General features: G+C 40.3%; 9 protein-coding genes across 19 annotated transcripts in view; 3 read left to right on the top strand and 6 right to left on the bottom strand.

Annotated features, from left to right (window-relative positions):
- The window catches only part of LOC105355085 (mucin-2), a 15,064-nt gene extending 10,634 nt beyond the window's left edge, over positions 1 to 4,430 (bottom strand). The window contains exons 1-2 of the mRNA XM_023960210.1: positions 249 to 4,430; positions 2 to 90 (exon numbers count right to left, since the gene is read on the bottom strand). Coding sequence (XP_023815978.1) covers positions 2 to 90; positions 249 to 4,430 — 4,271 coding nt within the window. The remainder of the gene's footprint in view (position 1; positions 91 to 248) is intronic.
- A 23,310-nt stretch (positions 4,431 to 27,740) lies between these two features.
- ring1 (ring finger protein 1) lies at positions 27,741 to 33,112 on the top strand. 4 transcript variants are annotated; one of them, XM_020706961.2, is made up of 7 exons: positions 27,741 to 28,031; positions 28,840 to 28,962; positions 29,128 to 29,288; positions 29,612 to 29,836; positions 30,041 to 30,361; positions 30,859 to 31,099; positions 32,252 to 33,112. In XM_020706961.2, the coding sequence occupies exons 2-7, from the start codon at positions 28,885 to 28,887 to the stop codon at positions 32,399 to 32,401; spliced, it is 1,176 nt and encodes a 391-aa protein (XP_020562620.1). In that variant the 5' UTR covers positions 27,741 to 28,031; positions 28,840 to 28,884; the 3' UTR covers positions 32,402 to 33,112. The 4 variants fall into 4 exon arrangements, with proteins under 4 accessions (XP_020562620.1, XP_011478991.1, XP_011478989.2 ...); XM_011480689.3 differs by having other exon boundaries at positions 27,741 to 28,045; positions 28,865 to 28,962; XM_011480687.3 differs by having other exon boundaries at positions 27,741 to 28,045; positions 28,844 to 28,962.
- An 83-nt stretch (positions 33,113 to 33,195) lies between these two features.
- On the bottom strand, positions 33,196 to 37,047 carry rps18 (ribosomal protein S18). Its single transcript, XM_004073731.4, has 6 exons — positions 36,965 to 37,047; positions 36,116 to 36,214; positions 35,953 to 36,039; positions 34,433 to 34,534; positions 34,100 to 34,191; positions 33,196 to 33,308 (listed from the first exon to the last, which is right to left on the bottom strand). Exons 1-6 carry the CDS (start codon positions 36,965 to 36,967, stop codon positions 33,233 to 33,235), a joined length of 459 nt encoding a protein of 152 aa, XP_004073779.1. The 5' UTR covers positions 36,968 to 37,047; the 3' UTR covers positions 33,196 to 33,232.
- Positions 37,048 to 37,112: 65 nt separating this feature from the next.
- vps52 (VPS52, GARP complex subunit) lies at positions 37,113 to 49,806 on the top strand. Of its 2 annotated transcripts, none has more exons than XM_011480685.3 (20): positions 37,113 to 37,368; positions 37,803 to 37,881; positions 38,624 to 38,676; positions 39,079 to 39,154; positions 39,566 to 39,633; positions 40,289 to 40,464; positions 41,554 to 41,704; positions 42,042 to 42,142; positions 42,276 to 42,408; positions 42,481 to 42,538; positions 42,630 to 42,763; positions 43,552 to 43,707; positions 43,791 to 43,909; positions 44,580 to 44,703; positions 44,804 to 44,899; positions 45,025 to 45,132; positions 45,311 to 45,376; positions 45,589 to 45,700; positions 47,862 to 47,980; positions 49,348 to 49,806. In XM_011480685.3, the coding sequence occupies exons 1-20, from the start codon at positions 37,273 to 37,275 to the stop codon at positions 49,492 to 49,494; spliced, it is 2,172 nt and encodes a 723-aa protein (XP_011478987.1). In that variant the 5' UTR covers positions 37,113 to 37,272; the 3' UTR covers positions 49,495 to 49,806. The 2 variants fall into 2 exon arrangements, with proteins under 2 accessions (XP_011478987.1, XP_004073776.1); XM_004073728.4 differs by having other exon boundaries at positions 37,115 to 37,368; positions 37,800 to 37,881.
- Positions 49,807 to 50,051: 245 nt separating this feature from the next.
- On the bottom strand, positions 50,052 to 58,860 carry LOC101166061. The gene is made up of 7 exons (XM_004073730.3): positions 58,732 to 58,860; positions 58,049 to 58,092; positions 57,068 to 57,433; positions 56,543 to 56,633; positions 53,187 to 53,368; positions 51,457 to 51,501; positions 50,052 to 51,090 (listed from the first exon to the last, which is right to left on the bottom strand). The coding sequence occupies exons 1-7, from the start codon at positions 58,740 to 58,742 to the stop codon at positions 51,008 to 51,010; spliced, it is 822 nt and encodes a 273-aa protein (XP_004073778.1). The 5' UTR covers positions 58,743 to 58,860; the 3' UTR covers positions 50,052 to 51,007.
- Positions 58,861 to 59,080: 220 nt separating this feature from the next.
- LOC105355022 lies at positions 59,081 to 66,149 on the top strand. Its single transcript, XM_011480684.3, has 5 exons — positions 59,081 to 59,445; positions 59,557 to 59,925; positions 60,970 to 61,092; positions 64,439 to 64,497; positions 65,132 to 66,149. The coding sequence occupies exons 1-5, from the start codon at positions 59,412 to 59,414 to the stop codon at positions 65,258 to 65,260; spliced, it is 714 nt and encodes a 237-aa protein (XP_011478986.1). The 5' UTR covers positions 59,081 to 59,411; the 3' UTR covers positions 65,261 to 66,149.
- On the bottom strand, positions 61,190 to 64,081 carry LOC101155700. The gene is made up of 2 exons (XM_004073909.4): positions 63,267 to 64,081; positions 61,190 to 62,510 (listed from the first exon to the last, which is right to left on the bottom strand). Exons 1-2 carry the CDS (start codon positions 63,588 to 63,590, stop codon positions 62,001 to 62,003), a joined length of 834 nt encoding a protein of 277 aa, XP_004073957.1. The 5' UTR covers positions 63,591 to 64,081; the 3' UTR covers positions 61,190 to 62,000.
- Positions 66,002 to 121,809, bottom strand: LOC105355020. Of its 6 annotated transcripts, XR_002874119.1 has the most exons (12): positions 121,724 to 121,809; positions 86,855 to 86,935; positions 86,048 to 86,287; positions 85,572 to 85,802; positions 82,767 to 82,883; positions 82,347 to 82,448; positions 81,384 to 81,449; positions 80,701 to 80,760; positions 79,369 to 79,442; positions 78,256 to 78,306; positions 78,110 to 78,160; positions 77,281 to 77,898 (listed from the first exon to the last, which is right to left on the bottom strand). XR_002874119.1 is itself a non-coding variant. In XM_020706962.2 (11 exons), exons 2-11 carry the CDS (start codon positions 86,913 to 86,915, stop codon positions 77,819 to 77,821), a joined length of 1,059 nt encoding a protein of 352 aa, XP_020562621.1. In that variant the 5' UTR covers positions 86,916 to 86,935; positions 121,724 to 121,809; the 3' UTR covers positions 77,281 to 77,818. The 6 variants fall into 6 exon arrangements, 5 of the variants coding, with proteins under 5 accessions (XP_011478985.1, XP_020562623.1, XP_020562621.1 ...); XM_020706962.2 differs by lacking the exon at positions 79,369 to 79,442; XM_011480683.3 differs by lacking the exons at positions 77,281 to 77,898; positions 78,110 to 78,160; positions 78,256 to 78,306; ... (5 more) ...; positions 85,572 to 85,802; positions 86,048 to 86,287 and adding exons at positions 66,002 to 66,975; positions 67,054 to 67,113; positions 67,599 to 67,715; ... (3 more) ...; positions 69,495 to 69,746; positions 70,349 to 70,546.
- Positions 112,963 to 120,562, bottom strand: LOC110015858 (mucin-2-like). Of its 2 annotated transcripts, none has more exons than XM_023959814.1 (8): positions 120,106 to 120,562; positions 117,668 to 117,967; positions 117,256 to 117,357; positions 114,265 to 114,330; positions 113,652 to 113,711; positions 113,504 to 113,554; positions 113,353 to 113,403; positions 112,963 to 113,127 (listed from the first exon to the last, which is right to left on the bottom strand). In XM_023959814.1, the coding sequence occupies exons 1-8, from the start codon at positions 120,380 to 120,382 to the stop codon at positions 113,048 to 113,050; spliced, it is 987 nt and encodes a 328-aa protein (XP_023815582.1). In that variant the 5' UTR covers positions 120,383 to 120,562; the 3' UTR covers positions 112,963 to 113,047. The 2 variants fall into 2 exon arrangements, with proteins under 2 accessions (XP_023815582.1, XP_023815581.1); XM_023959813.1 differs by lacking the exon at positions 120,106 to 120,562 and adding an exon at positions 118,211 to 119,163.
- Positions 121,810 to 138,442: the final 16,633 nt, after the last annotated feature.

Raw genomic sequence — 138,442 nt, 5'->3', positions numbered from 1 at the left:
TGTTTCAACAATGGCACTGGTTGTGGAAAACTCTGTGTTTGGTTGACCATTGGTGGTTGTGGAAGTCTCCTCTGTGCTTGCAATGTCTTGCTAGTCAGTGTTGTTGTCTCAGCAGGTGTTGTAGCAGAGGTCCCACTGGTACTTGGTGAAGTTTCAATAAGGTTGTTGGAGCAGTTGTAGAAATGGATGTTGCAGCTTCTGTATTTTCTGTTGTAATGAAGTAATGGCTTTGGCAGCAGCTGTGGCACTTGAGGATGGTAAATTGTTGTGGGTGAAGTGAATGCAGCATTTGATGAGGCCACAGTGCTAGTGGGCACAGTTGTAGGATATTCTGTTGTAAACAGGGAGTTTGTGACGGTTGAGAAACCACTACTTTGTGGGTGTGTTTGTGCAGTGGTGGTCTCTGTCAACGGGACTGTGGGAGTAGAAACACTTGCTGATGTTGATAATTCAGGAAGAGTCCTTGTACTTGAGCCAGGTGTACTCTGGGAGCTTGTAGCTGGTGTTGTTGTGGTAATAATGTCAAGAGCTGTCGTTAGAGCATCTGTGGCAGTCTTGGCAGTGGAAGATGCCGTAACTGTTGAGCTCAAAGTAGAAGCATCAGGTGTTGATGAAATATATGTAGTCTGCTCTGCAGGTGTTGTAGTAGTCCCAATAACAGATGTAGTTGTTGAAGGAACTGTGGATGTTTCAACAATGGCACTGGTTGTGGAAAACTCTGTGTTTGGTTGACCATTGGTGGTTGTGGAAGTCCCCTCTGTGCTTGCAATGCTCTTGCTAGTCAGTGTTGTTGTCTCAGCAGGTAATGTAGCAGAGGTCCCACTGGTACTTGGTGAAGTTTCAGATAAGGTTGTTGGAGCAGTTGTAGAAATGGATGTTGCAGCTTCTGTAGTTTCTGTTGTAAATGAAGTAATGGCTTTGGCAGCAGCTGTGGCACTTGAGGATGGTAAACTTGTTGTGGGTAAAGTGAATGCAGCATTTGATGAGGCCACAGTGCTAGTGGGCACAGTTGTAGGATATTCTGTTGTAAACAGGGAGTTTGTGACGGTTGAGAAACCACTACTTTGTGGGTGTGTTTGTTCAGTGGTGGTCTCTGTCAATGGGACTGTGGGAGTAGAAACACTTGCTGATGTCGATAATTCAGGAAGAGTGCTTGTACTTGAGTCAGGTGTACTCTGGGAGTTTGTAGCTGATGTTGTTGTGGTAATAATGTCAAGAGCTGTCGTTAGAGCATCTGTGGCTGTCTTGGCAGTGGAAGATGCCGAAACAGTGGAGCTCAAAGTAGAAGCATCAGGTGTTGATGAAATATATGTAGTCTGCTCTGCAGGTGTTGTAGTAGTCCCAAGAACAGATGTAGTTGTTGAAGGAACTGTGGATGTTTCAAAAATGGCACTGGTTGTGGAAAACTCTGTGTTTGGTTGACCATTGGTGGTTGTGGAAGTCTCCTCTGTGCTTGCAATGCTCTTGCTAGTCAGTGTTGTTGTCTCAGCAGGTGTTGTAGCAGAGGTCCCACTGGTACTTGGTGAAGTTTCAGATAAGGTTGTTGGAGCAGTTGTAGAAATGGATGTTGCAGCTTCTGTAGTTTCTGTTGTAGATGAAGTAATGGCTTTGGCAGCAGCTGTGGCACTTGAGGATGGTAAACTTGTTGTGGGTGAAGTGAATGCAGCATTTGATGAGGCCACAGTGCTAGTGGGCACAGTTGTAGGATATTCTGTTGTAAACAGGGAGTTTGTGACGGTTGAGAAACCACTACTTTGTGGGTGTGTTTGTTCAGTGGTGGTCTCTGTCAATGGAACTGTGGGAGTAGAAACACTTGCTGATGTCGATAATTCAGGAAGAGTGCTTGTACTTGAGTCAGGTGTACTCTGGGAGTTTGTAGCTGATGTTGTTGTGGTAATAATGTCAAGAGCTGTCGTTAGAGCATCTGTGGCTGTCTTGGCAGTGGAAGATGCCGAAACAGTGGAGCTCAAAGTAGAAGCATCAGGTGTTGATGAAATATATGTAGTCTGCTCTGCAGGTGTTGTAGTAGTCCCAAGAACAGATGTAGTTGTTGAAGGAACTGTGGATGTTTCAAAAATGGCACTGGTTGTGGAAAACTCTGTGTTTGGTTGACCATTGGTGGTTGTGGAAGTCTCCTCTGTGCTTGCAATGCTCTTGCTAGTCAGTGTTGTTGTCTCAGCAGGTGTTGTAGCAGAGGTCCCACTGGTACTTGGTGAAGTTTCAGATAAGGTTGTTGGAGCAGTTGTAGAAATGGATGTTGCAGCTTCTGTAGTTTCTGTTGTAGATGAAGTAATGGCTTTGGCAGCAGCTGTGGCACTTGAGGATGGTAAACTTGTTGTGGGTGAAGTGAATGCAGCATTTGATGAGGCCACAGTGCTAGTGGGCACAGTTGTAGGATATTCTGTTGTAAACAGGGAGTTTGTGACGGTTGAGAAACCACTACTTTGTGGGTGTGTTTGTGCAGTGGTGGTCTCTGTCAACGGGACTGTGGGAGTAGAAACACTTGCTGATGTCGATAATTCAGGAAGAGTGCTTGTACTTGAGCCAGGTGTACTCTGGGAGTTTGTAGCTGGTGTTGTTGTGGTAATAATGTCAAGAGCTGTCGTTAGAGCATCTGTGGCAGTCTTGGCAGTGGAAGATGCCGAAACAGTAGAGCTCAAAGTAGAAGCATCAGGTGTTGATGAAATATATGTAGTCTGCTCTGCAGGTGTTGTAGTAGTCCCAATAACAGATGTAGTTGTTGAAGGAACTGTGGATGTTTCAACAATGGCACTGGTTGTGGAAAACTCTGTGTTTGGTTGACCATTGGTGGTTGTGGAAGTCTCCTCTGTGCTTGCAATGCTCTTGCTAGTCAGTGTTGTTGTCTCAGCAGGTGTTGTAGCAGAGGTCCCACTGGTACTTGGTGAAGTTTCAGATAAGGTTGTTGGAGCAGTTGTAGAAATGGATGTTGCAGCTTCTGTAGTTTCTGTTGTAGATGAAGTAATGGCTTTGGCAGCAGCTGTGGCACTTGAGGATGGTAAACTTGTTGTGGGTGAAGTGAATGCAGCATTTGATGAGGCCACAGTGCTAGTGGGCACAGTTGTAGGATATTCTGTTGTAAACAGGGAGTTTGTGACGGTTGAGAAACCACTACTTTGTGGGTGTGTTTGTGCAGTGGTGGTCTCTGTCAACGGGACTGTGGGAGTAGAAACACTTGCTGATGTCGATAATTCAGGAAGAGTGCTTGTACTTGAGCCAGGTGTACTCTGGGAGTTTGTAGCTGGTGTTGTTGTGGTAATAATGTCAAGAGCTGTCGTTAGAGCATCTGTGGCAGTCTTGGCAGTGGAAGATGCCGAAACAGTAGAGCTCAAAGTAGAAGCATCAGGTGTTGATGAAATATATGTAGTCTGCTCTGCAGGTGTTGTAGTAGTCCCAATAACAGATGTAGTTGTTGAAGGAACTGTGGATGTTTCAACAATGGCACTGGTTGTGGAAAACTCTGTGTTTGGTTGACCATTGGTGGTTGTGGAAGTCTCCTCTGTGCTTGCAATGCTCTTGCTAGTCAGTGTTGTTGTCTCAGCAGGTGTTGTAGCAGAGGTCCCACTGGTACTTGGTGAAGTTTCAGATAAGGTTGTTGGAGCAGTTGTAGAAATGGATGTTGCAGCTTCTGTAGTTTCTGTTGTAGATGAAGTAATGGCTTTGGCAGCAGCTGTGGCACTTGAGGATGGTAAACTTGTTGTGGGTGAAGTGAATGCAGCATTTGATGAGGCCACAGTGCTAGTGGGCACAGTTGTAGGATATTCTGTTGTAAACAGGGAGTTTGTGACGGTTGAGAAACCACTACTTTGTGGGTGTGTTTGTGCAGTGGTGGTCTCTGTCAACGGGACTGTGGGAGTAAAAACACTTGCTGATGTCGATAATTCAGGAAGAGTGCTTGTACTTGAGCCAGGTGTACTCTGGGAGTTTGTAGCTGGTGTTGTTGTGGTAATAATGTCAAGAGCTGTCGTTAGAGCATCTGTGGCAGTCTTGGCAGTGGAAGATGCCGAAACAGTAGAGCTCAAAGTAGAAGCATCAGGTGTTGATGAAATATATGTAGTCTGCTCTGCAGGTGTTGTAGTAGTCCCAATAACAGATGTAGTTGTTGAAGGAACTGTGGATGTTTCAACAATGGCACTGGTTGTGGAAAACTCTGTGTTTGGTTGACCATTGGTGGTTGTGGAAGTCTCCTCTGTGCTTGCAATGCTCTTGCTAGTCAGTGTTGTTGTCTCAGCAGGTGTTGTAGCAGAGGTCCCACTGGTACTTGGTGAAGTTTCAGATAAGGTTGTTGGAGCAGTTGTAGCAATGGGTGTTGCAGCTTCTGTAGTTTCTGTTGTAGGATGAAGTAATGGCTTTGGCAGCAGCTGTGGCACTTGAGGATGGTAAACTTGTTGTGGGTGAAGTGAATGCAGCATTTGATGAGGCCACAGTGCTAGTGGGCACAGTTGTAGGATATTCTGTTGTAAACAGGGAGTTTGTGACGGTTGAGAAACCACTACTTTGTGGGTGTGTTTGTGCAGTGGTGGTCTCTGTCAATGGGACTGTGGGAGTAAAAACACTTGCTGATTTCGATAATTCAGGAAGAGTGCTTGTACTTGAGTCAGGTGTACTCTGGGAGTTTGTAGCTGGTGCTGTTGTGGTAATAATGTCAAGAGCCGTCGTTAGAGCATCTGTGGCTGTCTTGGCAGTGGAAGATGCCGAAACAGTGGAGATCAAAGTAGAAGCATCAGGTGTTGATGAAATATATGTAGTCTGCTCTGCAGGTGTTGTAGTAGTCCCAATAACAGATGTAGTTGTTGAAGGAACTGTGGATGTTTCAACAATGGCACTGGTTGTGGAAAACTCTGTGTTTGGTTGACCATTGGTGGTTGTGGAAGTCTCCTCTGTGCTTGCAATGCTCTTGCTAGTCAGTGTTGTTGTCTCAGCAGGTGTTGTAGCAGAGGTCCCACTGGTACTTGGTGAAGTTTCAGATAAGGTTGTTGGAGCAGTTGGAGCAATGGATGTTGCAGCTTCTGTAGTTTCTGTTGTAGATGAAGTAATGGCTTTGGCAGCAGCTGTGGCACTTGAGGATGGTAAACTTGTTGTGGGTGAAGTGAATGCAGCATTTGATGAGGCCACAGTGCTAGTGGGCACAGTTGTAGGATATTCTGTTGTAAACAGGGAGTTTGTGACGGTTGAGAAACCACTACTTTGTGGGTGTGTTTGTGCAGTGGTGGTCTCTGTCAACGGGACTGTGGGAGTAGAAACACTTGCTGATGTCGATAATTCAGAAAGAGTGCTTGTACTTGAGCCGGGTGTACTCTGGGAGTTTGTAGCTGGTGTTGTTGTGGTAATAATGTCAAGAGCTGTCGTTAGAGCATCTGTGGCAGTCTTGGCAGTGGAAGATGCCGAAACAGTGGAGCTCAAAGTAGAAGCATCAGGTGTTGATGAAATATATGTAGTCTGCTCTGCAGGTGTTGTAGTAGTCCCAATAACAGATGTAGTTGTTGAAGGAACTGTGGATGTTTCAACAATGGCACTGGTTGTGGAAAACTCTGTGTTTGGTTGACCATTGGTGGTTGTGGAAGTCTCCTCTGTGCTTGCAATGCTCTTGCTAGTCAGTGTTGTTGTCTCAGCAGGTGTTGTAGTAGAGGTCCCACTGGTACTTGGTGAAGATTCAGATAAGGTTGTTGGAGCAGTTGGAGCAATGGGTGTTGCAGCTTCTGTAGTTTCTGTTGTGGATGAAGTAATGGCTTTGGCAGCAGCTGTGGCACTTGAGGATGGTAAACTTGTTGTGGGTGAAGTGAATGCAGCATTTGATGAGGCCACAGTGCTAGTGGGCACAGTTGTAGGATATTCTGTTGTAAACAGGGAGTTTGTGTCGGTTGAGAAACCACTACTTTGTGGGTGTGTTTGTGCAGTGGTGGTCTCTGTCAATGGGACTGTGGGAGTAGAAACACTTGCTGATTTCGATAATTCAGGAAGAGTGCTTGTACTTGAGTCAGGTGTACTCTGGGAGTTTGTAGCTGGTGCTGTTGTGGTAATAATGTCAAGAGCCGTCGTTAGAGCATCTGTGGCTGTCTTGGCAGTGGAAGATGCCGAAACAGTGGAGATCAAAGTAGAAGCATCAGGTGTTGATGAAATATATGTAGTCTGCTCTGCAGGTGTTGTAGTAGTCCCAATAACAGATGTAGTTGTTGAAGGAACTGTGGATGTTTCAAAAATGGCACTGGTTGTGGAAAACTCTGTGTTTGGTTGACCATTGGTGGTTGTGGAAGTCTCCTCTGTGCTTGCAATGCTCTTGCTAGTCAGTGTTGTTGTCTCAGCAGGTGTTGTAGCAGAGGTCCCACTGGTACTTGGTGAAGTTTCAGATAAGGTTGTTGGAGCAGTTGTAGAAATGGATGTTGCAGCTTCTGTATTTTCTGTTGTAGATGAAGTAATGGCTTTGGCAGCAGCTGTGGCACTTGAGGATGGTGAACTTGTTGTGGGTGAAGTGAATGCAGCATTTGATGAGGCCACAGTGCTAGTGGGCACAGTTGTAGGATATTCTGTTGTAAACAGGGAGTTTGTGACGGTTGAGAAACCACTACTTTGTGGGTGTGTTTGTGCAGTGGTGGTCTCTGTCAACGGGACTGTGGGAGTAGAAACACTTGCTGATGTCGATAATTCAGGAATAGTGCTTGTACTTGAGCCAGGTGTACTCTGGGAGTTTGTAGCTGGTGTTGTTGTCGTAATAATGTCAAGAACTGTCGTTAGAGCATCTGTGGCAGTCTTGGCAGTGGAAGATGCCGAAACAGTAGAGCTCAAAGTAGAAGCATCAGGTGTTGATGAAATATATGTAGTCTGCTCTGCAGGTGTTGTAGTAGTCCCAATAACAGATGTAGTTGTTGAAGGAACTGTGGATGTTTCAACAATGGCACTGGTTGTGGAAAACTCTGTGTTTGGTTGACCATTGGTGGTTGTGGAAGTCTCCTCTGTGCTTGCAATGCTCTTGCTAGTCAGTGTTGTTGTCTCAGCAGGTGTTGTAGTAGAGGTCCCACTGGTACTTGGTGAAGATTCAGATAAGGTTGTTGGAGCAGTTGGAGCAATGGGTGTTGCAGCTTCTGTAGTTTCTGTTGTGGATGAAGTAATGGCTTTGGCAGCAGCTGTGGCACTTGAGGATGGTAAACTTGTTGTGGGTGAAGTGAATGCAGCATTTGATGAGGCCACAGTGCTAGTGGGCACAGTTGTAGGATATTCTGTTGTAAACAGGGAGTTTGTGTCGGTTGAGAAACCACTACTTTGTGGGTGTGTTTTTTCAGTGGTGGTCTCTCTCAATGGGACTGTGGGAGTAGAAACACTTGCTGATATCGATAATTCAGGAAGAGTGCTTGTACTTGAGTCAGGTGTACTCTGGGAGTTTGTAGCTGGTGCTGTTGTGGTAATAATGTCAAGAGCCGTCGTTAGAGCATCTGTGGCAGTCTTGGCAGTGGAAGATGCCGAAACAGTGGAGATCAAAGTAGAAGCATCCGGTGTTGATGAAATATATGTAGTCTGCTCTGCAGGTGTTGTAGTAGTCCCAATAACAGATGTAGTTGTTGAAGGAACTGTGGATGTTTCAAAAATGGCACTGGTTGTGGAAAACTCTGTGTTTGGTTGACCATTGGTGGTTGTGGAAGTCTCTTCTGTGCTTGCAATGCTCTTGCTAGTCAGTGTTGTTGTCTCAGCAGGTGTTGTAGCAGAGGTCCCACTGGTACTTGGTGAAGTTTCAGATAAGGTTGTTGGAGCAGTTGTAGAAATGGATGTTGCAGCTTCTGCAGTTTCTGTTGTAGATGAAGTAATGGCTTTGGCAGCAGCTGTGGCACTTGAGTTTGGTAAACTTGTTGTGGGTGAAGTGAATGCAGCATTTGATGAGGCCACAGTTCTAGTCGGCAGAGTTGTAGGATATTCTGTTGTAAACAGGGAGTTTGTGACGGTTGAGAAACCACTACTTTGTGGGTGTGTTTGTGCAGTGGTGGTCTCTGTCAATGGGACTGTGGGAGTAGAAACACTTGCTGATGTCGATAATTCAGGTAGAGCGCTTGTACTTGAGCCAGGTGTACTCTGGGAGTTTGTAGCTGGTGCTCTTGTGGTAATAATGTCAAGAGCTGTCGTTAGAGCATCTGTGGCAGTCTTGGCAGTGGAAGATGCCGAAACAGTAGAGCTCAAAGTAGAAGCATCAGGTGTTGATGAAATATATGTAGTCTGCTCTGCAGGTGTTGTAGTAGTCCCAATAACAGATGTAGTTGTTGAAGGATCTGTGGATGTTTCAACAATGGCACTGGTTGTGGAAAACTCTGTGTTTGGTTGACCATTGGTGGTTGTGGAAGTCTCCTCTGTGCTTGCAATGCTCTTGCTAGTCAGTGTTGTTGTCTCAGCAGGTGTTGTAGCAGAGGTCCCACTGATACTTGGTGAAGTTTCAGATAAGGTTGTTGGAGCAGTTGTAGCAATGGATGTTGCAGCTTCTGTAGTTTCTGTTGTGGATGAAGTAATGGCTTTGGCAGTAGCTGTGGCACTTGAGGATGGTAAACTTGTTGTGGGTGAAGTGAAAGCAGCATTTGATGAGGCCACAGTGCTAGTGGGCACAGTTGTAGGATATTCTGTTGTAAACAGGGAGTTTGTAATGGTTGAGAAGCCACTACTTTGTGGGTGTGTTTGTGCAGTGGTGGTCTCTGTCAATGGGACTGTGGGAGTAGAAACACTTGCTGATGTCGATAATTCAGGAAGAGTGCTTGTACTTGAGCCAGGTGTACTCTGGGAGTTTGTAACTGGTGCTGTTGTGGTAATAATGTCAAGAGCTGTCGTTAGAGCATCTGTGGCAGTCTTGGCAGTGGAAGATGCCGAAACAGTGGAGCTCAAAGTAGAAGCATCAGGTGTTGATGAAATATATGTACTCTGCTCTGCAGGTGTTGTAGTAGTCCCAATAACAGATGTAGTTGTTGAAGGATCTGTGGATGTTTCAACAATGGCACTGGTTGTGGAAAACTCTGTGTTTGGTTGACCATTGGTGGTTGTGGAAGTCTCCTCTGTGCTTGCAATGCTCTTGCTAGTCAGTGTTGTTGTCTCAGCAGGTGTTGTAGCAGAGGTCCCACTGGTACTTGGTGAAGTTTCAGATAAGGTTGTTGGAGCAGTTGGAGCAATGGATGTTGCAGCTTCTGTAGTTTCTGTTGTGGATGAAGTAATGGCTTTGGCAGTAGCTGTGGCACTTGAGGATGGTAAACTTGTTGTGGGTGAAGTGAAAGCAGCATTTGATGAGGCCACAGTGCTAGTGGGCACAGTTGTAGGATATTCTGTTGTAAACAGGGAGTTTGTAATGGTTGAGAAGCCACTACTTTGTGGGTGTGTTTGTGCAGTGGTGGTCTCTGTCAATGGGACTGTGGGAGTAGAAACACTTGCTGATGTCGATAATTCAGGTAGAGCGCTTGTACTTGAGCCAGGTGTACTCTGGGAGTTTGTAGCTGGTGCTGTTGTGGTAATAATGTCAAGAGCTGTCGTTAGAACATCTGTGGCAGTCTTGGCAGTGGAAGATGCCGAAACTGTAGAGCTCAAAGTAGAAGCATCAGGTGTTGATGAAATATATGTAGTCTGCTCTGCAGGTGTTGTAGTAGTCCCAATAACAGATGTAGTTGTTGAAGGATCTGTGGATGTTTCAACAATGGCACTGGTTGTGGAAAACTCTGTGTTTGGTTGACCATTGGTGGTTGTGGAAGTCTCCTCTGTGCTTGCAATGCTGTTGCTAGTCAGTGTTGTTGTCTCAGCAGGTGTTGTAGCAGAGGTCCCACTGGTACTTGGTGAAGATTCAGATAAGGTTGTTGGAGCAGTTGGAGTAATGGATGTTGCAGCTTCTGTAGTTTCTGTTGTGGATGAAGTAATGGCTTTGGCAGCAGCTGTGGCACTTGAAGATGGTGAACTTGTTATGGGTGAAGTGAATGCAGCATTCGATGAGGCCACAGTGCTAGTGGGCACAGTTGTAGGATATTCTGTTGTAAACAGGGAGTTTGTAACGGTTGAGAAACCACTACTTTGTGGGTGTGTTTGTGCAGTGGTGGTCTCTGTCAATGGGACTGTGGGAGTAAAAACACTTGCTGATGTCGATAATTCAGGAAGAGTGCTTGTACTTGGGCCAGGTGTACTCTGGGAGTTTGTAGCTGGTGCTGTTGTGGTAATAATGTCAAGAACTGTCGTTAGAGCATCTGTGGCAGTCTTGGCAGTGGAAGATGCCGAAACAGTAGAGCTCAAAGTAGAAGCATCAGGTGTTGATGAAATATATGTAGTCTGCTCTGCAGGTGTTGTAGTAGTCCCAATAACAGATGTAGTTGTTGAAGGATCTGTGGATGTTTCAAAAATGGCACTGGTTGTGGAAAACTCTGTGTTTGGTTGACCATTGGTGGTTGTGGAAGTCTCCTCTGTGCTTGCAATGCTCTTGCTAGTCAGTGTTGTTGTCTCAGCAGGTGTTGTAGCAGAGGTCCCACTGGTACTTGGTGAAGTTTCAGATAAGGTTGTTGGAGCAGTTGTAGCAATGGATGTTGCAGCTTCTGTAGTTTCTGTTGTGGATAAAGTAATGGCTTTGGCAGCAGCTGTGACACTTGAGGATGGTGAACTTGTTATGGGTGAAGTGAATGCAGCATTCGATGAGGCCACAGTGCTAGTGGGCACAGTTGTAGGATATTCTGTTGTAAACAGGGAGTTTGTAACAGTTGAGAAACCACTACTTTGTGGGTGTGTTTGTTCAGTGGTGGTCTCTGTCAATGGGACTGTGGGAGTAGAAACACTTGCTGATGTCGATAATTCAGGAAGAGTGCTTGTACTTGTGCCGAATGTAGTGTTTATGTTTGTGTCAGTCAGTGCTACACTGTTAGTAGTAAAATTTTCAAGAACCGCATTTCTCTTTTTTCGGACATTTTTATGATTTATGCTTGTAGTAGGTAAAGACTTTGTCCAGATTTGTTTGGCTGATTCATAGGAATTTGATTCTTTTGAAGCTGCCATTGTTACATTTTGGTTTGTATTTTCCAGTCTTTCATTTGTTCCTTCAACAGCTGGCACCTTCCGCCCTCCATTGGCTGATGCTGTTTTTACAAGAAAAGGGAATTTTTTATAAATTTGATTATTTTTTAATCATTGTCATTTTCTCATGTTTTATCTGTAAATGTCTTGTATTTACATACTTACCTAATAGGAAGAGTATGATGACACACACGTTTCTTGTCATGCTAGAAGCACTCCTAGGAACACAGATTTCCATTATTTTTTTAAGTTATTCATTAAGTTATTGTAGAATGTTTTTGGGTTTTTTTATTTTGTCACGTCGTCTTCTTGTCCCAACTAAAGTAACAGTAACTATGAAATAAAGTTTTATTCATTAGTGAAAGCGATTGACTTCACTTTTTTTGTGTGCACTTTTGGGTAAATTGATTGCAAAGTAAAAATAAACTACATTTCTTTTTTTAAACCAAAGAAATTCAGTGTGGTTGCCACCCGTAACGTTACGATAAGTGTTCACAGTAGTTACTTAGTTGACACGATTCTAATCGGTCCCCCCTTTTACTTTCTTAAAAGCAATTTTCAAAGTGCATGTTTTAATAATGCTTGTTTTTGTTTATGCAGGGAATTTTCCACACTTGCTTATCAAGGATAAGCCCACAATCCAGCTTTTTAAAATTATTATATTAAAAGGGTAAATGATGGAAATAAAGCCTATTTTTTGACTTATTACAAGAATGTTTCATCTTTAATTTGCTACTGTTTGACATTTTGTTTTCTTTCATTTTTTCTTGGCTTCCTTAGAAACAAAAAAAATATAATGTTTAACCTGGGGTGCCCAGACATTTTTATTTTTTTAACTTTTCCTGTCCAACAGCTGAGCATACAGACAAGAGCTGAAGGCCTCTTGTGTTGGACATGTTTTACTGTTGCAAAAGGGCTTATGGATCTTCTAACACACTAGGTGTGCATTTTTATCAACCCTTTTCTTAATTTAGGCTAAACTTTATTCATATTGATTACATGTATCTCCTTTTCTTTTTGTTGGTCCAATTGGAAAAGAATAAGAGGAAAGAAGAGAGGGATGTTGGAGATAGCGGGCAAGAGCACAGCGGAAAGTTTGAAAAGGGGAGTTAAGGAAATCTGGAAGATGATTACAGAAATGGTGGTGGTGGGAGGGTACAATCATTAAGCAACAAGATGCTCGAGGATTATCATCATTACAGTCTGGTGTAAAAGTTAGCTAAAAGGGGCGGGTCCTGTCCTCACACTCAAGTGTTACAAATGTAACCCTAATTCATTTTAGATATTCACTCACACATCTCACAGACGGTACCTTTACTCTGACTAGGGGGAGACACTCTTTTGAAAGACGCTTTCTAAAGCGTCAAGGAGGGAGGACGTCTTCTTCTTATTGTTTTTTCCATCTGCGACGACGTGGTGAGATGAAAGGACATCAGTGTGCTTCTTGAAAACATACAGACATAGTAACTTAGCACGGATCGACACTGGAGGAGTATTCTAAAGATTTCCAAATAGAGTTGTGTTTGACAAGGAGATCCTGGTGAGTTGAGTTGAAGATTGTTTTTCAGTTGTTTTTTTTAATAGGCTGACCACTTGGACGAATTACCAAGCTAACGAGTTAGCGTGCTAGCGCATGAAGCCAAGAAGAGAAAGGTTGCTTATTCATTCATTCATTCATCCGTTTTTCCCTTTCGGGGTCACGGGGCTGCTGCAGCCTATCCTGGCCACTTGTGGGCGAAGGCAGGGGACATCCTGGCCAGGTCGCCAGTCTGTCGCAGGGTAGAGTGTCCGCAATCACACACTCATCCACTCTCACATTCACACCTAGGGACAATTTAGACTAACCAATTGACCTATGAAGCATTTTTTTGGATGGTGGGAGGAAGCCGGAGTCCCCCGGGAAAACCCACGCATACAAGGGTAGAACATGCAAACTCCACACAGAAAGGTCCACCATTGATGGTCCAGTCCAGGTCCCCCAGCCGGAACTTGAACCGGGGCCTTCTTGCTATGAGGCAAGAGCGCTAACCACTGCGCCACCGTGCAGAAGGTTGCTTATATGTTTCGGTATTTACTTTAACTTGTTTCTGTATTAGCTTTAATGAAAAAATCTATTTGAAAATGCATGATTTCCTTGTTAATATTGAGAATGTGCTGGATGTGATTCTTTTGGAGTTGATGCAAGTAGAAAAAGCTCGAGTTAGCTAACTGCCTGACACGTGCATGTCGGCTGTTTTTTTTCCATCGTTTCAAGGAGCGGACTGAATCCCTCTGGATCGACGCTGATCCCATGCTGGTGCTGTGGCCTCACCTGAATCCACGCTCACCTGTTTCCCCAGACTCACTGCCTCAAGAGTGGTAAAGCCATCTCTTGTTCAGGATGTGCGAGTAATATTTTTTACTTTTTTCCTTCAAGCACAGTTTTTTTCTTCCCTACTGGAGTTTTTCCCCCCTGTTTTTTTTAATATTTTGTTCTGAGAACTCAGAATTTAAGGAATTAGGTTTAGAGTGTTGTTGGATCTAACATAGGTTTAATAAGAAATACTGGTTAAGAACTGTTTAATTATTTCATGTTTGTGATTTATTGATCTTACGGGTTTTTTCATTGTATTTTTTTTTACACCAAATCCACGATTTAATTGTTTTTTTTTAACAGATGTGTACTGAACATGTTAAAACTTGAATATAGATCATTTGTCTTTATATATTTAATCAGCGTTGAGAGTGTTATTGTGGGTCGGGACAGTAGTTAGTAATTACTACCGCATTCCTCCTGTACGAATCTTGTATAGAACGAAATAAGTTCATATTGAGGGCTTAGTTGACCTCCCACCTAGAGGTTAACCAGGTAGGCAGGTTGACACAAACATACCTGTTGGCCCATAAAAATCTTCACATACAATCATGTCAACATCTACTCAACACAACTACAGTTCACACAGACACATATGCATGCAAACCAACACATGTAAAGCATTTTATTCTGTCACACATACCATTTGTGCTAGGTGAGCTGACACCTCTGCTCAAAAAAGAAGATTTTTAACAAAACTTAACAACTGAAATTCTAGACTACAACTCCAGAACGACTGAGCATACCCCGCCCCCCTGTTACCTTCACCACTCTCTCCTTTTTTATGTTTTTATCTTCACCAAGAAGTACAAGCTTCGGGAACCAACCCCTAAGAGTTTTCTTACCCTTTTACGTTGGTGCAAACTATTTAAAACATTATTATTACAAGATGGCATTATAAATATATAGTTGAACCCTATTTTAAACAACAGAAAACATTTTGGATTACTTGGGATTTTGCATGATTCATCATTCATTCAGTGTTGAGTACCTGTATTTCAGGTTCTGTTAGCCCATGACCTCTTCTGTGATACCTTTATATACATATTATTTATGTTTTTGAGTATGTATGTGTGAGTGCGAGCCCTGGCAATACATGCATAGGTGTGTGTATCAACAAAGTTCTTAAAATTTTAGTTTCATAAGTTTGACTATTTAAACGTTATTCAGTATAAATAACAAATATTACTTACTCTAAATGATGAACACAAATATATACAAGAACATATCACAATTTTAAGACAGTATTCTTATAAGACATTACTACAAAATGTTAATAATTATGTTTCTTTTTTTTCTTTTTGATGATTCAAACAAGCGCAAGATGTATGGGAGAATCCATGACAGTAAAATTATGAATAAAGTATAAAAAGTGTCATAGTTTCTAGAAACTCTTTCAAGGCAAAAACTACTACCAAAATGTCCCAAACCTAAGCTACAACCTCACATAACATAACCTTTAATTTTCTGCCTTCATTATTTCTTTATATTTTGATTTTTTTTAAACTTTTTTTATGCATTTTTTTTTTAATTTTAAATAAATGAATAAAAAACTTTGTTGCCTTCGTATCAGTAGATGCAGCCATAATCTGGTTTAATTTGTAAATACACAGTATGAAACTAGAAATAATTTAACAAAAATTAGACAAAAAGAAAGAAAATCACTATGGATTTAACACTGTTTTGTGTGATGCAAATGATAGTTTTGTGGTTTCTACTGAGAATGCAATAGAAAAGAGGCATAGACAGATATACAATATACATACACACAATATTGGGGAAAAATTTGCAAATGCACAGTTTCTTTTATTCACTACCTATACTAATTCATTAAAAGTGTATTTATCAAAAATAACACAATAAGAAAAAGACTGAGACAACACAAGGATGCAACAATATATTCTTTGACAAATTATTTAGAATGACACAGATTAATGTTTTGTACTTTTGCATGGAATAACCTGGATACATTTTTTTTTTAATCCTTTTAAGACATTTGTGATAATTATCTTTAATTTCAGATTACTATTAAGAGCTGAAAAGTAAGTGACACCTGTAATGTAAAATTCTAAACCACAGGAAATGGGAAATTGGAAATTAAAAAATATTTTATTGTCAATATTTGAGCATCCCATCTGTTTAAATCTTTATTTTTGTATAGATTTAATTTATATATGCAGTGGGTAATTATTTTAAGTTAATTACTGCCTGATTGTAATTTACTTTTTTTTAGTCTCCAAAAACCTATATGGTGTCTTCACAATCCAACAGGTTTAGAGAGATTTTTAGAGCAAATGCAACAGTCTAGTCACATTAAGATCAGCAAAAGAAAAAAAACATAATTAACAATGTCTTAAATTTAACTTTCTCATTTGCTTTCAACAACTAGAAAGAAATTCAATTGTTACTGTAAAACAAGTGCTTTGCTACAACAAGCAGTCTAACTGAGAAAAACCATGTATGCCTGGGCACATTAACATAAGATTTATAACAAAATGTTTTAATCTGTAAACATAGAAAACACGCGAGAGTAGATCAGATTAAAATAGGTTTTATATCTGATTCCATCTATTTGATATATAATCCCTTCTACAGTGCGGAGATTATATTCATTCATAAAAATGACTAACTGTAAAAAGTACTGAAAAGGCATGGAGATATTAAGACTTACAGAGTTTGCCTTGATCTGAACTGTGCAGGTTGATGCTATTATCTGCTCTGTTTCCGATGCAGTTTCTCCGTGTTGTTGTTTAAAATGTGGCTGCCACTGAGAGCACTGCAGGTTTTAAGAAACGAGGAAAACTGCTGTGGCTTCTGTTGTGATAACACCACAGAAATCTTTGACACTCATTAATTTCAAGCAGAGGTGTGGCTGAAATGCAACACATTGTTCCACCTTAAAATTTAAACACATTACGCACAGAAGAACTCGTTGAGTGAGATTTTTGATGAACAATATTTGTTATTGCATACCTTCCAGGTCCTACTGCTTAGTATTACTTAAGGCATGCTTAACGTAATATTCTGCAGCTGTTCCGAAGAAGGGATCGGGTGTGATCACTTCTAGTCTTTTTTTGTTTGGCTTTTCTTTTTCTAAGAAAGAGCAAACATTGACTGTGCAAACAAAAGTACTGTGCACACACTGTCCTAATCAGAGTTGGGCAAGAAACGTAAAAAGATTTCTTTCCTTAACAACAAGCAGAATTCATCATTAAACAGGAAAGGTTAACAGTAATATTACAGTTCGTCTTCAACTCTGTACAACCTTACTATTGTCGCTATCCCAAACACTGATATAAAATTTATTTTTTTTATTATAATTGATTGTTATGAATAGAAAATAAATACTACAGCTGACTTCTGAAATCTGTGACACCTGTACTCAGACCATCGCTTTCTAAGATCAGTGCTGGTTTACAGATCCGTTTTTCCATTTGAGTGTGAGGCTAATTTGAAAAACCTACATTCTTTTTTGAAGTAACGTGATTTTCTTTGAATGTGTCCATCTTTTGTAAGTCATCCTATTTGTGGTTTAAGCAAGAATTGGGCAGAATATACTACACACATCAGTGAGATTAAACTGAAAACATGTATACCTGGATGGTAAAGCTCTGATATGACTCACTTGATTTTGTTGAGCAACAATCAAGACTGAAATGGGATGGGCATTCATCCATCACAATGTTATAAAGATGACGATTGGGTTGTCCAAAAAGAAAGAATGAGTATGTGTGGGGCTCATGCTTGGATTAGTTTACCTGCCAATCAGAAAGAAATGCCCTAAAAACATCAAAATTTTGAGTTTAATACGTGCTAAATGACAAATATATATATATACTAAATCCCTAGTTTGTTTGAATCTTTTTTCTTTCTTTGGAATGTGCTAATATTGTATTTAATAATTTATAATAATTGATTCCATGCTTTAGTTTTATTTTAAAGAAGGTGGAAAGGAATAGTCACCAATAGGTTCTACATAACTAGATAGATAGATAGATAGATAGATAGATAGATAGATAGATAGATAGATAGATAGATAGATAGATAGATAGATAGATAGATAGATAGATAGATAGATAGATAGATAGATAGATACGTTGTTTTTATTTTCAACCATCAAAAGCATACTCTTAGTGACTTTTGCTCATAATATGCTTTAGCAAAAATGTACCTGTTTTACTTGTTCATCTTCATTATAAAAAAATCAAATTGAAACATTTTCCAAAATTCAGTGAGGATAAAATTGTACAAATTAAATTGTGAACATACAAGATTGTATTTTTATCTCTTATGGTGACTAAAAGGTGTATTGTTCATGATAATAGCTGGGATTGGCCATAATTTTTTTTAAATCCATGAATAAAAAACAAACAATAACATAATGAGTGTTATAACAGGTGCTTTAATAGATAGATTATCTCTGGCTTTCTCTATTAACCTACTTTCCAAAATAATCCAAACCAGAAACCTAGTTTCACAAAGAAAACCTGTTTTTCCAGCATGTATCACTGTGACCAGAATGAGTATTATTTTCTCCTACTACTTTAATAAACTGGACAAAGCTCACCTTTTGAAATAGGGAAAGTTGAGATCAATTTTTCAGTTGTTGCTGCAATGCTGGCCCTGGTTTTACAACGAGAAATTGACAGTTTTATTTCATATTTAAAAATCCAAATTGTGCTCAAACAGGGGCATAGTCATTGTGTTATAGACAGTCATTGATTTGTTTTCCCCAACAATGGCAGTGATGAGCATACTGGTTTATCTGACAGGAAGTTAAACCGTTTTGGTTTGAAACGGGTAGTTAACCACACTTTCTGTCCACAGTCAGTTTTCTCCACAAAAACTTTTACATGCAAAAAAGGAGAGTCTGCACAACATGTAACAAAGAAAAACAGCTGGAAAACATCTGTGATGTTGTATGTATGATATAGTAAAAGTGTAGAAACCTGGTTCTCAACGTACACAAAAACCAAAGTCTGTAAAAAAACCAGATCGATCGATGGAGGTGTGACCTGACATATAATCTTATGGGTTAATTCTTTTTCTTTTTGACTTTTTTGTTGTTGCCGCCTTGGCTGGATAGCATGTCTCAGAATTTTGACCTTTCAGAAAAAATCGGAAAATTTGCAGAACAACAAAGTATTAGAACACAAGCAAAAGATCCTACTAGAAATCACACTTTTGACCGCCACCTGAAAATCAAGTGTATTTTGAGCAAGATACCGCACCAAGTGCCAAGTGTTAGTCAGTGGAGCCGCCCTCAGTGTGTGAATGTTTGTGTGTGAGTGAATGGGACTGTAAGTGCTTGGGGCCTTCTAAAAGGGTAGCAAAACACCATAGAAGTTTACTCCATTTACCATTTGAAACCTGCTTCCACCAGTGTTCAGCATGGAGGCTAAAACCTTTTAATGAAGGCTGCAGACTGCAGCTAAAAAATAGTAATCGCCAAAGCCATTCCTTTTGTCAATTTATTGATTTTATCAGCTTTGTTGGTTAATTCATTATCGATAGCTGCAAAAAATAATAAACACAGATCTATTTTGATTGTGTGTCATTCTTTTGGTAACAAACAGCTTTGTCATCATCTGTGAAACCTGAGCCCAGCCCATCTTTGTTTTAAAAATAATCCAAAAACTATATAGGCCCATGTCTATATAATGTCCCATCATTGTGTTTATGGTAACACTCTTAGTCACACCAATAAACACTGTCATTGTGTCTGTGTCCACACCTATTGTTCTTTATATTACTAAAGAATCTTTTTTTTTAACTTACATCGCTTAAACAAAAAGAAAAGTGTTGGTCGTGTCTCCCATCCCCACAGTTTTGTCTTAGGTGGATGTTGCATGAATTCAGCTCACAAGGTGTATTTTTTGGTGTTTATGCTGTTTTTATTTTAAATATATATAGTAAAAAATTGTTTAAAAAAAATAGCAATAATTGATGCCAATGAGTGGTCAACCAGAAACAGTTCTAGAGACACATCAAAACCAACCCAACACAAAGAAAAGCTACAAAAAAAACAAAGATAAAAAGATTTATTTATTAGATTTCATCTTAATCCTCTCGATTAATAATTGAAAAACATTTTACGTGTTCCATTTACTTTACGTTGAATATTACCTGTGATTCCTAAAAAACTTCAAGAATGAGTTTAGTTTCAAATATGTTCGACCTTACAGTGGATTGTCTCCCAACGCTAATCCTACGCTGCACAAATACGCCAACATGTCAGACTTCTGCAGATCTTCATGATGAGCTGAATCAGGTGTGCTCAAGCCGGTCAAATTGGTTACCATGCAGGGCAGTATTCTCTGGGGATCAGGGTTGGGAAACACTGGATTAGTGTGATCTCAACGTTCAGCCATGTAGATGTAACATATTGCTCTTTTTTTGAGGTTTGACTAATCATTTGAGCCTTCTTTTAAATGTACTAACACACAGCTGCATTAAGTATTTAAAACTTAAAAAAAATGTGGTGACAGGTAAAGAATGTTGAGGGCCTTGAGATCCAAAGCTTGTGCTTGTTTGAAGACTGCAGTGTTTAAACTTTTTCTTATAAGGAGCCAAAGAAAGTAGAGGTACCTGCCCGGGCTTCCTCCATGTCCAATGACACTGGCTTTAAGCGGGAAAGGCAAATTGGACGCCTCTTTCTCCTGAGAAGGAAAGCATTGGGCGTTAATAACCATGAACGACTTCAAATAAGAGAAATGCATGAGGCGTGGGATGGAAGGGTGTTTTCTGCTTCGACGATGTTCTAGGCTCATGTGTAATGATTCTGGTAGTTTAGGATACAAAGAGTTGGCTCTAGCTCCTAGTTGAGATGTTTGGTTTGTCCATTATAGTGTGGGTTAAACCCGAAAAAAAAATAATGGCGGAATTAACCCGAGGAGCTCAGTCCAGTAGCTGGTGGTAAATTGGGGTCCTCTGTTGTCTGAAATTGATTTACCTTAAAGACCCACTCCAATAAAATCATTGTTTTGGGTATTTTTTTCTTATGATTAAGGGCATATATAAAGAAAAGTCAAATTGTTGTGAATCCGGAGCAGACAAAAACAATTGTATTTAAAAAATGCTGTAGCAGTGACATGGGCCGCTCGCCAGCAGCGGGAGCTTCTTGGCCATGTGGATCTTTCCCCTCAAAGAGATTACGAACTTAATAAATGAGGTGGGAAATTAGCAGACTGTTTTGTAAAAACAGATGTTAATGAGGTTTGCTAAAACCTCATTAACCAGATTCTGAGCCCAAATGGCATGGTTAGGTACTCTAAATGGGGTCATTGAAAGCATCATTCCACTCATCACCTCTCTCAAGTACAAACTAAGTGGGAGGCATTACACAGATCAAGTTTAGAGAGGATGGTAGCAGCTTGCAGAAGCTCAGAAGCGGTGAGCATAGGGGGTAAAAGTAATGGTTCTTAAAAGGCATTTGGTTTATTCCCCATTAGTCAGCGCCAGTACATAATCCTCTGTCCTTTACAAAAACTCTTGCACCAGTCATGGAGGATGAAGGGAAATAAGACCTGCCAACAGAGAATCATTAACTTACTTTTACTTCCTGCTCAGGATTAAATTGTTTGTGCAAATGTATTAATAACCTATACAAAGTGAACCTGAATTTTATGTTAAAAAAAGCCATATTTATGTTAATATTTAGCTTGCTCAAGTTAATGCCTGAGCCAAACAGAGTTATGTCATCAGAATACAAAACCAACCGAACTGAAAACTGTGCTCCCAAAATGCAGGACTGCTTGTGGTTTCTAGAATTTCTAAAAGTACAGTTGGAGGTAGAGCATTTAGCCACCAAGCCCCTGTCTTATGGGCCGAGGCTTACCAACAGAGCGCTGGGCCGACCCACGTGGAGGAGATTGGCAACCAAAAATAGAACACAACCCCCCACTCTGTGGCATGCACACACGTGGAAAAACAAAATACAAACTAAATCTGAACACACCCTAATTGAGCCTTACTGTAGTCGCCCGACATGGTCCATCCCTGCACTTGGCCCTGGGAAAAGAAAAAGAGAAAAAACAAGGGTCTGCAATGTTGTTTGAAAGAAAACCACAAAAAACACAATCAATGCCCACAGTCACACAAACACACACTCACAATAAAAACTGGTAAAAATGGGATAAAACCTTAAAACCAACAGATAAAAACTGGATAAAACCAGCACAACACAGCAGCGGCCCTTGGGAAGGGCGCGACCCCCTCTCAGCAGGTCCTCAGTCCAATGACCATGGGGAAAAAGAGGGCTTGATGCCGCTCTGTTGACACCAAGTGCTCAAGTGATGGGCCAAGCCATTTTTAAACTGCTCCCAGGCAGTCAGGGGGGTTGCCTGCAGCTGTGCAGCATCATCCTGCTACAATAAAAATTAGTTGTTAATAGGCTGCTAGAAGTTTGAAGCTGGGGAAAGTAAGGTGCACCAGGGTTCTGTCCTCTTTTTTCATCTACTCCTCCTCTCCTCTATTCCTGATCATTTATTTATCATTTAGTTCTCCTCCTCTTTTGACTCCCCTCTGGGGGAGTGGAAGTGATTCCAGATTCCAGCTGGCTCGTCTATGCTTGGCCGTGGAACCCCAGCCGTCCTCCCAACTCCATCTGGATGAAGCCCGTCTGCTGGACTATTCAAACATGTAGATAAGCAAATTCTTCTCTAAGAGTTCTGGTAAATCGCCTCTCCGTCCTGGGAGAGGATCCCTCCTTCATGCGGACACCCCTGAGCTTTCTTATGTTTTTTCCCCCCCCTGGAATCTGTTTTTTTTTATTCTTCTTTTTAAATGAGTTTTTCCTTACCAAAAAGGAGGGTCTAAAGGCAGCGATGCCCAGTTTAGTTTAGTTTAGTTTAGTTTAGTTTAGTTTAGTTTAGTTTAGTTTAGTTTAGTTTAGTTTAGTTTAGTTTAGTTTAGTTTAGTTTAGTTTAGTTTAGTTTAGTTTGGTTCTGCAATCAGCTATTGTATTTTATAACTGATTTTATGTTTTGTACAATTGTAATATTAGGCTATGTAACCTTTTGCAATCCTATGGGGTCCAGATGACCCGATCTTTACTTTGACGTGTTCTCCCTACCATGACAAAGGTGGATAAAGGTGGAAAGATTTCATGTAATCCATGGACACCAGTGAAGATCACAAATCATTGAAGAAAAAAGGTTCAGAGCACTGTCTAGTGGGTCTAGATGACCCAACTCCCAACGTTAAAGTGCCAAGGATAGCAAGGGATAAATAAAACTGGATTGGATTGAATTGATTTATCAATGTTTGGCTAGTCTCAAATTGAAATGATTGATGCATAAGTACCACTCTGAACTATTGACTTAACTATTCTTAGTTGTTGCCTCTAGAGTTATGTGAGCCACGCTTTTCTTTTTTTTTTTTCCTTCCATTTGTCACGGTGATTCACAATGTGCACTTTACCTCGGACACAGGTTCCTATTTAAGAGTGTTTTGACTGAAGGTGTGGTGTTATGACTTTGAATTCAATGCTGCAACCTATAACAACTTCTTGAGTTCTTGAAACACCTTGTAAATAGACATAAAGTAAGAAAACCTACATTTAAAATGAAATATGGACAGATAAAAACGTGATGACCTTAATTCAGTTTTGAAAATGAAGTTTTCCCTTGTTCTGTCTAAAATAAATAATAATGTTTTTGTTAGGCTAAGCTGCTTTTTTGGAAAGCACCACAAAAAGGGCTTTTAGCTCTAACAGTCAGACTTCTCACATCTTATCGATAGCTGCAAAATTGATAGAATTTTGTTAGTTGATCAACCAGTTTTAGACCTAATATACTTTGATTATAAATAGTGATTTTTGCTACAAGAAACATCATAATCATGTTAGTCTGTCTGCCATCACGATGATAATGACTCCCTTTAAACTATCATCTTTTGTGTTGGTGTTACTATATTTACGTTCCTTCTTTTAGCATTAATTGTACATAGAATAGAATAGAAGAATAGAATGCCTTAATTGTCATTTTACAAATGTACAATTCGCATCACTCGTGCATACAGTGAAATGAGAGTTGGGGAAAAAACTGTTCTTAAGGCGGTTTGCCCTTCATCTGATTGACCTGTAGCACCTTCCCGAGGGCAGCAGGTCAAACAGTCTAGAGCCAGGGTGGGAACTGTCTTTTATGATCTTCCCAGCTCTGCTTAGACAGCGGGAGGAGTAGATGTCTGACAGGGAGGGGAGAGGGAATTCAATGATCCTCTGAGCCGCTTTGACTACCCTCTGCAGTTTCTCCCTGCCTGCCATGGTGCAGCTGCCGTACCACGTTGTAATGCAGTACATCAGAAGGCTTTCAATGGACGTACGGTAGAAGGTTGTCAGCAGGCTGGGGTCCAGATTGTGCTTCCTGAGGACCCGCAGAAAGTGGAGTCTCTGCTGAGCCTTTTTGATGACGTCTGTGATGTTTTCTGTCCAGGAGATGTTGTTGGAAAATACAACTCCCAGAAACCGGAAGGTGTGGACCCTCTCCACAAGCTCTCCATTGATGTAGAGGGGAGCTGGGTCAGAGCTGTGCCTCCTGAAGTCCACGATTATTTCCTTGGTTTTCTTGGTGTTCAGAGCTAAGTTGTTGTCTGAGCACCAAGCTACCAGCTTCAGGACCTTCTCCCTGTAGGCTGCCTCGTCTCCCTTTGAGATGAGTCTGACGACTGTGGTGTCATCAGCAAACTTCACGATGAGGTTGCTATCATGCTGCAGACTGCAGTCGTGGGTGTAGAGGCAGTACAGGAGTGGGCTCAGTACACAGCCCACTCCTGTACACCAGTGCTTAGTGTCCGTGTGGGAGAGAGGTGGGGGCCCAGCCTCACAGCCTGGGGCTGGTCAGTGAGGAAGTCTTTTATCCAGGCACATGTGAGGGGGGGAAGGCCTAAAGTGTCCAGTTTTCTGATCAGTATTTTCTGTTTCCTCCAGGTGGCTCAGCGCAGCATGCAGGGCTAAGGCGATGGCATCCTCTGTAGACCAGTTTGTGCGGTATGCAAAATGGTGGGGGTCGAGGTCTGGGGGGAGGTGATCGTTGATGTGCTGGAGGACCAGTCTCTCAAAGCAGTTCATGATTACTGGAGTGAGCGCCACCGGACGGTTGTCGTTGAGGCTGGAGATGGGGGATTTCTTCGGCACTGGGATGATGGTTGCAGATTTCAGACAGGAAGGTATCACTGCCTGGGCCAGGGAGAAGTTTAAGATCTCTTTGAAGATCGGTGCGAGCTGAGAAGCTCGCACCGATCTATAAGCACTCTGCCAGGAACTCCATCTGAGCCAGCTGCCTTTCTGGGGTTCACTGCAAGGAACGCCTTCCTGACGTCATCCTCAGGCACAGTGAGCGGCGTGATTGGAGAAGTGGAGCTGGATGGTATTGCGGTTGAGACTGGGGCTGGTGCAGCAGAGTTCTGTTGTTTTGGAGCTTCAAAGCGTGCAAAGAAGTTGTTCAGCTCCTCTGCTAGCGCTGCACTCAGATGGTCTGTTGTTGTTACTTGACAGCCCCTGTAGTTGGTGATGTCCTGTATGCCCTTCCACACATCCTGCGTGTTGTTGCTGGACAGATGGGACTCTATGGTCCACCTGTGGTCCATCTTAGCTTTTTTGACCCCCTTCCTCAGGTCAGCTCGGGCAGCTCTGTACAGAGCTCTGTCGCCTGACCGGAAGGCCGCGTCGCGGGCTTTGAGGAGTTTGTGGACTTGGGTCGTCATCCAGGGTTTCTGGTCAGGGAAAACCCGGATGCTTTTGTCTACAGTCACATTTCCGTTACAAAACTTAGCGTAGTCCAGCACCGTGCTCGTGTGTGTTTCCAGCTCCTGATGTTGAAACATATTCCAGTCCGCCTGCTCAAATTAGCCTTCTAATCTGTTAAGTGCATCCTCAGGCCAGGTCGTTATAGTTTTTGTGGTGGGCCTGCCACTGCGTCTGAGGGTGGTGAAGGCTGGGGGTAACAGGACGGAGAGGTGGTCTGACTGCCCGAGGTGGGGGAGGGATATGGCTCTGTATGCATGTTTGATGTTGGTTTAAACATGATCCAGAGTGTTTCCACCCCTCGTTGCACACTTGACATGCTGGTAAAAATTCGGCAGTACCATTTTCAGATTAGCCCTGTTAAAGTCTCCTCCAATGACATGAGCACCGTCAGGGTGGGCTTGTTGCTGTTCATTTACGGTGTTCAGCAGGGGAGAGAGAGGGCCTTGTTTGTGTTTGCGTCGGGTGGAATGTAAACCGCCGTAACAATCACAACGGTGAAGAAAGGCCGGCATCTTACAGACATGTACTCGAGATCAGGAGAGCAGTAATGTCCCTAATGCATGCAAATATAATGAAATGACATACATCAAATCTCGCCTTTGTTAGTCCGTTCATACTTCTTCACAGGGTTGCAGAACCCAAGAGGGTGTAACCACGGAAACTGTTCATGGTCAAAACACGTGATATGTAAAAGGAAAAAAGAAGAAAAACATTGTTCCTTTCACAGCATTAAGTGCTGACAAAAGGTAGGTATGCTTATTTTTACTGTACGTGTACATCAGACACGTTGTATGTATTGTCTGCTCTGTAATGCACACCTCCATCAACAGCAGATAGCAATTGGCAGTTAGGTTTACCTCCAAGAGGAAGGCATGGGTGTGCAGAACCATGACTGAAGGCAATTTCTGAGCTGTGTTTACTGTGAAATCAATGTGAATGCCAAATACTTTCCATTATAAAATAAAAGTCAGATAAGATGTACACAAATATATATACATATATACCAATACAAATGCACACCAGGTGTATATACAGAATCTACATTCCTCCTTCTCCCAGAGAAACTAAACCATGTGTGTGTTCATGAGGGCTATTGCTCTGTTGAACAAACTGTCTCTGAGTCTGTTTGTCCGTGACCTCAGCACCCTTAGTCTTTTACCAAAGGGCAACCATTTAAACACCCGGTGGCCTGGGTTCTCCTGCACCTGCATGGAACCAGAAACTCAGGTCCTTAACTGTCAGTAATATTTTAAACATTTTACAGCAGAACATTTTTTCAACATTGGGTGTCACTACAGGGTTGCACAGCCGTCACACCCTTTAAAAGCGGCGCTGACTCTGCCTCTGATTCAGCTCTGCAACTACCTCTGGCTGCAGATCACACAAGGGCGGAAAGAAATGACTCAGAGGTAGAACAGAGCGGCAGCATAAAAGAGGTAATTGATCTAAATGGTGATGCATCAAGCCGGCAGCGTTGACAGCTGTGATCTGCTATGTGATTCAACTCGGACTTTATCAAAACAAAAGACTTTCTTTCAACAATCTGCCTGTAATATGTGGGCTTAGCTGTGAAAGAACATTGTGTCAAAGCTACAGAGTACATGAATCTCGTGTAATTTCTTAATAATGCAATGAAAATAAGTAAAAACAAATTGTGTGTATTGGGCTGCCAAGTTACTCAAAAGCAGAAAAGAAAAGAAAACACGAATACCATACCTCTAAAACCATACTCTTATTAAACAAATTTTAACAAATTTCAGATACTGGCTGGAGGCACATTTTTCCCAGTCAGTTATTTCTTAAAAATGTAATTTTAAATTATACAAGATCATAGAGAGGATCCATGTTTATTATCTAATCAAAAGGTACTTCAAATGTTTTAATCAAAAAGGTTTTTCAAGTTACGATCCCTTCTTAACAGACTCTTTGGAATCTGTTAAAAGTTTATCTTCAGTAACACTAATAAAGTTTTGGCTGTTTTTTTTGTTTTGTTTTTGTCTTAATAATCAAATATCCCAGGAAAGCTTTATATTTTTCAGGTAAGGAAGCATAAAATCCCAGTTGAATTTTTATTTGTAATCGTTATTTGGATCAAATCAATTATTTTAAAACTGCTAAAAGCTTAAATTTAGCAACTTTGATAATAAATTGAAATGCTTATATTGCTGCCATTAATATATTTGTTAAACCTGTCTTGTTGCTGGCTTTAAAGTTTCATCAGGTGCAGCCATGTCTTAGCATCTTTGCAGTCTAGTGGCCAATTGGTGAATTGAAAGATCAAAAATACAAAATGGGCACCTTTAAAATAAAACTATATAATATATAAAACTATATTATTGTTTATGAATTGCTGCTCCTAGCACTGCAGTTTTCTGGGGAAACAAATCCAAGTCCAATAAATGTTATCACAATTTCATTTAGTAAGATCAAAGTGAAATTTGCAGTAGATGCTAATTTTAAACATGTGATTTTGAATCAAATACATTGTATTGTGGGTTTCTTGTATGAAGAAAGAAAAATTAAAAAATAACAATGTATTCAGACACAACGCATTTTGCGTTCTTGTAATACAGTGATTGTCCACTGGAGGGCAGTTATGCTAAGAAATAGCGAGTAAGCTGCCAGACAGGAGCGGATTTGCTCTGAAGGGGGCGAAGAAGAAGACTAAAGACGGCAATGGCTAATGCTAGCTAAACGCCGATGCTTTGGAAATGTTCTCGTCGTGACTGTTTTCCTGTTTGTACTTTTTAAAACGAATATCAAGCTCGGTTCAGAAACACAAATGCTCATACTGTGAGAGAGCGTGCTGGATTTAAGCGGTCATGTGTGCTGTTTAGGGTTGTAGCGTGTAGTTTTTCGGGAGTTGTGGGGGGTTTTGTCAATAATTCGTGGATCAACTGTCGGCCAGAAACAAACAATCACATCAGGTGAGCTTGCTTTTACTAGTTCTTTTTAGAGCTATGAACTAGGCAGCAGGATAAAGAGATATTAATAATTAAAAAAAAAAAAAAAACTGTTGGTAGTAAACTAATTAATTACGTTGAATCTTTTGTAGTTTTCTTGTCAAAGATTTTAAGGTGCAACAAATATAAGTACGAAAAACACTTAATCGGTCTGCGTATTCGTAGTAATTTACGTATAGAATTAGAAATTAAATGTGTGTGTGTATATATATATATATATATACACACACTAGACTGCATAAACATGTATGTAGAGAATTCTATCCAGACGGTTTGAATGTTGCCTGTTTTTTACTTTAATTAAAATCTATTTAAGTTACAACATCATGTAAACAAACACATAACTTTGAAGCAGGTCTTTACATTCTTGTAGCAATATAAATATTAGGTGTGTAAATTGGCTTTCCCCACGATTTGGTGCCGCCATCGATTTCTTTCTTTGGATCAAAGTTTAGTTTGGCTTTAAAAATTTGGTTTATGTATTATAAAACAACAACAATAATCTAAAAAATCCGTTTTTTAATTTGCTAATTATTAATAAGTAACAAAATAAACATTTTCATTCTAAGCCCGGTGTAATGTAGTGCCACGATAAATCCTTCCTAAAGCAGCACAACGCATGTTTGACCCTTTCTGCGTAAGCGTCTCTATGCAGATGCAACGATTCACTTTCCTCACATATGGTCTGGTTTTAAAGAACTGTGGCATCCCTGATAAATAACAGTCATTTGTTGTTGTTTTTGTAAATGCTTCTTTTTTCAGCGTGGTGTTTTTGGTCTACAGGATTGTGAGAATCAGCAGAAATGGCAGCTCCCATAAACATTCAAACTCCCAGTAAGACATGGGAGCTGAGTCTATATGAGCTGCACCGAACCCCTCAGGTAACGTCCTGTGTGTGTTTGTGTAGGTGGGAAATTTGTTATGACAACTTTTATATCCTAACTCTCATCGTCAAAGCTTATTTGAAAAAAAAATACACAACAGCTTGAAACAATTTCAAATCCAAATTAAAATGGCTTTTTAAAAGTTGTATTTTGTTTGTGCAGGAAGTCATTGTGGACGGGACGGAGGTTGCGGTGTCTCCTCGCTCGCTGCACAGTGAACTGATGTGTCCGATCTGCCTGGACATGCTGAAGAACACAATGACCACCAAAGAGTGTCTGCACCGCTTCTGCTCTGATTGCATCGTCACGGCGCTGCGTTCGGGGTGAGAACAGCATGCCAACACATTTATTGACGTTTATATCTGTGCTATGTTTTAAAACACGTAACCCAACACCTTTTTTTTTTTTTTTTTTTTTTTTTAAATCTCTGACAATCTTTGGACTACTGTAACTCTTCCGCGGTTGAAGCAATGGATGTAAATTCTGAAGTGGAGAAAAGCAGCCTTATGCTGCACTGCAGGCTTTTCTCTGGGTCAGAATCAGCTGGTTCATGGTGATCATGTGAATAATTGAAGATGTCCAAAAGCGTGTTCTTTAGATGTCGCTTCAGTGTTATTGGCCTCAAACCTCTTTTGTCTCTCTTCAGAAACAAGGAGTGCCCGACCTGCAGGAAGAAGCTGGTCTCCAGACGTTCCCTGCGCAGAGATTCCAACTTCGACGCTCTGATCTCCAAGATTTACCCGAGCCGCGACGAGTACGAGGCCCATCAGCGCAGCGTCCTGGAGCGGCTCAACAGACTGCACAACAAGGAAGCGCTGAGCTCCAGCATCGAGGAAGGCCTCCGCCAACAGGCCCGCTACAGGTCCGAGAGGTGGGGGAGGAAAAGGGAGGAAAGTTCCTACTAAAATCTGTACTTTAACAGAACTGATCAATGCTGAATGGTTTCCGATCATATCGGCACAGTCCATTGCAGTAAACTTGATTAATAATCTCAGTTAATTATGCAGAAAACTGCAACTTTATTGCAAGTTTTTGTGTTGTGCCGACAATTTGTCGTATCCCGACAACTTTTCAGGAACCACCGTGTGAAGAAACCCACCCAGGAGAGTGACAACACCACTTTTAGCGGTGGCGAGGATAATGGAGATTCTCGTTCGCACCTGTCCCACGACTCCGCCCCTTCAAATGCTCCACACCCCCGTGGCCAAACCCCTCCAGAGGCCGGACCGAGCCGCAAAAGGGGGCGCGCCTCTGACGACGGCTCCGGGCCCGAGGCGGACAGCGGCAGCCCCACCCCCCCTTTGAGATGGCGCAAAGAAGGCCCGGCGTCCGAGATTGAGCTGGTCTTCAGGCCACACCCACAACTGGTACAAGCCCAGGATTACAACCAGACCAGGTAGAACCAACTCTCAGATGACCGCAGTTCCTAATCCTGTCACTCTTATGCACAAACAATTATTTGAGGGAAACGGTACGAATAAACACAACAAAATGAGTGAACACACTGTTTTGTGTTCCAAAACTTCCCACAAGTCTCTGCGAAGAACCAAGGTGCAGCCGTGCTCACTAGATTGGCGATTTAGACCACAATGCATTTGAACAATTTATTTTAAGAAAATGTATGTACATTTGTTTTTCAATCCAAGTTTTCATCATAACATCGTAAATGTTATTATTCATTAGGTTTTTAGTGAGCATCAAAGTCCAGGGGACTGGATGTAGTCTTCAGGGGTCAGTGAGTGAATTCAGACAAAACCATTGACAAAAATGCTTTAACAGGACGTGACCACAACCACTGACGAGTAATCAGCAAGTACAACTGAGATTGGCCATTCAGGAGACCTTACTGCAAAAGTCTACATTCAGTTTTCCGGATTCTTCTTCACTTTCCAGATACGTGAAGACGACGGCCAACGCCACAGTGGACCACCTCTCCAAGTACCTGGCGCTGCGCATCGCCCTTGAAGACCGGCGGACTGACGGGGAGCCAGAGGACAGAGCCAGGGAGGAAGCAGGAGGGGAGGAGAGAGGAGAAACCGAGGGGGCGTCCAAGAGCGGAGAGGGAAGCGGCCTGAACAACGTCAGCGAGAAACAGTACACCATCTACATCATGACGAGGGGCGGGCAGTTCTCTGTGAGTGTTCAAACTGCCATCTGTAGAAGTTCTGTCACATCTGTCCAGATTTTATTTATTCTATTTATTTATTTCGTTCTTTATCCACTTTTGCCTTCGTTGTTGCTTCTATGTTTAATTACTTTACTGCTGTTTCATTTTTATTTTTTTATTCTGTTTTTGCTTTTTCTTTTCCTTTGTTGATTTAAACTTGACTTTTTTTTTTACTTGGGGGATATCAGCCTGTCTGAATGAAGTATTAATATATTAAAGTATGAATACATTAATTAATGCTGTCTTAAATAAACAAAACAAAAGGATCAACATTTCTGTTTCTGTGACAAAAAAAAATATTTCCAAATTATACTAAGGATAATAATATTTTTTATAATGTCATAGAGATATTTTAGAAATAGGTCACTGTTAGGGCGGATTCTAATCTGAATAGTTTGGTTATTTCATAAAATTTCTCGCTTTCCCTGGTGTCTAATCTGAAATGACAAAGAAATGGAGTCCGTTCCAGATCAATAACCTGTAAAGAGCCACTCCAATCATCTTTTGATCTATTGTAAAAACTTTTACCGTCATTCTAAAATGATTATTATGCTGTTTTTAGCAGAAATCAAAAAGCCTGTGTCGTTTTCACCGACATAGTTTCTGCAGAGCGGCAGTAGTTCATTAGAAATTCGCCTCGCTGTTGTGGGTGGTACCTTTGGCGCTGTGAAACCCCACCCCATCCTGTTGTTTACCCTCTCTCCCACTAGCTTACAGCTCCTCTCACCCCCAACCCAACACTACCGGGGCGACAAAAATGGCGTGCAGTGTGGGAGCCATCCAGTTTTTTTGCATCAGAATGGAGCAGAGCAGCATCTTATTTTAGTCTGCTCCTCACTTAAAATTTAAAGAAATAGTCAGAAATGCAATTTTGAGCTACATTTTGCTTATGCATGTCCTCCATAATGAGAAGAATGCCACAAGAACACGTTAAAAACACCTTTTTCCTTGGAGTGGGTCTATATTGTAAATATGTGAAAGACCAGCTCCGCTTATCAAACAAATAACCCGGATTCCTTCTCTATTTATCCTTTTAGCCTCAATCTGACTCCTGCGCTACAAACCTTTTTGACAAATTCCCACACATGAACCCGTTTGTTTGTCCGTCCCTGTCTGCAGACGCTCAACGGCTCTCTGACGCTGGAGTTGGTCAACGAGAAGTACTGGAAGGTCAGAAAGCCTTTGGAGCTCTACTACGCCCCCACCATGGACCAGCAGCAACCCCAACCAGCACAGCAGAAGTCCCCGCCCCCCCAGAAGGAAGGATGAGGAGCAGTCGGCCGCTTGCTTTTGTGACACCCCCCCCCAGCTTTTCACAGCCAAAACGAGCTTCGTTCCCCTGAAGAACTAGCATTAAGGTGGAATTGTTTGGTGAGTCAAACGTTTCTCCTGGAACAGCAAACTCACCTAAACTAAAAAGAGAAAACAGGAGAATTGATCTGCAGTGAAAGAACTAAGTGACCAAAAGGTGCTGAATCAGCAGCTCCATGGTGACGAACACAAACTGGATTTTCCTCCCAGCTGCTCTTACTTTTGGATAATCTTGACCCTTTTCTCTACAGAGACAATGGAGTTTCTAATATTTAGCTATTTATTTTTGGCAGCAACATATACTCAAACCAGCATTTATTTAGTTCTCTGTACTTAAATAAGGCCACTGCATGCAGACCTTTACTTTATCAGACCAACTGTTCACGTTAAATAGTTTGACTTTCTTTCCCGCTTCAAGTTGGCGTGGAACTGTTCCCTCACACGACCCGTTAACCGTACCCGACCACATCCGACAAACTAAGGCACTTGTACAAACAGAAAAGCCATGAGCCTTACGTTTGAATCTTAGCTCCTCCTGTTTTGCACTTTATTTGCTGCAGCCATACTTGGTTTTGTTTATGGGATATTTGTAAAAACTGAAATGTTCCTTTGACACAAACTGTATCTTCTCGGTAACGCAGTAAATAAAACTACAAGTTCAAGAGTGTCCGATTTTGTTTTTTAATTCCCGTTTCTTTATCAGTGCAACTACACGTTTATCGTTCTTAAATGAGAGAACGTCACACACAGACTGTTGTTGTCGTTTTATTGAAACAAAAGGAAGTGAGTTTACTTCTTCTTGGACACACCGACGGTGCGACCACGACGGCCGGTGGTCTTGGTGTGCTGACCACGCACACGCAGACTGCAGGGGAGAGAAAAGAAAACGGTTACAAACGTCCTGTAATCATTTTTGTTTGTTACTTTGACATTTGTGTTTTGATTTCTCAAACAGGATTTTAAAAAATGTCTGCAATATTCCCAAATTAAAACAACGTGAATGTTATTGAAGCAGCATTTTCTCAGGAACTAATGAGTCAAAGGTTTGGACTGCAACTACCAGAGAGCAGAGTTGTTCTGCATACAGGACAACATTTAACAGCAGAAATGTGCACCTTTTTTTTAATTTAAGTTTTAAAAATTCAAAAATGTAATCCCTGCAATTAAATATTTTAGACAAAGTAGCAAACTGCCACATCAGACACAAGAACTGAACTGCTGTCAGAAGACATTAAAACGTTCAAAGCTGTGTGGTTCCATTATGCACAAATTCAAAATTCTAATGTTTGTTTAAAAAGGTCACTTTTGTGTGTAAAACTAATTTTAGATAATATACAATTTTAACAAGAAAGTGCTTTGGTTACAATGGAGAAAGAAAGCAAAAGAGTTTCCATTAAACTTAACCACTACTTTGAAAATCATGAAAACCATTTAGAGATGCTGGCACTAAAATTCACATTTAAAAGTCTTTCAATTCTTTTCTTCCAATTTTGCTCTTTTTTCATCTTAAGTGAGACATCTTTAAAGTCTGAAAAACTCTCCAGATACTTTTCAGAATGCATAAACAGATTTTAACTTCATGAACATTTGCCAAACCCACAGATCTGTACATTTACAAGCGGTTTTAACCCACGCAGGGAGAAAATCAAATCTTACCCCCAGAAGTGCCTGAGACCACGGTGAGCCCTGATCTTCTTGAGCCGTTCCAGATCCTCTCTCAACTTGTTGTCCAGACCGTTGGCAAGGACCTGAGAAAAGCACAAACAACCACAATATTTTTGCTGTCCCTCACTGCACATCTAACTGTAAAGAAGATGGTGACGCCATGAAAGTAGCGCCAACAACAATGGAGAAGAAGAACAAGTGGCTGCAAGTTGAGTCATGCCATCTGCACTTATGATGCCAATTGGACACCGTTAAGTTCAGAGGCCATGACTCGACCTCAAGGCATCATCTCCATAGACATACAAGCAGACAGTGTCCACCTACCTGGCTGTATTTGCCGTCCTTAACATCTTTCTGTCTGTTGAGGAACCAGTCTGGGATTTTGTACTGCCGGGGATTCTGCATGATGGTCACCACACGCTCCACCTGGGAAAAAGAAAGAAACTCAAACTACAGCTTTATGGTAAAACTGGCTTTTACAAGTTTATGATTTTTTAAGTTTGTCAAATATCTCTTCAAAACAATTTAACGGGTACAAAAAAGTAGTTTTTGGGTAACTAGTGGTATAAAATGAACAAAGCTCTTTTGGTAAGGTGAGAGGCTACAATGCAGGAATCCAGGGTTTGATTTCCGGAGGGGGATAAACAATGGTACTGGGTCAATTACCATATCAATCACATCACCCAGTGAGGGCCCTTAGGCAAGGCCCTTAACGCTACTGCCTCTCGAGCGCGGTTAGGCTGCAGCTCACCGCTCAGGATGGGTCAAAATGCGGAGAAGAATTTCCCCATTGTGCGATCAATAAAGTATCTATTATTATAAAGATAAAGGGGTTAACAAATTTAAGTGACTCAAATTAAAGTCATAATAAAAACTCCAAAAGTAATTTGTTATAAAGACAGTGTCTATTTGAACGTAATTTCCAAAATACGAAGGCCAATTGTGAACTTTATCCTTAGCCACACGGACCCAAAGAAAGAGTTAAGGTTAGGATTGTGGTTAAACCACCAAAAGGTTCCTGAGTGCAGCTGTTTCTGCGGCTCACCGCTCCTCCAGGGATGGATCACATGCAGAGAACACATTTCACACACATAGGAGCGGGACAAATAATGGGACTTAAACATTCATTTCAAAACCATGCGGCCAACAACTAAATAAAACCTTAGAGGTGCCGGTACTGCACCAATGTGCATCTTGGCTGCATGCATTATGTCCAGGATGACGTTTGATCTGGTAAATAACAGCCTACTAAAAAGAAGGAATAAGTTTTGGAAATACGAATTTGATTCTGACTTTTAAAACCAGCGCCATAAAACATTTCAACTAATTTTCATAACGGAAGGATTTTGGACTGCTGTGTCCCAACAACATGACACATGCATCAAGATCTAGTTTCCTTCAGCAAAGAAAACAACCATCTTATGCCGCAAGTCTGTCTCCTAAATGCAACATCCTGTCTAAATGAACAACACTGTCAAAAAATGGTTCTAGTTTTGCCATTTTTCTTTTGGTACCCCCAAAAACATTCTTTCTTAATTCAAAGAAAGTGACATGTAATTTGCTAAACGTGGGCGGACACTCAACTACTCTCTTGTCTGCACAGACCTACAGAAGGGTTGCTGCAAACACGTGCAACCATTAGCAACACTTAACCTTGCATGCGCTTAAAATATGTGCAGGCAAGGCAGCAATGTGCATCTTCATGATTTACCATCCGCTTTTGCGTTTGGTTGCAAATCAAGACATTCGAATTACAGCCATTTTTCTTGTTGTATCCCCAAAACACTGTTGCTTAAATCAAACACTCATTTACAAACAACTTAGAGAATTCATTGCCGCCTTACCTCCTCCTCCGTTAGCTCTCCAGCTCTCTTGTTGAGGTCAATGTCAGCCTTCCTCAGGACAACATGGGCGTAACGTCTGCCAACACCCTGTAACCAGATAGACAATAACGTTTACTTTTTTGTATTTTCTGCAGATACATGAATAGTCCCACAATCAGATTACCTTGATGGCGGTGATGGCGAAGGCGATTTTCCTCCTACCATCGATGTTCGTGTTGAGTACACGAAGAATATGCTGGAATTTCTCGGGGATTACCAGAGACTATTAACAAAAAACAAAAACAAAAGTTGAACATGTGAGATCCTTCAAATGATCCTCATTCTGTACCAACATCAGAGAAATTTATAAGTGATGCTCTACTATAACTGAAACTATGCATACACAAAACATTCTAATGGCTCAATATTGCTTGGTAGCATAAAAAACACTTGTACCTTACAGTAATTTGATCAGATACTTTTGTATGGTTCTGTATGTATGGTAAGCTAATACATGAGCTTGAAGACACAAGTTGCCTAAACGGTGGCTTTGCAGGGCCAAAACAAAGCAGTTGTTAAACACAAAGGGAACAGTGTTTGTATTATCTTGTACAGATCACATTAGCTAGAAAATATCATGCAATCCCAACACCTAGTATCACGGCTAAATTAGCCTACAAACATGATCGCACAAGCAGTTTCAATTAAGAAAAAACTCGCAACCAAATTGGGGAGACAGTTTAAAAATACTTAGGTTGTATTGGAAATGTTGCGAGTATTTAAAACTTTAATTTGAGCAACATCAGAATTTTAACATAGGAAATGCTAGCCGGTTAGAGTCCGTCGGCGCTCACATTTTCAATCGCTTTTCCTACAAAACATCTTCATGATTGTGTAGCCAATATTCTATTCTATAGCTTCGCTGTCGAATAAATGTTTGAAAACACCGATGATTTAAGGACAGAATTTGCGAATAAAGCTGGATTACTCTAGATTTCAAGACTGTTTCACAGTGCCAGAAAATGTTTCATACCATCTTGGATGTCGGTTCCGTGCAAAGAGGAAGTCGTGGAGTTCTCGCGAGAGGTTGAGGTGGTTGGAAACGGAAGTTGGTCCGCGGTGTTTAACTTGTCCGGCAGGGACTTGATTGTTTTTTTAAAATAAAAAATATGGACACGAAAATGATTCACTTTGATCAAATAGACTTCATAAAAATAAAAGTTCTTGCCTATTTGCCTGATAGATTTATATGTGACATTTCTTTTTATCATGCCTAAAAAAATGCTGCAGTAACTAACTGGGTGGAACGTTTTTTTTCCTTTATCTACACAATTTGCCAATATGGCGGCGGAAGCGGCAGCAAACATAGGAGCGATATCGGATGTAAACACATCAGGAAATCCAACAGAAATAGCAATGTCGTATCTCCAAAACGAGGTGACATTTACTGATTTTAGAAGTCTAGTGTCTGTCTGTGTGGGGGGGGGGGGATATTTGTCTGATTGCCCTGTTAGCATATTTGGAAACTAATTGAATTGTTGGCAGACAAGTCAAGAACTGTCTAATTCCTTAAAACGTATTTGCAGAGTACAACATTTCAGATAAACGTGTGATATAAAAGGTCAATTTGAACCAGTCTGGATCTGTTGTTTTAAGTCTACCCTCTCTTCTTGTTTGCCGCAATGAACAATTTCCTGAATACGTAGCATCACTAGTCTCTGATCACGTCCATTAAGGCTTAGTTGTTGTCAAACAAAACTGACTTTCTCTTTCAGTCAGTTTTTATTCATAGTTTGTTTGTTAAGCAGGGGTCTACGTCTCATCAGGATGTATATATATTTTTTTATTACTTTGTGTCTTTTTCTCAGAAGACTGATGGAGACTTCCCAACTCTTAACCTTGGGGAGTTGGATCTCACCACAGACGAGTTCATCTTAGATGAAGTCGACGGTAAGAAACAACTGCTACAATTCTACAGGTGTAACGAATAATCGATGAATAGATTTGTATTTCAAGGATCAAACCAGATTGATCAGCCTGAGGAAGGAATGCAATTAAAAAATCGTTGCGAAATTAGATGAATCAGTAATCAAATTGAAATGGGAACATATGGACTGAGACAGGGTAGGTTTAATCTACTATAACATGACCAAGTGCATTACAGCGTACAATACACACGTGTGATAGCATCCAAATATAATAAATCCATCATTCCAGTCCAATGTGTGGAAACACTTTGAACTGATCAAAGACATACAGTGTGCTAGAATGTTCTAATAATGTTTGGATTATGTTGATGTGGAAAAATAACAGTGGGCTGAACTTTAGGAAACTAAAAATGTCAATAGATTTAGCATTAATTCTTAATATTTATTCTACAGTAGATTATGTTGCAAAAAATAAAATGAATGTGGAAAACTTTCCCTGAACTGTTCCGGACCCAAATATTTATCTCTGAGTCACACTGGTGGAATTTTTGGGTAAAGATGCTCTGGATTTATTTTAGGTCAATGAACCAAAATGGAATCTTAACCACAGATATTGAATCACTGTTAAAATGAATTGTTACTCCCCTGTTATATTCTTTGAACTTATAGTCAAAGTGGAATGCAGAATCCGTCATTGCTTTTCAGTGTCACTGTTTGAAAACTGTTTTTTTGTAATAAATCAGTGGTTTTTTTCTGTTTTTCAGTTCATATTCAGGCCAATCTGGAGGATGATCTTGTGAAGGAGGCGCTCAAAACGGTAAAACATGGAGCTCAGTTGTTTAAGACAACCAATTCATTCATGTGTCATACGAGGAATAGATTTTTTTAAACTAAATGTATCAAAGAGCAGATTTTCTCCACGTCCAGACATTAGCCTCTGTTAACAATTATTTATTAGTATTTTTATCTCTCCAGGCTTTGACACTCAGTTTATTTCAAGCAACAGCTTTAAATCATCCGAACAATGAGATCCTTTTGTTGTTCTTTGAAAATCTCTAGAAGTAAAGGTTTATTTTGCCTTTTTAGTTTACTTTAAACCTCAATACCTCTTAATAGAAGAACAACAATGGCTGTGATGAATTTAGTTAGTCATATGAATGTTGTGTTTAATGTTAAACTGCTGACTTTCTGTCTGCCGGTCAATTGTCCTTCGTTTTAGGGGGTTGATCTGCGTCAGTATTCCAAACAAGTGGAGACGGAGCTGCAGAGGATTGAGCAGGCATCTATTAAAGACTGTATCCTTCAATATTTGTTAAAAAATGACCTGAAATGAGAACACGCCAAACTATTATTCTGCTAGTTTTCTTCTTTCTTTAACTTTGCTGAATTAATATACAGCTAATTTCTTTTTTAAATCTGGTATTACAGATGGCTTTGTGTGTTTTTGATTGGTTTCAATATCTTATAAACATAGATCAGAATAAAGACGGAGTGTCGATCGAACTTTTTGTAACCGGTAACATTTAATTTTTTGTCTTTTTAGGGAAAACTTAAATAGGAAATCTAAGTTTATATATACATTTTTAATCCATTGCAGTATGAAAGGTTTAATCCATTAAAATGAAAAGATGAAGCCAGTAAATGTTTCACAAAGGTTTTATTTATGGAAATGTTCTGTACAGTTTTCCTGATTATCTGTCTTCCAGACATTAAGGAGAGTCAGAACATTGCTCTCCTGCATAACCAGATCACTGCCTGTGACTCCATACTGGAGGTAAGAAAAGATCTCAGACCTGCTGCTGTCTTTGAGAAAACTGCTCCCGGACACTCGATGCAAGCTTTGGTTTAGCTTAACAAACTGGATATGTGTGAGAAGAAGATTATGAATGCAAAAAAAAAACAACATTTCTTTTGCTTCTCAAATGTTCCAGGTAGATATATTAATAGGAACAATTAAACAACAACTATAGTTGTGGCTTCTAGAAATGAGTAAAGGACAGAAAGATTCACTCATTCATTTGTAAATCTATTTAAGGTACATCTACACACAGTTTTATTCATAATTATGGTTATTTATTTTAACCATTTTATACTTTTTTATTTTAATCTTAGCTCTCTAATGAAGAAAGAAACCTATCCAAACTCTGACATAGAAGTAAATTTGACAAATTATAGGTTTTAACTCTAAAGCTGAATGCCAATTTTTTTGGGGGGGGTTATAGTTCAATATTTTTTATACTTTTTGAGACAATTCAAAGTGCTTTACATAGAATAAAAGAAACTTTGTAAGCATTCAGATGAAACGTTAAAATGAACAACCTTATACTCTCAGGATGTTGGAAATTATCTTGAAAACTGCCTCATCCTGTTTCAACAACAAAGTAAGTACGATTCCAAACTAAAGCAGATGTCTCTCCGCCTTCTTTCAGCGCATGGAGGGCATGCTGAGTGGCTTCCAGAGCGACCTGTCGTCCATCAGCAGCGAGATCCAGACCCTGCAGCAGCAGTCTGTCAGCATGAACATCCGGCTGAAGAACAGGCAGGCCGTCCGCAGCCACCTCAGCCAGCTGGTGGACGAGCTGGTGGTGCCCGGAGCCATGATCTCGTACGTCTGAACCGCCAAAATACCTACACACGCAGTCACGCACTGCAAACCATTAAGACACATTTACACTGCATGGTCCAAGTGACCCAATTCCGATTTTTTTTTCCTCTCATGTGGCACAGATCGGATATGACCGGTGACCGTGTAAGCAGGAAAACGCCTCATTCATATGTGGAAATAAATCGGATACGAATCGGATACGTGCATTTGCGTGTGCCATGTAAGCAGACAAATCAGATATTCCCCAGTAAATGCGAGTCGGACGTCAGTGACATCAACTCAGGACACCACCAACTGAGATCACATGACTTATTAAGGTGCTTTTGTGCGCTGATGTTGCTGTTCGAGGACAGCTGGAGCCCCATCAGCCTGTTACCTTTCAGCCTCAGGCTTCAGACAGTAGTCGGAAACCGCTGTTATTTTCCGTCCGGTCCCGGTCGGGACGCAAACGGTAACTAATGAAGCGGGACACCGTTGCTCTGGAACAGGCTAGAAGCCGTTTATTTCTTTGCTTGGATCAAACTGTTAGTTCAGCACAACGTCTGCAAACACTTCCTGATTCAAAACTCAGTGAGAGCATCTAAAAGCCGGCCGAGCAGCCCTCCTTTTTCCTCTCCCGCGCCGTATCCCCTCTCCCGCCTCATCCAGGAGCGCCCAAGGCAACGCCTCCTTCCGTCGCTGCGTTGCCTCCATGACAACCGCAGTCACACAAAAGTCCGAAGGAGGTCCGCGGAAGGCGGAAATGCTGCTACGTAGTCCTCAGAACGTCTACGTTTGATAGTTTCAGCATTGTATAGTGTAAATGCAAAAATCGGATACGGGTCACTTTTAAAAGGTGATGTAATCGGGCCGTCAAAAAAATCGGATATAGTCAGAAAATCGGATTTGGGCATCAAGACCTGCAGTGTAAATGCAGCCTTAGACACATTTTACCACTAAAAACCAGAGTCATTCTTAGTGGAATTCTCCTGCCACAAAAATGACCTTCCTAACCTCTGCGTGTTTGTTTTTTACTGCATAAATGTAGAGTGTGTGGTTGTAAATCCTCATGTGGAAAAAGTGAAGGACTGACGCCTTGTTCTGTCACAGCACCATCCTGGACAGTCCAGTGACCGAGCAGGAGTTTTTGGAGCAGCTCCACGAGCTCAACAGCAAAATCAACTTTGCAAAGGAGCTGAGCTTCAGAGAGACTCTGGCCTGCTCAGACATCCAGGACATCGTCGACCGGCTCAAGATCAAGGTGAGAAGCAGAGGCGCAGATAAAGATCTGTGAGGGTTTTTTTTTTTATTCATTCTGCAGAAAAATTATGGGTTAAAGTCTGGAAAAACGATCAGAAAGAGTTGTAGACAGAGGCCATTCCTGACGCTTTGACAGTTAAATGAGATAGAACTTTAAAAAGTTAAGTCCTAAGTCTCTTTTTGCCAGAAAAAAAGTAGAAACACAACATAGTCTCTTTGCAAATCAACTTTTCTGTTGTTGGCTGACATCTAATAATGCCACATGTTAGGTTCTTTGTACCCAAACTGCAACGTGATGAATTTAAACGGTTTTAATATTCTGTGGATCTCCTCTTTAGGCAGTTTCAAAGATCAGAGAGTTCATTCTGCAGAAGATTTACTCCTTCAGGAAACCGATGACAAACTACCAGATTCCACAGAACACCTTGTTAAAATACAGGTGAGGACGTCCTTAAAGGATGACACATAAAGTTTCAGAGTTTCCTCATTTATTGCCATGTTTTTACACTAAAGTCCCTGTTGTTGGAAAATGGATTTCCGATCTTTCTGACTTTTACACTTTCTTCCTGTAGATTTTTCTATCAGTTTCTTCTGGCCAATGAGAGAACGGTAGCAAAGGAGGTCAGAGATGAGTACGTGGACACCATGAGCAAAATCTACTACAGTTACTTCAAGTCATACAGCGGCAGGCTGTTGAAAGTGCAGGTCAGTGGAACAAATCTTTATAAAAAACACAACAATCTGTGTTTGATCTAATTGTTGTCGTGGATGCTGCAGTATGAAGAAGTGGCAGATAAAGACGACCTGATGGGAGTGGAAGATACAGCCAAGAAAGATATCCTTTTCTCTCTGACCTTGTGGGAATCCTTCAGTGAATCCTTCAGTGCTTTTGTTTTCCTGCGCTTCTCCTTAACGCCCAGCTGCACGATTTTTCTCCAAACCGTCCCTGAAGAGTCGGAATACCATCTTCACTGTGGGCCAGCGGGGGGCCATACTGAGCCCCGCTGAGCTGGAGGGGCCCATCTTGGTTCCACACACAGCTCAGAGAGGAGACAGCAGGGTGAGAGAGAGAAAGAAAGAATTTGAACGGGTCTCATTAAATTTAAGCTTTCTTTTTAATAAAGATGTGACACATATATATCTGAAGGAAAGGTTTCATGCTGAGCACAACACAAATCTGTCAATCGTCAGGCTTATACTTTTTTTTTAACAGATTTCTTTTAAAATAACTAGGATTGATTTTAAAGTTTCTTTTATTTGTTTACAAATGTTTTCGAGGTCCTCTTAGTAATTCCTTAAAGTTAGAACCAAACCTTCATTCATGGCCGACCCCACCTGTGGATCTCTTTGTACTCTTTAACCATTTTTTAAAATCATGTCTCTGGATTTTGTGACTATCTTTTTTTACTTTTACAATAAGGTCTAGTTATTGCTTTATTAGTTTTGTGATGTACTTTTGTGTTTTTGGTTTTAGCTCCAGAGCTCCTCCACACGGCGACTAACCCAGGGGTCACCTCAGCGCCGCGGGTCGGGTTTCAGGGCGTATCCCACGGTGATGATCTCTGTGATCATGACTGGGTTGGTCGCTGACGTGGACGGATCCCCAAAATAGAATTTCCTCACTTCCACTTTGGTTTCTATTTCTATTAATGCTCCTAAGTTTTATTTTATATTTGGGAGATTTTATTTGTTTTAAGTCTGATACTTTTGTAGCACTTTATAAATAAAGTTTGGTTTGTCTTTTTTTGTTTTTAAAGAAACAAACCTTTGCATCAAAAGGTTTTCTGTTATAAAAAAGGTCGTCCTTATATAACCCTTTTTAAATTTAGTTCTTTCTGTGTCCGCCAGTATCCCTATGAGACGCTGTTTCGCAGCCAGCACTACGCTCTGCTGGACAACGGCTGCAGAGAATTCCTCTTCCTGTGCGACTTCTTCATGGTCGCTGGAAACTCCGCCCTCGACCTGTTCAACAGCATCATGGGGAAAACTCTCAGCATGTTTCTGGTAGAGTAACCCTAGAGTCCTCATGGCAAGAGGCAAGAGGAGTCCCACATGACATAAAAGGTTCCCTCTGCCTCCTCCTGTAGAAAAGCATGTCCACCTACGTGTCGGACTGCTACGACAGCATCGCCATCTTCCTCTGCATCCACATCATCCTCCGGTTCCGCGCCATCACGGCCAAGAGGAACATCCCCGCCCTCGACAAGTCAGCCGCTCTCTGACGGAGGCCAAATTCTTACCTTCACATTTGATTTACACTTGGATCCATGTTCATGGTTGAACAGCATATTCTGTTTGTGTCAGCACAGGTTGTTGAGTTCTGATATTTTAAGGATTTAAATGAAGGAAATAAAATGTAGACAATTAGCAGAGATTTTATTAGGAGAAAGTAAACCAGAGGTTGCTTTAAAAAAACAAAAAAAAGAAGCAGATTTATGCTTCCAGTAAAGAGCGTTAACAGTCTAACAGAAAGAAGCTCAGTAGGTTTTAGGAAGCTGATTGTATCACTTTGTCAGTCTTGTAGTGTCGGTTTTGCTCTTGGCAGTATGTTTAAAAAAAAAAAATAGAACTATAAACTGACCCCGATTGATAATTTGTTGTCTGTATTTCCTTTTTATGGATGTATACTTAAAAAAGACAACATTTATTTATTGATTAATTGAGCAAAATCAACTTGTAAAGTTGAAATGTTATTGTTTTCCAAGTTTGTGATGTCATGTCTCCCTGTTTCATAATCTCTGCAGGGACAGATATGCATTAATTGTTACACTTGGAGCACATTCTGAATGTTTACATGTAAAACACAACATTAGATCCATTCTGTTTCAATGACTAGTTGTAAAACCATAAAGTGAGTGTGTCTGTGTGATCCTCAGGTACTGGGAAGCCCTGTTGGAGCTTCTGTGGCCGAGGTTTGAGCTGATTCTGGAGATGAACATCCACAGCGTCAGAAACACAGACCCTGGGAGGCTGGGAGTGCTGGACACCAGACCGCATTATGTAAGTGCAGTCACAGACACAGGAGCGCCGGTGGCGCCTGGATCCCGTCACAAACGGCAGAGATGCCGTCAGTGAGCCCGTGCTGTGTTTGTTCCATCAGATAACGCGTCGTTATGCAGAGTTTTCTTCAGCCATCGTCAGCATCAACCAAACATTCCCCAACGAGAGGACCAACACGCTGCTGGGACAGTTGCTGGTTGCAGACTTTTTACATTTCCTACTCCCAAACAAAATATCCTTCCCACCGATGGACTCATTTCCTGTTTATCAATCAAATCATCAAATCATCAACAAGTTTAATTTTTTTTGTTTCTTTTTTAGGTTGAGGTAGAAAATTTTGTGCTAAAGATGGCAGCAGAATTTCCTTCGAGAAAAGACCAGCTCATCTTCCTCATCAACAACTACGACATGATGCTGAGTGTCTTAATGGTGAGATGTTACGGCAGATATGGAAAAAGGAACAAACATGAGAATGATTTATGTGTTTCTGTGTGACATCTCAGACCTCAGCTTATCTCCAGAAACTCATCTGTAAATCTAAATTCGACAGCAACTTTTTAATTTTTGAATTTCATAATCATTTGTTGTTATGGCTTGGCTTGGCCAGGAGAGGGCAGCAGACGACAGCAAAGAGGTTGAAGGTTTCCAGCAGCTGCTCCTGGCCAGAACACAGGTCTGTGGTTGTTGGTTCAATCAAAAAACCTTAAGTTAAACGAAATCTAATGTTTTAATGGTGTCAAAACGTTTGTATAGACACAGCCATTGAATAAACTATTTCACTTATTGTGTAATTTCTATGTTATTGTTGATAACAAATTTGAAATCCACTGTAGATTTTAAATTAGACAGTTTACCGAATTCTTCGTTACTAATATCCTCCTCCAGGAGTTCATTGAGGAGATCCTGTCTCCTCCCTTTGGTGGGATGATCGCCTTCGTCAAGGAGGCGGAGGCACTGATGGAAAAAGGGCAGCTGGACCGTCTGAAGAACGAGGAAGGTGAGGAAACAGAGGAAGACCTCAGGCAAGAAGCTTGATTAAATTACACATGCAGGAAGCTACCTTCGGTTATGCCCCATTTGATGGCTAGGGGGAGGTAGGAGCACAACATTAAAGGCAAGTGTTTGCCCCGAATTACATTAATAACACCAAAAGATTGTTTCCGTACAAAAATAACAGATTTACTAACAAAAGAATAAATACCAAACAAAGATAACTTTAAAAGGCTTCAGGGTGAACCAAGGCGAAAATAACAAACATAACCCCGCCTAACTGAAATCTGAAATCTTACCTGTAAATGAAAGAAAAGATAAAGCAATGACAAAAAACACTAAAGTATGTAAGAAGTTTTTTTACACCAAGTTAAACATTAGTTTTTGTTTTCTTGATACAAAGGTTAACATTTTAACATGGGACTCAATGGGAAATTGCTCCTTGCTCAGATCTGCCTCTAGTGGTCAGTTGAAGAATTGCAGCATTTTACTGCAAAAACAATTTGGTCAAAGAAAATTAAAACAACTAATTAGCAAAGTTGAAAAAGTACATTAATTTGTGGAAAGTAATACAAAGATTGGAGACTAAGAACCATCATTCATCAGTAAATACAGAGAGCAGCACTGTTGTCTGTAATGATAGAAGAGGGGGGGGCACCGATGCTGTTTAGCATAAAGGGGAAGTTTTTGTTTCAAAGCAAACTGGTAAATATTAATAAATATACACACGGAAAAGGGAATCTTGCAGCCCACAGTGGAGGGTTTAGTCAAAAACTAGCAAGTGACTGCTGAAGGTCATGGGGTTACAGCTCGGGTTGTGCAACAAGCATCTGTATTTTGTTCCTTGTGGGGGAGCAGCTATGCAGATCAGAGGCCTGATCCCACGCCGGATCAGGCACACTGCACCCAGAATGAAAGTTTCCGTAAAAGACGGCGTCTCTTTTCACACAATTTGTTTACTCCGAGTCAAATTTCATATCGATCCATTTTCATCTCATTTCCACAGCTTTTTCTTTTTTTTTGTAGCAGTTTATGTAAAAAGAAAAAGCATCAAGCTACCAGAGGTGGAGCGGGTGGATGGTCTGCAGATAGGACGACCTTTGGGATCTCCGTGTAGATCCACTGTTTCTGCTTCTTGGTGACGTGCTGAAGCTTCTTAGGCTGCATCTGGATGTCAAAACACACTAATGAGCGAGCGGCTTGTCTCACTGCCAGCATTGTGGTGTGTAGATAAGAATCCTCAACCTCCAGTTTGCCACAAAAAAGGGTGACTGGTCTATTTGAGGTCAGGAAATGATCAGTCGGCAACCATTCATACCTTTATTTAGCACATGTGACCGCTCTGAGCATGCACAGCTTTTCTGACAGAGTTCATCTTCACTTTGTGGTCCTCAGCAGTTCAGTTGTGTGAAGCCTTAGGCACACGTGTCAACAGAGGGATGATGGGAAATCCGGGCAGCACAGGCATTAGTCTGTGTGAGCTAAGCGCACGTATGGAAGACCATGTCTTCATGTGTTTGGCATTGATGATGATGATGATGATGATGATGATGATGATGATGATGATGATGATGATGATGATGATGATGACTGTGGGAAAAGGTTTTTGAACTCTGCTCACGCAAAAAGGTTCATGAAAAATGAAAAAACGTGGGAATTTCAGCTCTAAGAAAAGGAAAAACTACTGATAAAAGTTTTCCTTATGAAAATAAAGATACATATGATTTGTTTTTTTATTTAAAGTGTCTTTTTTAAACATATTGTAGTCATTGGGGAAATCATTTCTTTTGGAATTTGCCCTTTAGTGTGTTTAAAGGTTTGGCTTTTAATCTGGGAACAGAACACTGAACTCTGTTTTTGGTCCGTTTAAAATGTCCCCATATTTATTATTGATTGTGGCCTGAGCGCATTTCATATCCACTTCTGTGGCCGATCCTCGGCTTGTGTCACTTTCATTTACAGGTTCAGTTTTGTTTTACGGAGTAACCGTCCACTCATAGTTTAGTTTGCTCTGCTGAATCGTCTCCTCATAACTTTCATTTCCTTCCTCTTGTGTCTCGTTCTCCGCCTGCTGCCTCTTCTTTCTTGTCTCTGGACAGTCGTTTTTTTCCGCTCTAAGCGCGTGTGAAACCACACACACCACAGTGACTTTGAACGTGTGTCTGCAGCTCGAATCACCCAGCTGGTCCGCGGCTTCTCAAGTACGTGGAAGCAGTCGGTGGAGTCCATGAGTCAAGACGTCATGAGGTCCTTCACCAACTTCAAAAACGGAACCAGCATCATACAGGTGAGCCAGCGGCCAGGTGTGGCACTAAAACACCTCGACTGACCTCCTGATTGCGTTGAGATCATGAACCGGACTGAGGGACCCCTCCCCCTTTGGCGCTGATCCCATAGACTTCTATAGAGAAATAAACAGCTTTTACTCTATTTGTCAGACTAACCGTTCTTGCTCTGCTACTTTTTTTAAAATAGCTTATCTTGTTTTTTCGTCCAAATTCAAGTAAATAAACGACCAATCAGAAGCTTCGATGACGGTGTGTCCAGCGTTCAAAACTGATTTCCCTTGTTTTCAATGGTTCCATCAAGCTCCCTTGGTGAGAGGGATTGCCATGGAAACCACTCGGACCAATCATGCAACATTTTTAAAGAAGTTGATTGAGTCTGCATCCCAAAATCCCCGATAACTTCTATCCTCCCTCATGTTGTCCTGTTCTGTACCAAATGCAGCATCTGATTCATGTGGGTTTGTCCTAATCGAATCAATTCTCCTCATCGTCACGTGGGATTTTCAAATCTCTGTTCTGGTTTTGTTTGGGGTGGGTGACGGAGAACGGTTCCTAACCCAGGGGGCGCCACAGATCCTGTCACGTTTAGCCTGCGTTTTGAGAAGTGTTCTTTAAAAGACTTTGAGGAAATGAAACTCCACTTTCCTAAAACCTTCCTGGTAGGATTTGGTGTTTTTATCGTCACCTTTAAAACCAGAATGTGAGTCTGTGGGTACTTTCATGTAAAATGATGTTTACTAGACATAAAATAATCTAAATTAACCTATTTGTATGAAAAAAAAATGATGCAGAGATATTTAAATATGTTTAAATGAAAAAAAACACATTCATTTTAGTTCACCTTCAAAAGTTCAAATCATCCGGAAAAAGTTCAAAGAAAGAGAAGTTTCTGTCCCTTCAAACTATAAAATGAAATGACATAACATTCACAGCTCTTGACTTTTCCCCACAATTTAACGTTACGCCTTTTTCCAAAATGGATCAAATTCATTTAAAATAATAAAACGCCACAGTGTTCGAACCAAGAGCACTTTGAAGCATGTATTCATCCAGAATGTCCCTTCATTGCTGCAGTTATCTTTTCCTCTGTCCTGACTAGTTCTCCAGTTCCTGCTGCTGAAAAACATCCCCTCAGCATGATGCTGCCGCCACCATGCTTCTCTGTAGGGACAGTATCGGCTTAGTGACGAGCGGCGCCTGGTTTTGCTTGGCACTGTCTCCAAGTCAATGTCTAATTGCAAAAAAACAGAAACACAAATGATAGAAAACCGATAATAACCCCGTCATGGTGTCCTCTAGAAAGAGAAAACCTCAAAATAGAGCCCCGTTTGGGAAAAAACATCTCGCTCTTCGTCTTCCCCTGCAGGGCGCTCTCACTCAGCTGATCCAGTACTACCACGGTTTCCACAAGGTCCTGAACCAGCCCACGTTCCGCAGCCTGGCCGTCCGATCGGAGCTCATCAACCTGCACCACCTGATGGTGGAGGTGAAGAAGCACAAGCCCAACTTTTAGCTCTTCTCCATCAGACGGAAACCCTCGTCCACATGTTGAGCCTAAAGGAGCCGTCTTCGTGTTTGGGATTTGTGAGATTATTGGCGAGTCTCCTTAACTGTTTTTTTTAATGCTTTAGTAAAGCATTCAATCTATTCCTTCTGATGCAATCCTTGTTTTCTACGCTGCTGATGTGTTTGTTCATAATGCAGCTTGTGTTTTCTCATTTGTCCATGTGTGTCATTTATGATGTTTGTGTATCGCCACCAGGACTTTCTCATGTGCACCAAGAATCTGTTGAGGTGAAAACAATAAAAAGCAGAAATGAAGGCATCACGTTTAGTTTTATTTGGACTAAGAATATTTTAAAAAGTTTTTGTTGTCTATTCAGTAAAAGAGACAATTTTAAATGCAAAAATCAGGTTTATTGTTTTTTATAAAACAAAAATATCAGTTAAAGCTTATTAATGCTCATTAAAGTGCCTGTTTCCAGTTACATTTATCATTATTTTCAGTAAACTTTAGGTTTTTGTTTTTGTTTTTTTAACTCAGTCAGATGTTCAGATTTGTTACCATGACGTTTCTAAAAAATCATTTAATTCTTTACAGGAACACTCAAAAGAACTCATTTTTAACAGTCCTACAGTGAAGTTCTGGCTTTTATCTGGGACTCACAATGATCCGGTTTAGTCTTGTTAAGAACTTCCATCAATTCTTGTTCATTATGTCGATAAATACTTGGTTGACATCCAGGAAAATCAATCAAACGAGTTTCTTAAAAACGTTCTGGTTCTGCTCAGTTCAGAGGAAATTCAGCCGGTCGTTCGACTTAATTTAAGCGCCGTCATCTTTGCGTTTGAAGCACAGCAGAAGGGAATAGCTTCAGGAATCACAAAATCAAATGTCATATGCTACCACACACACATGAAAATAAAATAAATGCATTAAAAATTAAAACCCCTTGATTGAAAATGTTATTTTTTACACAAGATATAAACAAGTTTTACATGTTCATTCGGAGAAACCCTCATTTATTAGAATTTTTAAAGTTAATGTCTTTTCCTAATTGAGAGTCTAAAATCCTCTGGATCATCTGATGATTTATAAATGATTTGCAAATCTTTTACATCATCATATCGAACAATCTCTTATGTCAGTGTAAAAGCTGTGGAAATGACAATAAATGATTCTGATTTGCCACAAAAAAATATTGATTTACCCTTTTAGTGTTTGGATCAAGTTCCCTTATTTATATAATTTACAATTTCTCTCAACTAATTACTGGGTGTTGAAAATAGTGTACTATCTGGTGATCTTTTTTTAATTAAACTAGAAGTTTTTATACAGATTTACAATTTTTTGTGATTAAAAGATAGAAAAAGAGCCTTGAAAATCAAAATAGTCAAATTTTTAACAATTTGTCCCAACCTGTACTAGTGACCGTCTACGCCTCTTCTAAAAAGACCAGCTTCTTAACCTCAACACATCTTTATTTACACTTGCAGTTTTGGTAACAAGATGTATGAAATGAGCCTCAAACAAGATGAAGAATCTGAACAGTGAAGAAGAGAACAGCGGAGACGAAAACACGCGAGCTGCTGCTTTGAGCGGTCCCACCTTGGAAAGGAAGAAAAGAAAAAAAACAGGCTTGAAACCTTAAAACAAGCAATTAGATCTGCATAAATGTTTTCTTCAATTGCCGTTTTTTTTATTTTATTTCCAATAGGTGTGCAGATAAATGTAGATTAAATTATGGCATCTCCTTTTAATCTGATTACATCTTGAGATACATGATATTCAAAACCATTTTAAAATAATTGCATTCAAAACTTATAAAATGGATTTTCACAAACCATATTAACATGTTTTTTCACATCAATTTTCTTAAAATAACTGGTAAATAGAAATTTAAACTCTTCTGTTTTCTTTCCCTCACATCTTTTAATTTCAAATGTTAAAAGTGCTTCTCAAATGATTTCTCACCTGTTTGTGAAGTTTGTGACATTCGTAGTTTGTCGTGTTCTATGTCTGTAGGGGCAAAAAAAAGAACCACTTAATTTTTTTAAATGCCTGAATTTTTTTAATTCAATGTTTGTACGCATTCCTAGATGAAAACGTCTTAGTTTAGCAGAGATTTTAGTCGTTCATAATGTTTTCTACCAAACTTGTGTCATCAAAAACTATGACGGTTTGACAGATTCAGACTTCATAAGGGTCGAAGATGCAAACTTTGCAGACGATGTAACTCTATGGAGCAGGAACGTTGAGGAAACGGGGCAGGGGCTTCAGAAATTAGTCGTCTACAGTTAAAGGGAAGGGTTAAATGGGCGGACATGTCAATAGTTCCTGAAATTTGAATCATTGGTCATATAGGGGGTTGGTAAAAGCAGCCAAATGGGGCCACAAACCAACAGTAATGTTTTAAAATGTCCCTTCAGGGATGAATAAAGTATCTATCTACAGCTGAAACAGTGTTTGACCTGGGTTTATAAAAACACTCCATGGAGAGAACACTGAAGCAGCAATCATGACCAAGCTCTCAAGGAGGCAGCGTCGCCTAACTCAGCCTAAGAGACGCCACGGTTACCGGAGCAAAGAGTAGTTTAAGTTGTGTAACGTCAGCTAAGTAAGGTACACGTGTCTCCAGGACACTCCAAAGTCATCAACAACACTTCAGAAACTCCATCAAGAACGAGGAATTGGCAAAACAAGTATTTTTTTTAAATATCAACGCATGATGTCTTTTTTTTTTCCCCAACTAAAAAATGCCTCTTCTCCCTTTACTGCGACAAAGTACTGTTATGGTACGACTCAAGAGAAAGCCCTTATGTGAGGTTTATCAAACTCCTGAGCTGTTGTGTCAACGGAAGCATGAAAATCCTCAAGTCACGAGTAAACAGGAGCTAGTGAATGCCAAGAATCCAAATTCTTGGACAAATAAGGGGGACCTGGTTGCAGACATGATGGCGCCTAGACATCATTAGCCGGAAACGGAAATTCTACAAGATTTCAGGATTGTAGCACCTTTAAGGTTCAGGGTGCAACATGAGCTTAAAACAGGGGAAAAAATGGTAATTGTTGTATTCCTTTAAAAAAGTTTTAAAAAAAAGTGTTCAGATTTGTTAAAACTGTTACACCGGAGCTTTAGCTCCAGGGTTAACAATCCTTCATTGACTGTAACTCAACACGATCGACATGAATCAGAGTATTCTGTCGTGGAGAAAAGCACCTTTGCGCCGCTATGCCATCCTTTATATGCGTATCGGTGAGAAGCCACTTGATTGACGTTTAGTTACAATCTGAACAAAGCAGGCATTGACAGAGACATCTCCGGTGTTGACGTTTTAACATTTTACACCGTCAGGAACACCAGTTAAATTTGTGTTTTTGGACCAAAACGAGAGTATTTTCCGACCAAAATGGGGAGTGGGGAACAAAAGTGAACTTCCAGTTCCGGACTTCCGGATAATGATGATAATGATGTCTGGGCGCCATGTTGTTGTCTGCGACCATGTCCTCTTGGGACAAAGAGGGAAACAATTGAACACAGTTTTAAGTTTGATATAAATAGATGTCTTTCATTTTGATGTAAAGAACTCCAGCCCCTAAATGGACAGATAGGCTTTCTTTCAAACAACTATCCGTTTCAACGCCGTAACAAAATCCAAACCAATCAATTCCCTCATCATCTGGAGGTGAAGCAGGTCCCTCACCTTCAACGGAAAGCTGGATTGTGCTGACCGAGACCCCCTGTTCGTCCAAGACTTTGTAGATCCCTTCATCTGAGAATTGTAGGTTCTTCAGCGTTAGCTTGTCACCCCGTGGACTTTTCTCCAGGCGTTCGCTGGTTTGTTCATCTTCCTTCATCCACAGCAGAGACCACTCAGAGCTGTTCCTGCAAAGTACAGAAAGGGAAATGCTTTTAAAATAATGAGGGAAAACCTGCAAACACACAAACCCTCACGCAGGAAAGTCGACTTGATGAATGCTTGATGAATGAATGCATAAACCAACGTTTTATTGTGATTTTGTGTGTCTTAATTAAACCAGTGACACTGGCGCTGGTTCTCTGTTAGATGGTGTAGCTCTGAGGTTCACAGCGTTCCACTCCACCTCTCTATAACAAAGCTCAACAGAGTAAATCTACGGATATTCGTGCCAACATGATGCATTTACAAGGTTGGTGCTTCTGATGTCACGTCATTTAAGTGAGGACCGGATTATTATGATGTCAAACTAAGGCAGGAAGAAGCTACCCTCCCCAAATGAATGGTTTCAAAAATTTCACTTTGAGGAGCTAAAATTGTGCTCAACAAAAAACAAAAAAGACAGTGACGCACTAAAAGTCTGTATCGCCCAAGTTTCCCTGAAAGAAAGACAAATATTAGAAAGTGATAGCATCTCCTCTGCTGTGCAAAACACACACAGACGCTTGTATTTGCTTTTTTTTAGGTTAACTGACGTGTGTGTCGCATTGATGCTCATTTAAGGCACGCAACGTAAACTGTAGCTGGTTAAACCACTTTACAAAGTGACAGCTATAACTGGAAAACATGTCAATCTTTCTCTGAAGTCAAGCTACCATCCTGGAAACCCAAACCATATTTCCCAGAAGCCCCAGAAGGCTCGTCACTCAGAACGAATCACCAAAGCAAACACACGTTCTGCCCGTTCTCAATAGAATCTCCTTGAATGGTTAAGGAACCGCCTCAATCATCTGATGTATTTTTCAAAGCATTCTCAGTTTTAATTATGATTTTTATCCAAAATTTTAAAAAATCTGTTGTTGTTTTCTAGGACATATTTTCTGCAGAGCACCAAGAGTTCATCAGGAATTTTTCTTTGAGTTGTGGCTGGGACTAATGGTGCGAGCAATCCCGCCCCAATTCCCATCCCTGTTTGCTGAGAGCTCTCTGTTCACTCTCCCGCTAGCGTACCCCCCCCCCCCCCACACACACACACACACACACTACCCCAACCTACTATTGCTGGTGCAACACAAATGCCGAGCAATGTTGGGTTAAGTTTTGAGACAGATGCCAGCTGGAACGAGGAAAACGCAGACGTACACGGATCTACACAGATGCATCAGAATGGAGCTTTTTTCTACGCCACAAATACCATCTTTTTCATCTACTCCTGATTCACAGCAACTTAGTTGAATAAAGAAATACTCAAAAATGCCATTTGGAGAGTAGTTTTCTTAAAATATGTGCTCCATCATCAGAAAAATGCCAAAAGAAGCTGTTAAAAAAATAACACTGTTTATTTCTGAGTGGGTCTTTAAAGAAACCAGATGAGCTGCCGAGCACACATCTTTTTTCTTTACTTTCATTTGACCAACACATAGTAAGGAAACCCTTTTTTCTCATCACTGAGATGCTTTTTAAAGTCAAAGGAAATATTTAGACCCTAAAAGTGTATATCTTGTTTTTAATCTTTAAACTTGGGTGTCAAAGTGGCTACATATTGTTTTATTTTATTCCATTTTGGTTCTTTAATCCTAGGTTCAGTTGCTCTTCCAGTTCAGGAAGCCGGTAGATTTATTTTTTTAGTTCTGATAGCAAATACGTTAAAAGAAATAATTCTAAAGTAGTATTTTGAAACGTGTTTGTTTTCTGAACAGCTGGATTACCTAAAAACTGGACAAGGAAAACAGATGAACGGTCACAGATGATAGACAGCTAAAGGAACAGCAATGGAGACGGTTTCCCGCATGAATAACTGAATCTTTCATTTTTAGAGAAGATGTTTGATGAGTAAATTTTCCATCCTCGTAACTGTTTACTGTACATCTTAAGATATTAAAGAAGCAAACAACTTTTGTTCTGCAACAGTAACGTTAATATTTGCTCAAGATTAGAGATTCTGATCCCAAGCATCGCTGCGTTTTCAAACCTCTAACAGATCTACTTTCAGATGAGTTTTGATTTTATCATTTAACTTTTTGGTATCAGATGCTTTTTTTATCGAGTGGAAGTCGTTTTTGGATGTTTTTGGCAACAAATGAGGGTGGGAGAAGAGACAAAACCCAAAAAGGCTGTGAATGGAATAGACATGTAAGCAAACAATTGAAGCAATTTCAATTAAACTTTTTTTTTTTTCATATCTTAAATAGTCATAATATGAAATGTAAAGCACGTAGGATATTGGTGCATCCTGTTGGTGCATCATTGGTGCAGTCCTTCAAATGGCGTTGGCGTCCCGTCGCTGTGCCGGTTTTTGTTTGGAGAAACATTTAGATCACGGCTGTGAAACGTCCTCAGAATGTAAAAACAATCCTTGGGGAAGTACGCTTTAACCCTGACCTCCACTTGAACAATAACACAATAACACAAGCACCACTTGTGGGAAACCGATGCAAAAAGGACCCACATCTGCTGTGATAAATGATTTCTTTAGACATGAACTGTTCACACTTCACCCCTCAGGTGGTACAGAAGTCAGAAATGTAAAATAATCATAAGACTCCAGTGGACAAACTCTGCTTTGACTACAAATTGATTCGGTTGCTACTGTTTCCTGTCACTTTACTTAAACTTCCACTTTAAAAATCCTAATTTTATTACTGTATAGTTTGCAGTTTTTTTTTAATGTCAGTTTTTAGGATTTTCTTAAGATTCTTTTTTGTTATGTTTTTTGTTTTGTTTTGTTTTTGCTGGGCATTAAGATTAAAATTGCATTTATTCAAATCGTTGTGAATCAGGAGTAGACGGGGGAAAAAGCCGCTCAAAAACGATTGTAGCTGTGACGCAGAGAAGATGCTGGGCGGGGCCACCAGCTGCCAGCTCCGCCCCTTTCTGACGCATCCATTTGCAGACAAACGGATCCATGAACGTCTTCCTTTTCTCCGTCTGAGCTGGAATCTGGATCTGGACAGCTTCAATATTGCTCGCCATTGTGTTGCACTTGTAATGCTAGCTTTGGGGTGTGAGGGGCTGTAAGCTAGCAGGAGAGAGAGTTTATGAGAGCTCTAAGCTACAGAGAGGGGAAGGGGGGGTTAGGTCTGATGAACTACTGCTGTTCTACAGAAGCTAAGTCCTAGAGTCCTAGAGTAAAAGTAGCTTACTTTCCCAGGAAGACCACGGTCATTGAATATGGCGTCCGAAGATCTATGACAAAGTCTTCACCTGGACGATGCGACTGCCAAGATTTGTTATCTGAGACACAAAAGAGATGACTCTGTGAAGGAAAGTTGGATAAATGTTGATGGAAGTTGAGAAGGAAAGACAGACAAAGAGATAAAGAAAACAAAAAGCATAAAAACCGAAAGAAAAAGATGGTTTGAAATGAAAACAGAAACAAGTGAGACAAAAAGATAAAGAAAACAAAATACTTAAAAACCAAATTCATAAAAAAATGAAAGAAAAAGAAGGTTTGAAACAGAAACAAGTGGGACAAGTAACCATAAAACATATTTTCCCAAAGTTAGAAGTGAATTAGAATACTTTAAAGACATTGAAATGACAAAAATATGTGAAAATAAAATAAAGCTTTAAGATTAAATCATTAATAGACTCAAGAATGCATAAATATGTGGGTTGAAATTGAAAGTGGAACATTTAAAAAATAAAAAAAGGACGTCCACACTAACCTGTCACCGACAGTTTGACACTCTGCAGGAAGACCCGGGTTCTTTTGGACCTCACCGCCTCCACCACCATGAAGCTCTCGTATTTCCCCGTGTCCCTGATCTGGACGTCTTTGATCACCAGGGAACAGTCCCCAGACCCCAACCTCTCCTCCAGTATTTGGAGTCGGCCCCCAAACTCCACCGCCTGCCACTTTTCCTCGCCGCGCTGCTCGAAGACGGTGTAAGGGGGCGTGACCCACTGGATGTGATGGATGGAATTGGCCGCTTCATCTAACTGGGACTTCCAGCAGCAGGGAAGGACAACTTCGCTGCCCACCGTGGACACGACAGTCACGGGGTGGACAGGGGAGGGCAGAGCAAACGAGTCTGAAAGAAGAAGGAATCGGATAAAGAGACTGTTTATTTGTTTATCAAAGATCTTGTGCTGAAAGTTCTATATCTTCTTACTTATTGTAAAAAAAAAGAAAGAAACCCAGTTCTGGAATAGTTGTAAATCTTCAATTGGAAGCTTCTAAGGCACTGGCAGTGAGACACTTATTTTGTAACGTTCTGGGAAAACACTTTATATATATTTATTTATATATAAAAAAACATAAATACTTTGTAATTCAAGAGCAAAAGTTTTACAATAAAGTTTGGTTCTTTTAGTTAAGTTCATAACTCTATTATAACGACTGATCTGATGGTGACAAAGTCATCAAATTCAAAATAATCAGGGTTAAAACTGTATCAGCACCTATGCTGCCTGTTTTTTTACTCCCAATCAATCAATAACAAAATTAAAAAATATATAAATATCAACTGTACTATTCAAAAACACCCTTTACTTATTGTCAGAGCAAATCTGATTTAAATAGTACTTTTATGAGTAAAATTAACCTTAAAACTAAAAACTAGTGATTAAGTAACTTTGACATTTCACAAAGTATAACCCCCCCAACAAAAACTCTTGAATCAAGTGTAAATCAGTAGGATACTCACTAACTAAGCAGCCAGTCAGCAAACATATAATGTGCACAAAGAACCTGCAAAAACACAAGAAAACACTCATTAATTGTCAAAGATCATATTTAGTATCTAATTTATAGAGAAAACCTAAATTTGCTTATATAATTTTAAAGATGAGAGTATTACTTTAACTTTTGAACTTTGTCAACAAGTCTATTTATATACTTGTTTTCCACGTCCTAACAGGTTAACAGGTCTTCACAAACATGTGTTTTTAACAACGGCAAAATAATGAAGCCAAATTTGAATATATTTGTGTTTTTTTTACTTCCATTAAAATAAACATCTGACTCTATCGCCACAATAACAGGTTCAACTACTCAACAGGTTTGAGTTAAGTTTCGGTTTTTGCAGCTCAGCTTCAGAAACGAAACTGTCAACATTCGCAGTGCTGCCCCCTCCCGGTCAACAGTGGAACCGCATGCGGGGCACGTCTTCCCTGCAGCTGTGCAGCGAAGATCATGCATTTACAAAAGATGTTTTTATGCAATAAATGAACGAATACATAAATAAATAGTATCTATTAATAAAGCATTAACAAATGAAATCATGGAGCACACAATGCAACACGTACACACAAAATTCGCAAAAACCGTAAATGAAAAATAAATAAAACTAAGTTGGTGTTTTCTTAGTAAAAAAAGCTCGTTTCTTACCGCAGCCGCATTCTGTCCGGTTCTGTTTGTCCGCTGGTTGGATGCTTAGTTCTACCTCCTTCCTTCCCTCCTGCCTTCCGCTGCGTGACTGACTGACGGAGTCTGTTGTCAGGGAGGGAGGGAGCGAGTTTTACTCCCCAGTGAGGAAACTCAGTTTCATTTACTTGGAATTATTTACAAAGTAAAAGCATCGATGTTGACCTCTGGTTTCACATGTAATACATGGTTTATTTTAATATTTTTTATGTTATATATACCTTATTATTATTATATTGGTATGATTTGTGTTAGTATTATTAATATTATTAATTCATTTCAACATTAATTGGGAATATTCCATTGTAAATATGCACTTTGAACAACAGTAATGGCTACATGGAGAAAAGCAAATAGGTTTAACGAGGTAATAGGTTTATTAACATAAAAAGTGCAGTAAAGGGAACGTGATTTATTATTGTTCTTTGTTGGAAAGCGGTGGTTTCAAACCTGGGTTATCCACCGCAGAAACGAAACCTTAGTGAAGCAGACGCACGCAGCAGACTGGAGGATGTGGAAATTTCCTAGTTTTGCGCAAAAACGCATTTTCCGACACCCCCCCAGCACCTCAACATGAAACCAACTGCCAGCAGAGTCAGTCTTCTGCAAACGTGTGAGAGGACAGAACATCTCCAGAAGTCATCATGGCTCCTCTGCTTTGGGTTGTTTTTCTCCTGTGTAAGCTCTTTATTTTCTGATTGTTTACATTTAAAGATGCCATCAAACACGTTAGAAGAATTGAAGTTAGTCTGTCTTTGTTGTCAATGCTCCAGTTTGTCTGCTCTTCAGATGCTGCAGGATGCTGCCCATCCTCCTCCTCCTCCTCACCTGGTCCCAGCTCCGTTCTGGTGATCCAGAAGGGCCAGAATGTTTCTCTGAGCTGCAACCTGTCTTCCAGCGGAGAGGTCACCTGGTACCTGCTGCGCTCCGAGCAGCTGCTGCCTCTGCTCACCCAGAGATCCAGTAAACTCTCAGGTGGAGACACAGCAGACGTCCACTCTGGAAACAAACGCCTAGGCTGGGCAGGAGCCGTGGAGAGCGGCCAGGTCAGCCTGGAGATCAATGAGGTGCAGGAGGAGGATGCTGGGCTGTATTTCTGTGCCAGGCGCCTCGAAGCAAGTGAGCATGTAAATGGAGGAATCCAGCTCACAATGAGTGGTATGTATATGTATATTTTTGCGTCCAACATTTAGTAAAAGGGGATCTTTAAGCGATTGGAAACGCCTGGAAAGAGGAACAAACTTAAATTTAGGAACTTAGCACATCAAAAAAGACTCAAACTTTTGAGGCGAAACTGCACTCATGACCACTTTAAGTCCACCTGTCCAGGTGCTCGTTAGCCCAATTTTCTAATCAGCCAATCACATGGCAGCAACTCAATGCATGTAGGCTTGTAGGCATGGTCCAGACGATCTGCTGCAGTTTCAAACAGAGCATCAGAACGAGGAAGAAAGCTGATTGAAGTGACTTTGAATGTGGTTGTTGGTACCAGACAAGCTGCTCTGAGGATTTCAGAAACTGCTGATCTACTGGAATTTTCACCCACAACCATCTTTAGGGCTTACTGAGAGAATGGTCCATAAAAGAGAAAATATCCAGTGAGCGGCAGTTCTGTGGGTGGAAATGTCTTGTTGAGGTCAGAGGACAACGGCCGGACTGGTTCCAGCTGATAGAAAGACAACAGGAACTCAAAGAACCTGTGGTTAAAACCGAGGTCTGCAGAAGAGTATCTATGAACGCAACAACATGTCCAAACTGGAGGCAGATGGACGACAGAAGACCACCCATCTAAGAACAGGAAACCGAGGCTAAAATTCACACAGACTCACCAAAACTGAACAATAGAAGATGGAAAAATGTTGTCTGGTCTGATGTGTCTCCACAAAAACCTTCAGCTTGACTCAAAGTCAAAGTTCTCATTAGCTGAACACACTCAATCAACTGTTATTTTTTAATCGGATACATCCAAAAAGCTGCCCAAACAAATAGAGAATAATTTAGAACAATGATGTGAAATTTACTCTGAGATAGGAACAGGGGGGGAAAAGTTTCTCTTCACTGCATTGTTTTATTCTGAAGGAAAATATTACTTTAATAACAATGTAAAAAATTCCACAGATGTTTTTCAAGTTAAAAATTGCCACTGAGGAAACTTTAAACTTGTATAGAGGACTAATTTACTTTGTTTGTTGTTGTTTTTAGGAGCTGATGGGAAGAAGCCAATCAGGGACCGGGCCCAGCCATGTTGGACTCTGGGAGTTTGGGTGCTCACAGCTTTAGTTTTCCTCTGCTTTGTAGTCCTGGTTGGATTCTGCCTGAGTTCAGGTAACAACGCACCTACAGTTATTTCCTCATTTGTTTCAGCTAAAAGCAATTAACCCTTTGTTTACCTGCAACACACGGAAGAGTTTATCGGCAGAACTGACGCTTTGAGGTGAATTTTTATTAACAGCACTCAGAAGGATGACTTTTTTTTCAATTTAACCAATAAACAGGATTTCTTCAACCACTTTTCAATTATTGCTGCTAAGTGGTGAACTAAAATATGCAGAACTCAAAATTGGACATTATTTTATTCAGATTAGCAATAGAAGGTACTTTTTTATTGTCATGTTTAATGGGCAAAAGAATTTATAAATGCCACATAATATATTTCAAAGGTAAATAAGAGGACTATGTGTTCTGTGCACTTTTTTTCCCGTAACATAAAAACTAGAAATGATCGATTCATCCTTTTTAAGTCGGAAAAATAAAATGAGATTTTACGCAAAACACATTTTTGAAATAACGGAAAATTAGAAATGATCTAAAGAATACAGAGCTGTAAATCTAAAACAAACATTTCCAGTGTCAGTAAGCGATGAATTTAATCCAGTTTGTGGCAGTTTTCACTTCTGATGACCCTCACATCAAGAAGAACATTGTTTTAATCCTTTATCTCCACTCGTCACTTAGCTGAAAATGTAATATATTACAGTTCAATCACCTTGATGAAGTATTTGTACATCCCCAAAGGAAAAAGTCACAGTAGTTTTCGTGGTAGTACTGCAGTTTGTGGACAGATTCAAACATTAATGTCGGCTATAGCTTCAAAGGGTTGGAAGACAGTGTTTACAGCTTTAAAGTTTTTCCCCTGTTCTACCCCACCTGGGTTAAAAGGTCATGATGTCACTGTGATGTTGAGGTGGAATCCTTCTGAAGCATCAGAGCGGCGTGAAGATTTTTACTTTGGCTCATGCCAGCTTCAGCAGCAGCCCGTATGGACGAAGGGACTCTTGCACGATGGCTTTTGTCTTGACGTCAGTGCTGTTTTCGGGGATGTACACCAACCAGAGACCTTCCCTGTTGCACGGCTTCCTGCTCTGTGGGTTGATGCGGTTCTGCAGAAGCACTTTGTACCGCCTCCCGTCCACCTTGGATGTGAACTGCTTGCAGTACTGCTCAGCCAGCTTGATGTCAGGCGTGGAGTACACCCCTCTTCCCCTCGTCTCATCTCTGATCAGGGACGCGGCACAAGCTTCCAGGAACTGTGGGGCGTCGTCCGGTTTCCCCTCACGGGTCAGGATGATGCCGAGCGAGCCGTCCATGCCCTGTCCGTGGTAGGAGACGGGCCAGGCACTCGTCCCCGTCCCGAGCCACTGATCGCCGCCGTCGTACTGCTGCGCGACTCGCAGGGCGGCGCGGTCCCACCCACAGGGGCGGATGTACTCCTCATTCCCACGCAGGAACTTCTTATCGCCATCCTGAGTGTTGGCAAATGCAGAAGAGGGAAAGCGTTTACTTGATATCAATCAATCACTTTATTTGAATTGGTTAGTTCAAAAGGGGCCCAAGTCCACAACTTTTCAAAATAAAAATTGTATATGTTCTATTGTCTTCAAGGGAAAAGCTATGATTATGTGCAAAAGTCCCAAGTCAATGTAATGTATTGACTCTGCTTGACAGTTAAAATGCATTAAGTGGAAAATTCCTGGACTCTGGCCTCTCTTGCATGGGTTTAGCTTTATCCCATAGATGGCAGCACTAGAGCATTACAATAGTCGAGGCTAAAAGTGATCAAAGCATGGATTAAGCAGGGGTCTCACTTCCAGGCCTCGAGGGCTGGAATACTGCTGGTTTTCTAAAAAATCTCGCTTCCTCTGCTGCTGATGACCTGGATCAGGTGTGTTTAGCCAATAAGGAGCTTCAATGGCAGGTTAGTTGGAAAACATGGAGGACACCGGCGCTCTAGGCCTGGACTTTGAGACCCGTGGATTAAAGTCTCTGCACTGGTTTTGGAAAGAAAAGGTCTGAAAAAAAAAACAGTTTGTGTTCTCATTGATTTAAACTCCTAATTTTGCCAATCCAGCTCTTTTTTAAGATATTGTGTCTACACATTATGCAACCTGACCTGCTTTTCTCGGTTACAAGACAACAGGGTGTGACACAGAGCCACAAAGTGCGAACAAGCTCATTCTGAGAATTTTGACAAAAGCATACATAACTTCCCGTCTGCTTACCTTCACATGGGTAAAGTCAAAGTCAAACTCCGGATGGAAGAAGTTCTGCAGATTTATTTTGACTACGGGTTTCAGGCTGGCTTCGGGTCCCTGACATAAAGCCGGAGGGGAGCTGTAAAGGTCTCGATCATCGAAGTCCTGCAGGGATAAGGTTCCTATGCTTTCATACTCCAGTTCCTTAAATCCAGCCTGCTTGTAAAACTCCCTGAGAGCCACAATGTTGACAAAGTCCTGCGGCGTCATCTGCGAGGCGCCGGTTGTGGACTGGATCTGACAGCCAGAGAGAGCCTCCAGAGCCTCCAGACACAGCTTAGGGTCCGGCATGCTGAGGCAAGGAGTTCAGCTCCTTCCAGAAGAAGCAGAGCTGCTGTTTTTGCTCGGTTTTCTCAGCAGTGTTGAGAAAACAACACTGTTAGAGAAGTAAAACCACTATTACTGTTGAGAAAACAACACTGCTGTAGGGCTGAACAGGCTTCCGATAATCTCCTCACAGCACTTTCACTTTTGCTTTCTTGCCTTTTCATTAACCAGTTAGTGTCTGGGTCACTGGAGAATCTCAGCATAAAGCAAAAAGACTCTTTGACTTATCGAGTTTTGAGAAATATTGCCTTATTTTCCGTCCTGTCAGAAAAAAATAATCTTATCAAGAAAGTTTTTCAACAGCAAAAGTATCTTGAAAAAAACAAGTTAGTGGATATTTTCTTAAAGTGAAACTTCTTGGTAAGATCATTTTTTCTTACCCTGTTGGCAGATTTATTTTGATTTTAGTAATAGATTTTCTATTTTGTAATATTTCTAGGTGGCTGTTTTTGCAGCACATGACAAACCGATTTTGTTTATTTTATATATATATATATATATATATATATATATATATATATATATATATATATATATATATATATATATATATATATATATATATATATATATATATATATATATTACAGTTTTTTACTCTTTGAAAGCCTTTTTAATTGATTTTGCTTACGCGCTCTGGCACAGGTTTAAAAACCACAAATGTTAGAGTACCACAATAATTAGCATTGTTATGCATTTTTAAGTGTAGTTTTAGTGTTATTTATTATCTATCTACTGTTTTCCTCCTTGTGAGGTCAATAAAGTTTTATTGTATTCAAAGTTTGGTATGTAACCTTTCTCTCTCGTTTCAGGAAAACCTGTTTGCTGCTGTGATTTACATCAATGGAACAACAGGCTGCCCGTAACAAAGGTCAGTACTGTTCGATCTGACTCACTTGGAAATGCCTTGTTGTGTTTATGGAACCATATATGCCTGATATTTCAAAATAAAAGTCTCTACCGGAAATACTTTTTCATTTTCACGATAAAGCTACGTTCGTTGACTCAAAGATAAAATGAAAAATCAATCTGCTCATTCTGTCACTTAATTAATTTCATTTTCATTTTCAAAAAGTTCTCTAGTAAATGTGCAGCAAAATTCAATTAGAAATATCTAATTAGACAATTAAAATGGATTAACAGAAATGCTTTTTCATTTTAACAATGTAACTGCAGCATTTGACTCAAATAATGCAAAATGAGGATTGCATTTTCATTTTCACATCCACAAAAAAAACTGTGGTATAAATTTGATCCAATCTTTTATTTTTTATAATTTAATGTTTGACTTTATGCAAACCTAAAAAACATGTGTAGATATACGATTATATGTACTTTTCAGTTCAAACTTGTCATTACAACTTAACCAGTGCTTGGAAATTCAGTTTGTTAAATGTAGATTGGAATGATAAGAATAAAAAAAAAGTGAGATTGTTGTGTCTTTGAAACAAATGTCATGCTATCTTTCTTTGTAATCAGATGTGGGATTTTTTTTTTCTGTATAGGAGGAATCTCTGCATTATTCCAGTCTGAAGCATGTAGGAAAACCTCGCCGCACAGACAGGGAGGAGCTTGTGACGTATTCTACTGTGAGCCACAAAAACAACGTCAGCGGTCCACAAAACCATCGATAAATTGCTCCTTTTTCTCTCTGCCACAGTCAGTTCTGCACAGCTCAGTGGATAGTTGGACTTAAACAGATGTCTACCTTTAAGTTCTGCTTTATACTTTTCATTGCAATATTATATCATGAAAACTATATGATCAAAGATTGTTTGCAGAGATTTGTATTAACAAATTAACATTTAGACCTGAAGGAATGTATGCAATGTTATCATAATGACGTTTTTGTATTACTGTCACTTTTAAAATATGTTGAAATACTGAGTGGAGGTTATGGGGCTCCACTCAGTATTTGTTTTGAATGTCAGAGTGGCTGTATTTGTACATTTGCTGTATTACCACTTTTTTTTTTTTTTTAACAAACTTGTAAAAACAGTTTTTATCCTTTTTTTAATGAAAATATTTCCACACATGCTAGTGAGCTTCCTTTGCATTAGTTATGACATAACTTTGCAGGATTTGAAAAAAGTGTGTTTTTTTTACTGTCATAACTACAGATACTCTGCTATTTTGGTTCAACCATGATCCCAGCTGCTTAACAAAAGAATGTTAAAGTTAAAAATGTTGGCATAAAGAAAGTTTTTTTTTTTTTACGGAGCCCCTAAAGAGACATTGAAGAAGATAAAAGACTTGAAGTAAAAGGGGGGAAAAAAGTTTTTTTTAACTTAGATTTTTCTTTTCTTCAATTTTTGTTGTGCTCACCATTTAGTAATGTGTTATTTCTTCTTCCTTCTTCTTTTTTTTACTTTGAATTTTTTTCCACTTTTTTTTACTTACATTTTTTTTCTTTGATTTTTTTTCTTCAATGTCCCTTTAGGGCCTCCATATATTTTCACATAAACGAGTTTTTTTAATACGATGTCAACTTTCTTTTAAACTTTTCTATTAAAATGATTATAATCAAGATTTCTTACTTTTGTTTGTTTTTTATTTATTTTGTCCTACCTTTAATTCACACTTTTAATTAATATTATATTTCCATAACTTATTTTACTAATTTGCATATTATTTATTTTATGTAATTTTGCAGGAAAAAAACACCAAAGGTATTTCATGCAGTGTTTCTTTTTTTGTACAGAGGTTTGTTTGAATTCGATATGATGGTTTTTACATGCATTATGCTACACATTATATGTTTGGTTCTTAAATAATTTTTAGTTGAATTAAGAATAATGTGACCACAGAAAGAAAAATACAACCTAATCCTGCAAAGCATCACTTTCCTTGTAGAATAACTTTCAACTTTTGTGTCTGTTCTCATGGTTAAAATTCTTTTCTTTGTTTTGTTGTCTAGATTTTTTTGACAAAAGTTTGCGTTAGAAACACAAATGCATAAAAAAAGAAGGGATTCTTCTCTTTCTCACTTTGCTTTCCTGTTTTATTTACATGAGAATATCTCTCACAGAGTAGATGGTTAGAATATATAAGTTTTGCTTTATGTTAAATGAAAAAAATACAGCACGGACCAATCCCTTTTTATGCCAGCTTTGGGATAAAAACAATTTAAAAGCTCCAAAATCAGTGTGAAAGAGTAAAATGAAGTAAAATGAAGTAGAACTGATCTGGGTTCAGTCTTCAGCTGCAGGTCTGGTGATGATGGAGGAGTAGATCACTTGGCTCTGGTTCGTTGGGGTCCAGACGGGTCTCTCCCTCCAGGTCGGTCGTCCCAGAGAAGCGTAGTGAATATCTTCTTCAGGCAGGGAGCAACTATCCAGTTCCATAGTTTCTATAAAGAAACAAACTGAGATAAAGTTCAATCTGTCCTAAAATGGGACTAGAAAGTTCAAAAGGACTTTCTTGATACCAGTGGGAGCGCTGGATGTGCTCCACAGCTGCAGCTCTGTGTCGTGGAGTTCCTGTGTGGCTGCGGATAAAAGATGGAAAATTACACACAAAATGTCTTTTTTCCCCTATGGGACCTTTTAAGAGCATCAATACTGGCTTTCTATACATACATTTGACAATCGAACTTCTGCAAGCAAGAGAATGACAGTTAATTTTCCTTACAATTTTTAATAACATTTAAAAAAAATTACTGCAAAAATCTTTCAATAACAAAGTAATAAATCTTTGGAAGAAAACATTTATAACTAATTTTAGAGGATTTCATAGCTACAAAGAAATTGGAATAATTATGTTTATAACAATCATTTCGGCTTTTAATTCATACCTCTTTAGGATTTCATTTTATATTGACAGTTCATGTTTTTTGTTTCAGTAAAAAAGTCAGACTTGTTAAATGGTACATTACGGCTTGCCAAAGTATTTTATAAAAACACAAAAAATTAAATACTTTTAATAAAAAAAGCTTGCTCTTTTTTAATTTGGAAGTTTCATTCAGTGTTTTACCTGCGAGTCTGCTCTTCTTTTTCTTTCTCCTGCACTTTATGCTGGTCAGTAAAACACAAACCACAACCATGAGGACGACGATTAACGCCAAACCAACCACAGCCGCCGTCAACAGAACTGAGCGAGAACGGAGACAGAACACTGGATTAGGAAACGCATCATCAGTCCTTGGATGAGGGTTGCAGAGAGAAGCAGACGCACCTTTCTCAGGATTTCTCTTCTTCTTTAAGTCAACCACTTCTAGCAAACAACAAAACGCGTTTAATCAACAGTTAAGCAGAAATTTTTAAATGCACATTATTCCATTTTATGTTAGCAAAATTTTGCAATATTTTGAGCTTTTTCTTCCAATGAAATGCTCTGTTTCTCATGCAAAAAGAAATTCTTAGACTGAAGAAGTTCCTCAGATGGACAATTCTGCAAGTTGTCCAATTACATTCTTTCCCTCTAAAGTTCTTTTTTAAATAATGAAATAGTTTTAATGTTTTTTTTTGTGATTAGAAGAAAGTACCTGTGATCGCGACAGCAGACTGTGGAGACGTGCTGGAGGATGATGGGATGCTTGTTGGCTCTGGGGGCACTGGTTTGTAATCCAATGGAGAGGTATCAGTGCGAAAATTAAAATTACTCCCATTTTACTTAATAATTTTAATCATTTAAAAATCATTTGTAGTTTTTTTGGTCACTTCAGTCAAATGTTTGTGAGGCTTCAAAGACTTCCAGGTCATTTTAACACAGGATTCTGTTATTCATTCCAAATACAATTTAATAGGTTGATCTGCTCATCCAAGCAGTTTTTTTATAGTAGTCAGACCAACTTGGCCGTATACTTGCATCCAAAAGTGCTTTTCAAGTTAAAACTAACATGAGTTTGCAAATAATTACTATATTTAACAAAAATGGCCCTCTTAAAAAGTTCAATTTACAAAGAAATATAATGAAATGGCTTTGTGTATCCAGTTTTGTTGATTTTATTCATAAATATTAACTTTTTTAACAAGTGGTTTAAATAGTTTGACAGTAAATTGGCAGTCCTGCATGGAGTAATCGAGTATTTCAGAGTGAATACCTGAGAGGACGCTGACTTTTGCCTGCAGGATGCCGTTGCACAGATACTCTCCAGCGTCCTCTGGCTGCAGGTCCTGGATCTGCAGGGCATCGTTACCGTAGCTGAGGCGACTGTTTTCCTTCGCTTCCGGTTTCCCTGTACCGTTCTTGAAGAGGGTAAAGATGGCCTCCCGCCGCCCTCCTTCTCGCTGTCGAAACCACCTCTGTTTGGGTTTGGAGGAGCCTCTGCAGGGGAGCAGGAGTGTCCAACCAGCAGACACTCTAAAATCATGACCTGACAGGGAAAAACAGCAACATGGGTGTGGATAGTTTATGTATTTATTTATGTTATTTTTTTTTTTTTTAGATTTTTAAGAACATCTAAAAAAAGTCAGTCCTTTACTACAAATTAATTTCATTACTTTAAATATGACGTCACCCATTTGCTAAAGTGAAAACCTTTTTACATTTTATGAAGACTATTTATAAATCCACTGTCGTCTGATCTGGGTGATGTATCAAATACATTTCAATTATGCATTGTGGTCGATATTCACCAATCTATTGAGCATTGATGCTCGTTGTTTTTTTTGCAGAGACTTCTGGGAAATTTCAAGGGCACTGGATTTTAGAATTGTGGATTCGGACACCCCTAAGTAGTGAGAGAACTCAGACACATCCGAAATCACGGTTCTAGACTTGAAGATGTTTTTCTTTGATGCAAACCCATCACCTGAAGGAGCAGGAATGCAATGGATTGGATTAATAGAAGGTGCCACCCCCAATCCTTCACAACACAGCAGCTTGTTGTTGCTCGCATGGCTTAGAAAGTGCAGATGTCGGGTTTACCCATGAGCACGTGCAGCTCGGCTACCAGCTGGTGGTTACAGCGGTACTCTCCGTCGTCAGAGTCGTCGAGCTGAAGGAGGCAGAGGTCACTGCGGCTGAGAACATAGTGCTGGTGGTCCTGATTGGTCTGGTAGTTTCCCTGTCGGGTCACCAGGACCCTCCTGTTCCGAAGAGTCCAGATCACATCCGAACTATTAGAGGGCTCACACGGCAGGCAGACATGGTGATCCTCAGGGACTGAAAGGTGGATACCTAGAGGATAGAAACATGTATGTAGCCAAGTGTAGCTCTGCTGCAGATTGGGAACATCATTCCTGAGGTTTTAAGGGCTAATTGGGATAAATTTATAAATATACATGCCTCTGAATAATCCTTAAATAATACAGATAAGTCTGCATTTAACTGTAAAACAGTTGCACCAATAATGTTGTACAGGAAGCCTTTATTTCCTGTTGTATCAATCATTCCTCTTTTATCACATGGAAACAGGCTTTTTCAATAGCCACACAGACCTAATGTACTACACTAGAAACTGTATCAGCCAAAACTGCAATAATTTCCAAATATCTAAGCAAGGAACATGGATTATGAAGCAAAAAATACTATAAAAACTTCAAAAAAGATGCTTCATAATCACACAAAGCTAAACCAGATTTAAATTATTTTTCCTCAACTCTGTGTTGTACTTATTCATAAAACATACAAAATACTTAAAAGTAGCTGAACTGCAAATTATTTCTCACTAGTTATCACGCATACAACTGCTCATAAATCTGCATCATTATCCTCTATATTTTTTAACTATGCATTAAAGTACTCCTGCAAAAATACACAGAAAGTAGTTAAAAGTGTACCTTCAGAGTCTCTGGTGCAGCAGATCAAACCCGTGAGCAGAAAACAAACATGGCAGACGATTACAAAAAAGAACATCTTCACTAAAAAGTAACCTGGAACTGCTGCACAGCCTCCAACATGAGTCCTCCAGGCTGTCACGCATTTTTCCACTCCTCCTTCCTCTTCCTCAAACAGACGGTGAACTCAGCGTCAGAGATCTGGAAAAGATGGATCAGTGTTCTCCATTCAGCTACATTTATGTTTATATTAAGATCATGTACATTTAAGCAAATAAATATATAAAAAAAAACTTTTTAATGGTTATTTACCCAACAAATGTAGTCTCTGTGCTGCCAGGCACTGAAATGTTCATAGTTATGAGGAGTTATGTTTGTTTTATTAATTAGTGACAAATTTCATAAGCAAAACAGGATCATCGTTTTTTTATAACAGATCACATATGCAACAAGTGATGAGAGAAGTTGTAGGCGTGCAACTTCATGAAGAAGACTGCAGCTGTATATATGTGCAAATATTTGTACTGTCGAAAAATGGTTATAGAAACTAAAGTGGGGTAAAGTACAACAAAGATCATAAACTGCATTAAAATAGAGGTTCCTGTTGATTTTCACCTTCCACCGATTATGGACCTGTCTTGTATTTTATGTGGGCTGAAGACAGAAACCTCAGATTTTACACAAAGATTGCTGTTTCCTTTTTGTTGGTGCAAAAAAATGTAAAAAAGTTTTAGATCAAAGAGTTGCTAGAGAATGTTATGAAAAGTATTTTTCACCTCTTTATTAGCACTGTGTAGATCAGGATGGACAAATCACATATTTTATAAATTCAGAATCAGAAATTGCGTAATTAATAAGCTCATTAATAAACAATAAAAACACGGGTCCTTCCTTGTTTTTTTGAAATGTGTCTAGAATATACAAAGGAGATTTATAGTACCCTGTGACCTGTGAAAGCAAAAAAGAGAAAAAGTTAAAATGAATATATATTTATAATTTCTTTTTAACTATTTGGAAAAAAGGAGCACCCAGAGGTATCCCAAACTGAAAACAAAATTAACTTTTGTTCTTGTGGGTAGAAAATAATTCAAAGTAATTGTTATTGACGTATCCAGTCATGTTTTTAAAGATTTGTCTCACATTGAAACCTTTCAAGTGTAAGTAAAATTACATCTGTGCACAGCAGGTGGAGCCACGGAGACCAAAATAAAAACCAAACCAAACAGAACGATTTTTATACACATCTGGAGGTATGTGGCAACCCCACATCAGAACTGGACGGGTTAAGATGACTCATGCATTTGACTTTTGACGAAGGTCTTTGTTTAGATTCTTCATGCTAGTCAGGTATGAGTCACATGCCTGTCTCTTAAAGTGGTGGGTGTTTGCAGCAACCAACTCTAATGCAATATCTATACATGCCGTAAGCTGGCTTCGTGACTATGCACCAGTCTTGTGCTTCTTGTGTTTCCATTTTTTCTGAAATCATCTGCCATGTTAGTTTTCTGCTCAAATTTGTCTGGTTAGCCACATGGTGCCAAGAAAACAGCTTTTGCTTTGCGGACAGTTGGAGCGCGTTTTGGGGAAAGCCTGGTCTCATGTGGAGGGATGGCATCCATCCCACCTTTGACGGAGCCGCTCTTCGGAACATTTCTGCTAGCCTTAGTCGTGGAGCCTGACAACCCAGAGATGATACTAGGTCACAGAGCAGAAGTGTTAGACTCTCCTCTGAGCCTCCTTTTTTTTATCAACTTGTCCTGTTTTTAATTTGTTGTCCTGTTTTTATTTTACTTTAACAACAGGGGTTATGAATCTTCTGACAAACCAGAGGTATGTCTGAATAAACCCTTTTTCAATCAAGGCCAAAATGTATTAATATTCATCATATTTGAAAATCTTTTGTGTTGGACCGGACGGAAAAGGAAAGAAGGGAATAAGAGAGAGGGATGTTAGAGAGGGGGGATAGAAGGATGATTATAGAAAGGGGGGGGGGTAAAACCATGAAGCAGCATAAAGCTACAAGTTGCTGGATGTATTTCAATACGGTCAGGTTCAGATGTAATACAAGTCTATAAGGGCGGGGCCTGTCCACACACACTCAAATGCCACAAACATACCTGTTGGCTCCAAAAACATTCACATGTCAACATGTACACAATACAGATAGTGTTCACAAACGCATACTTAGGCCTTCAAACCAACTAGTATGAAATATTTCATTCAATCCCGCAAACTATTAGTGCAAAGGTGAGCTAAGACCTGTGCTCAAGTGAGTGTTTATGTTCTTCTAAAATGGATGATGGAATGTAAAAAGAAGGAAGCAGAGTGCCAAGTCATCCCCACACCAAGACCCCAGCCGCAACAGCAGCTAGAACACCCCCCCCCCTCCCCCCAACGGCCTGAGGGTAGCAGGTAGAGAACAACTGCCCCCGGGTGATCACATCTGCCACCCAGGCCAGGGCCAGAAGGACCACCACAGGGGCCCCAAAAGCCAGAGAGCAGGGAGGCATGGGAGGATAAAGAGTGCAAGCTCCTGCCCAACCAGGAGACCAGCTCCCCGTGCCGCACCGGGAGGGCCCATAGGGGGACCCCGCCCCAGAAGAGCATCCATAGCCCCAGGTACAAGTCAGGACCCCCCAAGGGAGACCCGCCCCGCGCTCCAGGCAGCCACCCACCCGGCCCACGGTTGGTCCAGGAAGGAGCAACGCAGGGGCCAGCCGTCCCCGCCCAGGAGGAGGATACCCAGGGGAAGAAGATGTCCCCAAGAAGTGTTGTAAACATGGTCCGACCAGGCTCAGCCACAGTTGGAAATTTGGCGAGGCCCAGTGCTCAGGGGCAAGGACCACACCTCCCCACACCCGAGCCTGGAAGACAACGCAGCACCCCAGCCCGCCCCACCCAGGCACCGGACCCGACCCCCCGACTAACAGAGTCCCCACCGCCCCCCATGGGCACAGGCAGACACACAAGGAGCAGCGACGACCAGGCCCCCCACCTTCTAAGTCATAGAGTTAGCTATGGGAGACCAGAGAGACTGAATTCTTCCAAAGTTACTTGAACTTTGGGCTGACGTTTTTTCCAAGCTGATATGTTTAAACAGCAGATTTCTGTGTAGACTTATATTTATATTTTTATTGTTTTTCCAATTTATTAAAATTGTTTTTTAGCAATACATAGAGTTCTGAAAATGATAGATAATAATCCTCCTTCTATATCGATGGCACTCATGTCACCAAGCACACAAAGTGACGGTGAAGCCGTGATTGAAACCTTGAGCCAGACTGATAGATCTGCACACACCTGTTGCCAGAGAGCCTGGACAGACGTGCAGGACCACAGTGCATGCATGAGCCTCCTTTGACGCTGGTGCAAAACCCAAGGCAGCAGATAAAACCTAAAGCTAGGACTTGCTCGACTACAAGAGGTAGTCGAGCAATTCCTAGCTTTCGCTTATGTGCTGAAAGGCAAGTGAACCACAGAAACCTAAAAGTGACAGACACCAGTCCTCTCAAAAGCAAGAAGCAGAACCATGACGTCTTTAAATGTGGTTTATTAAACATTAGATCCATTTCCTCAAAGTCCCTCTTAGTCAACAAGTTAATTATAGAGAACCAACTTAGTCTACTAGCCTTAGCAGAAATATTAAATATTTGAAAACTATTCAGCACAAAAGTTTCTACTTTTGAACCTTGTGGTTAAGACACTGAAATTTCTCAGCAACAATCTGCAAATGTCCCACACAGTAATCAGTTTCAATTTTTAGGATAATAATCCTGTATGTAGTTTTTTTTTATATAGACAAGTGGTTCATAGACGTAGATCCTTCATGGAATCTTAGTTTATTAGCAGCACAAAAAATGTTTAAAACTACGTTTGGTTGAGATAAAAAAACGAAAAAATAATTTTTGCGGGAAGGGCTTAGTGGTAAAGTTGCTCATGTTTTTTTCATTTTCAGTTTACAATCTAGCAAATAGGGGTTAGACTTACAAAGAGGCCAATGACCTGAAAAGGTCAATTTATGTTACTTTAGATTTTAAAAAAAGGTCCTTCTCATCATGAATATTACCCTCAGGAAGTGAATCATCTGCTATGAGTCAACCTCCTTGTTTTTTTTTAAATACAATAATTTCCACAGAACGGTGTTAACTGATTGAACCAAAGATTCGTTTATGTTTTCCAGCTTTGAACATAATCTCACTATATGCAACACAAACTTGTCAGAATAAAAAAACCTTCTGTTGGTGACAACTTTACATTGTGTCATCTTTTAAAGTAAAATGAATATGGCAGGGGCAGTTGGGATAGGATGAAAAGAACAAATATATTTAAAGTATTATTTCTATTTATTTAGTAATTAAAAGCCTTAATTGAAGTTTCTGTCAGCTGTCCAAATTCCCACTTTAATCCCTAACTACTAAAAAACAATTTAGTGCAGAACTAACCCTAGTTAGCTATCTAAGTATCTGTAGCCCTAGTCTACTTAAACCCAGGTTAAAATGGCCTTGAAAAGAATATTTCAAAAATATATGTTTATAATAATAGTAAGAAGATAACAGAAAAAATAAATGATGAATAGAACATTGTTGGCAATTATTCAAAGTATTATTTCATATTATTGTTGTTTTTGTTTGGAAGGAAAATGTTGAAGAAAGAGAAAAAAAGACTGCCAAATACAGTTTTGTTTGGTTTTGATACTCTTTTTCTTTTTTTAACTTTTATTTTGAAAGGTACGTAGTCTCTGACGTGATCCATGTGACCCGAAACAGCCAATCGGGTTGTTGCAGATATGAGAGCTTTCATGTTCGTTAGCGGAGCATCCATTTAGCTTCCCAAACAAGGAGAAGTTTCTCAAACAAGGAGAAGCTAAAACAAGGGATAACAAAATTATCAATTATTTGGTTTTTGTTCACTTCTACATTGTGGAGAAGTTTGTTTTTGATTTTCCACCTGTCTTGGCTGAAAAAAAAAAGACCTTTGCCAAACGGGACTTGGTGAGTCAGTGACTGAGTGTTAAAAATGTATACATGAATTGTATTAATTTGATTATATTTAACAATCTTTTACTTGTCAATTTCTTTAAATGGCAGAATAAGGCAGTGAATTTATGTTTTAATTGTCAAGATTTTGGAAGTTTTGGCGCATTAAATGTAGGCTTCTGCTGGACATTGATCCGCCATTACTTGCTGCGTAACTTGAAATAGTTCTTTTATAACAAAAAACGATCCTATTAATATTTATTCGCCTGATTGGTATGTTATTTTGTTTATTGGAGTGTATTTTATGTTGGTATGATAGGCCATTAAGTTTGGACTGAATAAAGCGGATTCCTGTTCGAGACGCATGCCCGGGATGAAACAAGATGGCGGCCCAACCCTGAACCATAAAGTATCCCCGCAAAGGACCACGCGCCCTCAGCTGGACATTCAACAACCTCTTCTCTACTTGGAACAACTGGTAGGACCTTTCCTCATTCCCATGTTTAACACAGAGTAGGCCTGGACAAAATATAAGTTTTATTTTTTATTCAGTCTTTTGCTGTATCACCTTGAGTTATACATTTTTTTATTGTTTTTATTTTAATTCATGGTAATAATTTAAAGTATCGTAGTGAATTATATTGTTGGACAAAGCAATAATCAGGAAAAGAAAAATTAAAGTGTAGAAAACTATATTTAACACTGAATGTGTAACAGAACTAAACTTGAAACTTGAACCAACAGAACTAGACCTTAAACTACTAGAACCTAAACTAGAAAAAAATAGAAATACAAGCTAGTATTTAATACTAAATTAAAGGTTGAAAAAAACTGAATAAAACCTAGGTTGAACTGAAGGAAAATCATTTTAATCTAAATAATGAAACCAAACTGGGATTACTTTATGTTACTTGTATGTGCTAGTCTGTTAGGTGTAATTTTTGTGTCGATTGAAACAATGAGCTGGCTATTTTCAACTATACTGTGGTCTGTGGTCTTTTCAGGTTTTCCAAATTACTTGTTGTTGTAATACTGTCATAGTTAAACCTACTGGTCCATGATTTTCACTATAGGTATCCCTCAGAAGTGTTGCACTAACCCTAACCCTGTCCATAGTGCCCTGGATTTAAAAAGCAATTTGGACACCATGCTTACTATTTTTTTTTATTAATGACAGATATGATGGCACCACTTTCACAAATCAATACGAGCTTTTTATGACGAGTATTTATGAATCCACTGTGGTAAGATGATGAAAAGGTTAATGGTTTATTAAATATATACACTTAAACACATTTCCCCCCCAAAATTGTTCAAACGCAATGCATTGTTTTCTATATTTCCCAATCTACTGAGAATTAATAAACACTGGTTTATTGCAGAGACTTCTAGGGCACTTGCTTTTGGGATGGTAGATTCGAACGGCCCTACAAAATACAAAATGTAGGGCCGTTCGAATCAAAACATGCTTTATTAAAAATAAATGTAAAAGATCAAGCCCAGCTTTGCTTTTATTACAGTTTTCCCTTGATCCCCTGTTTCATATGACAGCACATCGTTCTAAAAGTATTAATATCCCATTGTTAACAGATGCTTAGAGGTCACAATTGGTGTAAAATTAATTTTATTTGTAAGAAAATTGGAAAATGTGATTAAATTGCTTTTATTAGGTGAAATTAGGTACTTTGCAAAGCATGGAAGTGGTAAATGTTGCCCGGAGACAGATTACTTCTAAACAGATAAAAAGGTGATTTTTGAACTTCTTAGAAGGAAAACATGTGTCTTGTTTTTCTAACCTTAAATGTTTAGACAAGATGACAATAAATAACAGTGTTAGAAAAAAGGTGAAAAACATGGCTGTCCGAAGAACAGCCTGGCAAGTAATATTTGGTTGTCCTCCCCAAATTTTTGTTATCCTTCGATACCAATATTCAACAGCAACAAAACCTACTCAGATGTCAGTACTTACATCTTTATTTCTTCTGTACATCTAATATAAATTGCCTCTTATGATGTACATTTAAAAAACTCTTTAAATATTAAAAACAAACTTTTTACTAAATATTGAAGCATCTGGTTACACAAAGTATTGCCAAAAACTTGAAACTAATATCTTTATACCTAGTATCTTTACACAGATTTTAATGAATTGACTACCGGTCGCGACATGTACTGTTGTTCAACACCATTTGAATAATCTTTATTGAAAGTGCACATGTAGAAACAGAAAGGATTCGCTAGCATGCACGCTTCATTTTTCAGTGGAAAGAATTTGCTGCATACGTCTCAATTCAGAGGTTGCCAAAAACTAACCCTTGAAACTTGAAAAATACTCGTAAAAAACCAAAATGTTGAATAAAAGACCAGGTTGTCACACGAACAACCATCAGGTTCATTTTTGGTTGTCCTCCGTGAAATCTGGTTGTCTCGGACAACAGTATAACCGATTATTTCGAACGCTGTAAACACATGGTTTTCATCACATTATTTAAATTATTTACAGCTGCTCATCAGGGTTTGTGGGGGCTTTGGGTTTCTCCAAGAGAATGTAAGTACTGTTGCCTGGAAGAGATGAACCTGTGGATGAAGAGAAGCTCGTTAAATGAAGTTGTTGTGTTTGATATAGTGAATATTGGTTTTACATTCTACTACGGAAAAATGTAAATCGGAATATTTGAAATATTACAAATATTATGTATTACATTACATATAAAATATTATAGTGAATGTCTTGAAAACAACAGCCAGTTCAGAATGCTCTCAGATAAAAATCTGATAAATTAAATACCCCCATCATTTCCAGAACAGGAACTGGGACCAATCAAACTATATGGAGAATCTGAAAGAGAAGAAAAAATGTCGAAAGTTGAAAAATGTTTTTATATAAAAGATCAAATATTAAACAAAACAAGAATAATAAAAGACAAGAACAACCTTGATTATTTTCAAAACGAGGACTTAGACCAATCAAGGAATACACAGAATCTGAGAAACAAAGACAATTGAAGTTAAACATTTAGAGTCTTTCGAGACGAGGAGGAATCTGAAGGGATCTGCTGTTTATCTAAACCAGTGTTTTTCAACCTGTTTGTTTGTTGTGGTTTCAAGACGTTTCACAAGGACGACTCATTGTGCGCTGTCCCTTTAAGCCAATGCATCATGGGAGATGTAGTGTGAAATTGCCGAAAAAGGGCAGAAAGACTCTCGTCTCTGAGCTTCATTGTTTTGTTCACTTGTTCCACGGTCTGACACCGGACTCTGTGGAAAGCTACACCGCTATAGACGAGCTTTAGCTGGTATTTTTGTTAGAACTGAGCGACTTTATCAGCAGAATTAAGAACAAGGAAGAGAAGACTTTAAGCACTTCTGATTGGTCAGGCTGATGACATGTGATTAAGCCTTCAAGAATGATTGGCAGAGACAATTAAAGGGGGGGGGGGACTTTTCCTTACACAGTTATAGCTGCAGCTAAATCACGGTATACCGTCATTCTTATCAAAATGTCTTTAATAGAATTAAATAAACACAAAGAAAAAGTAATTTTAAAATATTTTATATTCTTAACTACTCAGTGTTTTATCAGTGCCTGTTTAAATGAACAAAGAGCTGATTTCCTGGAGATGGAAAATGTTTTTAGATCAGTGAATGAGGGAAATTTCCCACGGCACACTTGACCATCTCCCACGGCACACTAGTGTGCCGCGGCACACTGGTTGAAAAACACTGATCTAAATGACCATCTGTCCAGAAGGAGTGCGGAAATCGCCAAACCTGCCAGGCTTCTCAAGAAGCATAAACAGATTGATATCACTTAAAGGCTAAAGGTTAAAGGCTGCAGGATTTACGTCAAACCACTCGGTCCACCGGACTGGTCCACGGTTCTGGTTGTGAACACTATGAAATATTTTGAAAAGTGTTTGATCACGGACGTCTGAACCAAAATGCAGTAATGAATCAAAGAGCCAAATATTTTCAAGAAATATGATGTCTGGATTCATCACTTTCTCCAAAAGTCTGAGTGACCCTGATTTTCAGCAAAGTTCTGACCTGCAGAAAACTTGACCTCAACTTTCAGTGCCGCTGATGTCAGCTGCAGGAGGATATGGACCTTTATCTAATGTCTGCAGACATAACAACGAACAGAACTATAAGTAAGGGTTAATGGCCAACAAAGTGTGCGATACTACTTTTTAACGCACGCCGTGGAAGCCTTCGCGTCAGACGGTTGCTTCCACGAAGTGTGTTTAAAAAGTAATAACGCACACTTCGAAGGCCATTAACCCGCTTATACCATGGTCACTTACAAAAGCAATACATATTAACCATTTTTTAGTCCTTAATTCTTGTTTTTTTTCCAATTTGGATCGCTTTTGTCACAAAAAGCGGACTGTGTTAGTAACATGCCCAGCACCACCGCTGCAGTCAAGACTCGGCGATATATATATGCTAATCGTCACGGTGGGTTGAATAAAGCATCAGTTCAGAGAGAGCTTGTTTTTGTCCAAATGATGAAGCAAAAGGTTGATTTAAGGAAGCCAGGGCAGTGATACAAAACATTTAAGCTAGGTGACCGGAACTTCTTTCTTCACCGTGCGGTTATCAGGTTTTAATGCACACCCAGCAGCCAATCAGAATCAAGTATTCAACAGGACCATGGTACAAACTCTGTTTAAACACAGAAGAACAGCTGTTAATCAGCAGAAGACGGAACACCAACCTTGGCCATTTGACAGATTATTGAATCCATTTTTAATTATCTGCAATACCTTATTATAAAAAAATGCTTATTAAATTATAGAAAATGGTTAATTTGATTTCTAATGATATTAATTCACTTTCCCAATGTAACATAATTTTGCACGTATTTTAACTTTTGATACTTGATCAATTTTTGCTATGAATATTTTTGAAACATTGTTATGTCAACTTTACTGATAGTATTATTTCTTTATTCATATACATACACGACTCTTATAAGTAACATAATCTGCATATATTTTGGATAACTGATCTTCATTTGCCATGTTGATTTTCTAAAATAGTTATTTTTTTCCATAATAATTTAAGTAATTCATCTTTGTCATGTGTTTTATTGATACTTCAGGATTCCTAATTCTTTGATAAAAGCTATGAACTGGATAATGATAAATAATTAAATAAAATGGTTACGTTAAGTTCGCTTCCTTCCACTCCCTTTTAAGCAGCCTTTATTAATATGTCTAATTATCCTAAGTTGGATTCATCAATGCATGAATGTATAACTGATGATTGTATTGTTTTTGTGTATTATTCTTATTTGATTGCTTGAAATAAACCATTTCAAATAAAAACAAAAATAAGAAAAAAATCTATAATAATAATCCAAAAGAATCCACATACCTTGATTACTTCCAGAAATAGGACTGGGACGACTGGGACCAATTACGGAATATGGAGGATCTGTTTAACAGAGTATGCAGTTAAAACCATCCCATAGTCAGTGCATTCACACTCAGTGAGGTGCTGATTTAAAAAAAAAAAAAAAAGGAATTTTATTCCAACTTGTTCATTTGACTGCCAATCACTGCTGACTTACCAGGTTTTCATGGAATCTTTTTGGAGTACTAGTGATAAGGGGTGTAATGATAACCGCATCACCACACTGTTTTTGTTGTTGAAAATCTTTTCTTTTATTTTTTTAAAGTTCTGCTTATAGTGCGTGATTGGAAGTATAATAAACTATAATAAACACACACATTGATCTTTGCTGATAATTTACTTTTTCTGGTAGCCCTGTGTTTAGACTTTAAGGGTTTCTTGGGGAAACATTCATTACTGTTCTCATTCACTCCCTGCCCGTGCTTCTCACTCCCTCTACACACACACACACACACATGCGCGGTTTCAGAAAAACATCCTTATTCTACAACAGAAGTTTCTGTCTCGCGAGGAAATACGACAAATTTACTGCGTTCTAATTATTCATTTCCATTGTATTCATTTCCATTACAACACTGAATGTAAAGAATGTTTGTAACTCAATTTTCCAATAGTCATTCTTTAAAAAAAGTCATTTTTCTCACCAGTGTCAGGCTGGAGTCCTGATGTGTGTGATATTTCATCATAGACGTGACATTCTGAACCTGCTTCTGTAAATATATATTAACGTCACAACATCAAAAACATGTTTTCTGTTCAATTACCAAGAAAAAGGTATGCTGTGACCTCCTACACCAAAACAGTACCACAAAAACAGGCTTCCCGCTAGGTCTTGAATGCTGCTAGCTTTTCATTTAAGAATTTGGAAAAAATACCTTAAAGTCTAGAATTTGAATATTCTTCTTTCTCTTTCGGCTTTTCCGATCAGGGGTCGCCACAGCGAATCACTTTTCCACCTCACTCTATCATGAACATCTTCTAACCTAACATTAGCCAACTTCATGTCCTCTGTTAAGACATCCATATATCTCCTCTTTGGCCGTCCTCTTGCCCTCCTGCCAGGCAGCTCCATCTCCAACATCCTTCTACCAATATATCCACTATCCCTCCTCTGAACATGTCCAAACCATCTCAGTCTGGCTTCTCTGACTTTGTCGCTAACACAGGCAACATGAGCCGTCCCTCAGACCGGTGTTAATTATCCAAAGTTTTTGATCCTGGCAGCTATTAGTTTTTCTTGTTTTATTAAGCAGGTCAATTTTATTTGTTATTTAAAACCAATAAATGCATTTTGCAAGTAATTTTTACTGCCTTTTATTGTACAGAAAAAATACCGAAAATGGATAAATTGACTAAAAACGTTATTAATCTCCCAAGGGAGAAATTCAGGTGTCTGGCAGCAAAACACACACAATAAATAACAATAAATTAATAGTTCATAAAATAGCAGTTCATATGAGGCAGATTTGTTTAACAGCTGTACCGAACTGAAACGTATCATACCGAGCCCTATGAAACTCTAAATTGAACCGAATTAAGAATTTAGCGTATTGTTACACCCGTATGAGTTATATTGTTAAAAGTCAATGAAGTTTGAATGTATATACCTTGTTTTTTACATTTTTGTCTCCAGGTAAAGCAGGCAGTGGTGATGATGACGAGGAAGATCAGTGTACCCACTAAAATTAGCCAATGGAGTAATGGGACTTCTGTAAAAAACGAAAAACAACACAATGCACCAGAAAGAAAGCATTTAGGTTCATTGGAAGTTGCAGTTCACCAATTTTGCATTGCTTTATTTCTAGATGTTTTTTTTTTTTTATAATCTTAGCCTAAAAATAGTTACACCGACTGGTTCCACACAGGAATTTGGAAATGGGAAAAGAAAATTGTACAATATAAGATATAACTAGATTCACCTTTTGCTTTGGTTGAAAGAAACACTGTTATTTGGGGCTTAACAGTTATGGCTTTAAAGGAAAATGTTGCTGCTGTTTTGTATGTGCTGGTTAGAGTTGGTTTTGTACCGTTTGGGATTGGCGTTGTGCTGATTGTAGTTGCCGTTGTTTTGCTGGTCGGCCTTTTTGCTCCGATTGAAGTTGTTGTACTGTTTGTGGTTGTTGTTGTGAAGGGTTTCTTTGTTGCTGATGCATTGCATGCAACGGAGAAAGCACAGCTTGAGTTAACAAAGCTCAATCCTCCACATCAGTGCAATCACATTAAACATGAAACCTCTGAGGAGAAGCAACATGTATTAGTCATGCAGCAGCAAAGACCCACATTTAGAGCCACAGTAAAATGCTAAGGTTGTCAATTTCATCTATAGGATTACTATGTTAGCCACAACAGAGCAGAGAAACAAGCATCACTGCCTTTTTGAAAAATATGTTGATTCCAAATATGATCAGTATGTGAGGAACAAGCTTAGTGTTTTCCTTTAAATCTCTTGGTGTGGGGGCTTTTCCAAGAACAAGTAGAGCAGGGGTGGGCAATTATTTTAGCTTGTGGCGGGGGCCACATTGGGTTCTAAAATTCGATAGAAGGGCCGGACCACGAGCAGATGCATGGAGTGAGAATGATATAACATGGAATGTAGATGAAACATTTAGATTGAAAATTATATTCTAACACAGAATATTGTAGAGCTTTTAGTTTAAAACTTTAGTTCCCATTTTAGATTTTTTTTTATTGTGAAGCCCTTTGGTACCTTCAAGGAGTTGTAAATTGCTTTATGAATAAAGTTTCATTGATTTATGATCCTTTTAATTAAAAAAAACATTATTTATGAAATAAAACAATGACCAAGCAACACTGATTTTCAAAGGCAAAAATTCAGGAAAAATATACGTTAAAAAAAAACACACACACAAAAATACAATAAATACTGGATCCTCTCCCGTCATAATCCTAATAAAGACTTTGAGGCCTGCAGCTCATCAAGTCTCAGTTTGGGCTGCTTTCTGCAGTCTGTTTCTCACCCAGTAATAATGAAAAAGGCTAACTTCTATGTCTTCTGCTGCAGCTAAGCATATATCTGCGTTACTTTTTCACCAGTACTGAGTTCATTCGTTTATTGCAGGAGGTTAAAAATAACCGTGATCGCTGAAATCCATGGAGGAAGATCACAGAAGTTTATGACAGTAAAACTCCTCACTGCCCACTTTCTGCTGTTTTCTCAGACAGACATGAACATTTTCACCATTTTCTCTTGTTTAAATTCTCAAACCTTCATAGAAATTAAGTCCAGGATCTTAGAATGAAAACAAAGATCTGATCACAGATTTCTGATCTGAAGAGCTCCGCGTTTCTGTACAGGAGACACGGCACGGACTGAGGACAGGTCTCCAGCCAATCAGGACACAGAACAGTGTGCGCTGTTTAAAAAAAGAAGCATGATCGCACTGAAAGAATGAGCTAAACCGGGAAAGACGAACTGGGACGTAGAAAGGGAAGATTGTCTTCTGTTCTATTTGACAGGGATTTTAGAGCTCAAACTGCAGAAGGGTGGAATAAAATGTTGATCGTGTGGCCAGATTAAAAAAATAGTTAAACATGGGTCTCTGATATTATTCAGTGGGCCGGACCAAACATGGAGGCGGGTCGGATCCAGCCCGCGGGCCGTATTTTGCCCACCCCTGAAGAAGAGGCGAAAAACTGCTAATGCTGCTCGTTGAGAGTAAGAAATATTTTTCACCAGAGGCTCCAATAGTCTTTAATAACACAATAGAAATCTTACACAGATCATCAGGAACCATTTTGAAAGAGCCATTCAAAGTTTCCTCCTGAACGTTTCTCTTCTGAGTGGGATGCCGGCACTCGGCAGACCTCTGATCTGAAGGTTACAGGTAAAGTTCCCATCTTGATGCCCACATGTCAAAGTGTCCCCCCCCCCTTCTCCTAGTGGACTAGTTAGTGTGTGTGTTTGCATGGGTGAATGGAATTTGTGATTTTGAAGCCCTTCATGCCTCACCATGTCAGCATCTCCAAACAGTAGATTGCCCAGTTTACAGGTTGGGACAGTTTGTTAAAGCAAAAGCAGAAATGTATCAGGGATGGAATAAACAGAACACCTTAGTTTAGATATCTTGAAACGTGTTTCAGTATTAGGGTGTAAAGAGGAAAAGGAAAGCTAGAGCAATGACGCATCTGTGCTAAAGAGATCGTTCCCTGATTAGTTAAAAGCTAATCGGAAACCACCAACTTTCTTGTTAATGACACGTTCAAAAATAAAACGAGGAGGAGAAAGAGGAACGTTACTCTTTAATAAATACTTCATCATGATGGAATGGAGAATGTATTTTCTAATATTGACCTCCACGTTGACACCAATCATGAAGCTACTAACTGGATCATGATAACTGGTTCGCAGTGCTAAACCTGTCCCATCCGAAACTACAAAGCCATGCGGTGTGCTGCACAGCTGGGTCATTTGTTCTAAAAACGACGAAAAGAATAAAAGGATTTTATGAGCAACAGGATCAGTTTCTTCATCATAGTTTACACAGGTGCACCATCAGTTCTATCCTATAGTCCCAGTTCTTCACCTGACCCGCCTCTCTCGTCTGTTTTATTGAAAATTTTATGAGTTTTTCTGAAATAGCTGCTTTAAGGAAGCATCTGTGCTTTTGGTTCAGTTGTTTTACAGTTGTTGTCATGCTCAATAGTTCCAAAATTTTGCATTCATTTATTTTTTAGGTATATAAAAATAAATAAGGTAAAATCCACTTTAGTTTTTTGTCTCTGCAAACCTTTCAGTGGAACTGATAAATCATGATTTATGTCTTTTCTGTTATTAATATGGGGACAGAATCTATTATTTCTACATTTCTCACCTGATCTGCTGGTCACATTCAGAAAAACAGCTGGTTTTCCTCCACAGTAGTACAAACCAGTGTCTTCCTGTTTGACATCTTTTATAGTCAGTTTTTTTTTCTTCATCTGGAACCGCTGCTGTGGTATTTCTCCAAACTGTCTGCTCCACTTTGAATCATCTGATCCTTCATCTTCATCAGGACACTTCAGGGTTACTGTTTCTGTCTCTTTAACACTCTTTATTGTAGTTCCTGCAAATGATTAAAGATTTTCTATTGATATAAAATCATTATTGAATCATAATTTGAAGAAACAAAAACTGTTACTATAAGAAAACCAAAAAGTCATTGTTGTTGTCAAACTTGAGTAGATGTTTAAAACCCATTTATCCATTAAGATGATGTCAAAGTTTAAAATTCCAGAGCTCATCTGTTTTTTATGATTAAAAAACTTCATAAAAATAAGAATCAGAATGAATTTGTAAAATTCATGTTACCTGATGGGATCACGGTCAGTTCAACAGCTGCTTCATTGTTGCAGTAGTATCTTCCAGAATCAGAGAACTTAGCATCGATAATAAGAAGTGATCTATCTGCTTGTGAATTATATCGTGGATCATTTGTTTGTTTTTTATCATCATCATTTGTCTCTCTGTTCCATTTCACATCACCTTTTATTGTCTGTTGACAATGCAGAGTGATCTGACGTGTTTCATTCACTGCTTTATAGACAAAATCTGAAAAAGGAAAAAAATCAAAAGTCATAACTACTTAATTCACTTTAATCAAACCGACTAAAACTATGTAAAAAGATGAAATTTTACATTCAAAAGTGCCAAAGCTTTGAAGAGCGTTCATAAATAATACATCAAATTCTAAAGTCTTTCAAATTTTAAATTAGACATGCTCTTTCTCTCCTGTAAAATTCAAAGCTGGTAAAAATGTTACAAACATACAAATTTATTTTTAAATGTTACTAGAAAGGAAGTTCAAGTTTTTTTTAGACAGAACGTATGAACAGTTTCCGCGTTAGGTAACAGGAACTCGGCATTTATATTTTGATAGAACAAACTATTGTTGAGTTTTTCTGCTTCCTTTTAGTTTAATGTTCATAATTATGCTAAAACACAAAAACCTGGAAACTTTTAGCTTCAAAAAGTTTACTGGAAATGATCAAATCCAGAACATTAGATTTTTTATATGGTTTTAAATCATTATTGAACATTTTAAAACTGAACTCATCAGAGAATTCAGAATTCTTGAAGAATCACTAAACTGTAAAAACTCTTTTAAACGTTTCTCACCTGCAGCAACATGAGAAGTGAGAGCAAAGACGATCAGGCAGCAGCAGAGTGAAATGCTCATCGTGACAGAGCCTCAAAGATCTGAGCAAACAGTCACCAAAATCTCAACAGGAACTCTGCTGTTCTCACATATGCGGGTTGGTGGTTTAATGTTCTCTAGTGATTAGGGGACTTTGCTGTGCCATGAGATGAAAAACTTTAAAGGGCGGACATAAAAGTCAAGTGGAAAAAAAAATTGTGTTTTTTTTTTCCTGTTTCAATACTCACACCTTTTTCTGTGTACTGCTCTGTCTGAACACATTGAAGCTTTTGGAAAAGAGCTGTTGTTGTCCTATCAAGGCTTAGCATGGGTCCTTGGACAAGACATCATGTCCATCACCACAGTCATGGTCATGGACGAATCCCAACTGGTGAGTAGTTTGGGATCAAGAGACGAGTATGGCGTTTCGTCTCTGCCATAAAGTGAAAGGGGGTAAAGACAACCGAGCGGGCGTATTCAGGAACTGAGTGAGGAACCTTACAACTGTGCAGGCGCAATTCTAACTGAGCGACGCCACATTTTAAAACTGCAGGCCTGCAATCCTAACTGAGCCGTGATCCTGCGCGGTCAATTCTCCTTTGGGCGCTTGCCTGGATTTGCGCTCACTGTCAAGGGGGCGTTTTTGTGACATGGGGGGCGGTATTCAGGGGTGTGTTTGTCACTTGGGGGCAGTAACCGGTCTGGTTGATCTGATTGGTTGAAATTTGCATGTCTAATACGACGAGGCAGCGGGGCGGGATTTTCATTTTTCAGAGCGGGGGGGGGGCACAGGTGGCTCTTGAGCTGCGTGCCGCTCTCTGCCTTTTATCATATTCTCTATATACAGTCTTTTCACAACCATAAAGCGTATATGAAAGTTTTAAATTTTCTCCAAAATGTACAGATCGGCCCTAATGTGTTGTTGTGACTTCAGGACCTAGGAGAGAACAGCATGAGGACGGTAGGAGAGAGGAGAGGACGTGAAAGAAGATCACCCCCACAGTGCAAAGGTGCAGATATGTGCATAATGCAGAACAACTTTGTTTTGGAAACACTGGAAATGCAAAGAGACACGATTATGAGGCATAGTTTAGGAACACGGGAATCAAGCAGCTGCAGTTTGAAAGATCTACACAGATTTGGACTTCTGACCACAACAACTCTTCTGATAAATGTTCAAATGTGTCAGCAAGTATCTCAATCATTTTGTATTAACACAGTGAGTGAACCACAAATGCATTTCTAAAGAAAAAATATGTTTTTTTTTGCCTTTTAATCAGAATTGTTCTCTTCAAGCTGTGACTGCAGACATGCAGTGAGGCGTCTGCAATGAAAAGCTGTCCATCCTCCCTCCTTTTACTGGGAGGCAGTGCCGGGCAAGTCACGCCACACTTTTGGACTCTAACTAAAGCTAGGGCTGACGCGTCTGCTTTCACTGTTCTTTGGAGCCGCACGGCAACGAGACGAACTCTGACGATGACGAAATGGAAGCTGCCGTGTTTGATAGAAATGTAGCACAGCTGTTTCTAATTGATGACTGCAAAGATAAAAAATAAATCACAACCAACTCAATGGGCTGCACGGTGGCGCAGTGATTAGCGCTCTTGCCTCACAGCAAGAAGGCCCCGAGACCTCCCTTGGGGGATCCTGGCTCGTACCTGGGGTTGGGGCGGGGGGATGCCCGGAACTCCTGGGTGGTGGTGGTGGGGTGCTCGTCTGGGGCTGTGGGTGCCCTTCTCGGGTGGGGCCCTCCGTTGGGCTCTTCCGGCGCGGCGGGGGGGGGCTGCTCTCCTGGTTGGGCTGGGGCGGCGCTCTCTTTCCCCCGTGCTTCCCTGCTCTCTGGCTCTGGGGGCCTCGCGGCGGTCCTGTTGGCGGATTTGGTCGCCCGGGGGGCGGTTGTCCCCTGCCTGTTCCCGTGTGGCGTTGGGGGGATTCCGGCTGCCGCTGCGGCGGGGGTCTGGGTATGGGGGTGGCTGGGCGCTCCTCCTCCTCCTTCTTTTCACGTTCCACCATCCATTTTAGAAAAACATAAACACTCACCTGAGCACAGGTGTTAGCTCACCTTTGCACTAATAGTTTGAATGATTGAATGAATGAAAGATTTCACACTAGTTGATTTAAAGGCATAGTTATGCGTGTGTGAACACTATCTGTTTTGTGTACATGTTGACATGTGGACATTTTTGCAGCTAGCAGGTGTGTTGATAATATTTGAGTGTGTGTGTGGACAGGCCCCGCCCTTTTTGTACTACATTTGAACCTTACCGTAATGATAAACAACCAGTAAACCTGTCTGCTCTATGCTGCTTCATGGTCTTATCCCCCCCCCTCCCACTATCAACCCCCCCCCCCTCTCTAACATCCCTCTTTCTTCTTCCCTCCTTTTCCTTTTCCGTCCGGTCCAACACCAATTTTCAAACATGATTGAAATTAATAAAGTTTGGCCTCAATTACAAAAGGGGTTTATTCAGACATACCTTTGGCTGTCTGAAGATTAATAACCCCTCTTGTTAAAGTAAAATATGTCCAACACAAGAGGCCCTCAGCTCTCATCTGTCTGCCCCGCTGTTGGACAGGACAAGTTAAAAAAAAAAAAATATTGTCCATAGGTGTGAGTGTGAGAGTGAATGGATGTGTGATTGAGGATATTCTACCCTGCAACAGACTGGCGACCAGTCCAGGGCATCCCTTGCCTACGCCCAAGTGGGATAGGCTCCAGCAACCCCATGGAAAAACGGTCAAGAAGATGAATGATGAGCAACCAACTCAGTTTTGCACTCACTGCCTTTTTCAAACACACACCAGCATGCATGTTTTACTGGTATGTGTTAACATTAAATACAGAAAAAAACAACCATAACTGAAACGGCGCCATTTAATCCAGTGCTGTTGAATTGTAAGTAATGGAGTGAGTTATGGAAATTGATATGGCTTTCATTGCGTATTTGTGTGTCTGGCAGGTCAGTGCATGGTGTGGGTTTTTGACTATAACAGTTATAAATGTCGACTCTTTGTGTCAAACGTGTTCGCCACCCCTGTTTGTGTTAGAGGCTTTAATAGAAAAAAATGGGGGATGTAACGTGGATTAAAGCGTTAACCAACGACCCAAGACCAAGGTAAGAAAGTGCAGTGGGTTTTTTTGTGCTGTAGGTTTTTCTCATGTGAAAATCACTGCATTCACTACCGTTTTAATCCACTGTTACAGCCGCCGTTTCTTTTCTATTAAAGCCTGTAAGACAGAGATGTCAAACTCATTTTCACTGAGGGGCCACATCAGCATAGTGGCTGTCCTCAAAGGGCCAGATAAAGCTTTCATGAGACGCTCTGGAGTGACACAGGAACTAGAGAATAGTTTCAATATGACCGTCACTGGAGGTACTTTGAAACCTTTGCAGGAACTAGAATATTACAGACTCATTTAGGGTAAAAAGACACTAGCCTTCACAATTTGTCTCCACCCAAAATCCAAATCTGCTGCTTGTATCACAGAAATGGGAAACAGAAACTCTTCTGCAAACATGCAAGGTTTTTGTCTTCCAGGGATCCTATAAACACATTCTAGTATAAAAAGAGCAAATACTTTAATTTTTCAAACCTTAACCAAATCAAATCATGTGACCCGATGCTCTGGATGTCTCTGGATCTTTTGGGAACCCACTTTATCCCTTTTAGGAGCCAACCCAGCTACTGTTGGATTCACCCTGAACGGGTCAACAGTCCATCGCAGGACCACACACTCACATTCCCATGCACACCTAGGGGCAATTAAGAGTCACCAAATAATCTATGAAGCATGTTTTTGGACTGTGGGAGGAAGCTGGAGAAAACCCACACATGCAGGAGGAGGGGTGGTAACCACTGTTCCTCCATGCAGCCCTTACTATAATCAGCTTTAACAAAAAAAGAGTTCCGTGTTCACACCCTGCACCTTCCTTCCTTTAAATAAGCAACCCAAGCTCAGATCACAGATTAGATCATTACTTCATATTTATACATTTCAATAGAATAAAAGAAGATGCTATTTTAAAGAATGATGCAGCTTTTATTTCTGGATTCCACAACAGAGAAGGAACTAAAAACCAAAGTCATTCTGCATTCTGCTGTGGATATGTATGATGACGGACCACAACCGTTAAAGATTCAAGTGGAGCAGCAGAAGCTACAATCAAAACGTCTAAACTAAACATCACTTTATTTACAGTTGGTTCTATGCAGTTTAACACACTTGACTTTGGCTCCATGTTAGCCCCCATAATAAAATAAACAGCTATTCTTAATAAAACTGTATTTATTTCAGCAAATCTGTGGCTTTCTAGCTGCAGTAGATGAATGTTGCTGCCCTCTACTGGATGTTTGTGATATATCAGCGAAACAAACATTCTTCATCAGTTTGAAGAACAACAAAGTTTTTCAGTAGATTTCTTTCTCCACAAAATAATAAACATAACAGAGAGAATTGGATGATATAAATAAAATATTTAAGTTATAATAATACTTTATTTACAGTTACAGTTACAGTTGGTTTCATGCAGTTTAACACACTTGACTTTGGCTTTATGTTAGCCCCTTAAAAGCAAACAGTTATACTTAATCTGCATTTATTGTGACAAATCTGTGTCTTTCTAGCTGCAGTAAATGAATGTTGCTGCCCTCTACTGGATGTTTGTGGTACATCAGCAAAACAAACATTCTTCATCAGTTTAAAAAACAACAAACTGCTTTTAGGAAGTTTTTTTTTTTTCTCCCCACCAAATAATAAACGCATAAAAGAGGGCAGTGGATACTATAAATAAAGTATTTAAGTCAGATTAAGACATTATTTTTTTTGTTTACTTGGGACAAACGTGAACATCTAAAATGGAGGTTACAAATATAGAAGCTTATTGAGTCACAAAAAATGATATATTGATTTTTTAATTTTAAGCATCTGCATCAAGGTTAATGAACTAAAGGAGAAGGAATGCTTATCTTTATTTCTTCAGTAGGCAGCAGAAACACAAACAAACAAAAGCTGTCATTCATAAGAAGAGTTTATAGTTTGATACAAAGTAGATACTTCGGTTAAACTTCGTATACATGCTGGGGAAAAAAAGGAGAAATGATAATCAGTACATCTGATAAAAATTTTGAATCACTTGTTATTTAGAAATGACTGAGAATGTGTTTGGCTTTCAGGGATTCAAATTTCATCAAAATGTTCTACCATCAATAGTAGGTAAAAAAGCAATCCAATAGACTTTGATTATCTTTTATTTGAAATTTTTTCAAAATGTCTCAATTTTTTGAGTGAACAATAAACAAATCGAATTGAAAACAACCTGACAAACTCAGAATCCACAAATATGTTCAACCGAGAGCTAATATTTCTATCCATTGAAAACTACTCTCACGCTAATTCAGTCATATTTATCGTATTTGTTACCATTTCCAAGGTGTCATTCTCCACATGATGTCTCAGACGAGATGTTTTTTTTATCAGCTTCTGCAAGAACAATAACATGATATACAGTTTGTTAAGAAGAAATGAACTTGATAGAATAGAAAGTTTATTAACCCTGAAGAAAATTCAAAAGTTGTTTGAACACATTCTCTCACTTATGGTGAATTTGAATAGTTTTCTGAAGCAGAACCAACTCTGATGTCTGACAAAAACATATCAAGATCAGGTTTGTATAAGGAGAAAATCCTAATGAAGAATCATTTTTTAGGTTTTAAAAATAGTTTCATTGCATGCACTGACTTTACCTCTTCTTAGTCTCCAGGTAGGGCTGTTGGTGATGATGATGATGGTGACAAGAACAGTGATAGTTGCTCTTATCGCTAAAGGAAGAGACGTGTCTAAAAATTTATAAAATACAGACGACGCTTTCTGGCTCCTCTCTCTCTGTGTGGGGTGGGTGGTGCCGGGCCTGGGGTGTCGGCGCCTCCAGGGGTGGGGCCCCTGGGCTGGGTGGGCCTGGCCCCTTTGCTGGGGGGGGGTGGCTGTTTGACCACCGGGGGGCGGTCTACCAGCTGTCCCCAACTTACCCCCTTCCTCATATAACCTTATATTAGGGTGAGGGGGTGGGGGGTCTAGCCTGCGATGCGCCTTGGGGGGGGGGCTACTTGGCAGTGGCCCCCCTCCTATGGTTGCCGTATGGAGTGGGCCCCCCCTCTTTCGGTTTTATTTGCACCTTAGAAATGTAGGGCCCTTGGTAGGGGGGGTGCTTGGACATCACTGCCAGCAAGCAGCAGATGTCCTCCTAGCACCCTACCCGCCAATTTTAACCGCACCTTAGACATTTAGGGCCCCTTGGTGGGGAGGGTGAGGGGACATCACTGTGAGCAATCAGGAGATGTCCCCTTAGTGCCCTACTCGCCAATTTTAACTGCACCCCCCTTAGTACACACACCCCTCCCCCTTCAATATATACATTCCAACATAAACACACACACATGCACACACACACACCCTCAAACACACATACACGCACACACATTTTGCAAGGAAGGTGGGACCTGGGTCCATCTATCCCCTACCCCTCCCCTGGTGGGGGGTACGGGCCCCTTGGCGGCGGCGGCAGTGTCCCCTGGGTGCCGGCTTCCTGGGCCCGGCGGTGCTCTCTCCGCACGGTGGGGGGGTTCACATTACACCTGAGCCGAGGGTGTTCGTGTCCATGGGGGGTGGGTCCTGGTCCTCGCCCCTGAGCTCTGGGCCCCGCCAAACTTCCAACAGTGGCCGAGCCTGGTCGGGCCATATTTACAACACCCCTTGTGGGCCCCCTTTTTTCCCCGGGGTTCCCCCCCTCCTGGGCGGGAGCGGCGGGCCCCTGCCTTGCTCCTCCCTGGACCAACCGTGGGCCGGGCTGGTGGCTGCCTGGAGTGCGGAGCGGGTCTCCCTTGGGGGGTCCTGGCTCGTACCTGGGGTTGAGGCGGGGGGATGCCCGGAACTCCTGGGTGGTGGTGGGGTGCTCGTCTGGGGCTGTGGGCGTCCTTCTCCGGTGGGGCCCTGCGTCTGGCTCTCCCGGCGCGGCGGGGGAGCTGCTTTCCTGGTTGGGCTGGGGCGGCGCTCTCTTTCCCTCCGCGCCTCCCTGCTCTCTGGCTCTGGGGGCCTCGCGGCGGTCCTGCTGGCCCCGGCCTGGGTGGCGGTTTTGGTCGCCCGGGGGGCGGTTGTTCCCTGCCTGTTCCCGTGTGGCGTTGGGGGGATTCCGGCTGCCGCTGCCGCTGCGGCGGGGGTCTTGGGGTGGGGATGGCTGGGCACTCTCCCTCCTTCTTTTCACGTTCCACCATCCATTTTAGAAGAACATAAACACTCACCTGAGCACAGGTGTTAGCTCACCTTTGCATTAACAGTGTGCATGATTGAATGACTGAAATATTTCACACTAGTTGGTTTTAAGGCATAAGTATGCGTGTGAACACTATCTGTTTTGTGTGCATGTCGACATGTGGACATTTTTGCAGCTAACAGGTGTGTTGATAACATTTGATTGTGTGTGTGGACAGGCCCCGCCCTTTTTGTACTACATTTGAACCTTACCGTAATGATAAACAACCAGTAAACTTGTTGCTTTATGCTGCTTGATGGTCTTATCCCCCCTCCCCTCCCCTCCCATTATCACTCTCCTACCCCCCCCCTCTAACATCCCTCCCTTTTTCTTCCCTTCTTTCCTTTTCCGTCCGGTCCAACACCTGAAATTTTCAAACATGGTTGAAATTAATAAAGTTTGGCCTCAATTACAAAAGGGGTTTATTCAGACATACCTTTGGTTTCTCTGAAGATTAATAACCCCTCTTGTTAAAGTAAAATATGTCCAACTCAAGAGGCCCTCAGCTCTCATCTGTCTGCCCAGCTGTTGGACAGGACAAGTTAAGAAAAAAAAAAAAGACTTGGTAACCCTGGGTTAATGCACGTGCACAGCAGGTACATAAAGACATTCACAATGGATCGTCAATTTCTGGAGTCACCATGGAAACGCGTGGAGAAAAAAAGAGAAGTCAGAGATTTTGATGAAGGCGTATGAAGATCTCCTGATAGAGCTGATGCCTCCTGCACCTTCTCCCTGACTGCTGATGAAGATTCGGAGCAGAAGATCTCTTAGAATATTGTGAATCTGATGAAACTCCCACGCTGAGCGCGGCCCTTGTGATGAAGGAGAACGTCTCCAGCTTTCTCTCTGGCAGAAGACAAATCTGCTGCTGTTTGTCCAAAAGGCGTTTGACCCCAGCAGGAGCAGAAATTCTTCTCCACCAAACAGATCTTTTGCCGAATAGTCTTTTGCCACGAGAAGAGCCACGCCCACGAAGAGGAGGAGCTCTTCAAGACTCTGTTCAGCGGCTGCAAGTGGTCCAGACCCGTCCCCAACATCTCTGATGTGTTTATCGTCAAGTTTAGACTCTCCATCACGTAGCTCAGATCATGGCATGGTTGTTCAGTTGAACCTTAGTTCTCATGACACTCTTCCCAAACCTAAGAAACACGTTTTTTTTTAGTTTAATTGGGAATCCAGTTTGTTTGGTCTTGAATGTTGTAAAAGTTTTGTTAACCTGTATGTATTTTTTGTTAATTCTGGAATCTGATTTTTTATGTTATATGTCTGTATAATAATCCATCCAATCAGAGACAAGTGGGCGTGTCTAAGAGGTGCGAACGGAAAAGACATTTTACTGAAGGCAGAGAAAGTCAGACCTTGGTGAGGAGCGGAGCTGACACTGAATGCTTGTTTGCCACCATTTTTGTACAAGTTCACTGCAGAGTCAACTTTCTGTTTAATATTGTGGAAACCGTTGTCATGTAAGTTATGATTTTTTTTATATGTGTTTATACTGCTCGTTTTGGCACCATGGCTACATATTACAATGTGCAGCAAAATGCTCATTGCGACTAGCTTTACCATGTTAAGTGTAACGTGTTGGGTTAGTTTTTCACTATGCTAGGTAAAAACAACCCATAACAAATTCTCAAAGTTCTAAAGCGGACTTTTATGCGACTGACCATAGACGAGTCTTTTTTGGACCCGGTGGAAGACCGAGCATCTGTGGAAGACCAAACACACCATGCCGGTCGTCTAAGCCGATTCCAACCCCCAGGCCTCAGAGATTCCCGCCATCAGCTACGTGAGTACGTGCACGTTTTTTTCCTGCTTAAAGGGCCCTCTTTAGTTTTTGACCACAACGCACCCGAGCATCGTTCAGGCCTGCAACAAACAAAAAAAGGGGGGGGGGGGTGTTTCGGTATAAGGAACTGATTGTTTTTTCCCCCACCTCTTCTTGGTTAACGTAAACTGTTTATAGTTTTTTGTTTTAACTGTGTGTGGGGGCTAATTGAAAATAAAAGAAAAAAATAAAATAAGGTTGTAATGTTTAAATTCAAACTATTCTTAGTAGGAAAATTCTAATGTTGCAAAATTCCTTTTAAGTGGAGGCACCGCTGATTTCTAGTATTTTCTTTATATTAAATTGAGTGGTTTTTGTATTTCCTGTTTACCCCTAACAAAATCAAATTAGACGGACCACGACACCACCCTTAGTAATACAACATAACAGAGGGTAATTCATCAAGTTACATGTGATGGGTGTTACACCAAGAATTCTTTTTAAAGAAAAACAATTCTAGTCCCCAAAACATGTTTTCTTTCAAACTAAGATGATTTGGCTGTTGAAAAACCTTCTTGATAAGATTTTTTTTTTCTTGCAAGACAGAAAAAAAAAGACATTTTATTTGAACAAGTCGTTTTTTCCCTCAGGATTCAGTTTGTAAAGTGTACCTGATCTGCATTCCTAAACTATTTTTAAAAAAACAACATTTGGATTCATCTGTTGGGCTTTGAAAAGCTGTCAAAGTGGTTGTGATTTTACATAACTGTGCAAACATTACATCCACTAATGCAAAGACGGCAAAAAACACAAAATCTAACCCATTTTCTTTGGTCTACTTCCTAGTTTAAATATCTGATTGGACCTATGAGACTTAACCAAAATTGATAGACCTAAATAGTGTGATGTCATCACAGGGATTTCCCCACCATGGTGGTGACATAGTGTGATGTCATCACCGTGACCTACATTGATGTCATCACATATGGCAGTGACCTACTTTGATGTCACCACCATGACCTACATTGATGTCATCACAGAGCTCTGAAAATTGACTTATGCCACAGCGAGAACCTCCGTGAGAACCAGAGCGAGAACTCATATCAGTTGGATAAAAGATAAAAATGGTTTTTAAAAGATTTTTCAAAATGTTCAAGAACACAAGGAGATTTCACAACAGGAGAAAACATGTTGCACTATAACAATTTTCCAGAGACCAGGAAAGTGGAAAGGATCTAGCAAAGCAACAGGGACCTTCAAAAGACATAGAATTCCCAGCTAAAAAAGAGGATCCAATGTCTTTTGAGGAACTGAACGTTCTCCAAAAGGAAAAAACGGGCCTTGTGGAAAAACGTGATGGTCTTAAAAACCTGATCAGGCAATTGGAAGAACAAGGAGCTGGACACAAAAAGTATCAAGCAAGCACCATGGGTTTGAGGCAACAAAATGATGAACTCATGCAGGAAATTGAAAAGCTCCAGGACAAACTCGCCAATTTATCAGAATTTAAAGACAAATTTGTTACCGCAAGAGACAAGAATAAAGCTGCCCAGGATCAAAACTCCCAACTCACTGAGCAGCTTTCAAAGCTGCAGTTAGAGATCCAACAGGAGGAAGCGCTTGTGCTGACCAGTCTTGGGGTTTCTGCTGAGGAACTGGAAGAAAAGTACAAAGAAGAATGTGATGACTTTCAGGCCCTGCAGCAGCAAAGGAAAGAACTACAGAAAGAGCTGGAAGATCTGAAAAGCAGACGCAGCAGAGAATCTGGAATGAGAATCGAGTTTTCCAACCTGGCAACCAAAACAAAGATTCTGAAGGCTGACTGCCAATTCATAAAGGACGGTATTCTGATTTATCTTAAAAAAGTAAAGAAAGCCCAGGTCTCTACGAATGCACGACAGACCCAACCGCCAAAAGCTACACTTCTGAAGCCTCTGAGTCCTGCTGCTAAAGAAGCTCACCAAAAGAGACTTAAAGAACTTGAAAAAGGTTGGAACTCATCAACTTCTTTAAAGCAGACTTCCACATACGCAGTAAAGACCCAACGGCAAAAATGTACCGCAAGGAAGCCTCTGAAGCGTCTGAGTCCTGCTGCTAAAGAAGCTCACCAAAAGAGGCTTAAGGAACTTGAAAAAGGTTGGAACTTACCAAAGTCTTCAAAGAAGACTTCCATGTATGCAGGACAGACCCTGTGGCCAAAACGTACGGCAAGGAAGCCTCTGAAGCCTCTGAGTCCTGCTGCTAAAGAGGCTCACCAGAAGAGACTTAAAGAACTTGAAAAAGGTTGGAACTTACCAAAGTCTTCAAAGAAGACTTCCATGTGTGCAGGACAGACCCTGCGGCCAAAACGTACCGCAAGGAAACCCCTGAAGCCTCTGAGTCCCACTGCTAAAGCAGCTCACCAGAAGAGACTTAGAGAACTGGAAAAATGTTGGAACCCAACTACTTCTTTAAAGCAGGCTTCCAAGTACAAAGTAAAAACTCAGCGGCCAAAAGGTACCACAAAGAAGCCTCTGAAGCCTCTGAGTCCTGCTGCTAAAGAGGCTCACCAGAAGAGACTTAAAGAACTTGAAAAAGGTTGGAACTCAAGTGCTTCTTTAAAGCAGACTTTCACGTACGCACTAAAATTTCAACTGCCAAAAAGTACAGTGAGGAAACCTCTGAAGCCCCTTCAGACCCTGAGCCCTGCTGCCAAAGAAGCTCACCAAAAGAGACTGAAGGAACTTGAAAAAGGTTGGAACTTACCAAAGTGTTCAAAGAAGACTTCTACTTGTGAAGTAAAGACCCAACGGCTAAAACCTACCGCGAGGAAGCCTCTTCAGCCTCTGTGTCCTGCTGCAAAAGAAGCTCACCAAAAGAGACTGAAAAGGCTTGAAAAAGGTTGGAACGCTCCGGCTTCTTTAAAGAAGACTTCCACATGTGCAGTAAAGACTCAACGGCCAAGAACTACAGCAAAAAAGGCTCTTCAGCCTCTGAGTCCTGCTGCAAAAGAAGCTCACGAAAAGAGACTGAAAGAGCTTGAAAAAGGCTGGAACTCTCCGGCTTCTTTAAAGAAGACTTCCACGTGTGCAGTAAAGACTCAACGGCCAAGAACTACAGCAAAAAAGGCTCTTCAGCCTCTGAGTCCTGCTGCAAAAGAAGCTCACGAAAAGAGACTGAAAGAGCTTGAAAAAGGTTGGAACTCTCCGGCTTCTTTAAAGAAGACTTCCACATGTGCAGTAAAGACTCAACGGCCAAGAACTACAGCAAAAAAGGCTCTTCAGCCTCTGAGTCCTGCTGCAAAAAAGCTCACGAAAAGAGACTGAAAGAGCTTGAAAAAGGCTGGAACTCTCCGGCTTCTTTAAAGAAGACTTCCACGTGTGCAGTAAAGACTCAACGGCCAAGAACTACAGCAAAAAAGGCTCTTCAGCCTCTGAGTCCTGCTGCAAAAGAAGCTCACGAAAAGAGACTGAAAGAGCTTGAAAAAGGTTGGAACTCTCCGGCTTCTTTAAAGAAGACTTCCACATGTGCAGTAAAGACTCAACGGCCAAGAACTACAGAAAAAAAGCATCTTCAGCCTCTGAGTCCTGCTGCAAAAGAAGCTCACAAACAGAGACTTAAAGTACTTGAAAAAGGAGGTTTTTTAGACTTAATTAGTTAAATTAGGGTTCATTAGATAGTAGGTTTATATTGGTATGTGTTTTGAAAAATCAAAGCTGCTCAATCATGGTCCTTTGGGTTATACTATCCAGCCTGTGTTCTTTGCCCCAGTCCTCCCTTTCCATGTTTTGGCTGACTCAGCACACCTGGGCCAGGTGACCAGTAGCAAAAAGGGAGGGCTGGAAGAAGGCTGGTTGGATGATCTCGAGGACCAGAATTGGGCAGCCAGTCTAAATTTTGTTCTAAATTGGGATTATAATCTTGCTCTTAAGGCAAAAAAAGGGACCTGCTCTACAATCAAAAGGGTGAAAATATTTTCAAATATTTCTATGTGACAAATCTAAATTATAGTTATAACATTAATATTAACAGGTTTGATAGGAAAACACCATTTAGAACACCGTAGATGATAAAACACACAATGGGAAATGTTTCTGAATGTAGAAAAAAAAAGGAAAAAAGTTTGAAAACTGCTCACAATGTGGTGTGATTGGGTGGACTTTTTGTCCAGACAGATCAGTGTCTGTGCAGGTTCTCTTAAAGTCTTAGTGATGATAGTAGGAATTTTTCAAAAATGTTTAAAGGATTATCTGACCAGACATTTAGCTTTGGATTTACTGAATCAGCTGTCAAGTAGGACAAGTTTTTAGATGTGAATGTATGATTGGCGTTTAAAAAAACAGGGCGGCATGCTGGTTTGTTGGGTGGACTTTGTGTCCTGACAGACCCATGTCTGTGTGGGTTTCCTCCGAGGGCTTCGGTTCCCCCACCTCTCCAAATTCACTTGTGTTAAAAAAAAAACTAAATGATGAATGTATAAGACAAAAATAAATAAAATAGTCACCCAAAATTTTTAGTTACAAATTAAAAGCAGTTGAGCAGGCCTTTGAGTTTTCTCCAAGAAATTTGGTTTTCCCTTTCAGATAATTAGTTACTGGGTAAAAAAAAATTTCCCCTCCTTGAATCGCCACCTTACCGTGGTGGAGGGGTTTGAGTGCCTGAATTTACCCCCGGAGCAATGTTGTCAAGGTGCATTTGCCCTGCCCTTGTTAGGGACATGGCAAATACATCATGACCGTGTAGCTCCTGGGGGACTTCAGGCAGGACTAAGGGCGATTCAAAAAAACATCATGCGTACAGAAACTGCAAAGATCCAATTTGGAAACTGGATCTTTCTTTTGAACTAACAGAAAAAAGATCAAGTTCTTTCTTCTGTTAGTTCTTTTGACAGAAGTTACCAGCAGTTTGAAAGTCTTAATTAAGTAACTGGTGGAATGTGCTACTGTGTCCTCATTTAGAAGCAGACACTAAATCCAACCACTTTCTGGGAGGTGGTTGGATTCTGTGGATGTAAGTCTCCTTCTAGCAGAGGTTGCTCCATTCTGTAGAAGTTGTTTATCCTTCAGCAGAGGAAGCTTTTCTCCTTTAACCTCTGAAGACCGAGCTAATATTTGAGCTAACCCTGAACACACATACAGTACAAACCAAATGTTTGGGCACACCTTCCCATTCATTTGAATGAGAAGGTGTGTCAAAACCTTTGGTCTGTACTGTAGTCAAAGGGCCCAATTAAGCAGAATGAACTAGAGGTAAGACCGGGCCTAAAAAAATCCAGGCCGACCCAACACAGGCCCACGGGCATTTAAGCCGAACCCGACCAGAACCCGAGCCCGAAGCAAACACGAAATTTTATTTCATCCCATAGTATTTTTGGCAGAAAAAAATGCAAGATTTAAGGTTAAAATAATTTACATATTTTTATGATCATGATAAATGCATTTGCACAATGAAATAACGCTGGAACACTGAATAAGAGGCCAGACAAAGAGAGTGAAAAAGAGATCTTGATGCGCACTCGCTTAATTACGCAGAGAATTTCTGCAGCCGCGGCGGTGCGTGTTTGTCTTTTCAGTTCCCCTGTCTTAAGTTTATCCTTGACTTCTTGCTGCTCCATATCGGGGATACCTAAACAAAATATATGCGGACTTGCCGGCCACCCGGAGCTCTGCGGGTGGCCGGCGCCCCCCTCTTACTGCCACTTGCTGGACCACAGTGTATGTCAATCAACGGTGGGCTGGTGACTGGTGGGATAGAGGGCGCGGGGACTACCTGTGTGTGTGTGTGTGTGTGTGTGGGTGTGTGTGTGTGGGGGTGTGTGGGTGTGTGTGGGCGTTCGGTGAACGTTCTCTCTCTGAGTAAGAAGAAGCTGGCTGTGCCTTTCGGTTCGTGCGGTAACCGTTCTGACATACAGTATTAATAAAGAGCTGTTTGACAACCGCCCGCCTAAGGAGCTTCTTTGCAGCCATTACAATATATTTATTAAAAAAGTCAGCGAGAGAGAAGCCCGGCCCGAATCGACCCGAAGGTAATGATTGCCATTTAGTGCCCGGAAAACTTAGGGTGAGGCTCTGAAGCGCTGTGCCTCGTGTCTGACGGCAGGGCTCAATGTTATCAGAGATGTGCACTGGAAATGCTGCTGTAGGCGCGTAGAAAAGGCTTTAGGTGAGGAAAGTCTCACCTAAAGCATTTGAGTATGTGTCCTTTAAGATTGAGTTAAAACAAACTCCTCCCTTACTCTGCATAGTCATGTACAAACCTCCTCAGCACAGCCAAAGTTTCATTGATGATTTCACTGAAATGCTCTCAGTTGTGTGCACAGACTTTGATGGTCTAGTCATTACAGGTGATTTTAATGTTCATGTTGATAATGTCAATGACAGAAATGCAAAAGAGCTCAATGCTGTCCTTGAAACCTTTGATCTAATTCAGCATGTAAGGGCACATTTTGTAGAAATGATAAACCCTGAAAACGCCTCTGGTGCCAATGTTGATGAAATGCTGAATTCTGTTACTTCTAGCATCTTGAATGTTCTGGATGCCATTGCCCCTATGAAGGTTAAATTGAGAAAACATAGACAGAAAGCTCCCTGGAGGAACGATGATCTAGTCAGGGCACAGAAACAACAGTGCCGCAGAGCTGAACGACAGTGGCGCAAGTCAAAACTCCAGGTTCATTATGAAATGTATAAGGGGGAGTTGTACGCTTACAACCAGATCTTATGCAGAACAAGGGAAAGGTATTTCTCTGAAATCATTGGAAGTTGCAGCAACAACTCTCGTGTCCTGTTCACAACAGTAAACAGATTAACTAACCCTCCAACCCAGCTACCAATAGAACTGGTTTGCACACCTAAATGTAATGAGTTTGCTGTATTTTTTAATGACAAGGTTCAGGGCATTAAAAAAGCCATCAACTCCACAACATATATAACTATCGAACGGCCACCTACTCACTCTAAGCTGACTCACTTTTTACCTGTCACTGACCAAACTGTCCAAGAGACCATCACCCGTCTGAGCTCGTCTACAGGCTGCCTTGATGTGTTACCCACTAGATTTCTAAAATCTGTCCTGAACAGTGTGTTGCCATCAATTACTCAAATAGTTAACATGTCTCTTCAATCTGGAATATTTCCAGAGGCCTTAAAAACTGCAGTCATTAAACCTCTCCTGAAGAAAAGCAGTCTTGATCCCAATGTACTGAATAATTACAGACCTATCTCTAATCTGCCATTTTTAGGAAAAGTCCTTGAAAAAGTTGTCTACCAACAGCTCACTGATTTTCTCTTATTAAACAATTCATTTGATGTTTTCCAGTCAGGTTTTAGACCCCATCATAGCACAGAAACTGCTCTTATCAAGGTAACCAACGACATCCGCCTGAACACTGATGATGGCAAAGTCACTGTCTTAATCCTGCTAGACCTGAGTGCTGCCTTTGATACTGTTGATCATGGGATCCTTTTGCACAGACTCCAAGACTGGGTTGGCATCTCTGGATCTGCCCTAAGTTGGCTCAAGTCTTATCTGGAAGACAGGAAATATTTTGTTGAAATTGGGAGTTGTGTCTCAGACTACATGGCCTTGACTTGGTGTGTGCCCCAGGGATCGATCCTGGGACCCCTTCTGTTCAACCTCTACATGCTGCCACTAGGGCAGTTAATACGCAGTAATAACATATCTTATCACAACTATGCAGATGATACTCAGATCTAGTGTCACTGACAACAGGTGAATATGGGCCGGTGGATTCACTCAGCCACTGCCTCCAACAGATCAGTGCGTGGATGCAGAACAACTTTCTCCAGCTAAACTCAAACAAGACCGAAGTTATTATTTTTGGCCCACAGAAACAAAGAGAAAGTCTCAGCAGCTACCTTCATTCTCTGTATCTTAAACCCTCAAATCAAGTCAGAAATCTAGGGGTAATCATGGACTCTGACCTGAACTTTAACAGCCATATCAAGTCAGTAACATCAGCGGCATTTTACCATCTGAAAAACATTGCCAAAATCAAAAACATAGTGTCAAAGCCAGACCTGGAGATACTTATTCATGCATTTGTCTCCAACAGGTTAGACTACTGTAACGGCCTGCTCACCGGCCTCTCCAAACGAGCTGTAAAACAGCTTCAGTACATCCAGAATGCTGCTGCTCGTGTCCTGACCAGAACCAGGAAGTATGATCACATTAGTCCGGTGCTCAGGTCTCTGCACTGGCTCCCTGTACCTCAAAGAATAGACTTCAAAGCAGCTCTGCTTGTGTACAAGTCTCTCCATGGCCAAGCACCAAAGTACATCTCTGACATGTTAGTGCCATATGAACCATCTCGTACTCTGAGGACCTCAGGGGCCGGCCTCCTGTTGATTCCCAGAGTCAGAACTAAACAAGGGGAATCAGCGTTTCAATATTCTGCAGCTAAAATCTGGAACAGCCTCCCTGAAGTCGTAAGACAGGCGTCTTCTGTGTTCATGTTCAAATCTAGACTTAAAACATTTCTGTTTAGCCGTGTATATGACCGAAAGGTCCTATCTGCACTTTTCTTTCCTTTCCTTCCTTTATTTTTAAATCAGTTTTCAAATTTTTTTTCTTTTAAAGTAAATTTTATGTTGATTATTTCTATGATGTATTGTGATTTTAATGCATTTTTCTGTTTTGTGAAGCACCTTGAATTACTTTGTGTATGAATTGTACTATACAAATAAACTTGCCTTGCCTTGCCTGCAGGGGGCAGACGTGAGCTGACAGCTGCTTTGTAGCTACACTGGTGCCATAGAAACAGAACAGACTGAGGAAGTCTGTCTCCAATAAGAGGGAGAAACTCATATAAACTAAAGGAAAACAAGGAAGACTTTTCCAACTGATCAAAGTATCCAGTGACTCCACTGGTGTGTGAATGCGTATGAATGTCCCGGTGATGGTCAGAGGGACCATAGGCACGAACTGGAAGCGACACCTCTACCATCACCAAGTATACATACATGAGGAGTGAATGAATAATGGACACATTGTAAGCGCTTTGAGCGTCTGGAAAAGCGCAGATGAATCTAATCCATTATTATTATTATTACAGAGCTTTTTGTGGAGAAGGATCGACACATGGACTCAAACAGTAAGGTCAGACATGTTTTTCAATGTTTATTTTTTAAAAATGACATGGGTGGAAAAAAAAAAAAAAAAAAATCTAGCCACAGGGGTTGCAAGCCAGTTGCCTCTGTGCCGGTCCCAAGCCCGGATAAATAGAGAGGGTTGCGTCAGGAAGGGCATCCGGCGTAAAAATTGCCAAAATAACTATGCGAATCATCCACACCACTAGACATACCGGATCGGTCGAGGCCCGGGTTAACAACGACCGCCACCGATGCTGTTAACCTACAGGGTGTCGGTGGAAATTTGACTACTGTTGGTCGAAGAAAGAGAGGAGGCAGAAGGGTCCGTGGCCAGAGAGAGAAGGGAAAAGGCAGGAACATAGGTTTGAGAATAGGGACTCTTAACGTTGGCACAATGACAGGGAAAGGCAGAGAGCTGGCAGACATGATGGAGAGAAGGAAGGTAGATGTACTGTGTGTGCAGGAGACAAGGTGGAAGGGCAGCAAGGCACGTAGTATTGGAGGAGGATACAAACTGTTCTATCATGGTGCTGATAGGAAGAGAAACGGGGTAGGAGTGATTCTGAAGGGGGAGTTTGTAAACAGGGTTCTAGAGGTGAAAAGAGTCTCAGACAGGATGATGAGCCTAAAGTTGGAAATTGAAGGGGTGATGGTGAATGTAGTCAGTGGGTATGCGCCACAGGTTGGCTGTGAGTTAGAAGTGAAGGAGAGATTCTGGAGTGAGTTGGATGAGGTCATAGAGAGTTTTCCCAGAGGAGAGAGAGTTGTTATTGGAGCAGACTTTAATGGGCATGTTGGTGAGGGCAACAGAGGTGATGAGGAGGTGATGGGCAGGTTTGGTGTGAAGGAAAGGAATCTGGAAGGACAGATGGTGGTGGACTTTGCGAAGAGGATGGAAATGGCTGTAGTCAACACTTACTTCCAGAAGAGAGAGGAACATAGAGTGACATACAGAAGTGGAGGTAGGAGTACTCAGGTGGACTACATCCTATGCAGACGAGGTCATTTGAGAGAGGTTAATGACTGCAAAGTGGTAGTAGGAGAGAGTGTAGCCAGACAGCACCGCATGGTGGTGTGTAAGATGACTCTGGAGGTCAGGAAGAAGAAGAGAGGGAAAACAGAAAAGAAGACCAAGTGGTGGAAGCTACAGAATGAAGAAACTTGTGAGGAATTTAGGCAGACGTTGAGACAGGTCCTGGGTGGTCAGGATGAGCTTCCAGATGACTGGGAAACTACAGCAGAGATTATCAGGGAAACAGGTAGGAAGGTGCTTGGTGTGTCATCTGGAAAGAGGAAAGACGGTAAAGAGACTTGGTGGTGGAATGAGGAAGTACAGGAATGCGTCCAGAGGAAGAGGTTGGCTAAAAAGAAGTGGGATGTAGAAAGGACTGAGGAAGGTAGACAGGAGTACAAGGAAGCGCAGCGTAGAGTGAAGAGAGAGGTGGCAAAGGCCAAACAGAAAGCTCATGATGAGCTATATGACAGGTTAGACACAAAGGAAGGAGAGAAGGACTTGTACAGACTAGCCAGACAGAGAGACAGAGATGGGAAGGACGTGCAACAGGTAAGAGTGATAAAGGACAGAGATGGAAAGGTGCTAACAACCCAGGAGAGTGTACAGAAAAGATGGAAGGAGTATTTTGAGGAGCTGATGAACGTGGAAAATGACAGGGAAAGAAGGGAGGAAGATGTGGTTGTTGTGGAGCAGGAAGTAGCAGAGATTGGAAAGGATGAGGTTAGGAAGGCTCTGAAAAGGATGAAGAGCGGAAAGGCCGTTGGTCCTGATGACCTACCTGTGGAGGTATGGAAGTGCTTAGGAGAGACAGCAGTGGAATTTCTAACAAGGTTGTTCAATAGGATTTTAGAGAGTGAGAAGATGCCCGAGGAATGGAGGAGAAGCGTTCTGGTTCCGATCTTTAAGAACAAGGGTAACACGCAGAACTGCAGCAACTATAGAGGAATAAAGTTGATGAGCCACACAATGAAGCTGTGGGAAAGAGTAGTGGAAGCCAGGCTTAGGAAGAAGGTGGAGATTTGTGAGCAGCAGTATGGTTTCATGCCCCGTAAGAGCACCACTGATGCCATTTTTGCTTTGAGAATGTTGATGGAAAAGTACAGAGATGGTCAGAAGGAGCTGCATTGTGTGTTCGTAGATTTAGAGAAGGCGTATGACAGGGTGCCGAGGGAGGAGCTGTGGTACTGTATGAGATTGTCTGGAGTGGCAGAGAAGTATGTCAGAGTAGTTCAGGACATGTATGAGAGAAGTATGACGGTGGTGAGATGTGCTGTAGGTCAGACAGAGGAGTTCAAGGTGGAGGTGGGACTACACCAAGGATCAGCTTTGAGTCCTTTTTTGTTTGCTATGCTGATGGACAGGCTGACAGACGAGGTAAGACAGGAATCTCCCTGGATAATGATGTTTGCAGATGACATTGTAATTTGCAGTGAGAGTAGAGAGCAGGTGGAGGAACAGCTAGAGAGGTGGAGGTTTGCTCTGGAAAGAAGAGGCATGAAGGTCAGTCATAGTAAGACAGAATACATGTGTCTGAACGAGAGGGATCAAGGTAGAAGCGTTAGGTTACAGGGGGCTGAGGTGAAGAAGGTGCAGGAGTTTAAGTACTTGGGGTCAACAGTTCAGTGTGATGGGGATTGTGGAAAAGAGGGGAAGAGGCGAGTGCAGGCAGGTTGGAGCGGTTGGAGGAAAGTGTCAGGAGTGTTGTGTGACAGAAGAGTGCCAGCAAGACTCAAAGGAAAGGCGTACAAGACAGTGGTGAGACCAGCTCTGCTCTATGGGTTAGAGACGGTAGCAGTGAGACAGAGACAAGAGGCTGAGATGGAGGTAGCGGAGATGAAGATGTTGAGGTTCTCCTTAGGAGTGACCAGGTTAGACAGGATAAGGAACGAGTACATCAGAGGGACGGCTCACGTTGCCTGTGTTAGGGACAAAGTCAGAGAAGCCAGACTGAGATGGTTTGGACATGTTCAGAGGAGGGATAGTGGATATATTGGTAGAAGGATGTTGGAGATGGAGCTGCCTGGCAGGAGGGCAAGAGGACGGCCAAAGAGGAGATACATGGATGTCTTAACAGAGGACATGAAGTTGGCTAATGTTAGGGTAGAAGACGTCCATGATAGAGTGAGGTGGAGGACGATGATTCGCTGTGGCGACCCCTGATGGGAAAAGCCGAAAGAGAAAGAAGAAGACATGGGTGGAAAAAATGTCAGTAAAATCATTTATTTTATTTTTATGATCATTTTCATAGACAACATTTGATAACACTGATTAAAGCACCAGAATTTGAAGTTGAAAAAATACCAGAAATAGTTACTGAGGGTCAAATATGTGCTGATCACATTTGTATACTTTAATTTGTTTACAGGACATATGAATAATTTATACACAAGAAGAGTGTTCTATCCATGTGTATAAAAGAAATATTCTCTGTTGGACAAACATTTTCTTGTGGGTACTTTATAAGCTGTTAGCTGCCGTTGGAAGAATGCTAAAATATTTAGTTATTTCATTGTATATCTGCCTCCATAGGAGTCAGTGCCTCAACAGCCATCAACCTCACCGCAGGTCACTGTGTGGATTAGAGCCGCTGCTCCTCCTCATCCAGAGGAGCAAGTAAGTAAATAATAAGAAATCACAAATCATGTCTTTGTTTTCTTTGCTCTTTTATCATTTTTTAGAGCTGGACTCCTGGCATCATTTTTAGCAATAAGTTCATTTCTTGTTGTGTGACGTCCTGTGTGTGAAACATATCAGAGGGATTGGATCTTTAAAAAAAAATAACTTATTGTGAATATCATTTTTAGGTCTTATAAAACATTACAAACTAAATCATATAACTCATCAGTGGGATTACTCAAAAAATATTTGGCTTTTCACTAATTTTTTGCAACACCAACAGTAAAGATCTTTCAAAAAACCTCAATCCATTCATAAACATCTATAGTTTAGGATCTCATAAAGTGCAGCTGTTTTCCTGCATCACCGCTGTCTCTATGTCAAATATTGACACCAACTAAACCACAGAAGACACCTAATAAAAATATCTTCAATATTTAGTAAATAATGACATTATTAACAATGTTATTATTAACATGAGCTGAGTGATCCAACAGCATGTGATGATCCAGGTATTTCCTCTCAGCCTGCGCTCACCTCCCCTGTTCACACTGCACGCTCCTTCTCTAAGACAGGAGGTGCAGCTGCGGCCTAGAAATGATTGTTAGACTGAAATAGACTCCCAATTACCTGTTAATGTGATTCAACCAACCACCAGTGAGTTGCACCCCACCACCCGAATTGTTTGACTTGTGTTCCAAAGGCTACCGCAAAGAGGTGTGGGCGCAAGTGTCTTATTTATTTATTTTTTATTCAACCTTTATTTACCCAGGAATTGTCCCAATGAGATTAAGAATTTCTTTTTTGAGGGAGTCCTGGCTAGGGGGCTAGGGGGGAAACAATAAATTACATTTACAATAAAAATGTCAACATTAAAAACATGAATAAAAATTAGAGCTCATGTAAAACAGGTACAGTTAAAGTCAAGTGACTTTCTCCTCCAATCTCAGCTTGGATTTAAAATTATTCAGGAATGAGTTCTTTTAATTTCCATCTTTTCTGTAGAGTGTTCCATGTGGAGGGGGCAGAGAAGACAAAAGCCTTTTTCCCCAGTTCTGTACGAGCAAATGGAACGGCGAGCGATAGATGGTCATTTGAGCACAGTCCGTATGATTCCACAGTCCTCAGCTTAATAAGACTGCAAATGTAGGAAGGTAAAAGTCCAAGAAGAGATTTGTAAATAAAAATGCACCAGTGTGTGAACCTCCTGGTGGACAGAGAAGACCATCCCACTCGAGAGTACAGTTCACAATGATGAGTCGAGGCCTTGCAGTTTTTCACAAACCTCAAAGCGGCGTGATACACGGAATCAATCTTACTCAAACATTGAGCTGTTGCATTCATATATAAAAGGTCTCCATAATCTAAAATGGATAAGAAAGTTGCTGTGACAAGTCGTTTTTTAATCCCAAATGAAAAACAACACTTGTTTCGAAATAAAAAACCCAGTTTCAATTTCAGTTTCCTAACAAGATTTTCAATGTGGGGCTTGAATGATAGGGCATCATCAATCAAGATTCCCAGATATTTGTACACGTGAACCAACTCAATTTCATTTCCTTCTAGAGTGGAAACTGTAAGGAGACCCTGTGGTGTTTTTCTAGGGTTTGAGAACAGCATTAATTTGGTTTTGTCTGCATTAACCATTAATTTTAACTGGAGAAATGTGTGCTGTACCGTATCAAAAGCTCTTTGCTTATATTTAACAGCAGTGGTAGGGGATGGGTCAAAGCAATAAATAATTATGTCATCGGCATAAAAATGCATATTTGCATGAGACACATTTTGATCTATATTATTGATATACATGACAAATAGGAGGGGTCCTAATACAGAACCCTGTGGCACCCCCTTGTGTACATTTATGAATTCAGAACACAAACCGTCCTGTCTAACACATTGGGTTCTGTTGAATTCAGAACACAAACCGTCCTGTCTAACACATTGGGTTCTGTTCTTCATGTAATTTGTGAGCCAGGAGACTGCATGATCTGAAAGGCCAAAACTGATAAGTCTTTGTTTTAACACAATGTGATCCACAGTGTCAAATGCTTTTGATAAATCAATAAGGAGTGCAGCACAGTACTGCTTATTGTCAAGAGCAGCAAGAATGTCATTTATCACTTTTGTAGCAGCAGTAATGGTACTGTGCTTTTTCCTGAAGCCTGACTGTAATGTTAAGAGAAGCTCAAAAAACTCTTTGAGTTGCTCACACACAAGAGATTCAAGAATTTTTGACAATACACAAAAAATTGGAGATTGACCTGTAGTTGGTTAAAACTGCTGGGTCACCTCCTTTTAAGTGGGGAGTAACAAAAGCTGACTTCCAGATGGAAGGAATTTCTTGAGTTTCAATTGACAGATTAAAAAGTATCGTAAGAGGCTGAGCAATAAAATCAGCAGCCATTTTTAAAAAGAAAGGCTCTATCAGATCTGGCCCGGGAGGTTTTCTGTGGTTCAGGGTTTTAAGAACTTTATGAACTTGATTTACAGTAAAAGGTACAAATGTAAAGGGTTCACCGGAAAACATAGAAGAGTTTACACTGTGGGGTCTTGCAGCAGAGGGCGCCTTGTAACATTCAAAATGAAACTTTCAGATGTAGTGGTGGTCACGTTGGGTCTGCTGTTTTGGAGTGGGGAATTGTGAGAAATAATCCTGTTTTCCTGCTCTGGTCGAAATTGGGTTGAGCACGGGTTTTTCTTTTGCCCAAGCGCCTCTTCATGTGGCTTTTTTAAGGTGTTTCACTCTGAGTTATTTCATCCTGTTGTTTACTTCTTTTTTTTTCTTTTTTGCACCATAAATGTGGAGAGGGGAGAGGATGAAGAGGTGGGTGCAATGTTCAGTGTCAGATGTGTCAAAATAAATGCTTTAAGTGCCGTCTATTGCAGGCATGTCAAAGTAAAAGCAGAAAGTCTCCTCTATTGCTGAGCTACTTGATTATGTGTACCATCGCGGGCATGCTATTGAAAGTGTGCACCCTGGAAAATGCCGCCCCCTGTAATGTGCTGCCCTGACTGCCCACCTCACCCACATCAAAAACCGCCATTGCCTAAACCTTATCTATAGTGCCCTGGATTTAAAAAATGATTTGGACTCCTTGCCCACTACTTTTTTTTAGGGCAAATATGACGTCTACACTTTCACGAATCAATACAAGCTTTTTATTACGAATATTTATGAATCCACTGTGATCTGATGATAAAAACGTTATTGGTTTATTTCAAAAGTACATTTAAACACATTTTTTTCCTCAAAAGAATTGATACACTCGGGTTATGCACAGAGACTTCTAGGAACTTTTAGGGCACTCGATTTTGGAATTATAGATTCAGTCAAGAAAACTTGTAAAGTTTCGAAAACAGTTAACATGTTTTCCTTCTAAAAAGTTGGTCAAAAATCACATTTTATCTGTTTAGAATAAGTTTAGAAGTAATTTATCTCCTGGTAACATTTATTACTTCAATGCTTTGCAAGCTACCTAATTTCACGTCACAATGGGAATTTAATCCCAACATTTTCCAATTTTATTACAAATTAAACTTCCTTTTACACCAATTGTAACCTCTAAGCTTTTGGTAACATATCAAGTCTTTTAGCACTATTTGCTATCATATGAAACAGTGCATCAAGGGAAAACTGTAGTAAAGCAAAGCCGGGCTGCTTCTTATTTTATTTATTTTAAATAAAGCATGTCTAATTTAGGAATAACTGAGTTTAAAACCTAAAAACTGATATATTAAGATTGATGCAATTGCGCATCTATACTATATTGTCTGTATATTGTTCTCTGAGTTTGTATCTATGTTAATTGTGTCAGTAATGTAAAAGCTGTTGCTTCAATTTTATAGCAGTATTTGCAAAGATTCTCATGCAACATTCTACTTCATTTACTTAAAAATTGATTAAAATTCATCTAATATTCTATCAGTAATGGAAGCCTGATGGAGTAACTGCTTTTTAATAGTTATTTTAAATTAAACTAAAAAAAGGGCAAATACCACCAACATTTTTTCATATGGAAAAATGTTTCCGCTACTAAAATGAAAAAGGACATGTCTCATTTTTATGAATTAAAAAAAGCCCCAATAGTTTTTTTTCATATCTCACCTGAACTACTTCCCCCTAAAGTTACCAAAAAAGCAAACATTTCCTTTTAATATTTCCAACTGTTGTTTTTGTAAGGAAACCGTCTGAATCCGACTTAATGAAACTGTTGTCAATAAAATAATATATGAAATTATAAATACTTTCCAGGTTCAAGCTCCATGAAAGACAGAAACGTGCTGGAATCCACCAATTTAAAACCTCCTTTTAATGAAAGCTGACTTTTCTGTTGCATTTGCTAAACACATTGTTTTCATCACATTATTTACATTATTTACAGCTGCTCATCATGGTTTGTGGGGGCTTTGGGTTTCTCCAAGAGAAAGTAAGTACTGTCGGCTGGAAAAGACAAACCTGTGGATCAAGAGAATCTAATTAGATAAAATTGTTTGATGAGTATTGCTGACTATTTGATGAATATTAATGAAAATTGATTTTTAATCCACTACGAAATCTGAATATTTAAAATAATATTACAAATATCATATAATTTATCACATAAATATTATTATAGTGTATGTCTGGAAAACAACAGCCAGTTCCAAATTCTTGGAGATAAAAATCTGATAAATTAAATACCCCCATCATTTCCAGAACAAGGACTGGGACCAATCAAGGAATATGGAGAATCTGGGGGGGGGGGGGAACGGTGAAAGTTGAAAATTTAGACTGTTTTTAGATAAAATATCAAATATTAAACAAAACAAGAATAATAAAAGACAAACACAACCTTGATTATTTTCAAAACAAGGAGTCTGACCAATTACGGAATACAACAAATCTGAGAAACAAAGACAATTGAAGTTAAACATTTAGAGTCTTTCAAGACAAAATTAAAATAAATCTATAATGATAATAATTCAAAAGAATCAACATACCTTGATTAGTTCCAGATATAGGACTGGGACGGCTAGGACCAATTAAGGAATATGGAGAATCTGTTTAACAAAGTATGCAGGTAAAACCATCCCGTAGTCAGTGCATTCACACTCAGTGAGTTTTAAAAGAAAGAATTTTATTCCAAATTGGTCCTTTGACTGTCAATCTCTGCTGACTGGCAGGTTTACTTGGAGACTTGGGATGAGTAATGAATGAGTATGCAATATTATTTTGGATTTTTAGAACTGTTAAAACCTTAATTGAGCAATTTTAGCATTTACTAAATTGAAGCAAAGACTTTTAGACCCAAAGTTTTATCATTACTTTTAATAGAGAGTTCACCTCTTTAAACCAAAACTTAGAATTGAATGCACAAAAACAACCTAATGCTATAAATGGCATGAATTTGTTTATTTCATTCAATTTAAGTGAAAAAAAGCTTTGGATAGGGAGTTGAAGGGCTAACTTAAAGAAATAATTATATTGCCATTTACTCTGTTTTGTAATTATCAAAGATTAACATAATAATTGGGAAAACACTGAATGTAGAGAATGTTTGTAACTCAATTTTTCAATAGTCATTTTTTAAGAAGGAAAAGTCATTTTTCTCACCGCTGTCAGGCTGGAGTCCTGTTGTGTGTGATACTTCATCGTAGACGTGACACTCTGCACCTGCTTCTGTAAATGTATATTAACGTCACAACATCAAAAACACGTTTTCTGTTCAATGACCAAGAAAAAAGTACTCTATGACCCCCTACACCAAAATAGTACCACAAAAACACGGTTCCCGCTAAGTCTTTAAAAAATAGAATTTAAGAATTTGGAAAAGAGACTGTTATGGTGCCTCTGTCAGTCTCTCCTCCCCTCCCCACTCTGCTCTGCTTTCCTGATTGGACCTGACTGTAGACACTCATCTCATCACCTGCCATTCTTCTTAAGGAGATCCAGCTCCAGCATTCATCGCCAGTTCGTTACCCATAATGGTGCTTAGTCTGGTCACCAAGTTTTCTCTCGGCTTCCAAGTAAGAAGACTGGCCTTCCAAGAAGACAGGCCTCGGGCGGGTAGTTCAGTATCTGATACCGGAAAAAAACTTTTATTCATTCCTGTCCTCCCGTTGAAGCAGCAGGATTGGGAGGCCAGCCACTTTCAAGGATAACTCATCGCACCAAACCCTTTCTTCTCATTACATCCAGTAACTACAGACAACTCATTCAATTTTTCATCACCCAAACTCTCCAGACACCCATTATTCTGGGTTATCCTTGGCTCCGTTCTCACAATCCGCAGTTTGATTGGGTTAACCAGCACATCGCCAATTGGAGTGCTAATTGTATGGCTAATTGTCTTGAGTCAGCAGTTCCCCCAGTTTCTCCCCACATTAATAACATCACTGAAGAAATTGACCTTTCTCGTGTTCCTTCCTGTTACCATGACTTAAAACCTGTTTTAAGCAAATCTAAGGCGGGGGTCCTTTCTCCTCATAGACCCTACGATTGCTCCATTGAGCTGCTAAATGGCGCTACCCTGCCCAAAGATTATTTAATTTATCAGGTACTGAGAAAGCTGCCATGGAGAATTACATTCAGGAGGCACTTTCCTCGAGACATATCCGCCCCTCCTCTTCTCAGGTTGGGGAAGGTTTCTTTTTCGTAGAAAAAAAGGACAAAACTCTACGCCCCTGTATTGTTTTTCGTGATCTAAACCAAATTACTGTCAAAGATAAATACTCTCTCCCACTAATTAGCTCTGTTTTTTTTTCGTTCATGAAATACGTGTTTTCACTAAACTGGATCTACACAATGCTTATCATCTGGTTCGTAATAAGGAGGGAGATGAATTGAAGGCTTCAAACTCTCCACCTTCTGGTCTACTACATCCTCTGCCCATACCGAGTCGTCCTTGGCCCCACACCATCTCCAAAGGTGCCAACGTATTTGGCATCAGACCAGGGCAGCTCTCCTGCGCACCAGGGAGAGCAACTGTCGAGTAGCCAATCGTCACAGGGTGGTGGGACCCACGTACCCACCTGGACAGAGGGTTTAGCTCTCTTTTCAGAACATCCTTATCCAGGCTACCTCCCGGAAGCTGGCTCCCCGTTATATGCTCTCTTCTCGGAACATTCCTATCTCGCCACCTCCCGGAATCTGGTTCCCCGTTATATGCTCTCTTTTCGGAACATTCTTATCCAGGCTACCTCCCGGAAGCTGGCTCCCAGTTATATCAGACCTTACACCATTGAGAGGATCATCAATCCCTCCTGTGTCCACTTGCGGCTTCCACCGGCCCTCAAGGTACATCCATCATTCCATGTGTCCCAGATTAAGCCTGTCCAAGAATGTCCTCTGTGTCCGCCATCCGCTTCCCCTCCGCCTGCCCGTATCATCGACGGCGCCCCGGCTTTTACCGTTAGCCGGGTATTGTATGTCAGGCGCCGGGGTCGGGGTCTCCAGTTCCTGGTGGTTATGGCCCTGAGGAGCGGTAATGGATCTACCGCTCCCTAATTCTGGACCCATCCGTGATCGAGGACTTTTAACGTGCTCATCCTGACCAGTGTCCTGGACCGCCTGGAGGCGGTTGTTGAAGGGGGGGGGGGGGGGGGTACTGTCACGGTGCCTCTGTCAGTCTCTCCTCCCCTCCCCACTCTGCTGTACCCAGCTGTGGACACTCATCTCACCAGCTCCAGCATTCATCGCCAGTTCGTTACCCATAATGGTGCTTAGTCTGGTCACCTAGTTTTCTCTCGGCTTCCAAGTTATAGCGTTTGCTTACCTTATTTCTCCGCCTCATCTTCAGGTCTTTACACCATGAGTTTCAACCTGGGTCTTCCCTCTCAAGAGCCGTCTGGTCCGATTCCACGCTTCCAATCTCCAGCCACGCCAAGATTCCTGCCAAGCCTTGACTCCTGCCACGCCGCATCTTCAGCCACGGCAAAACTCCCGCCACGCCAAGACTCCAGCGTCTGGTCAAATAACTCCTTATTATGAACTCAAAACTCTTCAAGACTCATCTTTAAATTCCGTTCTGAAAAATAAACCTTTTTGTTCCAATCCTCACCTCCTGATTTTCTTCCGGGTTCCTGCGTCTGGGTCTGCTTCGTTATTCAAAACACGACAGATACCCTAAAAATCTTGAATTTGAATATCTGGGCCTTGTGCTGCTTGAAATTTCTCCATTTCACATTTCTTGTCAAACTTAATTTTGAACCATGATTATTTTGAACAAATCATCTAAATAAACAGCCGCCGACCCAATGCTGAAAACCCACCGCTGGTTAAAAAGAAGAAGAAAAAGGGTGCTAAATCATCACGGCACTAAGATAAGAAGCCACAGTTTAGGTCATAAAATGGAAATAAATGAATAAAATGGGTAATGATGACTAAAATAGGAAATAGACTGAGAATTTGGTCTTCCTTTTTGATATGCATTGCCTTAAAAAGGTTTTAAAATCAGCTTGATGAATCTTGTAGTAACCCTACGTTATGTGTTTTTTTATAAGCAGATAACAGAACCAATCACTGAATTTATTATTTTATGTTGTTTGGATGATGGTCAAATGACAGTCGAGGAATTTTATGTGTTAGAAGTTTGATTTTACATACCTTGTTTTTTACATTTTTTTCTCCAGGTAAAGCAGGCAGTGGTGATGATGATGAGGAAGATCAGTGCACCCACTAGAATTAGCCAAGGAAGCAATGTGACTTCTGTAAAAAACAATAACAACACAATGCACCAGAAAAGAAAGAATTTAGATTCATTGGAAGGTGTAGTTCCCATTTTTTCATTGCTTTATTCCTAGAGGTTTTTTTTTCAATCTTAGCCTAAAAATAGTAACGCTGACTGGTTCAACACTAGCATTTGGAAATTGTAAAAAAAACATATATATATAATATAGGATATTACTAGATTGTCATTTGCTTTGGTTAAACCGGGTCATTTTGGGTTTGACAGTTATGGCTTTAGTGGAAAATGTTGCTGCTGTTTTAGTTGTGCTGTTTACAGTTGGTGTTGTACCGTTTTGGGTTTTCGTTGTGCTGATTGCCGTTTTTGTACTGGTTGTGGTTGACATTGTTGTACTGGTTGTGGTTGTAGTTGTTGTTGTTGGCGTTGTGCTGGTTGTGGTTGGCGTTGTTGTTGTTGGCGTTGTTGTGCTGGTTGTGGTTGGCGTTGTTGTGCTGGTTGTGGTTGGCATTGTTGTGCTGGTTGTGGTTGGAGTTGTTGTTCTTGGCGTTGTGCTGGTTGTGGTTGGCGTTGTTGTGCTGGTTGTGGTTGATGTGCTGGTTATGGTTGGCGTTCTTAAGGGTTCCTTTGTTGCTGATGCATTGCATGCAATGGAGAAAGCACAACTTGAGTTAACAAAACTCAATCCTCCACATCAGTGCAATCACATTAAATATGAAACTTCTCAGGAGTAGCAACATGCATTAGTCATACAGCAGCATGCCTAATGCAGAACCACATTTACAGCCACATAAAAATGCTAAGGTTGTCAGCAGTTCAGAAAAAACGAGCATCAACTGCTAATACTGCTTGTCGAGAGTGAGAAATCTTTCTCACCAGAGGCTACAAAAGTCTTAATTAACAGGAAAACATCATCCTGAAGTTTGCTGATGACACTGCTGTGATAGGACGCGTCACTGGCAGGGGCGAAGCAGCCTACAGGAGGGAGGTGGCCAGTCTGGTGACTTGGTGTGAGGACAACAACCTCACGCTCAACACAGACAAGACAAAGGAGATGATAGTGGACATGAGGAAGGAGAGGAGGAACCCTGATCAGCCGCTTCTTATCTGGGGTCTGGAAGAGGAGAGAGTGAGCAGCTTCAAATATATGGGGGTCCACCTCAGCCAGGACCTCACCTGGACACTCAACACCACACAGATGGTGAAGAAAGCTCATCAGCGGCTGTACTTTCAGAGGAGGCTGAGGAGGTTTGGCACATCCCAAAGATCCTCAGCAACTTCTACAGCTGCTTGTTTGAGTCCATCCTGACCAGCTGCATCACAGTGTGGTACGGCAGCTCTACCGCCATGGGCCGCCTGCAGAGAGTGGCGAAAACTGCGTCCAAGATCACCAGGACTCCTCTGCCCTTGCTGCAGAGCATCTACAAATGAAGGATCTGCAGAAGAGCTGCCTCCATCATCAAGGACCCCACCCACCCACAACGAGGTCTGTTCACTCTACTCCCCTCAGGACGGTGGTACAGGAGTGTGAAGTGCAGGACCACCAGACTCAGGAACTCTTTCTTTCCCTCTGCCATCAGGCTTCTTAACAGCTGACAGGAGTCTGGACCAACAAACTGCACCTTGCACACCCTTGCACAACCTCATTGTTCATTACTGTTTATTATGGCCCCCAGCAGCAGTCACTGACTGCAGGGACCGTATTGTTTTTGCAGTTTGAACGACTATGCTGCCTTTCAGCGAAAATGTGACCCCCGCCGCATGCTCGGAAAGTCACCAAAATGTGCACACACATGGGATAAATTGCAAATGTTTTTTCCACAAAGTCAACGTAACCCCCCCCCCCCAAGACGATGACATCACGGCCAGCGATCCCGTCAAAAAAATGAATGGGCCGAAAATCGCGTTTGGGGCCGAACAAAATGTACTTCAAAATACATTTACGAAACCCAAACATACGTGTCGGGGATATCCAAAAGAAGTTTTGAAATCATGATGGGACGGCCACACGACCTACGGCTTGGCGGCCATTTTGTGGCGAACTCTGCACCACAGAAGTGTCATTGACCTTTGACCTCGGGAAAAGGCCGCCATCCTGCATTGTAAAAAAAAAAAGCCACTTTAGCGCCACATACAAACGAGAACTTGTTCTAGGGATTTTTGCCATTGTCCCATAACTTCCGATCTTAGACCGGAAACTACCAACTTCATTGTTGATGACATGTTCAAAAATAAAAAAAAAGGAGGAAGAGGAACGTTATTTTTTTAAAACGCTTCATCATCATCGACTGGAGAAAATGTTTTTTCATTTTAACCTCCACATTGCCACTAATCATGAAGCTACTAACTTATTGCTAAACCCGTCTCATCTGAAACTACAAAGCTATGTGGTGTTCTGCACATCTGGGTCATTTGTTCAAAAAAGCTGCAAAAAAAGATTTTATGAGCAATTTGATCAGTTTCTTCATCACAGTTTACACAGGTTAATCCTTCAGTTCTGTAGTCCCATAGTCCCAGTTCTTCCCCTGACCTGTCGATTTTGTCAGAATTAATGATCATTTTATGAGTTCCGTGCTTTTGGTTCAGTTTTACAGTTGTTGTCATGCTCAATAGTTCCAAAGTTATGTATTAATTTATTCTTTATGTCTCTAAGACTAAGACAAAATCTTTTTCTTTCCTCTGCAAACCTTTCAGTAGAACTGATAAAACCTGATTTATGTCTTTTCTGTTATTAATATGGGGACAGAATCTATTATTTCTACATTTCTCACCTGATCTGCTGGTCACATTCAGAAAAACAGCTGGTTTTCCTCCACAGTAGTACAATCCAGTGTCTTTCTGTTTGACATGTTTTATAATCAGTTTTTTTTTCTTCATCTGGAACCGCTGCTGTGGTATTTCTCCAAACTGTCTGCTCCACTTTGAATCATCTGGTCCTTCATCTTCATCAGGACACTTCAGGGTGACATTTTTTGTCTCTCTAACACTCTTTATTGTAATTCCTGCAAATGATTGAAGATTTTCTATTAGCGATAAATTCAAGATCATTATAGAATCATAATTTGATGAAACAAAAACACAAAAACTTTAACTTTTACTATGAGAAAACCCAAAAGTATTTGTTGTTATCAAACTTGCGTAGATGTTCTAAACCCATTTATCCATTAAAATGATGTAGAAGTTTAAAATTCCAGTTTAAAGTTTTTTTTTTATGTATGATTTATTTATTCATTTTTCAAAATAAGAAAAACAAAAACAAAAAACAATTCAAAACCACAATTGCAAAGAAAGAAAAGAAAAAGGGAAAAAAAATGTACACAAATGAATGAATAAAATCTTACAAACAATATACTGTGCTACCAATCTATGAACAGCAGAGACACTGCACACCTTATAACCATTAATGTACCTGAAAGTTCACTGGGTCGTTTCTAAGGTCAAGGACATGACATGCTCTAAGAAAGGTGTCCAAATTTCAGAGAATTTACATGCAGTACCATTAAGAGTATGTCCAGTTTAAAGTTTAAAATTAAAAAAAAGATTTGTTTTGGTAAATTCATGTTACCTGATGGGATCACGGTCAGTTCAACAGCTGTTTCATTGTTGCAGTAGTATCTTCCAGAATCAGAGAGCTTAACATTGATAATAACAAGTGATCTATCTGCTTGAGAATTATATCGTGAATCATTGGTGTGTTTTTTATCACCATCACCATATACAGTAATTATATTACTGTAGATTCCATTTGTCTCTCTGCTCCATGTCACATTACCTTTTATTGGCGGGTTACAATGCATAGTGATCTGCCGTGATTCATTCACTGCTTTATAGACAAAATCTGAAAAAGAAAAAAAAATCGATTTAATACAGTTTAATCAAACAGACTAAAACTATATAAAAAGATACAATTTCCCATTTAAAAACCCCAAAGCTTTGAAGAGCGTTTTGCTGTCGCCCAAATTATAAATTCTTTTACATTTTAAATTAGACATGCTCTTTTTCTCCTGTAAAATTCAAAGCTGGTAAAAATGCCACAAACATACAGGATTACATTTTCAAAAGTTACAAGAAAGGAAGTTCAAGTTTCTTTTAGACTGAACGTATGAACAGTTTCCGTGTTAAGAAACAGGAACTCAGCATTTATATTTTGACACAACTATTGTTGAGTTTTGCTGGTTCCATTTTTTATAATGTTCATAATTATGATAAAACACAAAAACCTGGAAACTTTCAGCTTAAAAAAGTTTACTGGAAATGATAAGATCCAGAACATTAGATTTTTTTTATATGGTTTTAAATCATTACTGAACATTTTAAAACTGCACTCATCAGAGAATTCAGAATTCTTGAAGAATCACTAAACTGTAAAAACTTTTAAATGTTTCTCACCTGCAGCAACATGAGAAGTGAGAGCAAAGACGATCAGGCAGCAGCAGAGTGAAATGCTCATCGTGACAGAGCCTCAAAGATCTGAGCAAACAGTCACCAAAAGCTCAACAGGAACTCTGCTGTTCTCACATATGTGGGTTGGTGGTTTAATGTTCTCTAGCGGTTAGGGGACTTTGCTGTGCCATGAGATGAAAAAAACTTTAAAGTGAGAAAACAAAGCGTGTGTTTTTTTCTGTTTCAATACTCACACCTTTTTCTGTGTACTGCTCTGTCTGAACATGTTGAAGTTTTTGGAAAAAACTTCACAATTTGTCTCCACCCAAAATCCAAATCTGCTGCTTGTATCACAGAAATGGGAAACAGAAACTCTTCTGCAAACATGCAAGGTTTTTACTTAATCATTGTTCTTCCAGGTATCCCACAAACACATTCTGGTTTAAAAAGAGCAAATACTTTTCTTTTTCAAACCTTAACCAAATCAAATCATGTGACCCGATGCTCTGGATGTCTCTGGATCTTTTGGGAACCCACAAAATCCCTTTTAGGAGCCAACCCAGCTACTATCGGCTTTAACAAGAAGAGAGTTCAGTGTTCACACCCTGCACCTTCCTTCCTTTAAATGAGCAACCCCAAGCTCAGATCACAGATGAGCTCATCATCTAATATTTATACATTTAGAATAAAAGAAGAGGGTATTTCAGAGAATGATGGAGCTTTTATTTTTGGATCCCACAACAGAGAAGGAACTAAAAACCAAAGACATTCTGCATTCTGCTGTGGATACGTATGATGACAGACCACAACCATTAAAGATTCAAGTGGAGCAGCAGAAGCTACAATCAAAATATCTGAACTAAACACTTTATTTACAGTTGGTTTTATGCAGTTTAACACACTTGACTTTGGCTTTACGTTAGCCCCTTAAAAGCAAACAGTCATTCTGAATCAAACTGTAATTATTGTAGCAAATCTGTGGCTTTCTAGCGGCAGTAGATGAATGTTGCTGCCCTCTACTGGATGTTTGTGGTACATCAGCAAAACAAACATTCTTCTTCAGATTGAAAATCAACAAACAGCTTTTTGGCAGATTTTTTTCTCTCCACAAAATAATAAACACATAACAGAGGGCATTGGATAATATATATATAAAGTATTTAAGTTAGATTAATGCAGTTCTGGATTTTTTTTGTTTACTTGGAATAAACGTGAACGTCATGTCACCTACAGAAATTCTCTGACTCTGTGGTTGTGGGGTGTATAAGCGGTGGATGGGAGGAATAATACAGGAGGCTGGTGGACAGATTTGTGGAGTGGGCTGGAGAGAATCACCTGCTGCTCAATGTGGACTAGACCAGGGAGATGCTGATCGACTTCCGGAGGAAAAGGACAGTCTTACAACCCTTCTGCATCCTGGGCAAGGATGTGGAAGTGGTGGAGGATTATAAATACCTGGGTGTGACTATCGACAGCAGACTGAGCTAGAGGAGCCACATCACTGCTGTGTACAAGAAGGCCTGCAGCAGACTCTACTTCCTAAGGAAGCTGAGGTTTTTCAATGTGTGCAGCAAGATGCTGGGAATCTTCTACCAGTCTGTGGTAGCCAGGACGTTATTCTCCTCTGTGGTCTGCTGGGGAAGCAGTATTGCAGTCAGTGATGCCAACAGACTGAACAAGCTGATCAGGAAGGCGGGTTCTGTCATTGGCTGCAAACAGGACACATTTGAAGCAGTGATGGAGAGGAGGTCACTGAACAGACTCCTTTCAATCATGGACAACCCAGAGCATCCTCTCCACCCTGTTCTGGACAAACAGCGGAGCTCCTTCTCTAGGAGACTCAGACAGCTCTTCAAAACTGCCCAATACCAGAAATCATTCATACCCAATGCAATAACCCTGTACAACAACACACAATGCAAAAGATAAACTTTGCACATTTTTATTATCTATTTATTTAGTTTTTCTTTATTTTGCACATTTCTTTTGCACATCTTTTTACCTGCACTGTTCTGTAAATAGCTTTTTAAATTATAATACCTTGATGTTTGCATTTATGCTACATTTTCTTTGTTCTTGCTTTTTTTTATTTCATTCTAAGTCTTTTTTTCCCTCTGCTGTCAGTTGCTATGGTGACAAACAAATTTCCCACGTGTGGGATCAATAAAGTATTTCTGATTCTGACAAAATGGAAGTTACAAATATGGAAGCTTATTAATGAGTCACAAAAAATGATACATTGATTGATTTTTAATTTTTGCTCGTGCATTAAGCTTAATGAACTAAAGTAGAAAGAATGCTTATCTTTATTTCTTCAGTAGGCAGCAGGAACACAAACAAAAATGCTGTCATTCATAGGAAGAGTTTATAGTTTGATACACAGTGGATCCTTCGGTTAAACTTTGTACACATGCTGGACAAAAAGGGAGAAATGACGATCAATACATCTGATAAAAATATGGAATCACTTATTCAGAAATTACTGAAAATGTGTTTGGCTTTCAGAGATTCAAATTTCATCTAAACGTTTTACCACAAGTAGTAAATAAAGAAGCAATCCAATAGACTTTGATTATCTTTTATTATTGAGGTTTTTTCAATTTGTCTCAATTTTTTGAGTGAACAGAAAAGCAAATCCAATTGAAAACAACCTGAAAAACTGAGAATCCACACAGATGTTCAACCAAGAGCTAATACTTCTATCCATTAAAAACTACTCTCACGCTAATTCATAGTCATAATTATCTTGTTACCATTTCCAAGTTGTCATTCTCCACATGATGTCTCAGACGAGATGTTTTTTTATCAGCTTCTGCAAGAACAATAACATGATGTACAGTTTGTTAAGAAGAACTTACCTTGATAGAATAGAATAGAATAGAAAGTTTATTAATCCCAAAGAAAATTCAAAAGTTGTTTGAACACATTCTCTCACTTTTGGTAAATTTGAATAGTTTTTTGAAGCAGCACCAAACTCTGGCGTCTGACAAAAACAGATCAAGATCAGGTTTGTATAAGGAGAAAATCCTAATGAAGAATCATTTTTTAGGTTTTAGAAATACTTTCATTGCATGCACTGACTTTACCTCTTCTTTTCCATCCACATAGTCTCCAGGTAGGGCTGTTGGTGATGATGAGGAGAATGATTCTGATGGTGACAGCAACAGTGACATGGGTCAATGCATGTGCACAGCAAGTACATAAAGACATTCTCAATGGATCGTCGATTTCTGGAGTCACCATGGAAACGCGTGGAGGGAAAAAAGAGAGCGCCATATTTCAGTGAGATGGAGTCTGAGGTTTTGATGATGGCATAGTAAGATCTCCTGATGGAGCTGATGCCTCCTGCACATTCTCCCTGACTGAATGAAGATTTGGAGCAGAAAATCTCTTAGGATGTTGTGAATCTGATGAGACTCCCACGCTGAGCTCGGCTCTGGTGATGAAGGAGAACGTCTCCAGCTTTCTCTCTGGCAGAAGACAAATCTGCTGCTGTTTGTCCAAAAGGGATCAGGCGTTTGACTCCAGCAGGAGCAGAAATTCTTCTCCACCAAACAGATCACATGTTGACGTCATGATTTAAAGAAGTTGTCTCCGCAATCTTTTGCCTCGATGAGAGCCACGCCCACGCAGAGGAGGAGCTCTTCAAGACTCTTTTCAGCGGCTACAACAAGTGGACCAGACCCGTCCCCAACATGTCTGATGTGTTTATCGTCAAGTTTGGACTCTCCATCACGCAGCTCAGATCATGGCATGGTTATTCAGTTGAACCTTAGTTCTCATGACACTCTTCCCAAACCTAAGAAACACGTTTTTTTTTTAGTTTCATTGGGAATCAAGTTTGTCTGGTCTTGAATGTTGTTAAAGTTTTGTTAACCCGTATGTATTTTTTGTTAATTCTGGAATTTGATTTGTTATGTGATCTGTCTGTATAATGATCCATCCAATCAGAGACAAGTGGGTGTGTCTAAGAGGTGCGAAGGGGAAAAATGTTTCACTGAAGGGCAGAGAGAGTCAGACCTTGGTGAGGAGCGGAGCTCACACTGAATGCTTGTTTGCCACCATTTTTTACAAGTTGGACGCAGAGTCAACTTTTTGTTTAAAAATGTGGAAACCTTTGTCATGTAAGTAATGAATTTTTTTTAGATGTGTTTAAACTGCTCGTTTTGGCTACATCCCCCCCGGGCCTCAGAGATTCCCGCCATCAGCTATGTGAGTACGTGCACAGCTTTTTTTCCTGCTTGTTTAGCAAGTGAAAGGGCCCTCTTCAGTTTAGGCCACAATGCACCCAAGCATCGATCAGGACTGCAACAAAAACAAAAAAAGGGGGGGGGGAGTTGTTTTCAGTGTAAGGAAATGATTGTTTTTTTCCCCCCACCTCTTCTTGGTTAACATAAACTGTATATATTTATTATTTTAACTGTGTGTGGGTGCCAATTAAAAAGAAAAAGAAAAAAATCAAAAAAGGTAATGTTTAAATTCAAACTATTCTTAGTAGGAAAATTCTAATGTTGCAAAATTCCTTTTATGTGGAGGCACCGCCGATTTCTAGTGTTTTCTTTATATTAAATTGAGTGTTTTTTGTATTTCCTGTTTACCCCTAACAAAATCAAATTAGACGGACCACGACACCACCCTTAGTAATACGACATGATAACAAAGGGTTATTCATCTAGTTACATGGGATGGGTGTTACACCAAGTATTCTTTTTGAAGAAAAACAATTCTAGTCCCCAAGATATGTTTTCTTTCAAACTAAGATGATTTGGGTGTTGCAAAACCTTCTTGATAAGATTTTTTTTTCTTGCAAGACAGAAAAAAAGACATTTTATTTGAAAATTTTTTTCCCCTTAGGATTCAGTTTGTAAAGTGTACCTAATCTGCATTCCCTCAGTTTTAAGGAACAATAAGCTCTTCTTCTAAAAACTATATTTAAAAAAACATTTGGATTCATCTGTTGGGCTTAGATAAGCTTTCAAAGTGGTTGTGATTTTACATAACTGCAAACATTACATCCACTAATGCAAAGACGGCAAAAAACACAAAATCTAACCAAGTTTTCTTTGGTCTAGCTCCTAGTTTAAATATCTGATTGGACCTATGAGACTTAACCAAAATTGATAGACCTTAATAGTGTGATGTCATCACAGGGATTTCCCCACCATGGTGGTGACATAGTGTGATGTCATCACCATGACCTACAATGATGTCACCACTATGACCTACATTGATGTCATCACACATGGCAGTGACCTACATTGATGTCATCACAGAGCTCTGAAAATTAACTTATGCCACAGCGAGAACTCATCTCAGTTGGATAAAAGGTAAAAATGGTTTTTAAAAGATTTTTCAAAATGTTTAAGAACACAAGGAAGTTACACAAGAAGAGAAAACATGTTGCACTAGAACAATTTTCCAGAGACCAGGAAAGTGGAAAGGATCTAGCAAAGCAACAGGGACCTTCAAAAGACATAGAATTCCCAGATAAAAAAGAGGATCCAATGTCTTTTGAGGAACTGGACGTTCTCCAAAAGGAAAAAACAGACCTTGTGGAAAAACGTGATGGTCTTAAAAACCTGATCAGGCAATTGGAAGAACAAGGAGCTGGACACAAAAAGTATCAAGCAAGCACCATAGGTTTGAGACAACAAAATGATGAACTCATGCAGGAAATTGAAAAGCTCCAGGACAAACTCGCCAATTTATCAGAATTTAAAGACAAATTTGTTACCGCAAGGAACAAGAATAAAGCTGCCCAGGATCAAAACTCCCAACTCACTGAGCAGCTTTCAAAGCTGCAGTTAGAGATCCAACAGGAGGAAGCGCTTGTGCTGACCAGTCTTGGGGTTTCTGCTGAGGAACTGGAAGAAAAGTACAAAGAAGAATGTGATGACTTTCAGGCCCTGCAGCAGCAGAGGAAAGAACTACAGAAAGAGCTGGAAGATCTGAATAGCAGGCGCAGCAGAGAATCTGCAATGAGAATCGAGTTTTCCAACCTGGCAACCAAAACAAAGATTCTGAAGGCTGACTGCCAGTTAATAAAGGACGGTATTCTGATCAATCTTGAAAAAGTAAAGAAAGCCCAGGTCTCTACGAATGCAGAAAAGACCCAATGGCCAAAAGCTACGCTTCTGAAGCCTCTGAGTCCTGCTGCTAAAGAAGCTCACCAAAAGAGACTTAAAGAACTTGAAAAAGGTTGGAACTCATCAACTTCTTTAAAGCAGACTTCCACATGCGCAGTAAAGACCCAATGGCAAAAAGGTACCGCAAGGAAGCCTCTGAAGCGTCTGAGTCCTGCTGCTAAAGAGGCTCACCAAAAAAGGCTTAAGGAACTTGAAAAAGGTTGGAACTTACCAAAGTCTTCAAAGAAGACTTCAATGTGTGCAGTAAAGGCCGTGCGGCCAAAACGTACCGCAAGGAAGCCTCTGAAGCCTCTGAGTCCCGCTGCTAAAGCAGCTCAACAGAAGAGACTTAGAGAACTTGAAAAAGGTTGGAACCCAACTACTTCTTTAAAGCAGGCTTCCAAGTACAAAGTAAAAACTCAACGGCCAAAAGGTACCACAAGGAAGCCTCTGAAGCCTCTGAGTCCAGCTGCTAAAGCAGCTCACCAGAAGAGACTTAGAGAACTTGAAAAAGGTTGGAACCCAACTACTTCTTTAAAGCAGGCTACCAAGTACAAAGTAAAAACTCAACGGCCAAAAGGTACCACAAGGAAGCCTCTGAAGCCTCTGAGTCCTGCTGCTAAAGAGGCTCACCAAAAGAGACTTAAAGAACTTGAAAAAGGTTGGAACTTACAGACGTCTTCAAAGAAGACTTCAATGTGTGCAGTAAAGCCCCTGCGGCCAAAACCTACCACAAGGAAGCCTCTGAAGCCTCTGAGTCCTGCTGCTAAAGAGGCTCACCAAAAGAGACTGAAAGAGCTTGAAAAAGGTTGGAATTCTCCGGCTACTTTAAAGAAGACTTCCACATGTGCAGTAAAGACTCAACGGCCAAGAACTACCGCAAAAAAGCCTCATCAGCTTCTGAGTCCTGCTGCTAAAGAGGCTCACCAAAAGAGACTGAAAGAGCTTGAAAAAGGTTGGAATTCTCCGGCTACTTTAAAGAAGACTTCCACATGTGCAGTAAAGACTCAACGGCCAAGAACTACCGCAAAAAAGCCTCATCAGCTTCTGAGTCCTGCTGCAAAAGAAGCTCACGAAAAAAGACTGAAAGAGCTTGAAAAAGGTTGGAATTCTCCGGCTACTTTAAAGAAGACTTCCACATGTGCAGTAAAGACTCAACGGCCAAGAACTACCGCAAAAAAGCCTCATCAGCTTCTGAGTCCTGCTGCAAAAGAAGCTCACCAAAAGAGACTGAAAGAACTTGAAAAAGGTTGGAATTCTCCGGCTACTTTAAAGAAGACTTCCACATGTGCAGTAAAGACTCAACGGCCAAGAACTACCGCAAAAAAGCCTCATCAGCTTCTGAGTCCTGCTGCAAAAGAAGCTCACCAAAAGAGACTTAAAGAGCTTGAAAAAGGTTGGAATTCTCCGGCTACTTTAAAGAAGACTTCCACATGTGCAGTAAAGACTCAACGGCCAAGAACTACCGCAAAAAAGCCTCTTCAGCCTCTGAGTCCTGCTGCAAAAGAAGCTCACCAAAAGAGACTTAAAGAACTTGAAAAAGGTTGGAACTTACCGACGTCTTCAAAAAAGACTTTCAAGTGTGCAGTAAAAATTCAACACCCAAAACCTACTGCAAGGAAGCCTCTAAAGCCCTTGAGTCCCACTGCTAAAGAAGCTTACCAAAAGAGACTTAAAGAACTTGAAAAATGTTGGAACTCTCCGGCTTCTTTAAAGCAGACTTTCACGTACACACTAAAAATTCAACTGCCAAAAAGTACTGCGAGGAAACCTCTGAAGCCTCTTGAGCCCCTGAGCCCTGCTGCCAAAGAAGCTCACCAAAAGAGACTGAAGGAACTTGAAAAAGGTTGGAATTTACCAAAGGGTTCAAAGAAGACTTCTACGTGTAAAGTAAAGACCCAACGGCTAAAACCTACCACGAGGAAGCCTCTTCAGCCTCTGAGTCCTGCTGCAAAAGAAGCTCACCAAAAGAGACTGAAAGAGCTTGAAAAAGGTTGGAATTCTCCGGCTACTTTAAAGAAGACTTCCACATGTGCAGTAAAGACTCAACGGCCAAGAACTACCGCAAAAAAGCCTCATCAGCTTCTGAGTCCTGCTGCAAAAGAAGCTCACCAAAAGAGACTGAAAGAGCTTGAAAAAGGTTGGAACTCTCCGGCTACTTTAAAGAAGACTTCCACATGTGCAGTAAAGACTCAACGGCCAAGAACTACCGCAAAAAAGCCTCATCAGCTTCTGAGTCCTGCTGCAAAAGAAGCTCACCAAAAGAGACTGAAAGAGCTTGAAAAAGGTTGGAACTCTCCGGCTACTTTAAAGAAGACTTCCACATGTGCAGTAAAGACTCAACGGCCAAGAACTACCGCAAAAAAGCCTCATCAGCTTCTGAGTCCTGCTGCAAAAGAAGCTCACCAAAAGAGACTGAAAGAGCTTGAAAAAGGTTGGAACTCTCCGGCTACTTTAAAGAAGACTTCCACATGTGCAGTAAAGACTCAACAGCCAAGAACTACCGCAAAAAAGCCTCTTCAGCCTCTGAGTCCTGCTGCAAAAGAAGCTCACGAAAAGAGACTTAAAGTACTTGAAAAAGGCTGGCACTCTCCGGCTTCTTTAAAGAAGACCTCCACGTGTAAAAAGTTTGGAGGTCGTTTAGATGTAAATAGTTAAATTACGGTGCATTAGATAGTAGGTTTGTATAGGAGTGTGTTTTGAAAAATCAGAGCTGCTCAATCATGGTCCTTCGGTTATACTACCCAGCCTGTGTTCTTTGCTCCAGTCTTCCCTTTCCATGTTTTGGCTGACTCAGCACACCTGGGCCAGGTGATCAGCAGCAAAAAGGGAGGGCTGGAAGAAGGCTGGTTGGATGATCACGAGGACCAGAATGGGGCAGCCAGTCTACATTTTGTTCTAAATTGGGGTTTATAATCTTGCTCTTAAAGCAAAAAAAGGGACCTGCTCTACAATCAAAAGGGTGAAAATATTTCGAAACCCTTTTATGTGACCAATCTAAATTATAGTTATACCTTTAATATTAACAGGTTTGATAGGAAAACACCATTTAGAAAACACTGTAGATGATAAAACACACAATGGGAAATATTTACAAATGTAGAAAAAAAAAATGTAAAAGAAAAAAAAATTGGAAACTGGTCACGATGGGGTGTTTGAAAAGAACACACGTTTATTTGTTGGGTGGACTTTGTGTCCAGACAGACCCGTGTCTCTGCGGGTGTTCTTATAGTTTTAGTGATGATAGTAGGAATTTTTCAAAAGTGTTTAAAGGATTATCTGACCAGACATTTAGCTTTTGATTTACTGAATCACCTGTCAAGTAGGACAAGTTTTTAGATGTGAATGTATGATTGGCGTTTAAAAAAACAGGGCGGCACGTTGGTTTGTTGGGTCGTGATGCCACGCCCCCGCCACGTTGCGAGTCGACACCATAAGCCACTGTTAGATGTGCAAAATATCTTGATCGGATCAATGGTCGGATTAGAGCGGCTATATACATTGACATGTCAGCTCGGTAATATTCGAGACGATCTTCTAAACGTGCTTTTAATAATGTTACGGTTATTATGAAGCACCTGTTCGCTCATCATTTTAATCTGTGTGGTCAGTGCTTTTTCTGTTGAAGAACGGAGCCGGAAAGATTCAGAAGCCAGGATTAGCAGTATGCTAACACGGGCTGACAACATTAGCTTTGGGTGGTTCTGCAATCTGCATATTGGCTGCACGTAAACATGTGGGAATAACATCAGCCTCTATTCAGTCGGGACACGACTCGAAACACAAGTCCACGTGATTGTTTGAACGGTTTTCTAAGGACTGAGCGACATTTCTGCTTTGAAGCTCACACACCGCCCCAAAGCCACTGTGTGTGTGTGTTGGCGGTCCAAGCTCTGCTCCGAGACACACCCGGTTCTGAGTTCGGTAGCTCGTTCCACTAGAGCTGGGGGACGGATCGCAGTCCTAAACTTCCCACACATACCGCTCATGTAACAAAGCACCTCCCCCCCTTCCCATCAAACACAAAGCTGTAAGTCCGCGCTCCACCGGTCCAAGTGATTAAGTGCGGGAGCGGACTACTTCTTTTCCATTTTGCTTTTTACTTCTTTTGTTAAAGTCACTTCCCTCAGTTTATACTGGATCATCGCAGATGAGTCATTAGTTGGGTAATAAAATAAATAAGGTAATAAAGTAAAATAACGAATAACCCCCCGACGATATCATCGTCCATCCTGATGGTTTACAGCAGACATCGTCAACTGCCAATTTAGGGGACATCGCCCAACCCTAGTACAGACCAAATGTTTGGACACACCTTCCCATTCATTTGAATGAGAAGGTGTATCCAAAATTTTGGTCTGTACTGTAGTCAAAGGGCCCAATTAAGCAGAATGAACTACTGTGGATTCAGTGACGTGCGGTCAGGTGAGGCAAGTGAGGCACAGCCTCACCTGTCATAATTGTGATAAAATAGAAAAAGGTAAATTAAATAAATAATATTTTCCACTGATCTGTGTTAAATATACATTTTTAGTCAACTCAACACGTTTTTCCACACTTTTTGTGGTGAAAATCCACAGACGGAGCAGAAACTCAGGGTGAGGCTCTGAAGCGCTGTGCCTCATGTCTGACGGCAGGGCTCAATGTTAATAGAGACGTGCACTGGAAATGCTGCTGTAGGCGCGTGGAAAAGGCTTTAGGCGAGGGAAGCCTCACCTGCAGAGGGCAGACGTGAGCTGACAGCTGCTTTGTAGCTACACTGGTGCCGTAGAAACAGACGAAGGACGTCTGTCTGCAATTAGAGGGAGAAACTCATATAGACTGAAGGAAAATAAGGAAGACTTTTCTAACCGATCACAGAGCTTTTTGTGGAGAAGGATCGACACATGGACTCAAAAAGTAAGGTCAAACATGTTTTTCAATCTTTGTTTTTTTTAAATGACATGGTTGGGAAAAAATGTCAGTAAAATCATTTATTTTATTTTTATGATAATTTTCATAGACAACATTTGATAACACTGATTAAAGCACCAGAATTTGAAGTTGGAAAAACACCAAAAGTTACTGAGGGTCAAATGTGTGCTGACCACATCTGTATACTTTAATTTGTTTTGCACATATGAATAATTTATACACAAGAAGAGTGTTCTATCCATGTGAATAAAAGAAATATTCTCTGTAGGACAAATATTTTCTTGTGGGTACTTTATAAGCTGTTAGCTGCCGTTGGATGAATGCTGAAATATTTAGTTATTTCATTGTAAATCTGCCTCCAGAGGAGTCAGTGCCTCACCAGCCATCAACCTCACTGCCGCTGCTCCTCCTCATCCAGAGGAGCCAGTTGAGGTGGCTCAGGCATCTGGTCTGGATGCCTTCCTGAGGTGTTCTGGGCATGTCCCACTGGGCAGAGACCCTGTGGGGGAAGCCCAGGTCCCACTGAGGAGACTGCATCTTTCTGTTGGCCTGGGAATGCCTGTAGGTCAGGGGTGTCAAACTTATTTTGGTTCGGGGGCCACATTCAAGCCCTCTGATCTCAACTGGGCCGGACCAGTAGCGTAAAGGCAAAACAGCAGCTTTATTCTTGTTTTTTTTACCCAATTGGAAAACATGCCTCAACCAACATGGTAGACTAATCATTTCTTATTACACATTCATTCACAGAGGCCAATGGATCTTAAATAAAATTAATTTCACTTTAAAAAATATTGGTTTATTCAATTTTATACAGCCTGAATATTTTAAATCTGACACTGAAGCAATCCTGATAATAAATTCAAGATGGGCTACAGAAAAAAATGAAACATCTTCCTAAAATGTAAATGTCCAAACGATGACAAAATTACACTAAATTAAACTTGGAAACATTTGTGAACTTAAGAGTTTGGAGTTAACCTCCTTTCTCTCCTGAAACTTCACAAGACCGTCACTATCAGGATTCAAATCCTGTGCAGAAACACATTTACTGTCATTGAAGTCTGCAAAACACAATGAAATGTCCATTATTATTATCATTCATTACTATAAGAATCTTTTCCTGGTTTCTACCTGAATTTTGTGGCAACACCTGCCTTCTTCCTGACCTTTGATGGAGTGCCATCAGTGACCAAAATTACTTCATGTGACCAGTTCACTCCAACAATGTCCAGCACAGTAACTAGAGAGCTGACTATGTCATCAGTTGTTTTTGTGTTCATCAATTCAAGAAACTCCACTGTGACGTCTCTTTAACACCTCTAATAAATATGCACAGCTGAACATATCTGTTATGTTGGTGCTTTCATCAATAGTGACTGAAAATACAATAAATGACTGGATTCCTTCACATGGCTGCCCATGTTTCCTCAGAGATGTTGGATCGGGAGTCGTAATTCTTGACAGACTCACATTTAAGGTCGACTGCTTTTTGGGCACAAGACTTCTGCAGCCTTCAGCATTTTTTAATAAGTTCACCATCAGAAAATGGTTTGGATGTTTGCTCCTACTTGTTTGCAATAAGGTAGCTAGGTGTCACTGCTCCATCACTGACGTCACGGCTGCAGTAAATCCAGATGGTTATTTATCGGTCCAGCTAATAGTTGCTAAATCGTTTTTTTCTTTACTGCAAATGGTGAAACTTTTCTTTGTGGAGAGTCTCAAAGTGGTGCTGAATGTTACATTCTTGGATAACCTGTTGACATACCAAGCATGCAGGTTTGCATTCAGCTCCGTGAACAAATAACGCTTTCCATTTTCCTGGAAAGCTCAGCACCTCATTTCAACCTTTTTTTTTTCTTTTTGACAACATTTTGGTCATTATGGTGTCATTACTGATCATCCTTCAGTGGTGAGGCTCAGAGGGAACCAAACTACTGCCCACCCAGACACAGAGCTGTTAGGTTTCGTTTTTGGCACATGCAGAGATTTATGTTGTTTCAACTGTTAAGCTTTTCCTTTGCTCCCCCTAGTGGCGGAATTGCGCATTTCGGTTATTTCTTTAAAAAGTCATAACTCGCCACAGGAATGGACTAGAAACTTGCTTTCTTTTTTAAACATCCTTGTGATTTTTACTCTTCATGTATGGGCCGGCAGATGTTTGACACCCCTGCTCTAGGTCAATGCAGAAATTGTAAAAAAAATCTCCATCAAAATACAGATATTAGTTGGTACTTTTGCAGAATCATCTTAAGAAAATTAAATAAAAGAGCAGAAAATAAATAAATAAAACAAAAAAATCAACCAAAAAGTGTGTGTGCGTGCGTGCGTATGTGTGTGTTTGTGTGTGTGTTAAAATTGGTCGCGCTTTTTCATTTTCACTTTAAATTCTAGCAAACATCGGTCGGGCTTAGAAAAAGGCTAATGACCTTAAAAAGGTCAATTTATGTTACTTTAGATTTCAAAAAATAAAAACCTCAGGAAGTGTATCATCTGTTGTGAGTCAACCTCCTTTTTTTTGTTTTTTGTTTTTTTGATACACAAATGTCCTCAGAAACGGTCTTAACTGATTGAACCAAAGATTCGTTTATGTTTCCCAGATTTGAACACTATATGCAACACAAAGTTGTCAGAATAAAAAACATTCTGTTGGTGGCAACTTCACATTGTGTCATCTTTTAAAGTAAAAGCAATATGGCAGGAGCAGTTGGGATAGGATGAAAAAAAAACCTGGACAAAGATCTCTAAAGTAGGGCTGGGCGATAAAACGATAATTATCGTTATTGCGATATTACCTTTTTTCGATAGTGAAATGAGTCTATTGCGATAAACTTTCGTTTTAAATGAACACGGGAGAAACCCCCGGAAGACCCGCCCTCTTGTCCAATCAGAATTAAGTATCACAGGGCTAGACCAATCACTGAATAAACTGCGCCACGTCTAGTTAGAGTGAACGTTATTTACAAGCTAGGATGCAAGCTAGTATCTGCATGCGTTGCAAATCCCAACACTTGCAGAAAATGAATGTTCCGTCTGAAGAAAAGTTAACAAACTCGAGCCAAGCGGGCGCAGATGAAGGTTCAAGAGGCATTGTAGAACGGACCGGCCTGAAAAGTTCTGCCGTGTGGACGTTTTGCGGTTATCTAAAGTCGGATAAAAGTCAAAGTAACGTCTACTGCAAATTGTGCCAAAGATACGTTCCTAATAAATGTGGAAATACCACCAACCTTTTTTCTCACTTAAAGCAGCACCACCCCCTCGAGCATGCTCAATGCCAGACTTCAAAAACAACGGTAAGACCTGCGCTGCAGCAGCAGTCTTTACATTCGGCATTTTCCAATGTAACGCCATACGACAAAAAATCGAAGAGACATTGCGACATCACAAATGCTGTAGCCTAGTATTTAAATAAGAACATTTTTGTTTTAAGCTTTCTTTAATTTCTTGAATAGCATTTTAAAGAAACTGAGTTTCTTGGGAGTTTTTTTTAGTTTATTGCACTTTTTTTTATATTGACATAATTGTGTGTCAATTTTTTGTCTATTTTTCTGTTAAACTTGAAAGTTCAAACATTTGAATTTATTTGTGGTCTTTTAAAACTGTGTGCAATAAAGATTACTTTGAAAAATATAGTTATTTGATATCGTTTTTAATATCGTTATCGCACAATATGAAAAAAACAATATCGTGATATGAAAAATCCAATATCGCCCAGCCCTACTCTAAAGTAAACATTTCTACTTTAACTGAGGTTTATGGCAGCTGTCCAAATTCCCACCCTAATCCATATTTACTGAAAGACTAACTCTAGCCTATCTATAATCTATCTAATTATCTATAGCCCTATTCAAAACTTAACCTAAACCCAGTGGTGGTTCTACACTAACGTACTCCCTGGGTGAGTACACCCCCCACCCCCCCCCCCCCCACACACACACACACACATACAATTTGACAACATTCTCTAGTGTTCCCTATCTTTATTTGGCCATTTTACACAAAAAAGCATGAATTTTCTAGACTTGTGTTACAGGAGAGTGCAACTCAGTCCCACAGGAGCCTACATTAAAAACACGCTTTCGGTTTTGGGTCAAACAAGATAAACATTTACTGAACACAATAAAGCTAAACATTTTAAACCTTTAATACTGAACTTTTTGAACATAAATATGAATAAAAACAGACAGGAACCTTAATCCAGAATAACTCAAGCTAAACCTTAAATAACGTATAATATTTTGCTCTCAATAAAAATATATTCTGTCAAAATTATACAAATATGAACATGCTGGACAAAACAAACAAAGCCTGGAAATATTAATAAGAAATTACAAATCACGGCTTTCTGTTTTCTTTGCTGTTTTATCATTTTTTAGAGCTGGACTCCTGTATCATTTTTAGCAATAAATTCATTTCATGTTTGTGACGTCCTGTGTGTGTCTTTGTGAAACATATCAGAGGGATTGGATTAAAAAAAAAAAGCTTATTGTGAACATCATTTTTAGGTCTTATAAAACATTACAAACTAAATCATAGAACTCATCAGTGGGATTACTCCAAAAATATTTGGCATTTCCTTATTTTTTGCAACACCAACAGTAAAATCCTCCAAAAAGCCTCAATCCATTCATAAACATCTATAGATTATTTATGATCTCATAAAGTGCAGCTGTTTTACTGCATCACCGCTGTCTCTATGTCAAATATTGACACCAACTAAACCACAGAAAAGACACCTAAAAAATATCTTCAATATTTAGTAAATAATGACATTATTAACAATATTATTATTAGCATGAGCTGAGTGATCCAACAGCATGTGATGATCCAGGTATTTCCTCTCAGCCTGCACTCACCTCCCCTGTTCACACTGCACGCTCCTTCTCTAAGACAGGAGGTGCAGCTGCGGCCTAGAAATGATTGTTAGACTGAAATAGACTCCCAATTACCTGTTAGTGTGATTCACCCAGCCACCAGTGAGTTGCACCCCCCGCTCAAATTGTTTGACTTGTGTCCTAAAGACTACCGCAAAGAGGTGTGGGCGCAAGTGTCTTGCAGCAGAGGGCGCCTTGTAACATTCAAAATGAAACCTTCAGATGTAGTGGTGGTCTGCTGTTTTGGAGTGGGGAATTGTGGGAAATAATCCTGTTTTCCTGCTCTGGTCGAAATTGGGTTGAGCACGGGTTTTTCTTTTGTCTAAGTGCCACTTCATTTGGCTATTTTAAGTTGTTTCACTCTGAGTTATTTCATCCTGTTGTTTACTTCTTTTTTTTTCTTTTTTGCACCATATGTGTGGAGAGGGGAGAGGATGAAGGGGTGGGTGCGATGTTCAGTGTCAGATGTGTCAAAATAAATGCTTTAAGTACCGTCTATTGCAGGCATGTCAAAGTAAAAGCAGAAAGTCTCCTCTATTGCTGAGCTACTTGCCTATGTGTAACACTGCAGGCATGCTATTGAAAGTGTGCACCCTGGAAAATGCCGCCCCCTGTAATGTGCTGCCCTGACTGCCCACCTCACCCACATCAAAAACCGCCATTGTCTTAGCCCTATCTATGGAGCCCTGGATTTAAAAAGTGCTTTGGACTCCTTGCTCACTACTTTTCTTTTAAGGCAGATATGACGTCTACACTTTCACGAATCAATACGAGCTTTTTATGACGAGTATTTATGAATCCACTGTGCTCTGATG

The sequence above is a fragment of the Oryzias latipes genome, chromosome 11 (genome assembly GCF_002234675.1).
Source record: "Oryzias latipes chromosome 11, ASM223467v1".
Lineage (NCBI taxonomy): Eukaryota > Metazoa > Chordata > Actinopteri > Beloniformes > Adrianichthyidae > Oryzias > Oryzias latipes.
The sequence above is the reverse complement of the archived record's forward strand: the minus strand, read 5'-3'. Positions and strand labels throughout refer to the sequence as shown.

Coding starts and splice junctions, on each gene's coding strand:
- ring1 (XM_020706961.2), top strand. CDS start 28,885: ATGGCAGCTCCCATAAACATTCAAACTCCCAGTAAGACATGGGAGCTG. Junction 29,837..30,040: donor GCCCGCTACAGGTCCGAGAG/GTGGGGGAGGAA, acceptor ACAACTTTTCAG/GAACCACCGTGTGAAGAAAC. Junction 30,362..30,858: donor CAGGATTACAACCAGACCAG/GTAGAACCAACT, acceptor TTCACTTTCCAG/ATACGTGAAGACGACGGCCA.
- rps18 (XM_004073731.4), bottom strand. Junction 34,192..34,432: donor AGGACGGCAAATACAGCCAG/GTAGGTGGACAC, acceptor TGCTTTTCTCAG/GTCCTTGCCAACGGTCTGGA. Junction 33,309..34,099: donor GGTCTCAGGCACTTCTGGGG/GTAAGATTTGAT, acceptor TCTCCCCTGCAG/TCTGCGTGTGCGTGGTCAGC.
- vps52 (XM_004073728.4), top strand. CDS start 37,273: ATGGCGGCGGAAGCGGCAGCAAACATAGGAGCGATATCGGATGTAAAC. Junction 41,705..42,041: donor TCGACCGGCTCAAGATCAAG/GTGAGAAGCAGA, acceptor TCTCCTCTTTAG/GCAGTTTCAAAGATCAGAGA. Junction 45,701..47,861: donor CCGTCTGAAGAACGAGGAAG/GTGAGGAAACAG, acceptor GTGTGTCTGCAG/CTCGAATCACCCAGCTGGTC.
- LOC101166061 (XM_004073730.3), bottom strand. Junction 57,434..58,048: donor GCTGACTGGCTGCTTAGTTA/GTGAGTATCCTA, acceptor TTCTTCTTTCAG/ACTCGTTTGCTCTGCCCTCC. Junction 56,634..57,067: donor TGTCAAACTGTCGGTGACAG/GTTAGTGTGGAC, acceptor TTTGTGTCTCAG/ATAACAAATCTTGGCAGTCG.
- LOC105355022 (XM_011480684.3), top strand. CDS start 59,412: ATGGCTCCTCTGCTTTGGGTTGTTTTTCTCCTGT. Junction 59,446..59,556: donor TTGGGTTGTTTTTCTCCTGT/GTAAGCTCTTTA, acceptor TCTGCTCTTCAG/ATGCTGCAGGATGCTGCCCA. Junction 61,093..64,438: donor TGGATTCTGCCTGAGTTCAG/GTAACAACGCAC, acceptor CTCTCGTTTCAG/GAAAACCTGTTTGCTGCTGT.
- LOC101155700 (XM_004073909.4), bottom strand. CDS start 63,590: ATGCCGGACCCTAAGCTGTGTCTGGAGGCTCTGGAGGCTCTCTCTGGC. Junction 62,511..63,266: donor TTGACTTTACCCATGTGAAG/GTAAGCAGACGG, acceptor GCCAACACTCAG/GATGGCGATAAGAAGTTCCT.
- LOC105355020 (XM_020706962.2), bottom strand. CDS start 86,915: ATGAGCATTTCACTCTGCTGCTGCCTGATCGTCTTTGCTCTCACTTCT. Junction 82,449..82,766: donor CACAACGCCAATCCCAAACG/GTACAAAACCAA, acceptor CGTTTTTTACAG/AAGTCCCATTACTCCATTGG. Junction 77,899..78,109: donor CTGTTCTGGAAATGATGGGG/GTATTTAATTTA, acceptor CTTCATCCACAG/GTTCATCTCTTCCAGGCAAC.
- LOC110015858 (XM_023959813.1), bottom strand. CDS start 118,550: ATGAGCTTTCTTCACCATCTGTGTGGTGTTGAGTGTCCAGGTGAGGTC. Junction 117,968..118,210: donor TAAGACTTTTGTAGCCTCTG/GTGAGAAAGATT, acceptor GCAATGCATCAG/CAACAAAGGAACCCTTAAGA. Junction 117,358..117,667: donor CACAACGAAAACCCAAAACG/GTACAACACCAA, acceptor TGTTTTTTACAG/AAGTCACATTGCTTCCTTGG.